The following is a 144,179-nucleotide window of genomic DNA, read 5'->3' on the forward strand; positions in this document are numbered from 1 at the left end:
AACTGGGCTTGCAATGTGGGATACCTTTCATAAGCCATATAGAGCCTGACTTTTAGAATCAGCAACAGAGCAAGCATTAAAACTAAGGATTTCCTGGCTAAACACAGACCACACCTTTCTCCTGTTTATAGTAATAACTTACTCCCTCCCAGAAAAGCCATGTAAGTGGAACAATCCACTTAGAAATTCTGGCCTCCTTCCTTCCTTTTGCAATTCATTCCTAGCCTGGCTTTCAGACTGCCTCAGTTGCTCAACCAGAAGAGTCAGTTGTTATTCCAAGACAAAGGAAAGTAAGCAACAAACGCCTCAAAACAGCCTGAGCAATACATGAGTACTTTTTAAAATCACTGACTTATTTGACTGGAATTGCTTATTTAATTGCAGCCAATATTTGTAAAACACTGTGAAGATGGCCTACAAGAACTAAATGCTATTAATATTACCATTAGAAGACTGAACCCCAAAATAACAGACTATAAAGCCAATTATAAAACAGCAAATGATAAACCAATAATAATCACACCACTTGACTGTATCACGCTAAAAATAACTCTTCCCTTATTTTAAAAGTTTGTTAAAAAAACAGTATTGTTAACTCCAGGCATTCAAAGATAGCCCCCTAAAATTATGAGACTGGCTTAAAAATTGAGATTTAAAAAAAACTGTGGGTTTTTAATTTACATAGTGGCATTTGAGCCTTTAGAGGGTCATATTTTAAAGCTTTCCCCAACAACCACAAGAGCTAGAAACTGCCATTAAAATGAAACTAAAATAAAACAAGAGCCTCATATATTCAGGATTCCGGCAGCTGGGGCCAGCAACACTAGACTGAACTTTTAATTAGAATAAAGAACTGGGGGCCAGCAATGCTGGGGTTTATAGCTGACTATAGAAAGCACCACCATACTCCAACCTACACTAGTGCACAACACAGTTAACTTAAAAAGAAGCGTTCCTGAAAATAAAGTTGGACCACCAGGCTGGATAGGCTCATGCAATCTCATATTAACAAACAGATCATGAATCTACAATAAGCTCTGTGCAAGCCAACTGCTCCCCTTGCCTAACCGGTCAATTAAGTAGATAGGCCTCCTTAGAGACTCAGAGGGTGTCCTGGTGTGTAGCTCATTGCAGAATCAGGATTTTATTCAGCCCTTTAACTGGGCTACAATTGTGGCAGCTGAAATGACTTCTTTATTAACAGGAGCTTCAGTATAGCACAGAGAATGACTATATTATTTGGAGGGTAAGTCCCTTGAATTGTGACTTCTGTGCTTGAATTTACCCTCTGAAGAAGGAAAAATTTCCTCCCTTCAGATATAATTTACCTACCTCACAGGACAGGGTGGTAGCTCATTAATTAACTAATGCTTATAAAGCACTTGGAGAGCCTCCGATGAAAGGAACCAGAGCCCACAAGCAGCATTAGATAAATTATACTTACAAAAGATGGTGCTTAATGGTTAACTGCAATTCACTTACAGCTTCCTGCTCTTAGCAAGTAAGCCACTTATATATAGCTTCTTTAGTCTGAGTTTTCACTTTTGTGGTCAGCTGATTGGAATGATGCAATTCCCATATAAAAAGTTTCAAGAACTATTCTGCCCTTTACCAGAAATAAGCCCTGTGTATAATCCATGAATGTTTTAAAAAGCAAACACTGTTCTTTCAGCTGTACATCCTAACTCCTCTTTCTGCTTTGCTGGCCTGGCAGTTGCCCTTCATAAAAGTAATGGTGGTGAGGGCCGCCTTCATCTATAAGTCACTTCCTGCTCCTCAGAGATGCATCCTGGTATCTCAGGTAAGTTTATTGAAGCCAATGTTGTTTTTCCCCTTAGTGAGCATTGCTTTTCATTTACCTAGTGCTCTTCATTTATAGGTCTCAAACAAACTTAATTATCCTCATTTTACCGTGAGAACATTTAAGCATGGATAAGTTAAGCCAATGTTCATGGAAAAATGGTCTTTGATGGTGGCTAATTTGGGGAGGGTCCACAAAGTGACTGTATAACCCTGATTTTTAGAGGCACTGAACTGAAGATAAGGCTGTAGGATTTGAGACCCTCTGAAAATCAACCCAGCAATTTCTTGAGTGGAATATTCCAAAACCAACGCAGCCAAAATCTAACATCATTTTTGAAAATTTGGGGGAGGTAGCCGAGTTAGTCTGTAACAGGAAAAACTTAAAAAAACTAATAGTCTGGTAGCACGTTAAAGACCAACAAAACATGTAGATGGTCTGATGAGCTTTCGTGGCACAACCCACTCTGGTCATCTGAAGAAGTGGGCTGTGCCCATAAAAGCTCATGAGACCATCTATATGTTTTATTAGTCTTTAAAGTGCTACCAGACTATCATTTTTTTAAAACATTGAATTAAGTGCTTTACCAAAGGTCACCTATGCTGTGTCTAGCTTGGGATGATTTTCCGGAAATGCTTTTAACGGAAAAGTTTTCTGTTAAAAGCATTTTCAGAACAGAGCGTCTAGATTGGCATGGACGCTTTTCCGCAAAAGCACTTTTTGCGGAAAAGCGTCCGTGCCAATCTAGACGTGCTTTTCTGCAAAAAAGCCCCAATCGCCATTTTCGCGATCAGGGCTTTTTTGCGGAAAACAAATCTGAGCTGTCTACACTGGCCCTTTTGCGCAAAAGCTTTGCGCAAAAGGGACTTTTGCCTGAACGGGAGCAGAATAGTATTTCCACAAGAAGCACTGATTTCTTACAGTAGGAAGTCAGTGCTTTTGCGGAAATTCAAGCAGCCAGTGTAGACAGCTGGCAAGTTTTTCCAGAAAAGTGGCTGATTTTCTGGAAAACTGGCCAGTCTAGACACAGCCCCTGTGAATAAGTGATGGGAGTAAAACCCAGATTGCATGATTGGTAGAGCTGTATTCTAGCCCTATCTCTAGCTTGAATAGAATCATGTTAACTTCCCAATCCAGTTCTCTGCTCTCATTTTAATTAGATCCCTCCTCTTGAAACTGAAATTTTTAAAAATGTGAAATTTCAGAGGAATTTTGACATTCAAAATATAAATAGTAAAAAACCCTTTTTTTGGCTCAATAGTCAAAATGTGTAATTTTTGCGCAAATATACTGGTTGAAAATTTTAAATTTCATTTTTTGGGAGAGGGGAATTTATGAAAAAATAATCACAAGTATTTTTCTAACTAGCTGCCTCCTGCCTGTGTGCTTCGCCTGTTTCAGAGGATCCGTAGTTTTGTCTGAGTTCTACTGAGATGTTTTCTTGGTTTATCTGAAATTGACACTGCAAATAAACCCCTTGCAACTGAAATTTTAAAACAAGGGCAACAAACTGGGAAGATCTCCCAGGTTCTGATCTAATATGTGGTATTGCACAGTTATTCATCTTTAACAAATCAGTTATGAAAATAGTCTTAAACTTGTTTTGTTATCTATTTCACTTAACAGTGTTATGAAATCATTTCCCAAACCAAATAGCTTCTGTGCTAGCAAAGGCAGAGCTAAAAATCCTGAACAACCCTAACTTGAAAAAATATTTCATAGGGATTTTTCAATACCAAGCCGCATTAAGGTGTCCTTCTGTACAGCTATTTAATATATTAAGCTTTATTTTTTTTAAAATGACAGTTAAGCAGCTTTCTTTGCAGGGGTTTGTTCAGTGATGAATGGCTTAGGCTACTGAGTGCCACCAAACCTTATTGCTATGCTATTTTGCTTGGGAAACAGCTCTCTAGTTTAGATGGGCCAAATTGGACTATTACAAAGTGGTCTGTAAGGTGTGTGTCATCACTGTTCACTTTTACCAAAAAGCTAAGATCTCTGGTCACTGGGAAGGCAGAGATTAACTCCCATGCATTCATCAAGTTGATTGTGCTCAAAGCTGCTAGCAATTTTAATTTAACATCTTTCCAAAGAGAGAATGTTAAATGAAAGAACATCAGTTTTAATAATCAAGCTATTATAATTGGTTCTGCTTGGAATAGGCTCTGACAATAACCCCAATCTCCAAACACTTACAAGCACATTTAACAGGTAAATAGTCCCTTTGACTTCAGTGGGAGAATTCATGAATAAAGTTAATATTTACATAAATGGTATTAAGGATCAGGGTTAATATAAGCCTGGAAATATGCTAGTTGTTACCTTCTTTTAAAACCTAGTTACAGCTGTGATTCCCTGCCTACTGAGAACAGGGATATTGGGGGCTTTATAGTGAACTAAGGAGGATAAGTGAAACTTGACTGACAGAATTGCCATTCCAGGTGTGGTCTGGCTATTCTGAGAATATTTGTGTAAGTGTACAAATCTCAAGGCAGATGTGCTGCACAGATGTTTATACTTTATACTAGTAATTTAGCCTGTGAGTACCTGCACAAAGCTCACTGTGGGGTCAGGGCTAATGGATTATTTTTGTTAAGCAGACGTTTCCAACTGGCAATAGTGCCCTAATGCTAAATCAATGAGTTGTTAACTTGTTGGAGGGTATTAAATAAATGGCTGCATAACTAGGAACAAAGATATGAAATTCAGAATGGGAGAATTTAGACTGACTATTGGGGAGACTTTGCCAACTATTGTAGTCTTTTTGTCTGTGCATAGGGATCCCGGCTACAGTGATGGAAGCCTCAGTGTTTGAGGTAATAGACTGGATGAAGCGCAGGAAAATATGCTGTAGGAAACCATTCTGCACTGATGCCAGATAGACTAGATGTGACCTAATAGGTCCTTTCTGTCATTGATGTCTGTGCTCTGCTATAATTAATGCCTTTGTTATTTCTGGAATTGATTGTTATAATTCATTATCCTTTTGTCTAACGGCCATATTATTAAGAAACTGCGGCAGACACTGAGTATGCTGCTGTTAGAGTTCTTTCTGTGTCTAGTTTGATTGAGTGTTGCCCTAGTTTGATATATTTTTTTCTAGTTACCAGTTGGATTTTACTTGATTTGCTTGAATTGATTTGTGTGCATACCTGTTTGTACCATTGCCCTCTCTGATCAGCAGAATCAGAACTGCTTTGTTGTGTGAGTCTAAGTCCCTGTATTGTAGAGGCTCCTTTAGTTAAGTGGTAAGGATATGATTTTGAAACAGGACTATATGGGTTCTAAACTTGCAGCTGCTGCGAAATTTTGCATGGCCCTGATGTGTTACATAATGACTTTAAATATAAGCTTTTTTTTAGGGCAAGGGCCTTTTTCAGTTTGTGTTTGGTCCTGATGCATGATAGGCATTTCTACCACAGTACAAATAATAAACAAAAACAGAAATAAAAGCAGTGAAGTCTTATATGTGCCCATGATAGATTTACCATTATATGTTTCTTGGTTTTCTTAAGCTTAATGTCTATTAATTGTACTAAATATAATGTTAAGTAGCAGTCACTCCTGACTTTACCCCAGTCTAATTTATACTATGTGAATATGAAACTTTTATTACTTTTTCATGTGTGCAAACATGAATAAATTTTTAAATTACAGTTGAACAAGGCATATGTTAAGAATATTTTGTGCTATGTAAATCACCCTGGGACTTCTTATAAATTTTGCATATTACTGTTAAAGGCTCAGCAGAGCTGTTGTGCTCATTTTAAATCCCATTGAAGTTAATGGGAAGTAAGCATGTGTTGTATTTTGGTGAATTGGGGCCATAAAATATAAACCTGGCTCTTTTGCACTAATCACTAAACTGGTGCAAATGTCTGGATGCTGTGGAAATGTACACAAGTAAAGATCATACACCAGAAGATGTTTTACTTGTTATCCCAACTGTGATTTAATGTTAATTATTTATTTATAACACTGTTATTACCGTCTGTAATTTATTTAAAAATGCAGTAGTTTTGGTATTATGTGGTGGTATGATACTTTGGCATCATGATATTCAGTGTTTGCTAAGAGGTGTGGAGGAGATGGACTTTAGTTTGTGTTAATGATAAAATTAATTAATGAATCTCTTACGTTATAGAGCTAAGGGTACGTCTAGACTACAAGCCTCTTTCGAAACAGATCATCTAGTCAGCCACAAGACTTTTGAAAAAGCGATCTGCTTTTTTGAAAGAGCACCCAGGCAATCTGGATGCTCTCTTTTGAAAAAGCACAGTTTGCGTTCTTACTCGTAAAAGCAGGTTTACCGCTGTTGAAAAAACTGCCGCGTTCTTTTGATTTAATTTAAAAAACGCAACGGCAGTCTAGATGCAGGTGAAGTTTTTTTTTTTTTTTTTAAAAGGCCTCTGTTTTTGAAAAAACTCTGTAGTCTAGACATAGCCTAACTGTTTTTGAAACAATGCCTTTGAAGTTTTTGAACTAATGTGTGCTATCAACTATGGGCCCAAACTATTTTTGGGGTAACTCCATAAGAATCAATGGATGAAGTGGTGCCCCCAATGCAAGAGAAACTTGTTTGCTAAGTGGTGCCCAGGTACTTTTGCTTAGAGCTGTGCAGCGCTGCTGTCAAGGAATTCTGAAACAACCAACCAAGTTCCATTGCAAATTTGAAACTGTTCAGGTTTGCCCAAAGGTTTATAGACCTAGTGAGTTGTGATGGACAAGACCTGAACAAACTGCTGGTCAGAGTTCTCAAAACTCCAGGGTGAGTTTCTGGAACCTGTTTTTGTGGCTAGCCCTTAACTCTAGAGTGAGTCAAACAAAAGCATGACTTCCTGGTTATGACCTTCCTTAAACTTTGGGCAAGTTTAGCTCTGGACTTTTGTGACTTGCTCTAAATTCTGTAAGGGACCAAACGAGATCTGGATCTCAACACTTGCAAATGTAGGTGAAGTACAGTGAGGGAGTTAACTATGTGTTTTAGGCACATCTGGAACTGGTCATGAGTGGAAAATTTTAGTTATTTGATTTATTTCTAGGGTTGTATGTAGCCCCCAGTACTGTGCCATCTGAGTCCCTCACAGATATCAATCTATCCTTCCAATAACCCCCTATTATAATCTTATGAAGGGTTGAAGATCAAGGCTACACATTTCAGAAATGGCCTATGATTTTTGGCAGCTCAGTTTCTGGATGACTAATATGAGACCATAAGAAAGGCCATACTGGGTCAGACAAAAGGTCCATCTATCTCAGTATCCTGTCTTCTGACAGTGGCCAATGCTAGGTACCCTCAGAGGGAATTAACAGAACAGGGAATCAAGTGATCCCTCTCCTGTCATCTGTCTCCAACCTCTGACAAACAGAGGGTAGGGACAGTTTTCCTACCCATCCTGGCCAATAGCCATTGATGGACCCAACTTCCATGTATTTATCTAGCTCTTGAGGCCTGATTTTTTTCCCGGAGAATGGGGGGCATAAAGGGAATTAGGAGTGGGGGATGCACACTGAGCCCTGGTATTACAGGACAGCGGATTGGGGATCACGGGAAGAAAGATTAGGGGACTCTGGTAAGGAGAGAGAAGGAGGAATGAAGAGGCTTGTGGGGGAAGGGGCAATAGGGGTGCACACAGAGCCTCTGGCAGCGCACATCCGCTTAGTTTCACCTCTGGATACAACCCTTTAGTGCTATATAGGAATAGTGGGGAGGTCTCCATTAAGAAAATCAGGCCCTTAGTCGAGTGTTTCAAGCTGGAAACACGAAATCAGTGAACATTTTAACTTAAGTAGCTTGCTCCACATCACACAGTGATTTTTGTGGGGTAGAACTGGGACTACAATAAGATGTCCTGAATCTCAGCCCAATTTCTTCTTGGGGCTGATGTCTGATTTCTCATTTCAATCCATGTAAAATCATTGAATTTTTAGATCTGTTCGCACTGGAATTTCAAAGTGAAAGTTGAGGTCTGAGAACCCCATGCTGATGGAAAGCAAAGGGAATATTTATGCTAATCTCTCTAACGCAAACCTGACGAATTCTGCAAGGTGCTAACTTTATTAGATGGAGTCATTTATCCGAGTCCTGCATGTTAATTGCGGCTGAGGCTTGACCTGGGACCTAGTGAGCTAAAAGAGAGCCTTCCTCCTTTTCAAGCCGGCAGGAGCTGTGCCAAGCTGGTCTCAGCTGGAAGTCTTTCTTTGTAGATCTTACAGACTGTCAGGATGAAAGGTGGATGTAGGCTAAAAATGGCTCAGGAGCACGGTTGGGTATATGCAAGGAATAGCAATGAGAACGGAGAAGGGTTATCTAGTAAAATATGAACTAAAAGGCTACAGATGTCGTGGAAACCATCCTGAGGTGGGGGCGAGGGGAGAGCATTCAAACGGGGGGTGTGGCTAGAACAGAGAAATACTGGGTAAGTTGAATGAGGAATGTCATCAGAGGAGTGAAGAGAGACAGAGAAGACTCAACATCTGGCTGAAATAAGGAATGGGGCTGAGAAATACTTTGACAAATAGTTTAGGACAGAAATGATTGGTGCACTGAGAAGGCGGCTTTCTCGGGCACAGATGCTGAAATCTATTCCAGGCCTTTTTTAATGCGATACATCTAACAGCACTAATAAAACACACAACCTCCCCAGGATGGGGTTTATACCCGAATTCTTTAGAGAATATGGTGCTAATTCTTTAAAGCGCCGTGTTAATTTGTAACATGAATCAAAGGGAGCCCAAATCAGAACCTTTTCTCCAGCAGCTAGTGGACCCTGGGTACAGTTGTGGGTGCAGCACAGATGGCAAGTGCTGGCCAGAGAAATGAGCACAGCTGGTGCTGACAGGCACAGGGAAGTAGCAAGCAGCGGTTGATCAGAGGTGGAGGTGCAGTGTGCCCAGCAATAAGTGGGTATGCCCTGTTGGGGAACATAGTTGATGGAGACAGGGCAGGGGGGTAGGAGAAATGAATGTTTGTGGCAGGTGCTAGGAGGAGGTGTGGTGCAGTGGTCACAGGGAGCAGAGAAGTTGATGGATATTCAGTTGATGGGAAGGGCTGAGCAGATGTGCAGGTTCTGTGTAGAGTGGTAGGAGCTGGGGAGATTTGTGAATGCAGCTTACTGAGGTGCAGCTAGCAAGAGGTGGAGATGCATGTAGATGCAGTGGGCACAGCTGGGCAGATGTGCCGGTATAGTGAATACAGTGGGTGGGAATGGCTAGGACCATAGGTGTGGCAACTAGGGGTGTAGGAGTGCTGCAGCATCCCCTAGCTAGAAGTGGTTTCCATTATACACAGGGTTTCCAATTTGGTACAACAGCTGTCAGCACCCCCACTAAAAATTGTTCCAGCACCCCTGGCTGGGATGCAGCTGGCAGGAAGTGGGGACAGGTCTGAGTGCAGTGGGCACAGCTGGGAAGATGTGTGGCTGGGATGGGCTGGGATGCAGCAGGCAGGGGTGGGGTAGTGCGGGTGCAGTGGGCACAGCTTGGGAGATGTGTGAGTGCAGTGAGGACCCAGCTGGCAGGAGGTGGGGTGCAGTGGGCACAGCTGGGAAAATGTGTGGGTGCAGTGAGGACCCAGGAGGTGGGGTGCAGTGGGCACAGCGGGCACAGTGAGGATGCAGCCAGCAAACCGTGGGGATAGCACGGGTGCAGTGGGTGCGACTGGGCAAATGTGCGGGTGCAATGCACACAAGTGCGGGTGCAGTGAGGATCCAGCCGGCAGGAGCTGGGGCACAGCTGGGCAGATGTGCGGGTGCAGTGAGGCTCCAGCCGGCAGGAGCTGGGGCACAGCTGGGCAGATGTGCGGGTGCAGTGAGGATCCAGCCGGCAGGAGCTGGGGCACAGCTGGGCAGATGTGGGGGTGCAGCGAGGCTCCAGCTGGCTGGAGCTGGGGCACAGCTGGGCAGATGTGCGGGTGCAGCGAGGCTCCAGCTGGCTGGAGCTGGGGCACAGCTGGGCAGATGTGCGGGTGCAGCGAGGCTCCAGCCGGCAGGAGCTGGGGCACAGCTGGGCAGATGTGCGGGTGCAGCGAGGCTCCAGCTGGCAGGAGCTGGGGCACAGCTGGGCAGATGTGCGGGTGCAGCGAGGCTCCAGCTGGCAGGAGCTGGGGCACAGCTGGGCAGATGTGGGGGTGCAGCGAGGCTCCAGCTGGCTGGAGCTGGGGCACAGCTGGGCAGATGTGCGGGTGCAGTGAGGATCCAGCCGGCAGGAGCTGGGGCACAGCTGGGCAGATCTGCAGGGTGCAGCGAGGATCCAGCCGGCAGGAGCTGGGGCACAGCTGGGCAGATGTGCGGGTGCAGCGAGGCTCCAGCCGGCAGGAGCTGGGGCACAGCTGGGCAGATGTGCGGGTGCAGCGAGGCTCCAGCCGGCAGGAGCTGGGGCACAGCTGGGCAGATGTGCGGGTGCAGCGAGGCTCCAGCCGGCAGGAGCTGGGGCACAGCTGGGCAGATGTGCGGGTGCAGCGAGGCTCCAGCCGGCAGGAGCTGGGGCACAGCTGGGCAGATGTGCGGGTGCAGCGAGGCTCCAGCCGGCAGGAGCTGGGGCACAGCTGGGCAGATGTGCGGGTGCAGCGAGGCTCCAGCCGGCAGGAGCTGGGGCACAGCTGGGCAGATGTGGGGGTGCAGCGAGGCTCCAGCTGGCAGGAGCTGGGGCACAGCTGGGCAGATGTGCGGGTGCAGCGAGGCTCCAGCTGGCAGGAGCTGGGGCACAGCTGGGCAGATGTGCAGGGTGCAGTGAGCACAGCGCACGGGGCTGGTGAGCAGGAGTTCGCCGAGAGGCGCCAGCGAGAGCCGCAGGCGCGGACGCAACCGAACCAACCGTCTTCCCCGGACGCCCCTCCTGTCCCCTCCCTTCTCTCTGGAGTTCTCACCCCGCCCCTACCCCTCTCCGAGTGACGTCACCCCCCCCAGCTCAGCCGGCGCCATTTTGAAACTGGAAGCTTGGAACGAGAAGGGGGGGGGGGCGGGCTGGCAAGGAAAGACCGACGCGAAGAGCGCGGGGGAAGCCGAACGGAGCCGGCTTCGCACCGCCCCCCCCGGGGGACAATCTGCCGCCATCCTCCCTCCACGCTCGCCACCCGCCCGGCGCAGCGGGCCGCCTGGAGAGCCGGGAGGCCGCTCTCTCCGACCCGGCCACTCGGGAGCCCAACATGGCAGGTAAGGGGGAGCGAGCCCCCTCCTTCCCGGGGGCCGGCCCCCGCTGCCCACAGAGCCCAGGGGGCGGGGGGAGGTCTGTGGAGGGGCAGGCGAGGCCGCTAAAATGGCCTTGAATCAGCCAGCCACGCTGAGCTGCTGCTGCCTGCTGTGCGTGGAGGTGGCATGGACTTGCTGGGCACCTCGGTCTCCTTTTCCTCTTTCTCTCTCTCTGGTGGCTATTCCTCCCTCGGAGTGTGGGCTCGGTTTCTCTTCCTCCTTTTTAAAAAATTTGCATTCCTAAAACCTTGAATCCTGAAGTGCCCTTTGCATTGCATACGCTTGTCCTATTTTTTTTTTCCCCTTCTAGAAATCTGTGCTCCTTCCCCTCTTTTGCTTCCCTGCTTGCAACACATTTGTGTTTCACAAGGAAGAAGGTGGATGGAGGTCTGGGGGAAAAAGCCTTGTATTTCTGAAGTTCAGCGTGTTAGGAGGTTTCTAAGCTGGGTGTGTCTTTTTTTGGCTTCCCCAGACTTTCTGGTTTTGCGAGGAAATTGCACGTATGTGTTGTGTTGAAGGGGGTGCAGATCTGTACAGGAGAGTGGCTGTAGGGTGCAGATGCGATTGTGTTTAGAGTGCAGTTGCACCCTACTGTCGGGTGCAGCTATGTGGGTAGCTGCAGAGAAAGGTGAAATTGGGAAGAGGATGTAGTTTCTTAGAAAATTCAAGTCTCTCTGAGCGTGTGCAATAATGCATGGTGGTTGTATGTCTAATTTTCTTAATTCTGGAGATTTATGTTCATTCTCCATTTTTCAGGTTGCATCCTAAAGAGCAATTTGGAAGATAAAAATTATCCACATGCATAGGATGTCCCTGTCTCTTTCTTGTGGTGATATGTTCATTTCCCCCTTCTGCAAATTAATTGCCTCTTCAGTGCCATGCATTTTCTAGAGCAGCATGAGAGGCAGTATTTAGGTTTGCACCTTGCTTCCCACACGCGCACACACACCAGGCTATGTCACTCCACCCTTTTGAATCTGCTGAAACAAGGCCTTTAATGTAGCAAGTTGCATAAAAAATAAAATACAGTTTGCAGCATATAATGTTTTTTCTTGCAAACAGACATTCTCAAAATTTTTCCATGGTGTTAAAAGTAAGAGTCAAATACAGATGGGGGGAGGGGGGAGAGGAGAAATTGGATGGATAGGGGTTTTGGATGGTTGGTGAAAGATGCTGAAAGTGGGATACTTTCCCTATACATGTATCAAAAACAAATATTGCGGTTCATATTGTATAGATCAGCGTTTCTCAACCTTTTTTTTAAGTACCCCTTTTAAAAAAAAAAGTACCCCCAGTACCTACAGTTATATTTTTTTAAAGGGGTACTTAAAAAAAAAAAAAAGGTTGAGAAACGCTGATCTTTACAATATGAACTGCAATATTTGTTTTTGATACATGTATAAGTACCCACAGTACCTACAGATTTCAGACACACATTTTTTTTCTACCATCACAGGACATTTATTTACACAACTTAATCGTAGCCAGGCGGGCAATGAAATTTTTGGGTGTAAAAAGTACAAAAATAATAAAGCACTGTAAAATTTAAAAAAATTCAGTTTTCTCCAAATTTCAGTTGTGTTGACGTACCCCCCCCCAGACTTCTCTTGTGTACCCTTAAGGGTACTCGTACCACTGGTTAAGAAACACTGGTGTAGATTGATATCATGATAAGATTTCCCCATCACCTTGGCTGATTCTAGTTCACGTTGTCTTTCCTAATTCTTGGACTTTGTAAGAAGCTCCAAAAAGATATTACAATCTAATCCTTTTTGGTTTATTCCTCCGCCTCCCCATGCCCTCTTTGCCCGAGCAGCCTCTTGATCCCTCATGGAGAGAGGGATCATCCTGCTGTTGCTAACTTGAACTTAAGTTAATTTGTTCCTCAACTTGGTGTGGGTGGGGTAGGGAAGGATCCTTCCTGCATGTCCCCTCTTGTTCCCCAAAAATGTTGCATCACATTAATGCCTCACAAGATACATCTGTTCTTTTTTGGTTGTGGGTTGAGAAGGAATTTCCATTTTGATATCCTCTTGCAGACAGAGCAAACTTGTTTCAATTTCTCTTCCTGTCTGGACCCCAGCCCAGTGATTTGCTAAGAATGAAATGCAAAAGAAAGGGGTGGATTTTTTTTGTGTGCTTTTGGGTGGTGAGGTTCAAATGAATCACTACCTTCTGCGGAGGTGGTAATGTTCCTGAAGTTTTCTCTTCGACCCATTTTCTACGGTAGTTATACTTGCTGTTAGCTTAAGGCAGATTGTTCAGTTTGCTGCACAGATTCCTTGCTTTTAAAAAAATCTAAGCCTGACAATTTCTTTAGCTACTATTACGACAGAGGAGGGAAGAGGTTTATAAACTTGCTTTAAAACTTGTTTCCTCTAGTCTGAAGTACTTAAGCGGTATAAAGTATTTTGCAAAAGAAAAATTGTTTCCTTTTTTTTTTATAAAGTGCCAACATTTAATTATTTGAAATATTTGGAAAATTTGTTAGGGCCATTCTCGCACCTAATATTTTACTTTGAAATTTAAGTCCCTTGTAAGTGAAGTGCTCTATGTTTTAGAGGGCACTGAAGTTTTTATATTAAAAAAGTGTTGTGAAATATACCAGCTGTTGCTCATTTTTAACATAACGTAGTTTTATTAACACTAGCCGTGCTTGTTTTGATAGTTCTGTGAGTTTTTTCATCAGTTACAAAGAGCAACTTTTGTCATTCTATCATTACTGTTGACAGATGTTGCTTTAAATATTGGGCAAATCACGGGCAAAAGCATTGTCAGGGCGGGGAGGCGGTGGGTGGTGGAGTTGCAGAGAGACAGTTTGTAATCAAGTTTTGGAACCTATGTCTTTGCATAAGAAATTTTGATTGTTGTAGGTGTGTCCAGTACTGACTAAATTGTGTCACTTGCCAGCGGTGACTACCATCTCCGTTTACTGGAATAAATTATTTGTTTTGCTTTCTCTAGGAGCTGGAGGAGGAGGGAATGACATTCAGTGGTGTTTTTCTCAGGTGAAAGGGGCTGTAGATGATGATGTAGCAGAAGGTAAGAACAAACTTCTTCACAGTGACTACATCTGATTGCTGTTGGTTAAACTTAGCAAGGGTGTTGCTGAAGTATTTCCTCCAAAACTGGGTTTTACTGAACGTCATTTTAGCCAAATCAGTAGTGCCACAAGACCACTCATTGTTTTTGAAGTTATGGACTGACATGGCTACCCCTCTGAGATAATTTTAGCGAAGTAGGAAAGCAAGTAGAAACATTGTCATTCCAGTATATTCTGGGATCCGATTTGTATATGGTAGAAGTGCAATTCAGCTGATATCCCTGGTCCTCCTGCTGTTTGTTAGAATTGGATTTGCCCCATAGATTGCAACACTAGTTAACTTGTTTTCCAAAATATCTGTCACATGACACGTAATGGCCATTGAGACTGAGGGACTAACTTGTCTGTTTTCCCCATCAGTGAAATGGGAATAATGATATTTTTCATAAATTCTCGCAACAACCCTCTAAAGAATGTTTGCACAGCACCTTGAAGATGTAATGTATCTGACACTATGCAAAACATCTCCCAGTCTTTCCATGCTGACTTATAAATCAGAATTACAAGCTTTTTTTGTACAAGCTTTTCAAGTATCAGTTATTTTTCATGATGAATTATTAGTGGAAACTGCCTCTACACTTTCGTAGTATAAGGTTCCTGTTAGGGATGTGAATGTGTACATGGTTAATCCATGAGCCTGGGCTCATGAGTTAACATGCACAGTTACACACAGTCCTTCCCCTCACCTGTCGCGGCTGCATAGGTGGGGTGGCGAGAGCTGGTGCATGCAGGGAGCTGGCTTTTAAACTGGCTCTCCGTGTGTACCAGCTCCCACAGAGCCGCCTCCCTGTGCATGTACCCGCTCCCATGGAGCCATCTGCCTCTGAAATATCTGGAAATGGTGCTCTTCAAAAGTTTTGTGTGATGCTTAGCAACTGAAAGGCTTTAGAAACAAATAGGTTGTAACAGATTTCAATAACTTCTAATATATTTTGCCTAAGATGGATATATTTTAAATTGTTCAGCAATTAGCATTCAAGATTGAATGTTAATGGCAATTTAGATAATGGTTGTATAGTTTTTTTCCTACCAGACTTCAATTTTTATGGATTTTGTTTGGTATTCTGTAGCTACCTGGCTTTTGAATTAAATGTAAACAATTGAGGAAATCTTGACTCTGCCTATTTTCCACTGATAGATGAATCCTATGAACAGGACGGAAGAATATTAGAGCTTTTCCTTTTATGTTCAGGCATCTGTTCCGTTACATATAGTAATGGGTGGTAGTTGTTAATAAGGTTTTTATGGGGGTGAATTTTTGTGTTCCGTGTGTGGGTGTGGTGGGATTTTTTTTTGTATTGTAGTAAACAGCTGTGATTAAATGGCTCTTCCAAAGATCTGGAAATCCAAGAGCCAGACTTATTTCTTAATTTCCCCTCTTGGTTCTTAAATATTATAGTTCCTACACTGAGTATGAAAGATGATTTAACTTCCTGACAGCTGCAATAGCTAGCCACAATACCTTAACTCAGGGTTTCCCAAACTTTCTCAGCCAGGGAGCCTCCATGGGTCCTGAAAATTTTGTGGAGCCTTAAAATTTAATGATTTTTAATTTAATAGGTACCCAGATAGACAGACAAAGTTTAGAAATTCTGATTTTATTTCTTGTTTATTTCTTAATTTTCTGAAGGGGGGGGGGGAATATATATCAGAAAATTAGTGACAAAATAACAGGGTCATACAATTGTTGTTAATATTTTCTCAAGCAGCTGCTGGACCCCAGGGCTCCACAGAGCACACTTTGGGAAACCCTGCCCTAACTAGCTTGCATTTCAACATGACTGTGTTGCTTTTAACAAATTTTTGTATAAATAGCTGGTTTTAATTGTAAAAGGGATCTGAGTTGCTCATTGTGCAAGCTTTTTCTAGATAGAGACAAGAGTATGACTTCATAGTCAGCTTATATCATCTTTTTGGAAAGGCTTTTTTAGTGTTCAATGGGGGAGAAGAAGACTGGGATTTTGAAGACAGGGATTTTTTGTAGTCGAGATGTACACTGGAATAGCTGCCTAAGTAAGGTCCTAGGAAAATTAAATGGGGCTAACAGACCATAGTGGATTTTGTTGAGTGGGAATTTTTACCCATATGGATGACTCTGATATAGCATTATGAAAACCCTTACAGAACAACTGAAAGATGTCTGTCCATCTAATCAAACAGTTACTTAAGCTCCCACCCAACTATTTAAAGGTACTCGTATACTGGAGATGTCTCTTATCCTTGAAATACTGTTCCAGTAGCTTAAACCCTGTGTTTAATTGCATTTCTTAAGTTTATTTCCTTGCATTTGAGGTAGTACTACCTATGTACTCAGGAAACACATGTTCTAATCATCTTCTTTATGAATTTGGGACTACCATTTGACATTTCTGGTATTGTATAGTGTCTCCTTTAAATTGCATAGAAAGAAGTACAGGCAGTCCCCGACTTACGCGGATCAGACTTATGTCGGATCCGCACTTACGAACGGGGCTTTTCTCGCCCCAGAGCTCGCGGGCGGCGGGACCGCCCAGAGCGCAGCTGTCCTGCCACCGCGTCCTCCGGGGCGAGAAAAGCTGCTCCGGGTCTCCCTGGTGTGCTGGGGGGGACTCCCCAGCACAGCAGGGAGACCCGAGCAAAGCCGCACAGGCAGCGGGACCCCGCTACCCATGCGGCTTTGCTCCTTTGCCCCGGAGCAAAGCCGCAGAGGCGGCGGGACCTCTGCGCCTCCGCGGCTTTGCTCGGGTCTCCCTGGTCTGTTGGGGGGGGGGGAGGGGGCGCAACTAGTGCGCCCCCCCCCCCCCCCAGCAGACCAGGCTTTTGTTGCGTGACGCCTGGGGTAGAGCAGCTGGGGTGCTGCCGGGTTGGTCCTGCGGGGACCTACCCGGCAGTGCCCCAGCTGTTCTGTCCCAGGAGTCCAGATTCAGCCGCTGTTGAAACTGATCAGCGGCTGATTCCAGGAAGCCGGGGGGCAGAGCAACTCTGCCTAGGGCTTCCTTTAGTCAGCCGCTGATCAGTTTCAGCAGCGACTGAATCTGGAGCCAGTTCCGACTTACATACAAATTCAACTTAAGAACAAACCTATAGTCCCTATCTTGTACGTAACCCGGGGACTGCCTGTACAGTAATTCTTCATTTACAGGGCTTGACAAGCGGCAGCGAGCCCTGCTTGCCAGCCGTGCAGTTTGGCACTCTGCGCATGCGCAGACCGTGCTACGCCTGCGCTGATCACGCTGCGGCGCCGTGCCGGCTTAAAATCTACTCATCCTGGGCGAGTAGATTGACTAATTTGTTGAGCCCTGCTCATTTAACACAGTAGATACGTTTAAGAAAATGATCATGCTAAGTGAAAACGTGTTATGCGGGGTCAATTTTCCCATTGAAAATAATGGAAAAGGTGGGGGTTGCGTTTCAAGCGCACGTGCGCTCGCAGCTCCAGCCTGCACTTGTTAGCAGCTGGGACCAAGACATAAGGTTGGGGGAGAAAGGGAACTGGGTTATAGCAGGGAGGGGAGGTGTTTGGCTCTGGGGAAGGGAAGGACAGGGGAGGGGGCTTGCAGCCAGTGGCTGGGTTTCTCCAGCTGGCCAGTTGCGGGTAGCTGCGTGGGGCTTCCTCTGCCTCCTTACAAAGCGGCAGAGGTTCGCCATTCACTGCGCTGTTCCCCGGCGACCCCCTCTGGCCGGGTGCCTTGCGTCCAGCAAGGAGGGGTTGCCGGGGAATGGCGTGGGGAGTGGCGAACCTCCGCTACTTTGTAAGGAGGCAGGGGAAGCCCCGCGCAGCTGTTGGCAACTGGCCAGCCGGTAGGGGAAATCGTGTTATTGCGGGGACGGGTCGTGTTGTTCGAAAAATGTTCCCTAAAAAATAAATCCCGCTATCGTGTAAAGCGGGCACGTGTTAAGCGAGGAATTACTGTATAAGGCTAAGCTGATAACCTTTTCTCTGTCTGCTTTTCTGCTTCTTCCTCAATAAGCAGGCAGCATATTGAAAACTTACAAGAATGTTTTATGTCTCAGTCTTAAGAGGATGGCATTCTTTTAAATTTGTGTGTACTGCTTCCTCACAAGAATGGACTCACAGTCACATGCCTGTGATTATAGAGGAAAAAGTCAGGTTATTGTATAGGTTGCAACTAATATGTGTGCTTTTGTTTTTAAAAAGTGATATTAAAAAGAAAACTGCATTGAATATACACAATGGCCGTGTCCAGACTCAGTAGCCTTTTCCCGAAAAAACTTCCCCTGCGTCCAGACTCAAGCCGCGTTCTTTCGAAATTATTTCGAAAGAACGCGGCTTTTCTTTCGATGGCGGTAAACCTCGTTTCACGAGGAAGAACGCCTTCCTTCGAAAGTTCCTCTTTCGAAGGAAGGCGTTCTTCAATGTAAAGAGGCCGTCTTCGAAAGAGAGCATCCAGACTCGCTGGGTGCTCTCTTTCGAAAAAGCGGATTTTTCTTTCGAAAGATCCGCCTGCAGTCTAGACGCGATCTTTCGAAAGATGCTTTCGAAAGAGCATCTTTCGAAAGAAGCCTGCAGTCTAGACATAGCCAATTTAAAAGCACATTTCTTGTAATACTACTAGCTTGGTTTGTTAAAACTGAAATCATTTTAAAACTCTAAACTGCACAACAAAGTGAAAAGTAAATTAATTTCTTTAAGCAGGGATTGAAAATAGAGTAGTGAAATGTTGATAAGTTTCACTTAGTGGTTCTCTTGTATTAATGCACCTTATAATGTTTACATTGTAAACACTTACCACTTGTGTATGCACAAATTGCTCCCATTAGGTTAAATCAATTTTTTTAAATGTGTTGTCTTGCATTGGTTTAGCGTGCACCTGTGCACAAGTTAAATCAATATAAATGTCCACATAAAAATTGCATCAGTAACTACATTCATATAAAATCATACGTTTAGTTATATTGATACTAAATCTGTATAAATAACCCATTTAGTTTGAGCTTTTCCAACACTGTGTGTAAAATCAACATAAGATAGGAGGAATGAGAAATGTGAATTTAAACATTTCCTATTTTAATTTTGAAAACATATAATGGAAGCTCTTTGTGTTTGTCTTGAGTTTTGTAGGAGTTGCTTGCACAAAAGTGTATAGTAAACATTGGGTCAAATTTGATTCAAATATCATTTCAGCAAAACACACACAAACTATAGGAGTTTAAGACTCCTGAAGTGCATTGACGATCTTAAATCAACTTTTAGTATTTTTGGTAGTTGAAAAAAATGAATTCTTAAGTTTTTTATCTTTTTCTTTTTTCAGTGGAGTTAGAGATATAGGGTGATACAATTTTCTTCCCCCCCCAAAAAAAAAACTTACTGAAACTTCCCATTTTTATACACTCAGGACCTGATTCACTATTCTTTCCATCCAAAATTTTTGCAGACTTTAGCAATTCTGAATGTACGAGCGATATGCAATCAGATCTTTGAGACTTAAAAGCTAAATATGAGTCGACAGCATAAGACTATTGCAAAAAAAGATGACATTGTTTTGGCATGTATTAGCTGCAGTGTCATAAGCAAGGCACGAGAAGTAATTTTTCTGCTCTACTCTGTGCTGATTAGGTCTCAACTGAAGTAATGTGTCCACTTCTGGGTACCGCAATTCAGGAAAGTTATTGGTAAATGGAGGCAGTACAAAGAAGAGCAACAAAAAATGATTAGAGGTCTAGAAAGCATAACCCGTGAGGCAAGATTGAAAAAATGGGGTTTGTTTAATCTGGAAAAGAGACGACTGAGTGGGGACATCATAGCTTTAAGAACCTAAAAGTTTGTTTACAAGGAAGAGGGAGGAAAAATTGTTCTTAAACTCTGATAAAACAAGAAGCAATGGACTTAAATTGCAGCAAGGAAAGTTTAGGTTGGACATTAGGAAAAATTTCCTGTCAGGGTGGGTACATGTCGGAATAAATTACCTAGAGAGGTTGTAAAATCACCATTATTGGAGATATTTAAGAGCAGGTTAGACAAACACCTGTCAGATGGTCATTTTAGTAGTTAAATTCCTGGACTCTTCTCATTAAAAGTGCTGTTTTATGGCTGGAAATCGGGTAAATACTGCATTTTATTAATATCAGCAGAACTGACTTAAATGGGGATTGTGTGTTGTGTAGTCTGGCCTTAATCTTTGTATTCATGCCCATCAGTGTGAAAGAAGCGATTTGCGTATATTTGCATGTATATGCAACCACACTTAAGTTGCGGACCTCAGCATGTACTGTGAGGGTCATTGTAGCCCCCAGAACTTCCAAAGTTGAGTACCCCCTGGTCAAGATAATATTTAATCCTGCTATGGGTGCAGGGACTGAACTAATTGACATTTTGAGGTCCCTTCCGGACCTGAGATGCTGTGATTTGAATAATTTTAAGAGTTTTTTTGTTTGGTTGTAACTTGATGCTGACAAGTTGTAGCCAATGGAATAAACTATAGCAGAACCATCATAAACTAATACTTGTGATCAAAATAGCAATATTGGGAGATTCCTATAGCTGCAAATCCATGTTGTCATTCTTCTTTCCATTGCATCATCTGTTTTTTAATTTGCTAGATTGTACTGGCGTGCTTTCTGAATCTGCAAGTCCGCTAGTGTGCATGTCCAAGGGATTTCCCCTTCCTTTTTTACATTTGTAATAATGCTGTTTGGTGATAAATCCTGTGAATGATCTGCACTCAACCCTGAGACCCAGTTTACAGGAGTGATGGTGGAGAAACCATAGGCTTTATTGGTTCCGCTGAATAAGAGTACTGGTGTAGACTAAGCTGCTCCATTGATTTCTGGAGTTGAATCATGGAATCAGAAGAGACCTCGAGGTCAAGCCAAGTCCTCTGTACTCCTGACAGAGCCAAGTACCATCTAGATCAGGGGTCAGCAACCTTCTCAAACCAAAGAGCCAAACTACATCATAATTCAGAACAAGTAATCAACAAAGAGCCAGTAAATAAGTATGCCCATTTGCATTACTGAATATATACAGTTGACTATTATTGATAATTGACATGATGATTAAGAATAATATAAATGAAACCTTGTACTCACAGAGTTTATTTAATGGGACTTGTGCTGGTGGTGCAGCTTGTGGATGTGGGGGTGCAGGAATCTGGGTTGGGTTATATGGGGGGACTTAGGGCAGGAGGTTGGGAGTGCGTGGGAGATGCAGGAGGCGGGGCAGGGTGCTGGGATGGGAAATAACGTGTGTGTTTGGCGGAGGGGACCTGGGGCCAGATTACCTTACCTGGCCAGGGCTGGGCTGCTGCACCTGGGCAGTGATGGCTGGATGAGGGGCCAGCCCAGGATCACTGCAGCCAGATTGTGGCCTACCCTCCCACCCATGCTGTAGCAGGAAGGGGGCTGCCACCAGCCCTTCCTGTGGCCAGATGTGGGCCAGACTGCAGGGCTTGCCCCAGGATTTGGGGACAGGATGCTGTGGCCAGATGGGGGCTGGGCCCCTATTGGGGCCCTTGTTGGCCAGGCTTCTTTTAAATGCGGGATCTTGGTGGAGAGTGTATGTGAGTGGGCTGGGGTTACAAGGTCTCAGATTGGGGGGGGGACTTTTGTGTCGCTGCCAGCGCTGCATCCCAGGCACGGCTTCTTGCTGCTTCCATTGGTTGGAATCCGGCCAATGGGAGTGATGGGAAAGGCCTCCAGGAAGCCCATCCATGCACTGCTGTCCCCCAGTCAGGGGAGAGGGAAGGGGAAGGGAAGTGGCAGTGTGTGGATCCACTTCTAGGTCTGCTTCTTCCCTGCAAATCAGATCCAGCAGGGGGTGGCTTCCCCCCCCCCCCCCCCCCCGACCCTGAAGGAAGCCGGCGCTGGTGCTTCAATATTGTGGGGGCCCGCGAGGCTGGAGTGCCAGTGCGGGCTCCCTGCTGCAGGAGGAGCGAGGGGGAGAGTGGCTGACCTCGAGCTACAAAAGAGCCATATTTGTCTCTGGAGCCATAGGTTGCCAGTCTCTGTTCTGGACCATCCCTGACAGGTATCGTCTAACCTGTTCTTAAAAATCTCAATGACAGAGGTTCCACAACCTCCCTAGGCAACTTATTCCAGTGCTTAAGCACTCTGACAGGTAAGAAGTTTTTCCTAATGTCCGGCCTAAACCCCCATTGCTGCTTGTCTGTCATCAGAGGTCAAGGAGAATAATTTTTCCCCCTCCTCTTTGTAACAGCCTTGTAGGTACTTGAAAAATGTTGTCATAACCCCTCTGTCTTCTTTTGAGACTAAAAAAACCCAGTTCTTTAAATTTTCTCTCATAAGTCATGGTTTCTAGACCTTTAATTGTTTGTGGTGCTCGTTTCTGGACCTTCTCCAGTATGTCCACATCTTTCTTGAAATGCAGCACCCATCAGTGCAGGACAGAGCGGAAGAATTACTCCTTGTGTCTGTCTTACAACACTTCTGTTAATGCATCCCAGAATTGCTTTGTTTTTTTTAAAGTATCTCACTGACTTACATCTAGCTTGTGGTCCATTATGACCCCTAGGTCTCTTTCTGTAGTATTCCTTTCTAGACATTTATTTCCCATTCTGTATGTGTACAACTGATAGTTCCTTCCTAAATGGAGTACTTTACATTTGTCCTAATTTAATTAGCTCCTGTTAACTTCGGATCCGTAATCCAAATTCATGGTTTCCATCTTCAGCACTCTAAAAATTGATCCAGCACCTCTGTATAATATAGTAATTATCTCATTTATTTCACAACATAAACTATAGAAATTACTCTATTTAAAATCCTCTCAAAAGGTTTAAACACGAGTGTTAAAAGAACCCAGAAACTGCTGGAGCCCTGTTTTTACTTGTGCTACCCCTGATTCAGCACTGGTAGCAATTATTTTTTTCTAAAAATCACTAGTGTAGACATAGTAGTACGGGTTGAACCTCTCTAGTCCAGCACCCTCGGGACCTGACTAGAGAATTTGCCACATAATGGGAGGTCAGTATTGTCTAGCAGCATTACCAACACTTCCACTGCTTGCTGGGCTCTTAGAAGACATTCAGGGGTAAATTAGCGCTAAATAATAGCACAGAACGCTGAGAGCCAGGACTAGTGACTGTAAACGAACTTTATGGGATTGCAGGAAACTTTGCAACACTCATGATAAGTGGACATCTGGCTAAATAAAATCATGCTGGACCACATATGTTGCTGGATCAGAAAGTGCCAGACTAGAGAGGTTCAACCTGTTATATCCAATTTGTTTAATAGTAATTGTATGTGTGGTATGTATCATAGTGGTGGGTAACTGCACCTGCATTCCCCTACCATGGCATGGCTCCGCGTGAGGAGCATGAGTACCAGTTCTGACAGGAGCACACACTCAGTTTGAATTACAGGCAGTCCCCGACTTACGTCGGATCCGCACTTACGAACGGGGCTTTCTCGCCCCTGAGCTCGCAGGCAGCGGTCCGCCACCTCGACCTACGGGGCAAGAAAAGCTGCTCCCGGTGCCCCTGGTCTGCTGGGGACCGTCTCCAGCAGACCAGGGGCACCGGGAGCAAAGCCGCAGCGGCGGCGGTCCCACGCCAGAGCAAAGTCTCAGAGGCACGCCACCCCGCCGCTGCGGCTTTGCTCCCCGTGTCCCTGGTCTGCTGGGGGGGGGGGGGCGCAGCTAGTGTGCCTCCCCCCCCAGCAGACCAGGCTTTTGTTGTGGACCCTGGGGCAGAGCAGCTGGGACACTGCCGGTTGGTCCCGCAGCGCCGCTCTGGGCACTACTGGAGCAACCCGGCAGCACCCCAGCTGCTCTGCCCCAGGCGTCCTGATTCAGCCGCTGCTGGTCAGTTTCAGCAGCGGCTGAATCAGGACGCCTGGGGCAGAGCAGTAGGGGTGCTGCTGGGTTGGTTCAGTAGCGCCGAGGAGCGGCGCTACTGGAGCAACCCAGCAGCACCCCAGCTGCTCTGCTCCAGGCGTCCCCAAGTCAGCCTGCTGAAACTGACCAGCGCTGACTAGAGGAAGCCCGAGGCACAGTTGCTCTGCCCCGGGCTTCCTGGAATCAGCCGCTGATCAGTTTCAGCAGCAGCTGACTTGGGGACTTGGGGTTCTTAAGTTGAATCTGTATGTAAGTCAGAACTGGTGGTCAGTTTCAGCAGCGGCTGAATCTGGACGCCAGTTCCGACTTGCATACAGATTCAACTTAAGAACAAACCTACAGTCCCTATCTTGTACGTAACCCGGGGACTGCCTGTAGTGGGTCTTCACTAGATCCACTAATTCGAGCCCTGGAAGATCGACTGCAGCAGTGTCGATCTTCTCCGTAGTGTAGACAAACGCTAAATGATTCAGCCCTCCTTCTCATTCACCTTTCCCCACTCTTTTTAGTTCTTGGAGGAGTTGTAACCTCCACTTGGAGTTGCCTAGAATTCCTGACCCACAGTGTTAATAAACTTAATAAAATGTGGGTCCTAAAGATATTGCTTGGTGTTGTAATATCTGTACCAGTGTGATTGCGGAAAAGAACCTTAAGTTGTCGTCATCTTCAACCGTTCCTTCGCCTGGCATTTTTTCCTCTCCAAATTGCAGAGCACCCACAACTCTAGCCAAAGTCAGTAGAAGCTGTGAATCCTTAGAATGTCAGAAAACAAGACACCAGGTTGACATAATAACTTCATACCTAGGAATGAGTGAAGTTACCTTTTTAATTATTGCTTTGCTAAAAGAACTACTCTGGACTATGTGAAAACTAAGGATGTTAGTGTAACAGATTACATTTAACCGATAAACTGATGCTTATTGGATAATGTCAGTTAAATTCAGCCAGTCCCCCGGGAGGCAGCTTCACTGCTGCAGTGAAGCCACCTCCCTGGGGTGGAGCTGGCAGGGGCTGGCCACCCGGCTCCCAAAGAGTTGGCTTCTCTGTAGCAGGGTCTCAGGCTGGCGTAGTCCAGCTCCTGGAGAGGCTTCATTGCAGGCTCTGCAGTATAAAGCTTACTTAAGGTTTATACTGCAGAGCCAGCAGCGTGTAACCACTGCTTACCCGACTGTTAACATCCCTAGTAAATACTCTCTCCAGTGTTGTTGAGAAATCTGAAAAAAATGATGTATAGTTGTTTGAGTCCGAATCTTTTGTATTCCCACCACATGTCAAATTAGGGGTGAAAAATGAACTTGATTTTTCTCCTGTTCTGTGGTGGTGTGTGTTGGTGTTTTTTTTTTTTTTTTTGCGCCAGCATTTTGAATCCAGGTGCATCACATCTCATGAATGCTTTCATTTTATTTTTGATAGCCTTCCTAAAATTGCAGAGATGCTATGGAGCCTGTTGTTGGCTCAGCAATATTTGAAATCTTAAAAACTGAAATAAGCTTCTGGGTTAATCATAAAGACAAGGAAAATTGGAGCTTAAAGATGGAGGCCTCATCCTGATCGTCTGTGTGTTAACTCCATGCTGCCTACTGATTGGAGCTTTCACACTGATGGTGAAATTGCATCCCTCTGTTCGGTGAGTCAGCTGGAAGTGTTTGGCTAAAAACACCCTCCTCCATACCCCATCCTAGGTGCCCTAAGTCTGCCATTGGTTCATGAGCAGGTTGAGTGAGGAGGAAGAAAAGGGAAGGTGTCATTCCACTAGTTGCTCTCTTGACAGCATCAGTGATTTTTTTGTTTGTTTGTTTTTATTTTCTTATTTCTGCACTGGTTGATGATTTGTACACCAGGAGCAGAAAGAAGTCCATAGCAGGCAGTGATAGTGAGGCACAGAATGAGAGTCTGGCCTCATGATGGTGTGGCAGGAATGAGAGCGAGCGAGCTTAATTAGGGTTTGTTTTTTAAAAGGGGGGGGGACTAGTTATTTCAGTATTTCTTGCAGCATCCATTCGTGGATAAAGACAAGGTCAGGGACTAATGATGATGTCATTAGAGGCGCAGTCTGTGATGTTTGATGTTTAAAAACAAAACCTGAAATAGAACTATCACAATACTTGTTTTCAAGACTCTCACCCTTTCAGGCATCTCTAAGCTTTCCAAGATGGTGGCTGTGTGTTCCTCTCCTTTGGAATGGTATATTTTGGGAAGCATCATAATCTAAATAAGAGTTGAATATATTTTGATATACTGAATGCCCCGAAATAACAAAGAGCATTCAGTTGATGACTAGTTTTAAGTGTACCTCTGTATTCCTAGAAGTTGAGCCATCTAATGCTCACTTATGACACGTTTTAGATTTGACATTGGCCAGGAACTTTGTGCTGTTACTTCAGCCTAAAGTGGTGATCAGTACTGTCCCAGTGTGCTCCAGCAGTCTGTCTGCATCCCCCTGTTGTCTCTTGTTTTGCACTTGGATTGTAAATTCTATGGGGCAGGAGTCTACTCCTTATTTGTTTGTATGGTATCTAGCGCAGGAAGGTCCTGCTCCATGAATGGAAAATGGTCATATATTTATATTATTAGATCAATCTGACACATTCTGTAGCATCAAACCTATCCCTTGGAAATCTTGATGAACTGTGGAGTTTGATCTGATATAGATATACTTTCTAAAAAGGCCAAGTAGGTAAGCCCTTTTAAGGCACTTTTGTAGTCCAGAAAAAATGGACTGTGTAATGTGTAATGTTAAAAAAGTGAAGTTACAGCTACACAATGATGCTACTTGAGCACGATTATCTACATACATATTTCTGTAGTGTCAATGATACAGGATACAGTAGTCAGATCGATTTTCGTACTGGTTAGAACCATTTTCCCCTGCTCTTTGCTCAGTGAAATAGTACTGCATAGGTCTTCAGAAAAGAGTGGAGAATGCCTGTAAACATAAACAAAAAGGTTTCTTGTGCTCTAGAATAACAGAGAAATTGAAATATCCTGATACGTTGTTGTATGGAGTTAAGTAACAGAGCACCCTTTGCTGAAAATACCATGTCTTGCAGTTTCTGGCTTTTTCAACTAGAAATTTGTGAGATGTTTTTCAAAACATCCTTCTGGTCTAACTTTTGAGGCTACATGATTCTGTTCGTTGAAATGAAATGTCTTAATAATTTAAAACAAAACAAAATCTGACCCGGAAAAAGTTAGATTATGCTCCTGTAAAATCAAGGTTTTGTGCAAACACTGGTTGACGATAGGGATGTTAATGGGTACTGGTTAACCCGTACCTGGGGGAATAGCCAGCCGACTTCCAGGCCACAGGGGCTGGGTGCCAGCAGCCTCTCTTAGATCCAGAAACGGCAGCCCCAGATGGGGCTGCCAGCTCTGCCAGACACATGTGGGGCCAGAAGCAGCCAGACTGGACGGGCTCCTGCCTGCATTTATTCAATTAACCAGTTAAACATAACATTTAACTGGTTAACTAATTAAACAGGATTTTACATCCCTGGTTGTCTGGCCCTGAACTATGGTGGTACTACTACTGAAGATTATTATAATACAGAAACCTCAAACGACTGTTTTCAGAAATTGATCATAATTCAGTTGCAGAGCTAGGAACTGCTGCAAGCTCTTCTTTTCAAACTCACCATTCTTTTGTTAATCACTGAAGGAGAAGTAATTACCTTGGGCAGACAGTTTTTATAAAAATGCACTTGCATTTAAAGATCCACAAATGATAGGCTGGGTTGTCTTAAAATGTTGCTATCTGGGTTGCATGTTAAAACCCCTAGGCAATTGTTCTTGCATCTAATTTTGGAACTGTAGGCACAAGTTTTAGGGTCAGTGGGAGAGGGTGGAAAACCTGCATTCTAAATAAGATTGATTCTTCAGGTATGTAAAATACGTTCTGTGTAAAAAAAATTTTTTTTATATAATTTTCAGTTGAATTTTTTGAATTACTGATTTTTTTTGGAGGGGGGGGATAAATAGTGATTCCCTGTGAAAATACTGCTTGTGCACTTAATGCTTTTGCATAGTTGAGTTCAATTACCGGCATAGTTAAACTAATAAAGACTTAATATGGTATAATTGTATTTTAAAATTTCCAGTAAATTCCTACTTGTTTGTTAAATCCTGTTAGTGGTTGTATTTTTTGTTTGTTTGTTTTTTGACTTTTTGTCCCTGATAATGCTTCCTGGAATACTTTCGACATTTCTTTGATTCTTCAGAGCAGTGATGGCAACTGTGTTTCCATCATGGCAGCAGAAAAAGATTAAGTAAACAGCAGTCACATTCAGCTGTGACCTACATACTGCCTATGCATGAATGTTTGTGTATTCTCTACAAATGGCTTATTTTTCCCAATACATTTTTCATTTAAAAAAAGCAAATTATTGTAGTAATATTAAAATCAGTTGAGCTACAGTGATTGTGAGATTAATGTACAATTTGATCCACTATAAAAACAGATCATAGTCCCTGTGAAGACCTTTTTTCTAAGAAGTCCTGACCAATATTGTCTAGCGGCATTACCAACACTTTCACTTTTTACCAGGCTCTTAGAAGACATTTAGGGGTAAATTAGAGCTAAATAACAGCACAGAACACTGAGAGCCAGGGGACTGGTGGCTGTACATAAACTTTATGGTACTGTAGGAAACTTGGCCATTCCTATGATAAGCAGACACCTGGCTAACCAAAATCATACCCGGACCAGAGAGTGCTGGTCTAGAGAGGTTCAACCTGTACATACCTAGATATATCTGTTTCAGGTCATTTGTGCTTTTTCACAGGAATACACTTACGGGTGTGTTGAATTGCCTATTTTTAATGTCTTCAATTCCACTGTCACCATTGTTTAGAAAATTACCTGCATGTCTTGTTTCCAAGAGATGTGTATGGTAAAGATGTTAACAGGTGGGTAATCCACTAGTTTTGTAGTCGATAAGAGAAGGCTTCCTCGGACCTGACTCGTGTTGGGTCCAGGAGCTACTCCTTCAGTTTAAATGTAGTAAGAGCCGGGCGCACAGGCAGCTGGGCTTCTAGATTTAAACTGCAGAAGTGCAGCAACGGTAGGTCCCAGCCCCAGCACGAGTTGGGAGCGAGCTGGGATTGCTCAGTCCCAGTTTGCGCTGGGTCCAGCAGTCTTCGTGGACAGGGGCTGTTGCTGGAGTAGTCTGGGCCTGCCATGGGCACAGGCTGTTTCACAGAAGCTTCCTCTGCCCACCCCCTGAGAGACAGCAGCGCAGGTGGGTGGACAGGCAGGCGGAACCGCGGAGACAGTGCTGGGGGGAACTGACTTTCTCCCCCTCCTTGCTGCCTTTGATACAGAGTAGTCGACTACTCGCTTGCATCTCTAGTGTGTGGTGCAAGCACTCAGGGATGAGGAGTTTATTTTCTTTCAGTAATCTCAAGCAAGTCAGTTACCTTCTCTCTCTTCAGTTTTCCTATCTACAAAATGAGCACTGCTTATGCAAAGCACTCTGCTTTTAACTAGGGATGTTAACGTGTTTTAGTAAGTAAAAGCATAACTGCTGAAATTTTCAGTGGTTACACGGGGGTGGGAGGGGGGATAAGAGGGAAGGAGACAGGCGGCTCCCCCCAGAACCTGGGTATAACTGTGAAGGTTAACTGATAAATGTCCAGGCTCATCGGTTAACTGTGCACATGATTACACTTTCATATCCCTGCTTTCAACACACCAGTGAATTAAGCCTCACGATACGTCTGAAGTGAGAGGTAAGAACTAACATCCACAATTTACAGTTAGGCCAACTGAAGAGCTGCTCATGCAGTAACAGGAGAGTTTTCAAAGGGTCTCCTGTGAGTGCTTTGCAGAGGGTTTCATTCCCCAGTTTGGCGTATGCAGGGATGGGGAATTTTCAGAGTATGAGCAGTGCTTGTTGACATCAGGTGCCCAAGCTGTGTGAAGGTTTAAACTCAGCTGGGTGCCTGGCCTCTGGATTTTCAGAACCTCATTGTGGTATGATGCTGTGCTCTCCAGGCTCTGCTGTTTTGCCTGAACTAAATGTCATTCCTTCCTCCCAACCTCAGTTCAAGGTCACTCAGGACAATACAACAATCCTAAAGTGAGGCACCTCTAGCTGTAAAACACCTTTACCGATGCTGAAATAATAGAAGAGCCTTCAGTGGGGTGGGAGCGGGGGAATGACCAATGGAGAATTGGTCACCGGTTTGTGAAAGTGATTTTAAAGCAGCAAAATGTGAAGCAGCTAAGGGGCAGTTTCCACATCATGGACAACATTTTCAAAACTTTAGGTGGTACAAACAGCAATATGAATCCCAATCTGAGGGATAAGATGCTGCTGCCCCTAGGCCTATTGGTCAGAGAAAATAGTGTGGGGGTTTGAAAGTGATGTTTGGCTGGGCACACCTTGCTTGGGATTTTTCAGAAGTGCCCCAGCACACTTCCTAGTTCCCAGCGTTGAGCAGAATGCAGACCAGTTGCCAATACACTGTTCAGATAATGTACACAGTTTGGAAAGGATACTGCGTCATTTAAATTATTTAAACATGGACTCTGAAGGGAGGTTCCAAAGAAGGAGATAAGCTGTTCTCAGTAGTGACAGATGGCAGAACAAGGAGAAATGGTCAAAAGTTACTATGGCGGAGGTCTAGATTGGATGTTAGGAAAAACTATTTCACTAGGAGGGCAATGAAGCACTGGAATGAGCTACCTAGGGAGGAGTTGGCCTCTCCATCCCTAGAGGTTTTTAAGCTCTGGCATGACAAAATCCTGTCTGGGATTTACTTGGGGTTGGTCCTGCTTTGGGTAGGGGGCTGTACTCGATGACCTCCTGAGGTCTCTTCCAGTCCTATGATTCTATGATGCTATGAACCGCTATCATTTCCTCTGCGCAAAATAGAGGAATACAGTATATGGCCATGTTGGGGAGTCTGGGGCGAGTACTGACATAATGGGTGTGCAGGAGATTATTTTGTAAATATTTTCCAGTGCAATGAAACATTTTTAGTGTTGTTGCTCCTACAGCCATCAAAACAGTTTAAACAATGTAACTATATATTTAACTTGTCTTCTACCCCTCTTTTTTAATTTTAAGAGTTAAAGGCAAGGGAGAAAAGAGATGTTTACATCTGAGACTTGAGATGGCGAGTTGAGGAGAGATGCAGGAAGGCTGTTCCAGATTGTTGGAGCTGCAAAGGAGAAGGCTTTCGTAGCATCAGAAAGAAGATTGTGTGAAGAAGACAGAGGAGGCCAGTGCTAGACAAACGTGTGAGGGTGAAGGGAGATGTAGGTACATCCAGAATCTGATTGGTAGATAACTTCTAACACCGTTTTTTTCCATTTGGCTCTTCTCCTTCTCACATGTCTTTACTAGATTTTATGCTGTCTGTTTCTCACCTTGCTCTGTTTAATCTGTCATCTGCCTAGTTCTTTTTTACTTCTCCTTTTGGTGGTGTCTCAGGATCCCTTTTTTGCTATGATTCCCTTAGAAGGTGAGGATCCCTGCTCTCTGACAGAAAGCTGCTAATGTAGGACTTGACAGAGTGAATTAAACCCACGGTTCATCCTGTCTTGAGTGTCAAGTACTCTGTGTCCCAGAGGAAGGTGCAAAAATCCCTCACTAAGCAGGTACGGTGTAGTCTGCCCCCTTAACAGACTTATGCTACCCCTTAATAGAGAGTGGCTTAAATGCCCCCTGGAAGGTCTTATACTAACCTCTAATAAAGAGTAGTTTAAAAACTGAGGAATGAGGTGGTTTTATGCCTTCAAAACTGTATGTGGTGGTGGTGGTGGTGTAGCCCTGATGGTCCCAGGATATTAGAGGGAAAAGGTGGGTGAGGTAATGTTCTTTATTAAACCAACTTCCATATGGGTCTATTAAAAGATATTACTATACCCACCATGTCTTTCTAAAACTATGTGCATCAACTCTTACAATGCTGGCTCCCTTTGAGACTCTGTACACTGTGGTTCTTCATGTGGTTGGAGTTGGCTGTTATTGAGCCAAGCAAGGCACATGCTTCCGTTCAGGGCAAGAAACCAGTGAGGCCTGATGCTGAATTCTGCTCTGTCACTGTGCTGTTAGACCAACTTTCTTGTGTCTCTCACTCATCTTCCCAAAGTGCTGCTTTTGCACCACTGTACTTAGCCACCAATGATAGGGAGGGAGTAATGGTAGCTTTGAAAAGTGCTGTGGTCACAATCACCGTTGTCATAATGCTCCTGATGGGCCATAGAGAAAATAACACCAGAGTTGCTCCAATTTTTTTTAAATCCTTCACAAAATTCAGCAAAAGTTTATGCACGGAACCCTCTCTTGTTGTAGAAATCTGTTTGTGCAGCAGTGTTTTTCCCAACACCCAAAATGGAGTTGGCTGGCACCACCAAAGTTAGACTATTACATTCTTTGAGATTTTTCTAGAGAATGAAATATTTTGTTAAATAGCTCCCCGTAGTGTGAAACTCATAGTGAATAAACAGCAACTGGGAGAAAAGTTGTAATTCTGAATCAACACTGATTTGCTGTATGAGACTGGGGGTGTCTCTCTACCTTAGCTTTCTTGATCTGCAAAGCCAGTATGTCTGCCTGTCTCAGGAATAGTACTGAGAAGTTTAAATAAGTGCTCCACTTAGGAAGGAACAATCAGTTCCATACATACAAGATGGGAAGCGACTGTCTAGGAAGGAGCATGGCGGAAAGGGATCTAGGGGTCATAGTGGACCACAAGTTGAATATGAGCCAACAGTGTGATGCTGTTGCAAAAAAAGCAAATATGATTCTAGGTTGTATCAAGAGGTGTGTTGTAAGCAAAACTCGTGAAGTCATTCTGCCACTCTACTCTGCACTAGTTAGGCCTCAGCTGGAGTACTGTGTCCAGTTCTGGGCGCCACATTTCAAGAAAGATGTGGAGAAATTGGAAAGGGTACAGAGAAGAGCGACAAGAATGATTAAAGGTTTAGAGAACATGACCTATGAAGCCAGGCTTCATGAACTGGGCTTGTTTAGTTTGGAAAAAAGAAGATTAAGGGGGGACATGATAGCGGTTTTCAAATATCTAAAAGGGTGTCACAAGGAGGAAGGAGAAAATTTGTTCCTCTTGGTTTCTGAGGACAGGACAAGGAGTAATGGGCTTAAAGTGCAGCAGGGGAGGTTTAGATTGGACATTAGGAAAAAATTCCTAACTGTCAGGGTGGTCAAATATTGGAATAAATTGCCAAGGGAGGTGGTGGAATCTCCCTCTCTGGAGATATTTAAGAACAGGTTAGATAGACATCTGTCAGGGATGGTGTAGACGGAGCTTGATCCTGCCTTGAGGGCGGGGGGCTGGACTCGATGACCTCTCGAGGTCCCTTCCAGTCCTATTATTCTATGATTCTATGATTCTATGAAATAATGGTATTGTGCTTTGAGATCCTGGATTGAATTTAATATATTAACACTTTGGGCAGGTCTGTTTTACAGGTTTGAGTCTATATAAGCTACATAGTTTGGGTTACGTTAGTAGTGTAACTCAAGTTGATGTGGCTTAGATCTACTTACCACAGGGTCCATGCTGCACTTGGTTGACAAAAGAAACTTTTCCATTGACTCCACTTACTCATCTTGTTCTGGTGGAATACCAGAGTCAACATCTGAGTGATTGGCAGTTGATTTAATGGGTCTTCAGCAGACATGCAAAATCAATCCCCAGTGAATCAATTGCAGCAGCATTCATCATGGCTATAGTGGACACATGCCCTTCATATCTTGCTTTACAGCTATTAAATGACTCTTGAGGCATTTGTGGTTGTGTCCAAAGAGAAACACAGGAAAATATTTGCCAAATAGGGGAAAGGGGGAAAAAAACAGTTGGTAAAGGAAACATTATTTACCAGCTTCCAAGTGCCACCAGAAACAATAGCCTAAACAATTTTTAAAGAGAAATAAATGATCCAAGTAGATGTGTCCTTAAATGAGTGATGTAATCAGAAGTGTGTGTTCTGGGATCATTTGGTAGGTAGATCTGTATATTCATCCCAGTTGGAGATTTAAGTTGTACTTGTGACCTTCACAAGTGCTGAGCTTTCCAGCACGCTGCCTGACACTCCATCTAGTGTGTGTGTCTTTCTCTCTCTGCCCCCCACTCCCATTATGGCAGGTAAGAAAAATTTTGCTTTCGTTCGATTCCTTCAAGGAAAGCACCTTCCCCATGCCCTGGGAGATATTCGTCTCTTTGGTCTGGAGCTTGAGGATTAAGGACATTATGAACTCCTGGCCTTACCCTTAGTATCTGGCATTGGTCAAAGAATCTGTGTGAGGAGGCTTGAAAGAAAAGGATCTCTTCAATTAGAATAATGATTTTAAAATTCACTGCAGGAAAGTCACACTGGCCTAGAGAAATATAGCAGGCGAGTTTGAAATGCATTGCCAGACTCTGCACATGCTTTTGAAAGTAGTATTTTTCTTATATATTACGTATTTGTTTTCAGTTTGTATTGCATGTCTGAATGGATTGCTAAAAAAATAAAATCTTGATAATCCAGGCTTTTACTACACATGTAATGTTTTCAGGGAGATACCTAGTTGTTGTGTAAAGGCTTCTGATATTTACATACAAAACAATAACACTACATTATTTCCAAATATATTGGCATATGCAAGCACAAACCTAACCACTGGCTCTTCTGTGCTGTGCAGCCTATTGAAATTCTGGCTGTGGTTTCAGCAGAGATTTTTCCATAAATAGCTCTGTACTACTTTGGAACATTAGCAAGCCTCCTGAAAAGAACTAAGGTATGGCCTTCCAAAGACTATTCCTCAATCTAGGTTTGTAATATGTACAGTAATACTTCATTGTATTTTACACTGGGAGGTGGGGGGAGAGGGGATATATAGGGCAAATACAATAAATACTTCTACAATCAAGGTAAAGATTAAGTGACCTGAAGGGAACTTAGAAGAAAAGAGTAAACAAAATACATTTATCAGTGAACAGCTGCAGATGTATTTCTTACACAAATATTGAATTCATTTTAACAACATATTTTAAGGAAATGTTCTTGTATAATTTATTATTTTGATCTGGAAGGTTGCCCACCCATGAAAAGGATCCCTGCAGAAGTTTCATTGATCTGATGGTCTGTGATTTATATAGTGCATACATTTATTTCAGATACCCTTCCTAGGAATATATAAGGCATTAGAGTTGTATTTTGTCTTCATTCTTGAATATGTGATTCCATGGCCAGCTTTTACATAAAATACATAAACGAGTAAGGCTTGACCTTTGGGAAAGCCATCAGAATCTCTTAACAAGGAAAACAAAAGTTCATCATGTAGGACAAATTTATTTTAAAATATGGACAGTTTTCTTGAAAAAGAGCTTGTGTCTTCTAATACCAGGCATAAGAGGCAATGGATCAAATACTTAGGGGTTGGTAAGGCTCATCTCCCAGATAGCTGTGGCATGGCTAGGCAAACCTTGGCAATGCAGATATCCTATTTAATAAAGGTGTCAGAGGGTCTGGCATCACCTTGAGCATTTGTGTAAGCTACAATTCCAGCTCCTACTGGAGTTCTGCAGGAGTACAATGGACAAATGCAACAGCTGGCACTCCGACAGGACTAACCAGTATAAATAAGGCAACTTGGCAAAAACCTAGCAGTACAGCAAAGGATCTTCACTAACCCATTCTGGGAAAAGACACTCTCAGCATTTTTACAAATATTAATGCAAAAGCCTTGCAAGGCCCATTAGAGCACAAAAGCTTTTATCCCTGTTTTATTAGAGCTGTCACTCTCCAAAGTGAAACAGTAAGGCAGTAGCAGAGCTGAAATGGAACTCAGGTCTCCTGCATTCCAGTTCTGTGGGCCAACCGCTGGGCCATGGACCACTGCTGGGCTGTGGCAGCTGCTGAGGCCCCAGTCGCCTGTTCACAGGAGCTCCACTCCGGCAGTTGTGGTGGCTGAGGCAGTGGCAGGAGGAGACGTGCTGTAGCACCAAGTTTTTTCTTGTGAAAGATGGTCTGTTGTTTTAATGTTTTTTAATAGAGCATGGGCTACTTTCTCCATGGTGTTGTATTCCCCCTGTGATGTTTCTAATGATAGATAAGCTTTAAGATCTGGTATTCAGAACCAAATGGAGAGAGATCTAATCTCTGAAGGTCTAGCGCTATCAGAGAAACCAGAAACACTTTGTGATCTTGCTGATACTTCAGGATGGAGCATTGAGTAATGGGGGAGGTTTCCATGCGATGGAAAGGAAGGAGCTGCAAAACTAAGGTGAGACATGATGTTAAATAGCTATCTTCAGGAAACTCTTTCTTCTGAATGTGGAATTAGGATTCTTGGGTTGGCAGCCTGCAACAGAGGTGGTTTGTGGTGACTGGAAAACAGAATCATACTTGCGTCACTACTAGCATTGATCAGCTGGATGGCATTACAGATGCCATGTGTCAGATCTGTCTCTGAATGCTGTTTTATTAGCGAGAAGGTGTCAGTCATCATCTCCCTCCCCTCTTGCCTCTGGTCTGGAGAGATTTAAAATGCCACGGTGTGACTTCGTGTTATTTAATGTAGCTTCTACAAATGAAGGGCATGTAGAAAAATCATTACTTGTAATTACATAGTCCTAATTGTGGCTAAATATTGTGGTTTCATAACCTGTGGTGATGGTCACCCGCCTTTCCAAGGTTATTTAAGACTGGTGCAAGAGCAGGTTTGGATTGCTGCCATTTATGTCTCTTATGTGTATGATATTAATAAACTGGTGTCAAATGTCCTGGGAACGGGTGATGTGGGTTGAAAGACCTTTGTTTCGACCAACAATAGAACTGAATTACTGAGACTAGAAAAGGCAAATAGGCATTTCCTGTCATATTTTAGGGATGTCTTTAGTAGAGCATGTATATGAAGTAAACTTCAACAACTGTATCAGAAGGTTGTTCATTATATGTATAGGCTTTATAGATTTTTTTGAGGTTTTTTTGCAGTTGACTTTAAGTTCCCAGCTTTGCAAGAATAAAATAACTTTTTTTGTTTCCCTAAAAATGTCTATATATTACCGGGCTTAAAAAGGCAATGAATGTGGGGAAAAAGCCGTTGGCTGAAATATATTAGAATTTTGTTAACCAGTGTGGCTTATCTGCAAACCCAGTTACCTGAGGGCAATAAACAGGGGTATGTGTTTTAGGAGGTCAGCAGAATCCCAGAGTTGAGAACTGGTTAAGAAGACCATGCAAGAATTGGAAGTAACAGAGATACTAGAGCTTTAGGCCACCTTCTCAGACCCTCCACTCAGACCTGATAAAAATCTCTCTTGTGTAAAAGTCCAAAATGAAGTCATTCTTCCTTCTCTTCTAAATTGAGATGATCTCATAGACCTAATATTCTTGGAAGTTGCACTGCATGCAGATAGAAATATCAGCTACTTGCAATATGTAGTAATCTAGCAGACTGTCACCAGCGCAGTCCTTTAAGAGGGATGATTGTCACTCTTCCAATTTTGAATAATCTGAGCGTGGCTCCCATTTCAAAGTAAATGATCTTTTGAGTAAAGGTGTCTTTGGTGGAGACTGACGTAAAGGAGCACTTACCAGACTTTAGAACTGGTTAGATCTAATTGTTGGGGTGATGAAATCCTTATTTAGTTCTCTTTGAGCATCTTCGTTCTAAAGGTCTAGTCACTGCAGGGTTAACTTGGGTTCTTAGGCAAGCTAGGATAACACCCAACTATGTGCCTGACGGATGAACAAGTTATCCCATTGGGAAAAAGTCATAGACCAGCTGAACATAGTGCAGCAAACAAGAACTAAATCCTAGCTACACACAGTGTCTAAGGAAACACAGACTTTCGTGGGCAAGGACCCGACATGTAGCTGACAAAATGCGTCTTTGCCTACAAAAGCTTATGCTCCAATAAATCTGTTAGTCTACAAGGTGCCACAGGACTTCTCGTTGTTTATGCATACTTGGGAATGACTGCATTGTGGCTACTCTCACTCAGGCTAGGTGAACACGAGTTGACTTTGTAGTAAAGATTATACCATAACACAGAGGTGACTAAGTCTAACAGCAGTTTCAAAGGAACCTTGCATTATCTGGTAATCTTCGGCTGCATGTCACGAGACTTTGAATGATCATACATGAATTTGATTTTTCCCTTCCATACATGCCCTATTGCTTCTAGTCTAGTTTTCCTTCACTGGGCATCACTTGTCCAACTGAGTAATGGGTCGAGCAGGGTATTGTTTTAAAGGTACAGTAGTTTGCAACTTTTTGTGGGCTGTAAAAATACTGCTGGGGTCGGTTCATTGTCTGTATTTCACTTAATTGGGCAAAGGGGAACCATTGCTGATTGGTTTCCTATGTGTTTGTTCAGAAAGGAACAGCATTAATGTCCTTTTTCAAGGTATAAACATAGAAGGTAATTAGTCAGGGTGATGAGGGTTAATGGTTTCTGTCCAGAAACCAAATAGCTTTGCATCTGGTTAGAGAGAATAACTTGGTTTACAACTATTGTAATTATGGTTTGTTTTTTATTTAAGAAGCATGCGTGTGTGTGTGCGTGTGTGCGCACGTGTATTAAGGATGTTAAAGAATGTAAAAATGTGGTTACTTTTCTAATCTACTTTTAAATCGATTACTTGATTTTATCATTGATAACCTCCCCTGCTGCTGCTCTGCATTACGAGGGACTGGGCAGCCCGTGTTTTCACGTGCTGGCTCACCTGTCCCTTGTAATGCAGAACGGCAGTGGGGGAAGTTACGCAGGCTGACCAAAGCCCCCCGGGAGCAAGGACTGAGCCAGCGTCTTTGCATGCTTCTCCCCTGTCTCTTAATATTGCAGAGCCACAGCTGGGGAGGAGGGATGCATCTAGTTGATAGTGCTAACTGACAAGCTCCTGCTTGTTGACTAGTCGCTTACATTCTTTGCGTACGCGCGCGCGCGCACACACACACACACTTACCTAGTATTGCTTTGATCTTCAATTCAATTGTTGTTCGTTAGAAAATAAAATGAAAATGTACCTGCTTCATTAAAATCATTGCTTCAGGGTGGAGCTGAGGATCAGTAAGCAAGCTGCACTGGGAAAGGAGGACTACCCCGCAATTTAGGACCAAGTAAAAAGTGTCTCTTCATGGCTACTGCAGCTCCAGCAAGCACAGCCATGGCAGGGGTGCATGTCCCCCTGCTCTTGCAGGTCTAGAGTCATCTGCTCCCCGTACTGCCCAGTCAGAGTGAGGAATGCAGCAAACTGCACTCTCCTCTTGCTCCTACAGGAAGGAGAATAACCAACAATGTTGTCATGCAAATTGGAGGGGGCAGGGGAAAGATTCAGCTCTGCTCCCGCCCTTCCTGAAAGGCACCTGGTGGGTGGGAGGCTCAGGGCTGTTGCAGTCCCAGACTGCAGGGGAGAGGGGTTCCCCCATTATTTTCTATATTGTTTTCTGAGATGTAATCCCATTCCAGACACATCCCATTTTCCTGGCACAGCCAAACCCTGTTCTTGCTTTAAGTTATGACAAGAGGAAGCTGTAGACCAAATTTGATGGGCCTAACTCTTACTATTAAGTAGAAGTTCTTGAATGAACAGATGGACAGACATTAAAAGTCGGGTAAATAGGTAACTGTTATTATTGAACATTTTAGTGGTTACACACTGTGGGCTCTGCAGTATAAAGCTCAAATAAACATCATACTGCACAGATCTCAGTGAAGACTTGCTGGGAGTGGGACCGCGAGCCGCTGTCGGCCCAGCTCCGGAAAATGCTGCTTCCTTGCCACAGGACAGCCACCTCCCTAGGAGCTGGGCCGCCAGCCCCTGCTAGCTCTGCTCTCATGGAGATGGCTTAGCTGCGGCAGTGGAGCCTCATCTCCGGGAGTCAGTTGAGTGTAACCGACACCATTAACCAATAAGCGTCAGCTTCTCAGTTAAATGGTTAGTCAGTTACACCCGAAAACCTCTAACAGACGCAGACAAACGCTCTTACAAAAACATGTTCACACAAAAGTCTTGCCTTTAAAAATAAACTCCAGCCCCAAATTTTTTGACACTTCCAAAACACCATTGGTTTTTTTCCACCAACAAACCTCAACCCTTTAATTTTCCTCTATGCAGACTGGTAGGCTTTGGGTGTGTCTAGACTACATGGCTCCATCAACGGAGCTATGTACAGCAGTTTACTCAACATAATCAATGAAGCAGAGATTTAAATAATCCCTGCTTCATTAAAATAAAAATGACCACCACGCTGTGCTGACAATCAGCTGATCTGGCACAGTGCGGCAGTCTAGAAGCGGATCGGTCGACCGCTCCGTTATGCTTCATTGACTGTGTTGAGTAAACTACTTTACATGGCTCCGTCGACGGAGCCATGTGGTCTAGACACACCCTTTGTCTTGACTGGCACTTTTGTGTCTCAGGGCTGTGAAAAATCACATCCTTGAATGACCAAAGTTTTTGTGATGGACAGTGATTTGGTGGTGGGAGATGTGCTCCCGTCAGTGACACAACTGCTGCTTGTCGGAGGAGGTAGTTTTATTTTGTTCTGGCTATAAAGAGCAGCCACGTGGTGCAGCTGCAGAGCCGTGCTCTGGAGATACAGCCTTACATTTGTAGTGTAGTAGGTAGTGTAAAAGTTTTAACAATGAAACAGATCCCTATTTTGGTGAGCAGTGTAAAGATGTAATATTAACACTGTGGACGGGATGTTAAATTTCAGTAAAATCAACTAATCGAGTAATTGATTTTGGGGGGGGGGGAGGCTTGCAATTCTCCTTTGCCTCTTCCTTTGAAGAGTACAAGAGCCTTTGTGAAAGAGGCTTAGGCTCTTGTACGTTTCAAAGGGAGAAGTGCAGCTATCGGGATGCCTCTGCCTCCCCTGCCCCCCTGTGGAGATGGTGCTGGAGGGAACCGACTTAGCTCCCTCCAGCATTGGCTCCTACTCTTCTCCCCTCCCCTCCCCTCCCCTCCGTGCTGCCTTTCTCTGATAGTAGCAGCAAGGTGGAAGCAACTAGTCGAGTGACTACTTGACTATCCGATAAACTTGTGCATATCGGTTAGTTGACTAGTCACTTACACCCCTAAATCAGTCCTGCATCTCTGGCTTTGACACCATAGCAAAATGGTGGCAGTAGCATAAATGTTTAGGAGTTATTCATAGAGGAGATCCTGTGTTTGCTACTTTTTTGAAGCAGGTGGAGATGGGAAGATAGTGGCATTGTGTTAGTGTTTCTTCTCTCTGCTCCCTCCTTTGCCCCCGCTCTACCACGAGTTGCCAAGTACCCATATCACACACAATTTATTTCTCCCTGTCCTCTCCCTCTGTGGGCCACACGCACGAAGAAGAGGGCAGTTTGTGTACTCTTGACTAGTGCTGCATTAATTGCCATGACTGGGAGGCTTAGAGCTGACCTTTTCACTTTGCTTGCTTGGTTATAAAGCTCTAAATGCAGGGTAGAGAAGGGGTTCTCAAACCGGAGAGGATGTGACCCTCAGGGAATCGCTACATTATTAGGTGAGAGAGGGCGCTGTGAGCTGCCAGCCTCCACCCCAAATCTCACTTTGCCTCCAGCATTTATAATAGTGTAATATAACATGCTTTTATTTGGGGAGACGGGACACACTCAGAGGCTTGCTTTGTGCAAGGGGTCGCTGATACAGAAGTTTGAGAACCACTGCGCTATGGGAAAAGTCTCAGGTGTATGGAAGAGAACTGGGGATTGAACTTTTATTTCTCATATGCTTAAAACTCCCATTGCTGAAGGTAAATAAGTTGATTGAGCTCTCTTGCTTAAATTGGGGTGGGGAACTTAAGGGCCGGATGTGGCCCCTGGCTGGTCTCAATCAGGCCCTTGAACCTGAGGGTTCTTCTACCTCCCTCCCCCCACCGTTTCCCCCACTGGGCTGGATCACACAAAATCTACTTTGTTGGGGCCCCCCTAGGCTCTTGTGCGTGAGCGGAATGTGGGGAGTGTCTTTCTGCCTCTCAGTTGGAGGTCACGTCAGTGAAGGTGTTTTGTTTTTTGTTTTTTAATTCTCACTTGTGACCGACCCCCAACTGATTTTTCTTTTGGTCAGCAGCTCCTGACCCAAAGAAAGTTCTCCACCCCTGCATTAGATCAACTTTTCTGTCCACAATGGAAAATTAAAAATTTACCAATTTGAAATCCTTCTTTGTAATGCAAAGAAAACAAGCTAGAGCAAATATTTGGTGAAATAATACACCTAATTATTGACAGTTGTTGTTGTTAGTAAATATCCTGGATAGCTAAGGATCTATATACATTTGCAGAGGTGATGTGTTTAGATATTTTTAAAGTCACTCTATTTACTTAATCAGTAATAAAAATAAACCACTGTTAAACAATTTACTTGCATTGTCCTTAGGTAATAAAAACACTAGCATGAAGTTTCAGTTTTTATATTCTTGTGGACAAAATGCCAAGTCTAAAAATATTTTATATATGGGGAAAATATCTAATTTTATAATTCTGTGCTCATTGGTCTCAAATTATTAAGTCTTGTGTAAATGCTTGGCATGTAATAATGAAACAAGATATTATGGTTTTGCATTAGGTGTCTCAAAAGCTTTGCATAACATGAGAACAGTTTTCGTAAACACACATTTGCAGGTATGGATGACAGAAGTCTTCTCTTTGCCTTCACCCCTTAGTGTGTGGGCAGTAGTAAACTTTAATCACGCTGTTCAGCAACACCTTGTCTCAGCACTGGGAAGACTACCTCTTAGACTACCTCTTCTTCTGGAAGCGTGTTCTTGTCTGCATGGCCTGTTCAGTCCTTTGCTTTTCATCTTATTGCTAACAGCAGAAGGAAATTGGTGGATTTTTGTTTTGGTTTGTCCATGGACACTTGGACATTTGGTCACTGAGCTGAGACCACAAAAGTTAATTCATGTTGATCATCAGGAGGCTGCCCCGTATTGATGTTTAGGGATTGTCTGCTAAACTGGATTTGAACTAGCACCATGGCAAGTAAAATGCTCTCTAGCCAACCAATGATCCTCCAAGCAGGGTGGATTGATTTAAATCAAGGTGTTTAAAATCACCAAGAGAAAGTTATTGATTTAAAACGAGTTTCCTACTGACACTACTTCTAATACTTATTGAACAATGATGTAAATCGGATCACTAACACATGTTCATTTACAACTCAGTACAACATTATACAATATCTAGGAGGGCACACTTGATGTAATTTTTAGATAACTTGATGTTTTTATTAATTTAGGAAAAAGTACATAATACTCATTACCTGTGAAGTTGCAGATGCAGCAGCAGTACATTAGGAATGGTAAGAACTAAATGACATACACAAACACAGTAGTACTTACATTTTATAGAACTAAATCCGAAATGTTACATACATGTTTCACATTTGCAATTGCAGCAGTGTCAGTTGCCAGCAGATGGCTGTCCTTAAACTCTTTTTATTATTTCTGATTTTATTGACTCTAGCAGACAAGTCAATAAATGCATAAATGCATGATATCCTTATCTTTGTATCACTTTATATCACACTTTATATCAGAGGCAACAAGGGGGGGGAGCAGAAGCCAGAGCTGGGAGGGGAACCATTTTAAAAGTCAGTTCCCCCCACACCGGCTTCGTGGTGCCACCTCCCCCCCCCCCCGTGTGTGTGTATGGGGGGGGGGGTTGCTTTCCGACAGCAGCCTTTGTCCGCGGGGGGGGGGGGGGGGTCCAGAATTCCCCGCAGACAGAGGCTGTTGAGGAGAGATGGGGCAGGGGAGGCTGCTGCCAGATGAGCCTCTGTCTGCTGCTAGCCCAGGCCGCCATGGAGAGAGGCTGCCTTGTGGCAGCTGCCCCTGCCCTCTCTCCCATAGCAGCCTTTGTCCATGGGGAGCTCAGACCCCCTGTATCAGAGGCAACAGCATGGGGTGACAGGGCTCCCTGGGAGTGGGACTAGATTGCACTGGCTGCCAGCCCCACTCCTGATTCATAGGCTGAAACAGAAATACAAGGTTTCCTGCTTTTTCAAGTCCTAGTTGATTTCTTAGCTTTGATATTATTCACGCAAATGATGAAAATGTTCTCTCTATGTCTGCAGAGGAAGCTACTGCTGTGAAAAGTTAGCAACTGAAGGAACTCTATTTCAAGGTGCCTGGCTAATTATTTCCACCAATTCAGGGGAGTGACTTGGTTCACATCATCATCAGTAAACATGTACTGATGAAGTCATTGGTGAGCAACCTGCAGCCCACAGGCTGCATGTCCCACTGGGATGCCACCCAAAGCCCACAGGAACCTGTGTCTTCTGCCCTCCCCACAAACCTCTTGCACATTGGGGCATGGGAGCTCCCCACTTCCTAGTCCTCTCCCCTCCCTCCCAGCAGGCAAATCTCTTGATTCATGCTCCATCCCTGCTCCTCACTCCCTCCCAGAGCTGGAATGCTGCAAATCAGCTGTTCGCAGCATTCCAGCTCTGGGAGGGATAGGGAGGAACAGGTAAGTGCGGGGGCTCCAGTGCATTAGAGGTGCATGGAAGAGGGGCAGGGCCATAGGGCCGCAGATGGAACTGCAGTGGGCCACGGGCCACTTGCGCAGCCCACGCACTACCCATCCTGGATTGAGTAGTTTCACTCCAGCTCTGAAATGTATTATGACTGGCATAACTGGGAAGTGATTTTGAGATGCCAGCAGCATCTTCCAGGGTGGATTTGATTTAAATCAAAATTTAAATCACTAATTAGGAAGATTCTATTTCAATTATGGCTTTCTACATAAAAGTGTATTCTTGTTGGTTGTTATAACTTTAATACATATTTTTCACATCTCAGAGATTTCATTTTTAGAAGGTACACACTATACATTTTTAAACAGTGATTTATTTTGAAAACTTTTCGGACTAGTTTTATAGCTATATCAGAAAATAAACAATTGTTTGGTTATTTCATAAATATCTGCTTAAATTACTTCGGTAAATGAAGTCATTGGGAGGTGAACTATCTCCAGTTCAACAGGTTAATCATTAATATTTGGAGGATTTTCTTGTCATGCTGTATTAGGAGGAAACCATAATCAGGCAGACATTTGAATTAAAATTAACTAAAACTACAGTATTATGTATTCTAGATTTTTTTTCTTCAACAGCAAACATAATATTTTAACAAGACAGGTATATGAATTTTTGAATTTAGTTAGTTAAACATACAAGTTTTTTTTGAAATCAGGTTTGTTTTTGTTAAAATTTTTAACAAAAATAAGTTAAATTAAAATATTTAAAAAAAAATTAAATCAACTGCCAGCCAGGTCAGCAGGAGAAACTTAAACTATTGGCTTCTGCAGCTAGCTCATTGACTTCTGCAGCAAATGTTCTTGCTTTAGGTCCTAAATGGTTTCTCAATTTGGAATGAATTAGTTAAAAGGAAGAAAACATTTTTTTCCACTGTCAGAAGAAGCAATTGCTGTTACAAGTGAGATTATCATTTCAACAGTCTTTGAATCCAAGTGCTTAAGTAACTTCCTTCCGTTTCTTTAAAACATCATCAGCAAACATATTTCTTGAATGGTTCACCCTTAACTCTGAAGCTTATTATAGTTGGTACTGTGGAGGGATGATAGTTGGATGCTCATGTCATAGTCAAGTCCTCTTCTGTCCTCTTCAGCATTTAAGGATTGACCCTGGTGCTGAGTACTGAGAACATTTGCAAGAAAATGAACTGGAAATAGTGCTTGTCCCATTCATTTTTTTTAAATGCTTGTAGTTTAACTCTGTCATTGCATATTTTTCTTTTTAAGATCTCACTCAGTTCCTTTCAAATTTCAACAACATCAGCAATAAAACAGCTAGTTCCCTGCATTTTATTCCAGACTACAGAAATAGGCTTCAGAGTACTCAGCAGGTGTTCAACCTTTCTCTGAAGTCCAGTGTTGAGAACTGTGGCTATGACAATGCCATCTGTTTTTATCACGGTTTTGGTCACAAACTGTTACCAGATTAGGCCCGTTCAACTCAATCCACTGCTGAGTTCCATTGCACGTCTAGTGGGAGTTAGCTTGGTTGCTCCCTTTTTTTTCAGAGCAGCTGCTGCAAAATGGGGATGTGAAAGGTTTCCCGGTTAACCATAAGGGCTGGAGCAGCTCCCCACCCATCCTGCTCCTTTCCATGAGTGGGGCTTTACTGGCTTTACTGTGGCTGGGAAACCTCCACCCTGGGAGCGGAGCCAGCAGGGGCTGGCAGCTTCGCTCCTGGGGAGGTTTCACTATGGACTCTGCAGTATAAAGCTGAATTAAGCTGCTTAAATAAGTTAGCTTTATACTACAGAGCCCACAAATAATCGCTAAGGGTATGTCTACACTTGCACCTTAGTTCGAACTAGGGGTGCAAATGCAGGCATTCAAAATAGTTAATGAAGCGGGCATTTAAATATCACGCGCTTCATTAGCGTGATCTCGCTGGCACGCTAGTTCAGATCACAGCTCATTATCTCAGGAGACACAATTCACAGTTTGAGAACTTCAAAGCTAAGGAATCTCTGATGGCTACTTCTAGACTAAGCACTGACTCTAAATATATACAGAAGCCTGTGGCACCCCTAAGATTGGGTCCCAAATCCATGAACTGTTGGAACTCATTTACGAAACATTTCTTGAAACATTACATGAATACATTGCCTCATACTATAGAATTAGAATTTATAATCCCAATTCCATGATCGCTTTGAACTAGAACGTATCATAATTAAAACTATCTTTAGATAGGCTTTTTGAGGGGGAAAAAATCTTTTATAAAAAAAAAAACGCCATTTTTATCTACCCTGCATTTAATCAGTTAACTGATTAAATAGGATTTGTCTTCCCTACTACTGGGATTATTGTTCAATAGCTCAGGTGAACAGTGAACTGAGAGAGGCGACTGGGAGGAATATCTGAAAGGCCTAACACAGTTATGTGTTTTGGCGCCACAGTGGCTGATGAAATCCAGTGTTGAAATTTGTGAGGTGATGCATTTGATGCTACTTTTTTGATATTTAACTAACCACTTGGGGGCAAGGTTGTGACTGGAGAGGACCAGGCAGTTGAATATAAATTTCTGCAATGGGTGTAAAAACATGCATGATGAAAACAATACTGAAAATACTATAATGCTATCATATAATTTAGTGGTATCCCTTTCCCTGGAATATTATGTTCTTTCTGATAACTCTGTCTCAGAAACAGGCAGTGAAATTGACTATAGGCATGATATGAGACAGACAGGCACCGTTTAGTGTTTAAGTTATTTCATGTCTGTGCACTACAGATATTTTTGCCTCTTCCTCTGTAGCATCTGGTACTGCCACTATAAAACAGAGTAGTGAACTAGATGGACCTTTGAAGTGAAATCCTAGCTCTAGAGAAGATGTTGGGAGTTTTGCTATTGACTTGAATGTGACAGGATTTCACCCTGTTCAGATTTCATTATGAGAATTTTGACTGTTCCTACAAATAACAGACCCATGAGCTGTTACTTGATTATTCTGTTTAGTCATTGTTTGTTGCCAGTGTCATGTGCCTAACTATAGAAAGCTCTGGCCCCAATAGTATTTTAATGACTTTGGAAACAAGGTAATATGGATGGAAAACTGAGTATGGAAAAGAAAGAAAAAGATATCTAGGATGAAGAGTCGCTTCTTCAGTAAATAAAAAAGGTCCAAAGTTGGATGTAGAAGCTCTTTATTGCCTGCTGTATAGATCTGCCTCTTTTCAGATACAATTATATACCTGGTGTAGAAATTAAATAGATACTTCCTGCCTGCTTTAAAAAGCAACCGAAAAGTCCTGACAGTCCTGGGCCACCTTAATAAGCAAGATAGATCAGGTCACTTCTGTTTCCTTTTTAGATTTGGGAGAACTCTACTTAAACTATGTGGGACGAATGAGCAGGAAGTTTAGGTGTCCTGGAAGAGTCCTCCATTTATCGTCTCCATGACAGCTGCTGAAGGGGACCAACCTGGTGATGTACGTTTATGACTGTCCTTTGCTAAAAGAGTGTTATCAGTTAGGAATCTATCACACCTGCGTTTCACTTCTCTACTCCAGGATTAGGCAGATAGTTTCTAGAAATATACCAGCAAGGATTGTTGTGCTGTTGTATTTTAGGAGTTGTCTGTTAAGCAGTCTGTATTAGATTTAATTCAGATGTATGCATTGCAATTTGCTATCCAGCTTTATTTGAATAGAGTTCTGAAAACCTACAGTAAATATTTTACATTCTTAACTACATACTTAAATTGACTATCCATTATTTTGCAGTCCCATTTACAAAGCAGTAAGCATATTAGTAATGGTGTTAGATTATTCTTCCTGTATTACATTTCATGTGAATAAGCAACTGAATATAATTTAGTGACTAAGCAATTTTTTTTCTAAACATTATGGCAGTACAAGAACTGCAAAAGCGGCGAGGAGTCCTGTGGCACCTTATAGACTAACTGAAGTGTTGGAGCATAAGCTTTTGTGGGTCTTTGCCCACAAAAGCTTATGCTCCAACACTTCAGTTAGTCTATAAGGTGCCACGGGACTCCTCACCGCTTTTGCAGATTCAGACTAACATGGCTACCCCTCTGAGGCTATGTCTAGACTGCAAACCTCTTTCAAAAGAAGCTTTTTCGAAAGATACTTTCGAAAAAGAGCGTCTAGACTGCAAGCGGAACTTTCGAAAAAGCAAGCCGCTTTTTCGAAAGAGAGCACCCAGGCAGTCTGGATGCTCTCTCTCGAAAAACCTGTTTGCATTCAAGAACGCCTTTTTTTGAAAGAGCACTTTCGAAAAAAGGCGTTCTTCCTCGTGAAATTAGGTTTACCGCCGTCAAAAGAAAAGCAGCGTTCTTTCGATTTAATTTCGAAAGAATGCGGCTGCAGTGTAGACGCAGGTGAAGTTTTTTTTTTTTTGAAAAAAGGCTACTTTTTTCGAAAAACCCCCTGAGTCTGGACACAGCCTGATAGTACAAGAACTGTAGCTTAGCCTAACTATCTTTGATAAGAGCCCCCAAATAATCCTGTTAGAGCTGTTATACTATATTAACTTCACATCTACTGAATAGGATATTAATAAGATTATCAAGATCAAGTATTTAAATTCACTTTACTCTGCAGGGTGTGTGTGGGTGTGTCTGTTTGGGAATAAAGCTACTGTAACAGATAAAAGTAAATATAAAAGAATTGGGATGAGGAAAGACTTTTTAGGAAAATAAGTTATTTTCTCTGATGTTAGATTTACCATCTCTAAGGATGAGTAAGTAGTCGTGTGGTTAATGCACTTGACTGGGATTCAGGAGAATTTTCTTCAGTTCCTGTGGGATCTTGGGCAAGTCTCTTCATTTTTCTGTGCTTCAGTTTTCCTGTCTATAAACCTGTGATTATATGTCCTTATCATAGTGTGGCAGATTGAGAGTAAACTAATCAGTACAAGTGCTCAGATACCATAATAATAAGGGCCATCTAAGAACCCGGATAATCTCTCTTGTTTTGCCTTCATCAGGATAGTATCTTCCTCTTGCCTGCTCTTGATACTGCACCACTGTAATTAAATTTTTGGTCCCTTGAAATATCAGAATACTGTGTTTTGGTGTCAAATCTGAAGACACCCAGAGTTAAAGAAAAAAAGTGGTCTCCTAAGAGCAGCTGGATTGTACCCTCATTCTGTGACTTTCTGCAGGCCTGTTAGGAGATTGACTGAGTTAACTATATTCTCGATGGTAAATCAAATATGTGCAGCTTTAGGTGGCTGATATTTCTATCACTTGTGACACTGGTGCTTCAGGGCGGAGAGGAGCGTTCTTCAGTAAAATACAGAATGCGGCATATTTCTGGAAGTCTCTTGTGATGCAGACTAACGAAGAGCATCAGTATGTTTGCCGCTGTAACCTCTCAGATATGTCCTCCTCTGTACTGTTTGCTTGTGGTAGGGATCATCTGGCAGCTTCTGGGCAGTGGCGAGAGCAGCCCTGAGAGTTTCCAAGACCCCCACCTAGAGACTATAGCGAAAATTGCATACACAAAAGGGAGGAAGCAAAAGAAAGCAGCACGTTCTGTAGATGCTCTGTTCCTATTGCAGCACTGAAGGACTAAAATAATCCTGTCTTGTAATTGTCACTGGTATTCTAGTTACCATTTGAAAGAAAAGACTGGCATTCATTTTATTTGGGAACAAGGGTGTTAACACAGATGAAAATACACAAGCGAATTAGTGCACTGCGGAAGATGAAATGCTTCCTCTGTCAATTCTCAAACACTATTAAATCCGCCCAGTCTAACACCAGTGCTTTGATGTCTGCCTCTTTCTTTGACCAAGGTATGGGAATGCAGTATTCTTAACGGTGAGTTACTTGATCTAAAATGCTTGATTAGTTGCTTTGCTTCTAGTACTTACTTTGTATAAATATGCAGCTCAGTACTACTTTCAGGTTAATAATAGGGAAGCTTTTTTTGATTACTTCTATATGTTTTGACCTTTCAGAATGAATAGTTTCAACTTGCCTTATAAGAGACAGGTTCCTTAGATTTGTTTTTCCTTAAAAAAATGAGTTTTACAGACTTAAAGGAGTCGCTAATTTCCTATTGAGGTTGCAAATAAAGATTTTTATTTTTAAATTTAAAACTAAAATATTGCAAGCAGTTTAAAATATGTCATCTTGATACTAGAAAAATAAAATACAAGTAGATCAAGCATTCAGATTTGGACTTGTCACCTTCAGAAGAGTATTTTTTGGAGGGCGTGGGGATGCTAGCACTAAAACTTCATTCACTGGTGAAGGTTTCATGCAGCTGATTCTATAACTAAACAGGAGCTGTGCTAGCTTCCTGGTCCCAAATCAGACACCACCCACACAATCCCATAAGGTACTAGGAATAGAAAGCAAAGTGAGAGATAATGTTTTGACCAGGAGACCCCTTCAGGCTACTGGATAGAATAGAGGTGATTTCTAGTATATACAGAACGTAAAACTGTTGTGGAAAAACAGGCAATTGCCTACGAAGCTTCTCTGCATGTATTTCAGACAAATTATGTTCAAGGACAATAGTTGGACCAACAAATCTCAAGAAATTCAATTACAGTCCCCTAACTTAGAATTTCCTGGTGTTTGTTGCAGTATAACATGATTGTAAGGCTTTAAATATGGGGTCTTTATCCTTTTTTAGAATGGCAGTCAAATGTGCATTAATTGACATGACTCGCAAGTTTGGTCATTCCTATAAAAATACACTTGGGCTTGCAAAAATATGTATTCTGGTTTGAATGTGTAATAGTTTCAAAGCACACCTGGCCAAGTAAGAACTGAGACTGCTTTACTCATATCGGCTCTGGTCAGGTTCTAAAGCCAATTTTTACCTTTCTAACTTGTAGGTGGCTCCTTCTGACCATGGCTAGCTCAGTTGTTCGTGCAAATACTGATCGATCATTCAAAGTATACTTCATTCTGTACCTTTGTTGGTATTCAGTGAGGGATGTGAATGGGTAACTGGCTAACCAGTTCCCTAGTAAGCATCATCCTTACTGGGTAACGGTTAAATAGCTCTGGGATTTTACATCCCTAATTCAATGTTTACTGCAGCCACAAAGTATCCATTTTGACTTGGCATGAAGCTTTGATAAATATTTTCCTTTAATACTGCTTATTAGATCAGGTAGTTTTCTCAAACTTGCAAATGCTTTAAATTGCCTCCTATCAATAATTTGCAGTAAGTATTATTTCCCTATTTTGCAGATGCAGAAATAGAGGTTCTAAATTTACTCTCCCCAAAATTAGAGGGCATCAGGATTTGAACTTGGGAATTCCTGACTCCTGCATCCACTCATCCTCCTCATATTTATTTGTATTACCGTAGTGCCTTGGAGCCCTGGTCATGTTGAGAATGCTAGGTGCTGTACAAACCATAAAAAGGCTTTTCCTGCCCCTTACCATCTAACTTGTGAAAGGTGTACATTGAGCACTATACTGCTATTTTGAAATCTTTTTTAAAAACTAATCTCAAACATCAGCATTAGTGACAGGCAAATATCAGTTTAGCCAGCAGTGAGGAGGAATGAATGGATGTTGTTACATTTATTTTTCTCCCTTTTAAAAAGTATGAAGGATAAACTTCTGTTTTGTTGATGAGGGAGTCAGAACATAGTATTGTCTCCTTAATGTTGTGACTATCGGTATATTTAGAAATAAGCGTACATCAGATCTACGTGTTTAACTTTAGGATCATGTTAGTAAGTAATTTCATCATCTCTATTTTCAATTCTCTAATATGCAGCAATGAACACTGCATGCTGGAGAGCAGCACTGAGCTCTGGATCTAACATTTTCTGTGCGTGCCAGAAGTCTGACTTTGCATCTTTTTTTCCTTGATATTTTGCTGTTCATTTTGGCCTGTATCTTTAAGCTGTCTTCACATTGTTCAATTTTGAGACAGTAGTCAGTTTGCAATTGCTGCATGTTGCAGTAAATACAAAACTGGATATTTTGGTAATGTCCACAAAGGGCACCACCCTTCTTTTTGGAATAACATCAGAAAGATCTTTTGCGTAAGATCCACCTTAGGCATTTGAAAAACATCTTCCTTCCAAAGTCAGAGAAAAACCATAAAATTTTCTATCTTCCTTTAAATAATAGCGACTTGGTACTTCTGGAGTCTGCTTTCTGTTCTTATAACCTGTATTCCTGACCTGTCTCTCTGCAGAAATCCTTGGAAGTTAAGACATACATGGAATATTTTGCTCAGTTGAATTCAGTATGTCAGGTAGCTCCTCAGAGCTCTAAAATGTAAAACAAGAAAACAGAAAAGATCAAGCAACAGCAAAAAATTGTGCAGTGCATTGTACACAAGACTAAAGAAAAAAAGATGTTTTCTGTCTGAAAATAATATATGTACTTTCTGCTGCTGGAAGTTCTTATTTTTGTTGCTCCCTGATGAAGTGAAAAAGGGTCAGCAAATTAAATATATATTTACCATAGTATTGCCAGAATAAACTGAAATATCTCTGCTAGTTGAAGAATATAAATACTGTAGTTTTATGGAAAGTGTCATGTGCTTAAAAGTGAGTTCTTTAAATATGAAGTGTTTATAACCTAGTAAACATCTATATCTGCAGTAAAGGGCACATTTTGGTGCCCTCGTGTACTTATTCTGTATTTTCTGAAGACAATAGTCTGGGCTTGTTCATCTCCAGAATTCATCAAGAAAAATACATGTTTTTGCTGTATTATTTTTTTGATTATATCTTTGCTGACACTTCCTATAGTGTATTGTATATTAAAAATTAACCAGAATGAAAATGCTTTGGAGATTGATTGATTTGGATCAGGGGAGTAAGTTTAAAGGTTAAACTTGAATATTTTAAATTCTGAATGTTTTACATTCATTTTTAATTTAATAGCATGTCATGTGTAGGATTCCGGCACGCTAAAGAAATCTACAAACGTTTAAAGTGATTTATGCTTAGTTTTAATTTCTACAGATGAAATACATAATTCAGATGAAAACAAACATATTTGCATGTGTGCTAGGAATTAATACACATTGATGGGTGTGGGCTTAATTTTCATAATAGGTTCAACATTGCCTATTTTGCAAAAACCAGTTTATTTATTTACATATTGTAGGTTATATTCCATTCTTAAAGAGATGATTGGCAGAGATGAATACTCAGTATATAGAATTACAAAACTTGTCCACTCTCAAAGTGTGTGTGTGGGGGGGGGAACTTAGTAAATAATTTTAGCAGGTAAAAACCCAATGTAAAATCTCTGACTACTTCATCAGAAAAGTAATGCCTCTATGTTCTTTTAATCATTGGAACTTGAGTGTTGTTTTTCTAGTTCTGCTTCCTTGCATTCCTCGGATGCTGAAGTTTGAGCATGTAAACCCTAGTAAAACAATCTTGCCTAAAGCGTTCAGATGTGTACATACACTCCTGAAGAGTCAAGCCTTGAGATCAGTATGGGTAAAAGGCATGTGTCCAGTTCTGCTATTAAAAATGAATGGCAGAAGTCTATGTGAAATTAGCAGACTGTGTATATACAATGTCAGTATTACCAGAGATATGAAAATAAATCCCTACTTCATAGATAGAGGTGGCCAGAGATTAAGGCTGTTTCTCAGTTTTCAATTATAGAGGACCAAAGACTCCTGAACCAGAGGCAGGAACATGGAATGCTTTTGAGATATTTAGCATCCGATATCTTTGCTATTCTATACCTTTTTTGATAAAGCAAAACCCCACTATTACTGGCTTTTTTTTGTGTGCGCAAACAATTTTGGACATCTGCCCTGCTGTGAGCACTTTATTCTGAGTAAGACTGATGTAGACTAAAAGGAGTCTTTTTCAAGCTGTCAGGAAAGATTTTTTTTTTGTTTGTACTCCATAACCATTTGTAATTTTCTTGACTTTTTGAATAATGGGTTGGAAGAAATGCTGACTCACGGCTTTTTTGTTTTTGGTTATGCAGCGGATATAATTTCTACAGTAGAATTTAACCATTCTGGAGAATTACTAGCAACAGGAGACAAAGGAGGTAGAGTTGTCATCTTTCAGCAGGAGCAGGAGGTGAGTGTTAACCATTTAAAATAAGTTGTGTATTAAAACGGCTTCTCTTTCTCCAAGTGATCTTAGGAGTGAGGTTTATAGATGTATTAAAAACTGTGCTCCTGTATAACCAATATCTAAGATACTGTGAGAACAAACAGTGACACTCAAAGCATCTACTAAAAGAACTATACAAATGATTGCATTATTAAGATCTTTAATGGTATGGGCCTGTTCTTAAATTGTAGTCTAAGCACAGTTCATAGTGCTAACAAAATCGGATTGAAAACCTTGAGGACCTCTTGAAGTGGTTACTTCAGATAGTGTGCTGCCTTTGGGGGATAATATTTAATGCACGTTTCAGTGTAACTGTTGGGAAACAAGAACTGGTTTTAAGTGAGCTTGTGACCTAAGACAGAGGTTTTCAAACTACGAGTCTCGACCCAGCACTGAGCCGTGAAAAGTCAGGCGCTGGGTCTTGTTACTGCAGGGTGGTTAGGTGACCAGTGGAGGGGCTAAGGCAGCTACCTGCCTGTTCTGGCACCGCAGACTGTGCTGTGCCCCAGAAGTGGTCGGCAATTGGCCTGACTCCTTGGTGGGGAGAAGGAAAGCACGCGGGACTTCGCACTCCCATTGGCTGGGAACCTGCTGCAGGTTGCTTCTGGGGTGTAGCACAGTCTGTGGTGCCAGGAAAAGCTGCTCAAGATAAGATGCTCCTGCTGGAGCTCTGACATCCCCAAATCTGGAGCCCCTCCTACACCTCAAAGCTCTCATCAAATTATGTTGGATCATGGACATTGTGACGGACCGGGCCGTGTCTGGGCACAGCTGAGGGCGCCCGCTCAGGGTGAATTGCTCAAATCCGGGGCTCCTTACAGCCCCCCTGACTGGTGACCTCTCCAAATAGGCCACAAACCAGTCTCACAGAGCGCTTCAGCTGCCTGCCTGAAGCCTCACGAGCAAAACCCCTCTGACACCCCAGCAATATCCGTGCCCCAGATGGCCCCGGGCCTCATACACAGGTGGGGGGGTCCTAGCACCCAATCCCACCTACCCCGAACAAGTTCTGTCCGGTTCCAAGAAACCAGCCACAGATCCCTGGTCAATTTACCCTCTGGACCATACCCACAAATCACGCTGGGCCAATCCTTTAGAATATATATCTAAAGGTTTATTATTACAATAAAGAAAAGCATGAGAGTAAGGTTATTAAAGTACAGTACGTTACATGCACCGAATCTCCCAGTTCTCGCTGCAGGCTCTAGCAGAGGTGTTGCAGCTGCTGGTTTAAAAGTTCTTATTGCACATCCTAAGATCAGGATGGGTTCACAGGTCTTCCGGGCTCTTCGATCCCTGCAATGCTGCCTCTGGGATGAAGTGCTGAGCTGAGAACAAAATGGCATCGACCGCATGGCCTCTTTATACCCCCTTCCTGGCCTCTTCTGGTATGCAGCAAGTCACCTGGTCAGAGGCCAATCTCTGTGTTCCCTGCTGGCTGCCCTCAGGTGACAAACCCCAATCTTTGGGTGTGTCCATAGCCCATTGAGAGCCAGTGTCCCACAGGGCTTCGCTACTCAGCCTGTCCATAGCCATGCTTAACCACATTCAGAGAAATATTCAGCTTCCACACAGATTACAGATTCCTACCTACACACACAGACATTATATACTCACATAAACAGTGTACACAGGATCAGAAAACAACAAGCTCCCATTCAATACCCCACATGGCTCCTTTTTATACCAATTTCTGGGGCCAACACCCCCACCTAGGGGTGCAGCAGCGATCTGGCTGCTTCCCTCCAATTCGGTAATGTGACAGACATCAACGAAAGTTTTCTTTCCTGTCTGCAATAATTTTGCTCATGTCTAAAGAGAACAGCTTATTTTAAGTAACCAAGCGTTTAATGTCGTTTTATTCAGATTAGAATCTGTTGGTAGTTTACAAAATGCATCTATAAAAAAAATGGTTCTTACTTCTTCCATATAAACATATTAATTTATTTTGCATAGTAGTCTGTTTTAAGCGCACTAAAAATGAATGGGTTTTCAAAACTATTTCTTCAAACATAGGAACAAGGAATTTTTAAACTTGATTTTGAGACATTTTTTGATCTTGAGCAAGGCACTAAACCTCAGGTTCCCACTTGTAAAATGGGACTATTACCTTCAAGGAGTGTTTTGGAGAGTGAAGTGTTTTGAGGTTGGAAGAGTGAGTAGTAGTAGTAATCAGGGCTCGCCGAGCTGCGGCAAGCCCCGCTCAACAGCCGTGCTGTCCGGCGTTCTGCGCAAGCGCCCATCACCCAAACCTGGCTCTTCCGGGATGTAATCTACTCGCCACGGGCAAGTAGATTACATAGATTGTCGAGCCCTGGTAATAATACACATTATATTGACTTCAGCTGGAGAGGAATAGAGGATGCTAATAAGATCTCTTGTCTCATGCTACTGTATCTTAAATGAATTACTGTGACTTTTTGGCAGAACTTTGTGTAGCTGTGCCTGTTTTCATTATCCTAGAGTTGGCTGACAAGGCAGTCTCCTGTTAACCAAATTTGCCTTTGATCAGATACTGCCCCAAAGTTAAACCTGCAAGTGGCTCTTGTCTCTCCTTAGCATAGCTCACAGGTCTATACGGACTTTTTGCCACTGAACATGATGTAATCTCTCTGATTTAACTCAGTTTACTGATATTTAAATATCCAATACAACCACAGACATTCACATTGATGAAGAGGCTCACTGAAAATTACTGAGCTCTATGAATTAGAGCAGTGGTCACCAACCAATAGCTCGGGATCTACTGATAGCTCTTAAAGCCTCTGACAGGTGATCCTGACTGATTTGGCCAAGAGGCTATCAAGTGCCAGCATTTCAGCTGCGCCTCCCCCCCCATTGCTGCTCATCTCCTGCCCTTTGCCTTGGAGCTGCCCCTCCTGCTGGGGAGCTTCCTGTTTGCTGGGCAGGGGAGGAAAAGGAGAGGTTCTGATGTCAGGTTGCCCCCTCCCTCTCTGTATCCTTTCTCTGCAAAGCAGACAGGGCACAACAGGACTTGGGATGGAGAGAGTTTGCTGGCTACTTTAGGGAGTGGTGGAGGGCCAGGGCAGGGGTGAGCCTGCCTTAGTCCCATTACATCACCACCCAGGAGCCACCTGAGATAAGCAGTGCCCCGCTGGAGCCCACATCCCAAACTCCTACCGCAGTCTCATGACCCCCTCCTGCACCCCAAACTCCCCTGCATCAAAACGCCATCCCAGAGGCGGCACCTGGAACCCACTCCAACATCCCAACTGCCTGCCCCAAGAGCAGCTCAGAGCCCCTCTCACACTCCAGATCCCTTAACCCAAGACCAGAGCCTGCACCCCAACCCTCTGCCCCAGCCTGATGAAAGAGAAAGAGGATGGGCAAGAGAGGGAGGATGGAGTGAGCAGGGGTGGGGCCTCGGAGAACAGGTGGGAAGGAGGCAGGTCGAGGGTGTTTTTATTTGAGGTAGATCTTAGATTGTACTCAAATTCAGAAAGTGATCTTGTGCTTAAAAAGGTTGGAGACCGCTGAATTAGAGTGTGGTGGATAAGAGAAGTGCTGGCCAGCACAAGGTGACTAAGGGGTTAAACTCAGGTAGCTATCAAGAGTGTTAGCAGGGGACCAGAAGAACCAGTGGGGATAAGGTACTGAAATTTGACTTGTATAGATACCTTGCCTGCTCTCTTTCTATGGGGAAGTTAAGCCAGGAGTTGAGAGAAACAGAATGATTTAAACCCAGACAGGATTATCATGCCTCCAAAGAATTTGGGGCATGGGAGTGGACTGAACCAGAAAGCGATTGTGAGTAAATAAAGGGAAACATCTTCAGTTGTGATTAGGGTATTTTTCTTTGTTTTTGTGATTTGTTTGAACTGCACTGTGTGAATCTATGCCTCCTCTTCCCCATTCACTATCTGAGTTGTTCCCAGAGAGCTTCTCTGTCTTCTAATTTGTTTTACTTAGTTGCTCTGTAACACCTTACAATCAAGAATGCTTTATCAAGTATATCTTTTGTCTTGCTTGGGGTACCCCGGGCAAGGAATTGAAGTGTTCCCTCCTGTTTTTTCAGGATTAAATCACTGGATGGTGGCAGCTTTTATTCCTCAGAGCCTGTGACTCTGTGGGCTTTTGTAAGCCGAGCCTAGAGGCGAAGGTATTTAAGGTCTTTGCAGGCCCCCACCTTTTGCACTCGATGAGTCTGAGAGTGGGGAGCAGCCCTGACATAGAGTAACCACAATAAGACAACCGTAGTGGAGTTCATTGCAATGCATTTGCTTGGCAATTTGTATTTTATTTTTAAGACTTTGCTATATGCTGTAATATACCCTATAAAATAATGAAGTCCTACAGTGAAATTTTGCTGCCATGGAGGCTTTGAAGTCTTTTCTGAGAAGTGAGAAGATATAGCCACTCTGTGCAAATTGTAAAGTATGCAGATTGAGATCCTGTTGTTGATGAATAATTGCAAGGGTTGAAAACAAGTTTGTGTACATCAAGTATTAACTTAGAACAAGGATGGAGTTCAGAGATTGGAATAATTCTTAAATGAAAGACAATTATAGCACTTAGACCTTCTAAAGGGCTTTTTCATCTGTGGCTTTTAGTGTGTTACAAACACTAATAAACTGATTCTGTCATTACTTCTCTGAAGTATTTAAAACTAATAGTTGTGGGGACGAGAGAACTTGTGTGGCAAAAATAGCATGCAATAGAAATTGCACAAACAATGCAGGTGACTATTTCACTTACCTCTTTAAGATATGCAAAACAGATGAAAAGAATTTAGCTGTCAGAGTTGTCTGAATTTCAGTATTGAAGTATTTATATGCAGTATTGAACGCATCGGGAGTTAAAAATCAAATAACTGTCTATATATAGTTGATAAGGAGGGAGGGAAAAACTTATGAGCATGGAGAAAAATATCTTGAAATAATGATACTTGTATGGATCAGACTTTCTTATTCTAAAATCTATATGTGTGCGTGTGTAAGAAGGGATGAAGACTTACGAATGTGCATCATTAGCTGCCCTTCAAGTTATATTTTTAATGTATAGTTGAGATAGGGATGTAAAAAGTCATTAAAAAAGGTAACTGTGTAACCGCTAAAAATCTGAGTGGTTACATTGTTATGCACTCAGTGGGGCTCAGCGGTACAAAGCTTAGTTAGCTTTATACTGCAGACCCCACAGTGAAGCCTCTTGAGGGATGGGGCTGGCACTGGCTGCCTGCTCCATGCCCCAGGCTTCGCTGTGGGATCTGCATCTGGCTCCGCAGGAGCAGGCTGGCAGCTCCTGCCGGCCCTGCTTCTGGGGAGCCACAGTGTGTGACCAGCAGCAGGGGGCTGGGCCGGCCCCATCACAGGCAGAGTGGGGCAGGGAGCTGCTCCGCCCCTGCTAGTTAACTGTAACTGGTAAGCCTCAACCATTAAGGGTGAAGCTAACCAGTTAACTGTTTACATCTCTAGTGTGTGTATACATGGCTGCTGTGCCCCATTAAAATCTATTTGCATCAGCTACAGAATGCTTTCCATTTCTTGCGGCAGTGACTAATATTAGGTAGCTGTGCCGTCTCTGTACTTTGTTTTTTTTTTTTTTTTTTTTTTTTAAGTCTTGCTGCCCTGATTTTTTTTTTTTTTTTTTTAAGGTTGAAATTCTGGCTTCATTTAAGCTCTCTGAATACTTCATAAGATCTGAACTGTGGAAATGACTGTCCAATAAAACAGGCTGGCTTCTATTCAACAAAATAATGTAGAATCTTTTGGCTTAAGAGCATTTTATTAGATCCTTAAAGGATAAAGTAGGTCATTGTCAGTGTTGGTGTCTTTGGAAGTGCCTGCTTATGGAAGCCATTGCATTCATATTAAAATAAGTAGTCTTCATTTTTGTGTGGATATAAGCAGTAGTGAGGCAAATCAATCTAGTTGACAAGCAAAACACTGTCTGCTTTTAAGTTAATAGAAATTAGTAAATATCTTAATAGTTTTATTATTATGTTCAGGTGGGTAACGTTTTGAGATTCAAATTTGAGGCTGTATTTTGAAATTTTCCAGATCAGCTTTAAAGCTAGTGGAAAGCTCAGCTAATACTCAGAACCAGAGAGGAAGCAGCTCATCATTGAAATAAGTTAGAGGCATTTTATATATAAACAGGATGTGCTTTTGGAAGGATTTTAAGATTCGATCCCTCTGCTCCCACAACATGTATGTTCTCTTCTGTGCTGATGTTTGGCTCAGAATGTCACAGCATATTAAATCAATGTCACAGCATTTTTAAAAGTGAATGAATTGGGAGCATAAATCATATTAAAAGCCCCGAGGACTTGTGCTCTTAAAACACTTGAAAATTCTACTCGATATATCTTGCCAGTTAAGATATGGAACCGAGGGCTTGTTTTTATCTTTGTAATATTAGTAATCGGTACTTGCATAGTGCTTTTATCTTCACAGCACTCCACAAACAATTCTCCCAGTATTCCAGTGTGGTACATATTCCCATTTTAAAGGTAGGGGGAGCTGAAACCGAGAGTTTGATTTAGGAGAAGCTGAAGAGAGTTGGCATGTGACTAGTTGGAGTGGGCATTAGCATCATGTGGTGCTTGGAGCCTTAATCTATTCTTGGCCCATCTCTCTTTAGAGAGAGTGGTATAAGAGATTTTATCTTGCCATGATTGTGACCACACTGTTAGCCCAAACTATCTTACCAGTATGATTTTTTTAAGCTGCTAAACATTAAACATATTTCACTGATTGGTGTCATTGTGTTTTATAGTCCACTGGAAATGGAAATATAGGTTTCAGAGTGGCTTGAGTGTCAGAGGAGGAGGAAGAGTCCCTTTTATTTCCCTGTCAATAAATGGGATGGGTTTCCTAGAGGGTACTTTCTAGTGTTCATTCAGTCTAGTTCTAAATGTCCTAAGCAATCAGAACATCGCCACTTCCTTAAGGAGCTTCTTCCACAGCTTGCAACAACTTGCTTTCTTCCACCCTGTGCAGAATTGAAATTTGTATTAAGCAAATAAACACTAGGGTCAGTTAGTGCCACCTAGTGGGGTTTACGTGACTTTAGTCAGGACAAGTAGCCTTACAGAAGCTGTGTTTAGCAGGATTATGGTTTTAATGTAATGTCAAGTGCTAGATATCCTCACTGTAATCTTCTGTTGGCTATTGTGTTGTCTGAAATCTTCTACAGACTCATGCTTTTATGACTACAGATATGCTAAACAAATAGCTTCTATACAGGTTAGTGTCCAAGAAACTTAAGTATTCCCATTTAAAAGATTGTAGCTACCCTTGACTTTCCTAAGTAAATTGTCTATTTAGTTGACTCTTGTAGTTCTGTACCATAATCTATTAATTCAGAGTATATTGTATAAAACTCTCTCATCTGATGCATTACATTTCTTGACATAACATCTTCACTTTAGACCACTGTGCATAATACTGTAAATAGAAACATAAATACAGATTTTAAATTAATACAGCTTTGTAAAACAAACACAAATATTAAAAACCCAGGATTAGTCCTGTCCTAAAATCAGTTTCACCTTTAAAATCACAACCCCTAAAATAGTTTACAGCAATAAGATTACAAAATAGTTAGAAGTTCCTTGTTTCATTTGGGTCAAAAGTAGCCTCTTTCACATGTTTTATTATTTTTGCAGCTGGCCAGGCAAACACATAGACAGCTCATATAACTGAAACCCTTTCATTGCATAGCAAATATTCTGATTTCTAAGCTGATGATTCTTGGCACATAGACATTGTTCTGTGATGCTAAGTGGCATCATAGAACAGCTAGTCCTTTAAGCAGGATGTATAAGGATATGTAGTTCTAGGAATTTGAAGTTTCTGTGGCTTGCCCAGTGAAGTTTTCTTCACTGTTTCTCTTCAGAGATTTCGTTCTGGAAGCTTCCTTCCTGAATCAGCTTTCCTTCACTGCCAGCCCTGGCTCAGTTCAGCTCATTTTTGTCCACTTGGAATCCTCAGGATCATGCCACTAGGGGTTTAATTGCTTTTGCAATTTTTTTGACTGCAAGTTGCCACCTTTGTGGTGGGACCATTTATATTGCAGTTGTATGTGTTCCAGCATTATACTTCATCAGAAGAGAATACTGTCCCAGTTGTTTTATGGATCACTGAAGTGGTGGAAATCCAGATGACTGAATTTTCAGGATATGGCATCTTTCCCTGCAAGAAAATCAGAAGGTCCTTGGAGAAGTGGGGATGAGCAGCAACTTGCCTGTAGTTTAACAATTCTGGTTACAAGTTAGGGTCTGTTTAAGGAAGTGGAAATCACTTGATTTTAATGCTCAGCTCGTCTGAAAAGCTCATCTTGATTTCAGGTTATTGGCATGTCTGTAGACCGGAATCCATTGTGACTGGCTAGGCTGTCTGAGTGAGCGGTCAGAAAGGCAGGTGCTGCTGTTGGTCATAATGCAGTGAGGCGTTGGCTTCACTAGTACCTGTGTTGATGCAGAGCTTCCTGTTTTCAGTTCAAAGTGTTATTCATTGACAGGGGTGTGTGCCTTAATTTGAACAGTGACTGGTAAATATTTGCTTATATTTTGTGTGTCTCAAGCCAGTGTCTGCAGCTTGGTACCTTGCCAGTTCCTGTTACACTAGAATATAAGGAGTAAATCTTTTGTGATGAAGATATCCGATTCTGACTCAGGAGATTTTCACGTTACAGTCACTATGGGTGCCCTGCCTTTGGATATGAGTACACCACCCATTTCTGATTGGAGATTTTAGTTAGCAGTATCAGTGCCAGCCCTATTAGGGATGTGAATGACTAGTTGCCCCCCTGTCCCCTCCTCTTATGAGAAAGAGGCAGCAAGGGGGGACAGAGGGAGGGAGAAGAGGCTTGGAGTGTCGCTTGGAGCCTGGGGCCAGACCCCGGGACTCCCCCGCTGACCCTGGGCTCCATGCAGTGCTGCCATGTTGAAATGCTGCGAGGAGTCTGATGCCAGACTCCACGCAGCACTTTCGCCTTTGACATGTAGCAACAGCCTGAGGGGCAGAGGTGCCTTATCGACAAATAGTCGATGCAAAGTGCATTGACTATTCAGTTAGTCAATTACTTGAAATTTAACATCCCTACACTTTATACACCCTCGTGCTCTGGTGCAAAGAGAAGTAGCCTCCAATTTCTTCTCAGTTGCTTTCATCTTTAGACCGAACATTGTGGTTCTGCCGTCAGCCAACAGCTACCACGTTATTCTGGGGGGTTTTTAGCATTGTATTTTGTTTCCTCCTTTAGTCGTTTTGTATATGTTTTAAGCATAGATACGTGTTTTTGAAGTCTCTGTCCAATTTTCTTTTTGTGACCAGGACCACTTTCACCCTCAGCCTCTGCCTATCCACTGACAATGGGGGATATTCCAAAGACACTGGGTTTCAAAGCCTGCCAGATCTGTCACAATTATTTGCCCCTCAGCAACGGGCATTCCAGTTGCCTCTGCTGCCTTGCAGAGTTTCAATCCCATCCAAGTGCAAGGCTTGCTCTGGATTTAAGACATCTCAGTAGCTGAGGGAAGATAGACTGAAGTTCCTCGGGATAGAGCATCCCTTGAGACCAGTGGGATCCATTTCTCTCACCTGTTGTCCTTAGACTGCACTGGTGACTTCAGCTTTGGTTAGCAGCTTAATAAGCAGCTTAAGAAACAAAGCATCCCAAAATGAAGAAACACCATTCCCCAGAAATAGACTCCTAAAGGAGAGGGAAGTCATCTCTGAGGCCAGGGAAGAAAGAAAGCTCTCATACCCACAAGAACGGCCATACTGGGTCAGTCCAAAGGTCCATCTAGCCCAGTATCCTGTCTTTCGACAGAGGCCAATGCCAGCTGCCCTAGAGGGAATGAAAGAACCAGTGGCCATCAAGTGATCCCTCCCCTGTCGTCCGTTCCCAGCTTCTGACAAACAGAAGCTAGGGACACCATTCCTGCCCCATCCTGGCTCCTAGCCAATGATGGACCTAACCTCCATGAATTGAGGGTGTGTGTGTGTGTTTGTGTGTGTGTGTTTTTTAACCGTGTTAGTCTTGGTCTTCACAACATCAAAGTGCCTCTGGTGGGATTTGAACCCACAGTCTTTGAATGACTGGCCTTGCTCACGCTGATGACCTCAGCGTAGAAATCCAACACACTTTTCATTGTGTCAGTGCCCCACACAAATCCCCAAATTGGTATTGCTCAGATGCTGTCAGCCGACGGTCAGGGCAGTGTTTGTGTGTATGTTACCGAGAAAAGGGTTTAACGTCCGTGACTTTACTGCTAGGACCGGGGTCCCGTCGCAGAGGGCAGCCAACAGGCTGACAGACGCCCAGAGTTAATAGGAAGAGCTTATTACATCTCAGATTTTAGCTGCTAGGATACAGGATCCCTTCGCAGCGGGCAGTCTAGGGAAGACTGAGAGATGCCCCAACAGATCTGTCCCCTGGGAGGGACACGATCCAAAACGCCCAAGTTCTTCCTATTCCTGTTCCTTATGACCGGCTGAAGTTCTTTTAAATTGTGCTTGGTTCTGTTACAGCAACTGAAGGAGTCAGGTTAAAAACTTAAACAGTTACAGGTTTATTTAAATGACTTATAAAAGCATACGGTTACATGGCTATTGCTCTCTTTCTTAACTGCTAGCAAATATAGATCTTAAAAATGGTTACAAAGAAAATAAAGATAGAAAATAGAAAGAATGGTACCAAGTGACAGCTTAATCTTTAAAGAGCTCTAAGTCTGTATGTGTACACTTAAGACAAAGGACCACATCCAGGTACAATTTTTACCCCTTTCTGTGCCTCTCGACTCTAGCGGGTCAAGCCAGGGCCGGTCTCTCAGTTCCTAGGAAAGACGACTATGAAGTGGGCGTCCCCGTGGAACCTCAGGAGGTCAAACACCTAACCCGACCAGCAGATAGATGGTAGTTGACACTCAAGAGTAAATGTGCTGCTGGACCCATCTTTATACCTTTAGGGGCCTGTATCCTCTTTCTTATCTAAGATGCCAAATTGTACTGGTCCGTTTTGTGGCGCCAGTTCTTACAAGCAAGTTTCAAGTTAATTTACACTCGCAAGAGAGATAACTAAATTGTGAGTACTAGACATTTTTTTACTGGGCGAGAGATTCCTCCCCCCGCGGACGGCTGTGTGTTCGTATCAGTATGGGTTTAAGTCAAGGGCACTCCTCAGCAGCCTCTTGGTCAGCAATTGGCATATCTCTGTTTACAGCCATTCACAGTCACAGCAGCCTGCCATATCCAGGCAAGCAAAAATGGATGTTACAGGGGGGGTTCCTGTCTGGCTACAGATGCCTGTAGGCTCTGGTACCCAGATTCTGGTACCCATCAAAAACATTTCTGGTACACTCTGCACTGGGCAGTCTTCTAGCAGACTGCACCAAATGACACTGTCATTGATACTGGCAGCAGAAGCCTCCAGACACAGGGACAGCTCTAAGGGGCTTTCAGCTCATGCTCGCGTGTCTTTCTCCTGAGACTACAAGCCACAAGGAATGCATGGACTCTAATGAGGCACCACTTTCACCAGCCGGCAGGGCTGACACCTCCAACTCTCCTTGGGAATATCACTTTTAGAATATGATCTGAAGAAGTGGGTGTGCCCCATGAAAGCTCATCACCTAATAAACTATCTTGTTGGGCTTTAAAGTGCTACATAATTTTTTTCCTTTTGTTTTACCAAGATCAGACTAACACGGCTACCTCTCTATTACCTTAAACAAGAGAAATCAGCAAGATTGCTTCAAATTGCCTCTCTTGGACAAAAGCACAAAAATGTTGACTTCCTAAGCCAGGAGTGGGCAATTATTTTTTTACTGGGGACCACTTCAGAAATATTTGAAGTGGCCCCGGGCCCTTCCGGAAGGGTGCTTCCCCATCCATAGACCATGATTGGTCTGGGGGTAGGGGAGTATGTGAAGTCTTTGCCCCACCCCCAGAGGTGCCCCACCCTTTGCTCTGTTCTAAGCCATAAGAGGTATTTATCAGCTGCTTTCCAGTGTAGAATTGTGAAGTCAGTCTTTGATGGCAAAATAGATTTGTACAAACTTTTAACATTTTTGATCATTTGCTGCAAGACCACTGAGCAATTTCAAGCCTTCGTTTCAGAACTGCAGGGGGCTCTGAAATACACCGCAGCAGACTCGCTGAACAGGCACTTTCATGAATACCACGAGTGATTTTCAGCTCTTTGGTCCTTTGGAGCATTTCGTCAGACTCAGGGCCTCTTGGAGATGGATCTCTTTGCAGTGCTGTCCTATGTGATCTTTCATTGCTTGTATTCAAGGGGAGGTTATGGCCACAACTCAGTGAGGGACACTCCCGATAGGCTCCTCCTCTTGTGTGCCTGCCTATGGACACCATTGATCGTCAAAGCCAATGTTCCCACTAATCCTTTCCATGTGCAAAATAAATTTTATGTGCACTGAAGCAAGTGCAAATGTGCACCACCAATAGAAACAAGACGTGGGCACTCCTCTAATCAGCTGGGCAGCATTTGAATCGTAGTGGGCGCACAAGCTCACAACTTACGCTGCTCAAGGACCTGAACAAGCTGAAACAAGGGAGGGAATAACTCTCCCGACAGCACCATCAATGCCAAGCAACATGTTGTTCCCAAATCTACTTTAGCCCTTTCTCTGCAGGTGCATTTTTGCTGTCTGCTCACGGCAGAAATCCTGACACGGATGTCAGGCACTATGACCCACTCCAACATCTCTTCACCACACCTCAAGGTTTTTCTCCTCAGTAGTTCTCAGTCATAGAACTGGACTGTTTTCCCCAAGTTAAGACTATTCCTGAGAAGTAGGATGTCTGCCTTAAGAAAAGCTTACCTGCAAAAGTGGAAGTGTTTCTAAGCATGATGTGCTCATTGATCTGTATCTCCTCAGGCATAATCAACTGTCTGATTAATTACATAACCATAAGTTGTATTACTTGGTTCCCAGCTGCCATTATAGATTTTTATTGACTTGATAAAGGTTTTTGATTTTGCTCACCCTGATTCTTTAAATGTTTGTCTAACCTGTCCCCAAGTCTTCCTTCATGTCAAGGAGCTAACTCCACTCTGAGTTATTCTCCGGTAGAATCCATGGGCAGCGGTTCATTTCTTCATTCATCTTTCAAGACTTCATAATTTAGGCCAGGAGAGTGAGAGGCATTCCTGGCTGTGACCTACTCATGGACGACTTTCTACCATGACTACGTGACCTCAGATTCCCATCCTCCCTTCCTACCTCAGGTCTCATCAGAATTCCACATCAGTCAAAGTGTTGGACTCCCAGTAATTTCCCCCAATCTTTACCCCAATAGAAAAGGCTACTCTTCACACTCAGGAAGAGAGAGAGGCTCCTACCTCTACCTTGATAGACAGTCTGGGAGAGGACATGGAGTGACTCATTCTATCTCCTTTGCTTAAATTGTGAAGGGGCAGCCAATTTCTACTCACTCATTGTCAAAATGAATAGTACAGTAAACTTGCAATAATACGGCACCGTTAGGACCCAGGGGATATCGGATTATCAGATATGCCGGACTATCGGAAGAGGGGGCTATGAGGAGTCTGGGGTGGTGTGGAGAGGATGCCACCACAGACCCCTCATAGCCCCCCCTTCCGATAGTCTGGCTCTGCCCCAGGCATCCCCGATTCAGCTGCTGCTGGTCAGTTTCAGCAGCGGCTGAATCGGGGATGTCTGCGGCAGAGCAGCTGGGGTGCTGCCGGGTTCCGGTAGCGCCACCCCTTGGCGCTGCAAGACCAACCCGGCAGCACCCCAGCTGTCCCCAATTCAGCCGCTGCTGAAATTGACCAGCGGCTGATTCCGGGAAGCCCGAGGACTGCCCCTGGCTTCCTGGAGTCAGCCGCTGGTCAATTTCAGCAGCGGCTGAATTGGGGACAGCTGGGGCAGAGCAGCTGGGGTGCTGCCGGGTTGGTCCGGTAGCGCCACCCCATGGCGCTGCGGGATCAATCGGGCAGCATCCCAGCTGCTCTGCTCCAGGCGTCCCCAGTTCAGCTGCTGCTGAAACTGACCAGCGGCTGAATCGGGGAAGCTGGGGGCAGAGCAGCTGGGATGCTGCCTGGTAGGTCCCGTAGCGCTGCCCCTCGGCACTGCAGGACCAACCCGGCAGCATCCTAGCTGCTCTGCTCCAGGCGTCCCCAAGTCAGCTGCTGCTGAAACTGATCAGCAGCTGATTCTAGGAAGCCCGAGGCAGAGCTGCTCTGCCCCAGGCTTCCCGGAGTCAGCCGCTGGTCAATTTCAGCAGTGGCTGAATGGGGACAGCTGGGGTGCATCTCCCACATCAAGTGATTGAAATCCGCTAGGGCTTAGTCAACCTCAGTATTACCCAGAAGCACAAGCCATTTTGAAGCACTCCAGCTACCCTACAGGTAAGTAAACTCTCCTTCCGTTTCCAGCTCTGCCACAGACTTGTTGGGTGGTCTTGGGCAAGTAATTTCCCCTCCGGTTTTTTTCCCTCTGTAGAATGCAGATAATATAGTACTTTTCTACTTCACTTGAGCATTCTGAAGATTCATTAATTTGTGTTCAGGAGTTACATTTCAATGATGGGGGTGATAGCAGTCTTCCTGCTCTTTACCACTGAAATATTTCTATCAAAATAGATCTTTGAGAGCATATATGTTGACTCTTTCCTGATATTTCAGGGAATAACTTCAGACAAATGAATGCCCTAATAATACACCAGAAATTATTTTGTAATTACTTGTGTGTGATCTTGGCAAAAACTCTTTTATAGATAAGGTTATTTACACGGGAACATTTTTATAGATAGACTAATATAACACCTTTTATCAGACACAGAGCATTCCAAAGTTCTTTATAACATGTAGAGAGCTTAAGTGAAATGTAATTCCTCTGTATAGTTAGTTAAATACGCATATGTGTAACTTCATTCATCACTGAAATGCTACTGTTGCTGATTTGAAATGTGGCAGCTGTACAACCGTGTAAAGCAAACAGTGTTATATAAGCTAGGACAGGAAACATTTAAGCTACATGCACATTGCTCACTCTTGCGCAAGAAGATATGCAAATGGGCCACCATTTTGTGCAAAGGGCTTTTGCGCAAGAAGGAGCAGTCTACACTGCTCCTTCTTGCGCAAAAGCCCCTTGTGCAAAAATGGTGGCTCATTTGCTTATGTTTTTGCACAAGACTGGCCAGTGTAGATGTAGCCATATTGTATTCAGTTGAAACAGCATGGTGAACTCAAGGAACCAGACTGTAATTACTCTAGTTGGAATTTGACATAGGGAACTGGGATTTACACCTCTTGATTTTTTATGACTAGTGCTAGGATATCCTAAATGACTCCAAGACCCTTTTTGTTTTTCATCCTAAAGATGGTATGACAGTTCTCCCCTCCCCCATACTTTATTAACTTAACTTATGGACACACACATGCATAACTTGATGCTTTGGACAAAGTACTATATGTAACCTATTAATTTTAGTCTCAGGTCACTGGATCATTCTTGTATGTAAAGTTAGAGCTATGGAGTGGTTTATGGTTTTAAATGTGCAAATGAAAGCCATCAGGGGTGTTTCTCTCAATGTCTGGGTGATCACCTGTAAACAACCTCCTTTGTTGAAGCAGTGGTTTGTCTGAGGAAGACGTGACACCCCTTCTTCCCCACAAACTGGTATGGTCTGACCAGGTAATTTTACATGGAAGGAGAAAATATGACACAGAATTCCTGCCTAAAAAGGGAGGCTATTTAAGATGCAAAGTTTTTCAGTCTGTGTCTTTGGCTGGCATGTCACTCTTAGGAGAATGAACCAGAGATCCCAGGGAAAAAGGAACTTACCCTAAAACAGCTCTTATTCCAGCTAAGTTTGTGATAAGTGTTAGAACTAACTATTCGTTTTCTGTTTTAAATTTGTAATCTACTTTGCTTTTCCTGTTTTCACTTGTAACCACTTAAACCAGGGCTACTCAACTTTGGAAGCCCTGGGGGCCACAATAATACTTACAGCACATGCGGAGGGTCGCAACCTAAGTGTGGTTGCGTACACATGTAAATATATACAAATAGCTTCTTTCACACTGACAAGCATGAATACAAAGCACTTTCTACAGTGCCCCAGCGCTCCCTGCATCTCCTCCTGGGAGCTAGAAATGCTGGCACCCTGCACCCATGTGTTCCAGCCAGCCCATCCGCTTGTGCCTTTCAGTGCTCACCCTGCCTGGGAGACGCCTTGCTGTTGTGGAGCATGTTTCACATTTTCTGTTCCATTACCTGGTCAGACCATACCAGTTTGGGGGGGAGAAGGGGTGTCACGTCTTCCTCAGACCAACCACTGCTTCAACAAAGGGCCCCGTGAGTGAGTGCTGAATCAATTGATATTTCAACTGGAGTTGTAATGCATGTGGGCTGCATGTGGCCCACGGGCCGGGTGTTGAGTAGCCCTGGCTTAAACCCTACTGCTTGTACTTAACAAAAATCACTTTTATTTACACTGGACTTGATAATAAATAGTTACCAGGGGGAGCAATCTGTGTGTACATCCTCCTTTCGTTGTTAAAGGGGGCCTCACCTAAATGATTTATTGGGGGTTCTGATCCCCTTTGGGGAGTGATTTCCCTGGAAGCTGGGCCCGAAACCGTATTTTCCTTGGAGCCGAAGAGTTTGTGTCTGTATTGCTCGGCGGGGGACAGTGATCTCAGCTCTGTTCCTTGGCTGGCGGGAGACCAGGAGATCTGGCCCACCATGATAAGGTGGTGGGAAGCCCCAGAGAGCAACGAGGTGAGTGTCAGTGGCTTTGTCGGCACACCAGGAAGCACCCCAGAGGGTCTTCTCTGACTGCACCCCATCACAGATGGCATCTTCTACGTTATAGTTCCCTCTAGTCCTGTTTTTTATTTATTTATTTTTAATTAATCCACAAACAAGTGTATGCCATTCTGAATCATTGAGTTTAGTACTGACTTAAGAACTAGGGGTCTCCAAATGAAATTCAATAGGTAGCAGGTTTAAAACAAAAGGAAGTACTTCTTCAATATGGTGGTAAGTTCTCATGCTCTTAAGTAGGGAACACCCCTGATTCTTGACCAGCACATCCTACAGCACAATAGCTTTACTTTGGAAATCTGCCATTCAGTGTGCTGACTTCTTGACCATGCTTAACTGGTTAGGCATGACTGAAACACAGCAACAAGTTCTTCTCATTAGGGTGGAAAGGCCAAAACCATTGGTGGGTGTGATATGGTATTCTGCTGTTACACTGTTATTTCTAAGGCAGCTTTCTTCTTGATCCTGGGATACTCTGCAACATGATAAATTCTAATAACTCCTCATCACCATCAAAATGTAGGGATGTGCTACAAGAAAAAAGGGTTTGGAAAATGCAGTGTGGGGTAGGGTGAACAACCATCATACCAGGAGATAACTTTGGGGTGAGGCAGAGAGGAACAATTATGGATGAATGGAACTTGAGTCATGGATATATAAGGAAGGAACAAGTTTCACAGCCCAGAGCTCATCACAGCAAAGGCACGATTCACCTGTCAGCCTAAGATGTGATGTTGGGATTGCTAGAACTAGATAGGATATGAATATATGCAAGATTTGAAACTTGAAGTATGCTCAGCCTACACAATGAACTGTTTCAAAAACCATTTCCTTCCTGGACACTTTTCCCATAAGAGACAAAGCAAGGTCCTCTGATGTGGGTGGTGTTAATGTGCTACATAAAACACAGATTTTTAGCAGGGGGAATCAGGGGCCTGTGTAAGATTTGAGGCATCCCGTCATTTCAAGCAGCTCTTCCATCCATTCAGGATGCCCTCAGCATAAGTTGTCAATCACAGATGTGCTTTTACAATTAAAGAGATGCTGACTGAAGGTTGTACAGTAGAATCTCAGTTATAAACCCCTCAAGAGAATGGAGATTATTTGTAACTCCAAATGAAACACTATAGTTGTTCTTCAAAAGTTTACAATTGAACATCGTCTTAATGCAACTTGGCAACTTTACAGAAGAAAAGTGCTTGTTTTTTCCTTTATTCTTTTAGTAGTTTGTTTTACACAGTGTTGTACTGTATTTGCTTTTTGGTGGTGTGTTTTTTGTTTGTGTTTTTCTGCCTGATTGCATACTTCTGGTTCCAAATGAGATGTGTGGTTGACTGTTCTGTTCATAACTCTGAGATTCCGCTGTAGACGCTTTGACTTCTCTTTTCTCCAATGCAGCTTCCCAAAAGTAAGGAAAAAGGGTTTCTAAGGAAACTGGAACCAAGACTGTTCAGGGGTCTAAGAGCTGACTTGTATAAGCAGCTCTGTGACTCTAGCTTGCACTGTGGTTTCATTTGGGATGCTCACAACTTGCATAGCAGGTCAGTCTTCTCCAGAGTAGATTAACCTGATATGCAGCAGAGAGAGTCTTCTGGAGACTTTGGGGACTTCCCTAGGAAACTACATATTCTGGGGGCTGGATGAGATTCTTAACAGATTTTTTTAGCTCTGAGGGCTGCTTATCTGCAAAGTTAAAAGATTGAAAGTTTAGCTGTTTTGAGTTATTTACAGGGGGCAGGTGACTATGTTGTAAATTTGTACACAAGTTGCTTAAACAACCAAAGGATTTTTTTCTGAAACATTAAACATTGATCACATTGAAACAAACCATGGAAAGTGACAGCCTGAAAAAGAAACCTGAGAAAGTTGAGTGAAAAGGAAAACTTGTTTAAAATGATTGGTTTGCTACTGTCCTGTCTTTGTGCCACATCAAAAGCTACAATATGCTCTTAGCATTCTGTTGGTGCTGTAACTTTACCCAAACCCTTGTGAAATGGATGTCTTGTTGCACCCATTTTGCAGAATTGGAAAAATGAAGCACAGAAGGTACACCTTGTCAGAGGCTATACAAAAAGACTGGCAATGTCTTGACTACCAGTCTCCTGTTATAACTACTCGTCTCCATGAGCACAGTCTGCACAAACAACCCCCCTACAGTCTTGGCACATATGTGCACTGCAAACATTTCTTAATCATCTAATTCTCAGAAACAAATCTCTTTTCTTTATTTTTAGAACAAAACCCAGTCTCTCAGCAGAGGGGAATACAATGTTTACAGTACCTTTCAAAGCCATGAACCAGAGTTTGACTACTTGAAAAGTTTAGAAATTGAAGAGAAGATCAACAAAATTAGGTGGTTACCCCAAAAAAATGCTGCTCAGTTTTTATTGTCTACAAATGGTAAGTTGTTTTTATTGTACATATTAAGTTTGAAAGCAAAATACAGCTGTGTACAGTGAATCTCAAATTCTCTACTTCTCTTTTTGCCCTTATATCATATGGGGCTTTAACTAGCACCAAAGTTTATGCTTTTTTTTTTTTTTTTTTTTTTTTTTGTGAACTGAGAATTTAATATTTTTCCTATGCTTTGCAACTGGTGTTTTATCTGCATCGGGAATTTAAGATTTTAAGCCCAGTCTTTTACTCCATAAAATCTGTTTTGATTCAAGCAGTGGTCAACATCTTGATGCAGAAGACGACAGTGGGGAAGGGGGGGGGGCGGAAACCCCTATATTTGTGAGTTGCTATATTGATCAGCCTATTCCATGAACCATGAGATCTTCTAATATTTAGATGCTCAATGACATCTACACAGTACAATAAATGAGTAATTTGTGCTTGCTTTAATCATATCTGGGTATCCAAAAGAGTTGAATAGTAAATAAGTTTGTGTCGCTTTAAAACAATCTGATTACAAACTTAACAAATTAAAGTAAATGTCAGTCTTAAGGGCTTGTCTATACACAAATTGCAGTGTTTTAACTACACTTGTTTACTTAAATCAGTACAGTCCGCCCTACAATGGACACAGTAATACTGACATAGCAAAATTAGTAGAGTGTCTCTATTGTTGTACAGGAAGGGCAGTAAACTGTGTTGGATAACATGTTTGTAGTGACAGAACTGTATCTACATGAGGGACTATAGTGGTTTAATTATTTTTCGTTTTAAAAAAAAAATCTCCTCTCTAAGCAAAATACCGGTACAAAACTTTTCTGTAGAGAAAGTTGTAAGTGCGGTTTAACATTACCAGTTCATTTCACCATAATTGTAAGTTGAGGCAACATTCACGTCCAACAAAATATGCTTCTCCAAACATTAGCTTTTAGAGCTTTTGTGTTGTTTATCTACGTAGCTAGATAATCCTGCCAGGCTCACTTAAGTGAATACTGAAATGTTCCAAAAATACCAGCTGTGAAAAGAAAGCAGCCTCATGCTTGAGCTTTCATTTGAACGTGGACAACTCTTTGTTGCAGATAAAACAATAAAGTTATGGAAAATCAGTGAAAGGGATAAGAGGCCGGAAGGCTATAACTTGAAGGAAGAAGATGGGCGGTATAGGGACCCTTCTACAGTTACAACACTACGGGTGAGTATCTCCTTTATTTAGTGTGATAGTCGCCATCTGAGGTTAGATAAGTATTTAGCCTCATTTAATAACTCAGAGGTAGTTCAGTGACTTTTGCAAGATCCCATAGACAGATCTGTGGCTCAGCTGGCAATACAAGTCAGAACTCCTGATTCCAAGTGCCAGTCATTCTCTACATGGCTACCCCTTCAAATAGTGAGATTCACCTTGAGTTTTCAATGGTGTCCCACATATTGTACACCAGCAGTTCTTTGCCTGCTACTCACAGGATATTGATTTCTGGAATGACTTCAGGGTCCTTGTTTATCCCCTTGGTGATGGTGCATTGGATGGGTGACTGTCAATACACATTTATCTGTATTACATGCACAGCTAGCATTTTGCATTTTCTTGTATTTTGTAGGTGCCGGTTTTCAGACCCATGGATCTTATGGTTGAAGCTAGTCCACGAAGAATATTTGCCAATGCTCACACGTACCACATCAACTCTATCTCCATCAATAGTGATTATGAAACGTACCTATCTGCAGATGACTTGCGGATTAATCTGTGGCACCTAGAAATTACAGACAGAAGTTTTAGTATCTTTTTTTTTTCCATTTGTCTTTTTATCTGGGAAAGACTTTTTGCTATAACCAGAGTTGTTAGATTTCTCCCCTGAAATGTTGTACATCTAGGACATCTTCCATTTCTTTCTTACTTTTTTAGTTGCAATTGCAGAGAATATTGCTACTGTAATACCAATACCAGAGTTCCTATTTAGGAAACATAAGGCAAAGCGACATGATTAATGTTCAAAAGCGACGAGGAGTCCTGTGGCATCTTATAGACTAACAGATTTATTTTAGCATAAGCTTTCGTGGGCAAAGACCCACTTCATCAGATGCATGTAGTGGAAATTCGAGGCAGGTATAAATATACAGGCTTAAGAAAAGAGTACCAATCAAGAGTAAGGCTAGAGATAATAAGTTCAATTCAGTCATGGAGGATGGAGGCCCACTTCTAGCAGCTGTGGAGATGTGAACACCAAGAGAGGAGAAACTGCTTTTGTAGTTGGCTAGCCATTCACAGTCTTTGTTTAATCCTAAACTGATGGTGTCAAATTTGCAGATGAACTGTAGCTCAGAAGTTTCTCTTTGAAGTCTGTTCTTGAAGTTTTTTTTGTTGTAGGCTGGCGACATTTAAATCTGCTATTGTATGTCCAGGGAGATTGAAGTGTTTTCCTACAAGCTTTTTGTATATTACCATTCCTGATATCTGATTTGTGCCCGTTTATTCTTTTACATAGGGACTGTCCAGTTTGGCCAATGTATATAGCAGGGGGGCATTGCTGGCACATGATGGCGTATATTACATTGGTAGATGTGCAGGTGAATGAACCCATGATGGTGTGGCTGATCTGGTTAGGTCCTGTGATGGTGTCGCTGGTGTAGATATGTGGGCAGAGTTGGCACTGAGGTTTGTTGCAGGGATTGGTTCCTGAGTTAGACTTACTGTGGTGTGGTGTATAGTTAATTGATGGTGAGAATTTGCTTCATGTTGGTGGGTTGTCTGTGGGCGAGGACTGGCTTGCCTTCCATGGCCTGTGAAAGTGAGAGATCATTGTCCAGAATGGGTTGTAGATCACTGATGATGCGTTGGAGAGGTTGTAACTGAGGACTGTAGGTGATGGCCAGTGGTGTTCTGTTGGTTTCTTTCTTGGGCTTGTCTTGTAATAGGAGGCTTCTGGTTACACGTTTGGCTCTGTTAATCGGTTTCCTCACTTCCTCGGGTGGGTATTGTAGTTTCAAGAATGCTTGGTGAAGATCTTGTAGGTGTTTGTCTTTGTCTGAGGGGTTGGAGCAAATGCAGTTGTACCTTAGTGCTTGGCTGTAGACAATGGATTGTGTGGTGTGTCCGGGATGGAAGCTGGAGGCATGAAGGTAAGAGTAGCGGTCAGTAGGTTTTTGGTATAGAGTGGTGTTTATGTGACCATCACTTATTTGCACCGTAGTGTCCAGGAAGTGGATCTTTTGTGTAGACTGGTCCAGGCTGAGGTTGATGGTGCGGTGGAATTCTTCCAGAGCCTCCTTCCCATGGGTCCAGATGATGAAGATGTCATCAATGTAGCATAAGTAGAGAAGGGGCCCTAGTGGACGAGAGCTGAGGAAGCATTGTTCCAGGTTAGCCATAAAAATGTTGGCATATTGTGGGGCCATGCCGGTGCCCACAGTGGTGCCACTTGTTTGGAGGTATATATTGTCACCAAATCTGAAATAGTTGTGTGTGAGGATAAAGTCACAGAGCTCAGCCACCAGTTGTACTGTGGCATCCTCAGGGATACTGTTCCTGACAGCTTGTATTTCATCTGTGTGTGGGATGTTGGTGTAGAGAGCCTCTACATGCATGGTGGCTAGGACAGTGTTTTCTGGAAGATCACCGATGCATTGTAGTTTTCTCAGGAAATCAGTGATGTCTCGGAGATAGCATGGAGTACTGGTGGTATAGGGTCTGAGTAGAGAGTCCACATATCCAGACGGTCCTGCAGTGAGAGTGCCAATGCCTGAGATTCAGACTAACACAGCTACCCCTCTGATACGTGATTAATGTTGGTTGCTTGCCATAATTTTTTGCCAGGAAAAGTCATGGCATTTATCAAAAGTGGGGAAAAGGTAAAGCTCCAGGAATAGACGAGGAGCAGAGCGGGAAAGAGAACAATTTGGAAGTTTTTGTCTTTGGAAACAAATCTGGAGCCATGTTTGCAAGAGAAGGACCACCCTCAATCCCTCAAGTTACTGGTCTGCAGCAGAACTTCAAGTCCCCTTTTCTCTCTTTCTCTGTTCCCCCACTGCCCACCACTCCACTCCTGCACCTATGCTCAAAGGTTGTAGGCCCCATGAACCACAGGAGCATATTCAGCCCTGCTCCGTGGGGAGCAAAAGTTGGAGCAGTGGGCAAATGAATCTCAAACTTCCTGGAAGAAACCCCCAGGAAATCACAAAATCCTGTGACAATCAGCCTTGGTAATGTTGCAGCAGTTGGTGACATTAGACACAAGCCAGCATGATGCAAAACTGAACAACTGATGTCGTGCCCAATCATTTATTTAGAATGTTGATTTCAGTTATTTTAAGCCCTATAAAATATATTTGTTGCTGTTGCTTACCAGATTATAGAAGAATTTTAAAACAATGGCTTGTTTATATTTCAGGGTATGTTGTGTGGTTTTATAGACCATTAAAAGAAGGCTACATTTCCATATTTAAAGTGGATAAACAGAGGCACAGAGAGGCTCTGATTTGCCCCACATCACAGAAGGAGTCTCACAAAGTCCTGTCTTGTCTTGCTCTTGCCACACTGATTCCTTCCTCTTTTGATTGTGTTACATTTGTCTGATTTAGAGATCCATTCATTGATGATTGGAGAGGCTTTGTGGAATAAATATATTTGGGAAAGTGAGTTCTGAAAATTTGAAAAGTAAAATCCTTAATAAAGTACTCTCTAGATATTGTAGATATTAAGCCTGCCAACATGGAAGAGCTGACCGAGGTGATAACAGCTGCAGAGTTCCATCCGAACAGCTGTAACACATTTGTGTACAGCAGTAGTAAAGGAACTATTCGTCTGTGTGACATGAGAGCATCGGCACTCTGTGACAGACATTCAAAATGTGAGTCCTGCTTCCTTATAGATTCCTCTCCCTCCTCCTCCTTTTCATAAAGGATTCAGCATTTCACTACTAGAAGAAACTAAGAGCTTATTTGCAGCTGCAGCACTGCTGTGTAGACCCTACTTACACTGATGGGAGGAGTTCTTCCATCAGCATAGGTAATCCACCCCCCTGAGAGGTGGTAGCTAGGTCAACAGAAGGATTCTTCCTTCCACCTAGCTCTGTCTATGTTGTGGGGGAGGCTAGGTTGGTTTAACTACATCGGTTAGGGTGTGGATTTTTCACACCCATAAACAAAGTAGTTAAGCAAGATTACTTTTAATGTTGAGTTTATCTATTTGAGTGACAACAGTAGCTTACTCGAACTTAAAAAATTAATGCCAGAAGGCTGGCTCTTGAGAGGATCAGAAACCACTTAATGCAGCTTTTAACTTTTTAAATCACTAGTTCAATTCTAACTCAGATTTGTAGCCTCGTCCACTGATGGAATGGGAAAAAGGGGGCAGTTGCTCAGGAGCTTGGAAATTTCAAAAGGGCCCAGGGCTTCCCGCTGCTGCTGCGTCAGAGCTCCGGGCAATGCTGAAAGTCTGGCAGGGATAGGCTAGCCTCAGCCCTGCCTCTTCCTTTTGGGAGGGAGCATGGAGCCACTCCCCTTGCCCAGGGGCCTGGTATTTCTGTCAGCCTCTCTGTCCATAGCTAATGCTTAAGCTTTGCAAACGAGTATACCCTCAAAAGTTAGATCCCTCAGTCTGTCTTGGATTGTTTTAGTGTGACCAGCCTAGGAGAAGCAATATGTAGTGACTTGCTTTTACTTCTGTCTTACATAGACTTGATTCACCATCTCTTTAGAAGTTAATTTCAGGTTAAATGTTTGAATAAAGCTGACCTACTTCACTGCACAGAGGTCACATTACAACTCTTTATCTTTCTGAAATATTGCACACAATGGCAGCAAGGTTATTTATTGCAGCACAGCTGGGGCAGAAGATAGAAATGCTAGGACCTTGGGAGAGGAGGAAGGGCCTTGGGAGAAGGAGGACTTAAGCAGTCTTTTATTTACAGTGTTTGAAGAACCAGAAGACCCTAGCAACAGATCGTTTTTCTCTGAAATCATCTCTTCCATATCCGATGTAAAATTCAGCCATAGTGGTCGATACATGATGACTAGAGATTACCTGTCAGTGAAGATCTGGGATTTAAATATGGAAAATAGACCTGTGGAAACATACCAGGTATGCAGTGAAATTTCATATACTGGTGTTATAAATCTTGGAAACATGGCATGTACTGAGTGTGACCGTGAGAGGTGAGTCTTATGAAGGGCGCAATAAGTGTGATTTGCATTCTGGGCTACAAGTTAGCAAAGTGGTGGTGTTTTGCAGCATGAGAGAGGAGATCAAAAGGCAGTGTTGTGCTGGAAACTTGCTCCATTTAGGATCAGTCCATTGCCATAGGGCCAGTGGTGACATTACCTGTCAACTTACAGGGTTTCCTCAGGAATCAGGTTGGTCAACTTGTATTTGCTTGGATACTTGCACAGAAAATTTACGTCTCTTAAAATATTCATTAAAGTGTTGTTTTTTTCCTCGCCCCTCAGGTGCATGAATACCTCAGAAGTAAACTTTGTTCTCTGTATGAGAATGACTGCATTTTTGACAAATTTGAGTGCTGTTGGAATGGATCAGACAGGCAAGTCTAACCAGTTTTCTTCACATATTTAAGCCTCAGTTTTGGGAATGGGAAGCGGCACTACAGGTTCCTTCTGAAGTGAGAAATTCAAAATGTAGCCTCAGATGTGTGAATCCTTTATTTCTTGGGTTTGGTTGATTTTTTTTTTTTTTTTTTTTTTTTTTTTTGGTAATACAGGTTGATTTTTTTTTACAGAGTTATGAGCTAATGTAGTTAGTTTTTACTGTGGGATGCAGCCTCTTCATTCTAGCACTGCAACTTTGTCATTTAGAATCATAGAACTAGAAGGAACCTTGAGAGGTCATCAAGTCCCTTCCTCTGCCCTCATGGCAGGACTAAGCACCATCTAGATCAGTGGTCCCCAATCTTTGGGGCTGCTGGTCTGGGCGGGGGTGGTGGCTGTGCATGTGCCGCGTGCTCGGGGGCCGCGTATGCGCTGGCCGCCTGGGGCACAAGAATGGCTCATTCTGGCCCTGGTCACTAGGCGGGCGCACATAAATGCCCTGGTGGGTGCCATGGCACTGCGTTGGGGACCACTGATCTAGATCATCCCTTCTCCACTTTTCCGGAACATCCCCTTGCCACAGCGGGCCTGGATGCCCCACAGGGAGGGGCTGTTCCATCTGGGCGGGTGTAACTGGTGGGGGGGGGGCACTCAAGCCCAGCCTTGGATGGCAGGGTCACTCCTGCCCAGCAGGACTGGAGCAGCACCCCTGCCTGCCCCTTTTTAAGTGGTTAACCAGTTAAACATAATGCTTAACCAGTTAACTAGTTACAGTAAAACTGCAGTGGTCCGGCATCCAATGGTCCGGCACTCCTGATGGTCCGGCACCATCTGGAACCCGGAAGTGCTCCGGGCAGCCAGACAATTGGAGCTGCTCTGCCCCCACCTTCCCCGATTCAGCCGCTGGTCAGTTTCAGCAGCAGCTGACTTGGGGAAGTCTGGGGCAGAATAGCTGGGGTGCTGCCGGGTTGGTCCCACGGCGCCGAGGGGCGCATCCTCCCCAACTCCACCCAGACCCCTCCCCCCCCCCCCCCCCCCCCCCCCCCCCCCCCCGCGCGATAGTCCGGCATATCTGATAATCCGGCACCCCCTGGGTCCTAAAGGTGCCGGATTATCGGAAGTTTACTGTAAATGGGATTTTACATCTCTACTAGCGAACATAAGTTTTAGTATATATACATAACTCCTCACATATTATTTGTACATACATCTCTGTGATAGTGATGACCATTGTGACACAGGCTTTCAGTAGAAATCTGTCTCCACTTTTGGTGAACATGTGATCTCTATATCCCTGTTGGAATCAAAAAGACTTTGGGTCACACAGGTATAATCTATAGGGCTTAATGTAGTGAACTATCAAGTTTCTACTAAAGCATGCTGAGCAAACTAAGTGCCCAAAGTCAGTTGGAGTTGAGGATGCTCAACGTCTTATAGGATTAGCCCATATTAAAAACAAAAAAACAAAAAACCCAGCGTTTAGTTCCAAAAGAATGAAATTTGGTCCTCTGAGTCAAACCATACTGCTGTTTTGAAATGGGGTATGATAGTATTGTTACTTCTTGAAGATAATAACTTAGATGTTTTTCTGAAGTATTGCTTTGCGTAGGGACTATGGTGGGGTTCATTTTGGCACAATGTGGGTTTACGGGACAAAGAATTGACGTAGCGAGAACTCTGTAACAAAGTCTTTGCAAATATAGCTGATTGAGTGGTTGTGGAGAAAAATCAGAGTTGTACACCGAATAGCTTTTACAATAGCTGTGTGGGCTGAAAAAGTTCTGTTGGCAGCTAGCGGTTCTAGTTCTGAAAGATTCCGAGAGCCCTCCTCTCCCTTTGACTTCAAGAGTGCAGGGGACACAGCACCTTACAGTAGTGGGTCCAAATAGGTGACCTTGTTTCCCTACCACTGTGCAACTCAAAAGATATTTTGTGAAGGGGTAAAGGGTAATGGAAAGGCAGGATTTCTGGGTTCTTTTGGAAGGATGATTTTGTGTTAAGACATTGGACTGGGACTTAAGAGATGGGTGGTTTGTATGGGACTCCTGTGTGCTCCAGTTCCCTGTCTGTAAAATGTTAACACATACAATTCAAATAGAGAATGTAAAGGGGAGTGAAAATAAATGTAAGCTCAAGTAGGCCAGGGACTGTTTCTGTGTATACATGTAGCCCCCACAACTACGGAGCCCTGTTCTCAGTCAAGGCCTTCAGGCACTACTATAATGCAGGTAGCTCCCTCTTTTTAAAATGTTGCGTTCTAGGCTTAATCTTCAGTTTTCTTCTTTCCAGTGTTGTCATGACAGGATCTTACAACAATTTCTTCAGAATGTTTGACAGAAACACAAAGCGAGACATCACCTTAGAAGCATCTCGGGAAAACAACAAACCCCGCACTGTTTTGAAGCCCCGCAAAGTCTGTGCAAGTGGCAAGCGAAAGAAGGATGAAATTAGTGTTGACAGCCTAGACTTCAACAAGAAGATACTACATACAGCCTGGCATCCCAAGGAAAATATCATTGCTGTAGCTACTACAAACAACTTGTATATATTTCAAGACAAAGTGAATTAGGGTTGGCATTCCTAACAGAAGAGTCCACTTCCTGCATAGTTGAGATAGTTGAATCTAGCATTTGTACCTGTAAATGAAAGAGAATAAGAGAGAGAGGTCCATTGTGGCACCCCTTTCCAGTGTTTAAAAATGTGCCATATGACACACATTTTTTTTAGCTACATGGAGAAAGCTCTGTTGATCATCACTGTGGTGTTCTCCATGTCTGCTAGCCATTTAGGTGAGGGTAGGGCACTTTTTAATTTAATGACTACTTGCACCATCTTGCCTAATGGACTAGATTGGACTGTATCAACATTGGTTTACTCCACTTTTTATGCCTTCCATTGTGATGACGTCAAACACAGGGAAAGCCTTCAGTCATGCTATGGGATTTAATTGTGTAACCTCATTACTGTATCATTTGTGGCCCTTTTTTATTAAATGCAGCTCATTCTTGCTGTGGCTTGTAGCATTCCTCCCCCTGGACTCCCTCTCCCTCTCCCCTTCATTCCCTCCGCCCATACCTGGTGGTGGTGTATAGAAAAAAATGAAATAAAGCACATGAAATGGGTCAGTTTGGGGTCAGTGGTAAGGGGGTCTGTGTTGCGAACAAATGTTTTAATAAACAGTTGACTGTAATCACTCCTTGCCATGTTTGGCACCAAAAAAGAGAAAATAAGGAAGAAAAAAAACTACTGAATAAAAGTGACAAAGAATGAAGAATCTGTTTTTTCTTTTTTTAATCTACCTCTTTATTTTCATGCATCTAAGGTAAGACAGAATGTTTGTATAAAAGTGATGGCTTTTTGCAATGATTTTAACCAGTATTAATTGTTTTTCAGCAGGTGGGGGAGAGAGGGAAGGTTTTAGCAACTGACTGGCTACTACTCATGTATGAAAATGATCATTCTAACTCTGGTATTTATTGACCATTTTTATTTCAAAAACCTTGAAATGCTACCAGACTTTGCTGTAGTCATGAACAGTAATTGCCCTGTTCTGTCATCTTAAAGCCCCATTATCTGTTAATTAAATTATCCCTTATGTCTGAGTGTCTGAGTTTGTAGACTTTAAATCCATTTATTGGGACTAACTTTTTAATACATTTAATCTCATCCTAATTTTATGTAATGACTTGTTTAGAATACAAAGCCTGTGGGTTTTTTTAATTGTTAAAATTCTTGTTTAACAGTATGCTATAGTACAAAACTAATATCAAGTGATTACATAGATGAAAATTTACACTGCTTTCTGAGTACACATATATTTTCTGTATTTTATTGCTCTCAGTGTCTGAATGGAAATGTAGCTTACCATACAAGTACTTCTTCTGGCTTTTCAAAGCAATTAAAGATCAACTTTAAAAGGTACAGTGATCAGAAAATACTTGAATTACAGAAACTGCATGAAATAAATATTAATACTTGTCTGTAAGTTGATTTAAACTCTTTTTAAGCAAATACAGCTTGTCAAAAGATGAGGAATTGGATAATGTTTTAAAAAGCTTGTGGGTTTTTAACTTAAATGTGTTAATTGTGCTCTTCTGGTGCACTATAAGGTCTAATAAGTTGTACTTATAATTCAACAAAATGGTCAATGGCGTTTTAGTCCATAGTAAATGCTACATTTGATTTGGAAGGAACTATACTTCTAAATCAATTACATTTAAGTTATTTTTGTGGTTTAGTGGTAAGCAGAATTTCTATAATGCTTCAATTACGCTATCAACTTAAATATTGTTTCTGCTGTAAAATGTTGACAGGAGTGTAGATAGTTAATAGGTTCACAGATGCAACACTATGCCTTAGTTTCATTCAGACGTTCGCTTCAAACTTGTATAGTGTTTTAAAAATGTAAAAGCTCAAAATATTCATTCTGGTTTGCTTTTTGTCAATACAATATATAACGCTTTTGTAACGTTGATTCAACTCTCCTGAGAATCAAAACTGATGAGCAAGTAAAATATTAGGCCTCAATCTCGCATACTATTGTGAACTTGTTTAATTCCACTCTCACAAGTAGTTCCAAATACTTCAAGAAGATTATCAAGTGCATACACAAAAGTGTTCCCAGGATCAAGGCTGAGGTTTGTGTATTATCTGGGGTCGGGGGGCAGGGAGGAGGAGGATGGATAGGCAATTAGAATTTTTTTGTGAGTGCGCCAAGGCTGATAAAGCAACGATGGATTGTGTGTCTAATCACAACTGTTGTTTTGGGGCCATCTGAGGCTTCTGTAGGGGTTGTGGCATCTCTAAAGAGTGCTGTTTCACTTGCATGTTGTAATGTGTGTTATATTCTGAATGGCATATTGAGTAGCTGAACCCTTTGCTTATCAGAGATATGAAATGGAATCTGGGATGGAATGAAGATGCGGACCATGAACAGGTAGATTTTGCAAGGAGTCTGAAGCACAACTTCCTATCAATACTGAATTCAAGTAAACTGCCTCTGGGACCTCTGTTGTGCTTGTCAGGAATGCCCTGGGTTTTAAAAGGATAAAGTGGTTTTAACAGCGTCTGAATTTTGCTTCACCTGTAGTTGTGGTGCTCTGGCATGCCATGCCATATCACTGTCCAATCCAGCTCCACCAAAACCAGCCACTGGTTAAAGTTGCCAGATATTTTCCAACCATATATTATAATGATTTAATCACATTGTCCATTGACATACACTGTAAATCCTGCTGATCAGTTTATATGCTAATGCTAAATATATTTTCTATTAATAAAAAGTATGCATAAGAATAAACATACTTCTGTCAGGTTGCTCTTTATCCACTACCCTCCTTATTTCATGTTTTTAAGGTTATTAATAGTTTTTCACCCCGCTTAAATGAAACTAACCACCCTGCTTCATTTGCACCAGTCACGTCTCGACCTTTTCCTAGCTAGCTGAGAGAGAAGGGTAGTTTTGAAAGAAGATTCTGGTCTCTCACAAGAACAGAATCCTAGGAAGCAGCTGTTTCTCAAAGTGTTTGATCCAGCTCCCAATTAGACAATGCAAGCATTTCAATCAGCTTCAGAGGATGTTGACCCATATGTTGTCAAACCTGTCTTGCCCCCTGGCTGAAGTCTTTGTTTAATCTTGCTCTTGTTTGACTAAAGGTGCGATTGTAACTTTTTTTTTTCCCCCTGCAGGATGCTTGTACCACAAAAAAAAAACCCCAACAAACAGTATTTAAGCTAGTACAAGCCAAAGTTGAACCAAATATTATGGTTTCCTGTGATTTCGACTAAATCTGTTACAAACAGTGCAACTTGTAGACACAGCCTGTGGCAAAGTTCCCATTAACTTAAAGTGGTACAGTAACAGGCTCTAAGTATGTTTTCTGCTGAGAAGTGGCTATTCACTTCATTTTATAGCCATGTCAAATTCACAGAAGAGTTCATCTTCTTTGAGAGATGTCCCTATGGGTGCTCCACATTTGGTCGGTGCGCTGCCGCCAAGCCACTGATTGGCGTTTTTAGGGCAGTGTCCTCGGGGTCACGCATATGCACGTCTGCAGCTGCCTGCTCCTAGGTGGCAGGATTCACACATGCATGAACCACCCCCTTCCCCAGTTCCTTTTCTATCGCCTCTGGCTGGAGATGAATCTCAGCAGAGCTCCCTATCTTGTTTTGCATTTTAGATGCATTTGTTAGAGCCAAGGTTTTTTTTTTTCTCCTCCATGTCAGTTAGTTGTTGGTATTTTAGTCTAGTTAAAAATAACAATGTAAAGTAGATTAAAGGTTTTCTCCCAGCTTATTCCCATCCTGTAGTTACTCAGTGCCATGCCCAGCTCATCGGGTTTTAAGCACTGCTCTACCTGCAAAGATCCTACCCCAATTTCTGACAGGCATGCACAATGCGTCCGCTGCCTCGGAGAGGCACATGGTTCTCAAAAATGTCCACATTGTGCAAAATTGAAATCAAGGGCAGGACAGGACAGAGATCTGCACCTTGAGCTAATGCTATTTGAAAACTCACTGAGATCTGCATCAGACCTGGGTCAACAGCCTGGTGACCAGAAACAACATGGAGGTAAAAAGCCCGCCAAAAAGCGAGCCTCATCTTTACCTCAGGAGATGGCAGCACCGAAGTGGCTGTCTCCCTCACGGCTGGTGCCAAGAGCTGTGGCTGCACTGCGTTTAAGCACCTATGATGCTCAGGACGTCTCTGGAGCTGCCAGCACAGCTAGCAAAGGGATGCAGAAAACCCTGCTCCGAGGTGTTGGCTGCCTTGCCAGCTGCGATAACATCTGGCACTGAAACCACCTTGCCGACACAGCCTGCCATAACTTCTGTGCTGACGCGTCCGCCTCAGAGGCACCTAGTGCATTGCCACTCCTATCAGCACTGAGTCATCATCCAACACCTCAAATAGCATCAGTGCCACCTACTACGGCACCGTCAGCACCAGCTCAGCAATACATGCAACATAGAGACTTATTAGTCTTCTCCATGCTAAGGTCACCATTACTCGGTACCAATCATTCTCCTGCTAAGTCAACATCACAAATGACATTTTCTCACGAAAGATTTTCATCCAAATCTGAAGATAACCTTCATGTGGGGTTTTCTCCAGAAAGACCGATCTGTGTGGGAAGTTATTTACTCTTCCAGATCATACTCTAAATATTGGAACATGCCTCCATGGTTTGGCAATCCCTGGGTATCTCCACCTATGCCATACCTTCACTGGTAATACTGGAACAACAGGCAACCTTGCCAGAAACGACATTCAGTGCAATATTTCCCTTGAGTACACTCTCCACCTACAAAGCAAGCACAGGAAGGGGATCCACTCAACCAAGTTGCAAATGTATCCCTTGAGCCAAATGAATCTGCCCCAGCAGAGAAAGCTGCTGTGCCTCCAATTCCAACTACCTCAGATGACTTTGCACATTTTCCAGACCCTTTAAAACATGTGGCTGTTGAATTAAACATTCCCCTCCAGGAGGTCGTTGAAAACCAACATGAATTAACGGACATATTGCACTCAACATCTAAAATAGCACTGCTGATTAATCCAGTAGTACATTCCACCCAAGGGCTCTGAGTTTCTTTTCCCTCACCAGGTACCTAACTCTTTGGTGGTGGAAGCTGCACACCAGAAAAGCAAGCAGCAACAGTTCCGTTCCACCCCATTGGACTGTGATGGCAAGAGACTTGATTTATTCAGACGTAAAGTTTACACGTCTCCACCTTACTTCCGTATTTCCAATTATGTTGCTCTATTAAGTAAGTATGACTACAGAAACTACACCTAACTTAATGATTTTATTGCAGACATTCCTGAGGCTAAAAGACAACAGTTCAAAGCCCTGATAAGAGGACACAATTGCCAGAACAGCCTTGCAGGCTGCATTAGATGCTGCACGATCTATAGCAACAGCAGTAGTGATGAGAAGGGCTTTGTGGTTTAACTCCGCTCCCTTTCCTAGAGAAATCTAAAATCTCCCATTTGATGGCCAGAAACTGTCTGCATCCAATACCAATGAAATTCTTCACTTGATGAAGGATTCCAGAGCAATGCTCCACACTCTAGGGATCCACAATCTGGCACCTAGAAGGAGACAATACAGGTATCAGCCCTACCTTAGGCCTCAATACCCTCTGTATACTCAACATTACAACACACAAGACCAACATCAACAGAACAGGGTAGAGGCAGAAACCAGCAATGACACCCTCCCTCTACCAATTTGCAACAGTTACAGCAATCCAATAAGCAAATTTGAACACCAGGTTGAAGGTTGTGAGAGCCTCTCACCTATTCCAACTCTACCTTCATAAGCTAAATTCTTTCATCACCCATCTGCTGCCATTCTTTAACAACTGGTAATGTATAACCTTTGACAGGTGGGTTCTCCAGATAATTGACACAGATTATCTTCTTCCTTTCGTGTCTCCACCCTCTTTCCATCTTCCATCCCAGTCCCTCTTCAGGGACCACTACCGAGAATCTGCTTCAAGAGGTACGACAGCTGTGTACATAGGAGCGATTGAATCAGTCCCTGCACAATTTAGGGGGAAAGCATTTTACTCACATTACTTCTTGATGGAAAAACGGTCGGGAGGTTGGAGCACCCCTATGGAAAAAATTTACAGCGTGGTGCATATACCACCAGGTTTCACCCTCAACATCCTCCTTCTGTCATCCTAGATTATCTTCTGCACCTTAAACAAGTGGCCTTGCAATAAGTTCCATTAAAGTTCACCTTGCTGCTATTACTACCTTCTATCTTAAGACAGACAACTTGTCGATATTTGCACATCCATTCACTAAGCTTTTTAAAGGGTTTTCAAGCAATTTATCCTGCTATCACTCCACCAACAAAACTGTGGGACCTGCATCTCTTACTGAACGCTTTAACCCAGCCACCCTCTGAACCAATGACCACTACCTCTCTTACACTTATCCATAAAGACCATCTTTTTTTATAGCCATTACCTTGGCAAGATGGGTGGGAGAGATAACATCCCTAATGTTGGATCCCCATATACCACCCTTTTTAAAGACAAAGTCACTTTACATACCCCCTCCAAATTCCCCCCCCAAGATACGCTCATTCTTCCACCTCAGACAATACACCCTCCTACTCCCTCCCCCCCCCAAACCAAATGCCAACTCCTTCGAGATGACAACGCACACCCTTGACCTGTGCAGAGCACTCTCTTTCTACCTGCAACCAACTAGACATTTTGAGCCTCTCCGAGACTGTTCATGTCAATAGCGAACCACAAGGGCCAGGCCCTCTCATGACAAAGACTATCCCACGGGATTTCGGACTGTATTAAGCTCTGTTACTCCCAATCAGAAGTGGTCCCTCCAGACCACATAAGGGCACATTCCACCAGAGCCATGTCTAACTCAATAGCATTCCGCCGCAAAGTACCCATAAGAGACTTTTGTGCTGCTTTACATGATCGTCAGACCATACGTTTGCAAAGCACTATGCACTTACGCAGGGACCTTTCTCCAATCAGAAATTTACTAAGGCGGTCCTTTCCATTGCATTTCTGCCAGATCTGAAGTCCCTTCCTCCTTAATCCAGAATAGCTTTGTAGTCACCTCATGTGGAACACCCACAGGGACATCTCTCTCGAAGAGGAGGAGGTTACTCACCTCAACAGTAATTGATGTTTTTCGAGGAGTGTCCATGTGGATGTTTCACTACCCCCTCCTTTCCTCCTCTCTCTTACGGAATTCTGGCCTCCTTACTGGCATCATTCCGGGGTAGAGAAGGAACTGAGGGCAGGGGCGAAGGGGGGTGGGGGAGGAGCCTCTTGTATGCACAGTGCCTGCCACCTAGGGACGTGCAGATGCGCAGCCCTAGGGACACTGTTCTAAAATCTCCAATGAATGGCTCAGCGGCACTGTGCCGACCTAATGTGGAGCACCCACAGGGACACTCGTCTTAAAGAATGTCAGTTATTGTTGAGGTGAGTAACCTCCTCTTCCCCCCCCCCTTCTGTTTAATGTCCAGTTAAATCTGGACTCCGACTTCCAATTTAGCCCTTGTGTTGTATGTTAAAAAGGCACTCTTCTCTGTCCCACCCACACTGGGAGAGAGCAGAGGCAGTGGTTGAAGTAGAGGGCTGAGGTTACTGGTTTTTTTTTTTTTTTTTTTTTAAGGAATCAAAAATCCGGTAACCTGAAAAGGGGGAAGTTTCCAAATTTGACACACAATTGTTTTGGATATTTGGGGGTATGTGACCTATTCTGGAATATTTTATTAGGGGGTTCCGAATTTTGCAAAGTCACATGTCCTAGTTTTAATGTGTCTATTCTTAGAAATTGGATTTGCCCATCATAAGGTGTGATTACTGAGGACTAATCACATCCGTGGTACGTGACGATGCACAGAAGGCACGTACGTTCTCTGCTCCAAACACACCCATCTGTCTAATTGAGCAATAGAAGACATGTCCACGGGCTGATTCATGTGAGTTGCCTTTAGTTTATTGAAGGTATTTCTATTGGTGTCCACTAGTGCCTTGAACTTGTCATGCATATTCACTCACAGAAAGTTCCCTTTTACCTGGGCATAGGAAAATTCATGTTTTTATGTATGAACACAAAGGGGTAACAGATAAAAGCTTTTTGAAGCAGTGGCTGGAACAAGAGAAGTGGGAAAAAAAACTCTAATGGCAAACAATATAAATCAGAGATCAACTCAAACTGCTGCTTCCCAGTTCATTGGCTCTTTCTTCCACAGCATAAATCCATGTACAGCCTTTTCATCCACAGTCTGCTCTCCCACTTGAGTTTGAAAAGTCCTTCATGCTTTCAAAAACAATTCACGGCTCCTTTAAAATGGGGAGGAAAGTGCTTGCAGAGAATTTTTCTGATGCAATGCTTGCTTGTTTTATTTGGTATCCTCTGCTAGGAGGCTAATTAATGTTTCCTAGGAGCGAGAGCAAGCAAGAGTGCAGAGGGATTCAATAATTAGGTTTCCCATCCTAGTGGATCGGTACTTCGCAACAGAGCCCTGCAACTGAACTCAGGACCCATTGCTGTTATAGCAGGAGCAGGTAAAAGTTTTTGTGGGCAGGATTGGGTGGGCCAATCAACAGACAGACAATTGGCTGGAAAAGGCTAAATCCCATCAGTTTGCCATAAACAGCATTTCAGCAATGTAAAGCAAGATTTTCTTTTTTTAAAAATAAAGGTTTTAATACTTACATCTTTATCAAGAAATAGATTTGATTCTTAAGAACGTAATGGCCATCCTTGGTCAGACAAAAGGTCCATTCTGCCCTGTATCCTGTCTGCTGACAGTGGCCAATACCAGATGCCCCCGAGGGAGGGAACACAACAGGTAATCCTCATGTGATCTCACCCCTGTCATCCACCTCCAGAGAAACAGAGGCTAGGGACACCATTCCTACCCATCCTAGCTAATAGCCATTGGTGGACCTAACCTCCATAAATCTAGCTCTTTTTTTGAACCCTGTTCAAGTTCTAGCCTTCACTGCATCCTCTGGCAAGAAGTTCCACAGGTTGACTATGTGCTAAGTGAAGAAAAACTTCCTTTTATTTGTTTTAAACCTGCTGCCTATTAATTTCATTGGGTGACCCCCCTCCCCAGTTCTTATATTGTGGGAAGAAGTAAATAACTTTTCATTATTCACTTTTTCCACACCAGTCATGATTGTATAGACCTCTATCATATCCCCCCTTATGTCTTACAGTGAGTTAAAAATATTTTACAGGATTTAAGTATGATTTGTTTCAGTGGTAAAAACTTAGAATTCTGTTTATCCATTTACATAAACTACACGCACATGGGCACATAGGTGCGTACACATACATTCACTGGCTTTTTTAGTGGCATGGACAAATCTCTCTTGTTGGAGCTATGGCTTTTTGCAGCTGGGAGTGAAATAAAAGGAAAGGCAAGAACCAATCATGGGAGTGGGAAGAACAGGATTTAAAAAATAGCCCTGCACAGAGGTCTAGTTTGCAAGCTCAACAGAGGCTGTGGAATTTTAGTGCGCTGCACCCCTGGCTGCTTTAGGGTGACCAGGACTGGGATAGCAGGTAGTAGGCAGCTATATAAGAAACCCCCCTGAAAGTCAGGACAGTTGATAGAAAATCAAGACATCTGGTCCCCTAAGCTGCTTTTTTTTAGCTGTCGGCTGCCCATTGTCATTAAAATCCATTTGACCTGTTACATCGAGCTGCATGCAAATTTCAAGGAATATCTTCAGTATATTTTAGCACTACCTGACCCACAAGGGAAAGTGAGACCAACCACTGTGGGGGAGAAACCATCTCTTTGTTATGCGTTTAGAATAATGGTAGGTAGCCAGTGTGCCCTGGACAGGTCCCTCTTTGCCAATTACAAATACTACAAAGAGGGAGCCATTTCCTGTGGCCCTACAGTTTGTTACAAGCCCGTTAGTGGAAAAGAGGGGAAGGCAAGTCATTAGATCTGGCATGCTCACATCATGATGGCAACTGGAACTCTGGCTGAATTCCTTATACCAAGTTTGGCCTCCTACATGCCTGTTGGGGCAGCTCGCCAGACTGCAAGCAATGCACCCTGCTGGTGAATCCTTCAGTGTGTTTTAAGGGTCTGAATGGGATACAGGCACTTCCTCAGTCATAGGTTCTCTATGCTCGCTGAAAGTGCAGCCCCTTCCTAAGAGCTTAAACCACAGAGTCAGTGCCCACATTCTGGAATCTGTGCTGACTTGGGGAGCTCCCTCAATGTCTAAAACACACCCATCCCACTAACAGCATGAGACTTCTTGCTCACTTCTTTGAGGGGTCATATGATAGGTGTAGCATATAACACACAGGCTACTAACAGACTACTGCTTTTCAGTAGCTGGAAAAATACAAAGAGCTATAACAATAAACTACATGGAAATGTGCTGGGCTTTTCCCATAACAAAATTCTGGCCCAAACTGGAAAGAATATGCTTGTAATAAAATGGAATAGTCCAGCATTGACTTGCATGAAAGAATGGACGAGGAAAGGCTGGACATTGGTGACATGCGTATCTCTGCCTCAGTTTCCTTACTACTGCAGAGTATATTTTGAGTGTGGTCAGGGTCACCTAGGTTCATCTAGTATTTATAAGTTACATGCCATCTGTGTTAAAACACAAAGCTTTTGTCTCTGGCCATTCCATTCCCTTTTACTTTCCTGCCCATCATCTTGGGTGTCTGGTCTCAGAGTCCTCCTGCCTCTGTGTTTGGGAATTTTGCATTATCACAATATCTGCCCCCTGTAGAGAGCTAGTAGAGGGAACTGGTTTCTCTAGGAAATGGTTATGCTTTGGTTTTCTTCTGATAAGAGCTACTCAAGTGTTTCAGGATTGGCTATTGTCTCTGATAATACAGAGGTGCACTTTCAATTTACAAACCATGGTGATTACACAGACTAGGGGCATTGCATGATCTTAGGTGTGGAAAAAGTGAATAAAGAAGAGTTATGTACGTCTTCCCATTACACAAGAATTAGAGGTCATCAAATGAAATTAATAGATAGCAAATTTAAAACAAAAGGAAGTACTACACACAGCCCACAGTTGACCTAGGGCACTCAACAGAGGATGTTGTGAAGGCCAAGACTAGCAGGGTTAAAAAAAGAACTACAGTAAACTTCCGATAATCTATGGGACCTAGGTGGTGCCGGATTATCAGATATGCCAGACTATCAGGAGGTACTATAAGATGGTTTTATATATATATACACACACACACACACACTGTATACATTATATACTGTAAATAAAGTGTTCTTAACGCTTTTTATTGTACATACTGTATACAGTATACTGTAACGTTTTAGTTTTTTAAGCCTTTTTTACCCTTTTTGCTCAATTCAGCTGCTGCCGCTGTTACCTTGTGACTCATTTTTTGCCGAAGCTCACTCACTAGGCTCTTGCCATTTTGATGCCGGACTATCAGGAGTGCCGGACTATTGGATGCCGGACTATTGGAATTTTACTGTAGATAAATTGATGGAGGATAGGTTCATCTATGGCTGTTAACCAGGATGGGCAGGGATGATGGGGACCTTCATTGGCTACTGTTAGAAGACAGGATACTGGGCTCTATGGACTTTTGGTCTGACCCAGTATGGCCGTTCTTATGATCTGATTCATGATTTTTGAGCATTTGGGGTTGGCAATACTGTCTCCAACTGCTTAAGATTCCTTGGTAGCATGTATTCATAATTGGGTCAACTCAGCTCTTTTGGGGGTAAACCAAGTGAGTGCCAAGCCTCCAGTCTGCATTAGTCCTTCCTGTAAGGACTTAAAGTAACTAGGATTGGGGCAAATGGAAGACCATCAACTTTGTAAATGACATCAAGAAATCAATTTAAAATACGCTATTGGCACAGAAGCTACTCGGAAGATAAAAGATCCCTCTGCTGTCTGCCAAAGGTGTATGCCATAGCATTGTGATTTCCCAGGTAGGAATCACAACATGTTTGGAGTTTTATCCCTTCTGATCATTTAGCATTACTGTCTATTTTTAACACAATGAAAGGTTCCTGTGGAACATTAGAATTATTGTCTCTCTTTTAATTTCAGTTAAGTCTGTGGCAAAGGCTGGAAGGAGAATTTCCCTGGTTATATTTGCTCTTTTAAGTCCTGGTTAATAAAGGGTTTGAGTGTGTTTACGGAGACACAAAGGCAGAGTGGATTATGGTGATATGCGCCTGTTTTGTTATCACTTTTACTTTCCATTTCTCATGATGTTCATGTTCGTTTTATGTCTGTGTGTTTTGAATCATCTAAACAAACAGTCCTTTTAAAAGCATCAGAGGGGTAGCCGTGTTAAAAAACCAACGGTTACAGACTAAGTCCTTTTAAAAGTAGCAGTCCTTTAAACCCTGATTTCCAATAAACATGCTCAACAACTGGGCCTAAACTGTTCTATGCTTGTAAGGGCAGCAGGTTACTCATGGGAAGGGAAAGTGAGCATCCCTGGAGAGCTGCACCATGACAGATTATGCAGGTCTGCTTTAACCCTTTGCACTTGGTTTAAGGAACTGTTGCAGCCCTAGTTCTGAAAGTGGCTGGAGTTAGATCTGAGGCAGTGTGCCCTCTAATCTGTGCATGTCCTTCCACTCAGGAGAAATGTAATGCTACCCAGCTCATTAGCAGAGTAGCCAGACCTTTTTGAACAGCTCTGAAAGCTTTTCATTAACTTGCTATTTGTATTATTTTCTCTAGAGTCTGGGCACTGAACATAAGAACGGCCAGACTCGGTCAGACCCAAGGTCCATCTAGCCCAGTACAGTAAAACTCCAATTGTCCAACATCTGGCGGTCCAGCACTTCTGATAGTCTGGCACTAACTGGAACCCGGAAGTGCTCCGCCAGCCGGACAATTGGAGCTGCTCTGCCCCTGGCTTCCCCAAATCAGCCACTGGTCAGTTTCAGCAGCGGCTAACTTGGGGAAGCTAGGGGCAAAGCAGCTGGGGTGCTGCTGGGTTGGTCCCATAGCGCTGCCCTCTCCTATGCCTCGCAGTTCCCCGTTGACCCCATCCCTCATAGCCCCCCTGTTGGCACTCTAGCATATTTGATAATCCAGCACCCCCTGGCTCCTAAAGGTGCTGGATTATCGGAAGTTTACTGTATTCTGTCTGCCAAAGTGGCCAATACAAGATGCCCTAGAGGGAGGGATCACAACAGGTAATCCTCACGTGGTCCCTCCTCTGTCACCTCCAGAAAAACAGAGCCTAGGGGTACCATCCTACCGATCCTGGTTGATAGCCATTGATGGACCTAACCTCCATTAACCTATCTAGTTCTTTTTTGAACCCTATTATAATCCTAGCCTTCACTGCATCCTTTGGCAAGAGCGGTGAGGAGTCCTGGGGCACCTTATAGACTAACTGAAGTGTTGGAGTATAAGTTTACCCTTACTCATCAGATGTACATATATCCGACGAAGTGGGTCTTTGCCCACGAAAACTTATACTCCAACACTTCAGTTAGTCTATAAAGTGCCCCAGGGCTCCTCACCGCTTTTGCAGATTCAGACGAACAGGGCTATCCCTCTGCTACCTTTGGCAAGGAGTCCTAGAGGTTGCCTGCGTGCAGAAAAATGTCCTTTTGTTGATTTTAAACCTGCTGCTTATTATTTTCATTTAGTGACCACCCACCCCCCCAGTTCTTATATTGTGGGAATAAGTAAATAACTTTTCCCACGCCTGTCATGATTGTATAGACCTCTATCAACTCCCCCCTTAGTCTCCTCTTTTCTAAACTGAAAAATCCCTCTTTCATTTCTCTTCATGGGGGACCCGTTCCAACCCCCTCATCATTTTTGTTGCCCTTTTCTGAACCCTGTATCTTGGGAAATTGGGATGGGGACAAAAAAATTACAGACCAGCCCAGAGTAGGGGGTCTGTTCAGAGCCCGGGAGGAGGGCTAGTGTGGTGGCTACAGGCAGGAGAGACTTGGAGGCAGGAGGCCCCTGGGCTGTGTGGTTGGGGGGGGGGGGGGGAGGAGGGGATGAGGTTCCCTCCCAGCTCTATGGGAATCTTGACTCCATCTGGGCTGCTACAAGCCAACCTAGCGCATGCGCACGAGCGTCAACAGTGGGTCCCCAGAAGGCGCATGCGTATTGAGAAATGAGCGGGGCGGGGAAAATGTTGACAGTGGGACATGCGTAAGAAAGAGGCCGTTGGCGGGGGGCGCATGCGCAGCGATGGCCAAGCGGCGCTGCGAGGAAGGGCATGCGCACTTACTGCAGATGGCGTGCTGCCGGCGGGGCGGCGTCTGCGCAGTCCGGCGACGCGAGCCGCCGCCCGCCTCTGAAGTCGGAGGGGGGCGGTGCCTCCGGGCTGCGCGTGCGCAGCCGGCGGGAGGCGGGGGGGGAGGAGGTGGGCTCCGGCTGGTTGTTGTCGTCCCAGCCCCGCAGGTTCCTCAGTTGCCACCGCGTCGCGCCGCCATGTCCTGCCCCCCGGAGCCGCCGCAGCACCACAACAACAACAACCCCCCGGCCGACGGGGCGCCCGCCGAGCCGGGCCTCAACAGTGAGTGCGCGCCTATTAGCATAGGCAAATGGCATGGAAATGAGGAGGGCCCCCGGGCCGCGCGACCCCCCCTCGCCCCTCTTCGCGGCTGGGATTGGCGGAGAGCGGCGTCGCGCGAGCGCCTCCGGGCCAGTGGGGTTGCTGGGGAGAGTTGGTTCGGCTGCGTCCGGATGGGGGGGGGAGGGAAACAGCATAGATGAGGGGGGCTCTGTGGGGTTGGGGTTCCTATGGCTACGCTGGCAGCCTGAGGGCCTTTGGGGTGCCCTGGGGCGTAGAGGGGCAATGGGGTGTGGGGGGTATTGGGGTGTGGAGGAGGAATAGGAGAGGGGCTCGAGTGCGGGGTACACTGGGGTGAGGAGGAGATTCAGGGTATCTGGGGGGCTCGAGTGTGGGGTACACTGGGGTGAGGAGGAGATTCAGGGTATCTGGGGGGCTTGAAGGTGTGGGGTACACTGGGGTGAGGAGGAGATTCAGGGTATCTGGGGGGTTCGAAGGCGCGGGGTACACTGGGGTGAGGAGGAGATTCAGGGTATCTGGGGGGCTTGAAGGTGTGGGGTACACTGGGGTGAGGAGGAGATTCAGGGTATCTGGGGGGCTTGAAGGCGCGGGGTACACTGGGGTGTGGAGGAGATTCAGGGTATCGGGGGGGCTCGAAGGCATGGGGTACACTGGGGTGTGGAGGAGATTCAGGGTATCTGGGGGCTTGAAGGCGCGGGGTACACTGGGGTGTGGAGGAGATTCAGGGTATCTGGGGGGCTCGAAGGCACGGGGTACACTGGGGTGTGGAGGAGATTCAGGGTATCTGGGGGGGCTCTAGGCTGTGGGGGAAGAACACCTGGGTGTGAAGGATGAATGTGGAGGGTCTCTGGGGGGGGGGGGGGTGTGCGCTGGGGTGTGGAGGAGGGATAGTGTCTATGGGGTGGTCTATAGAGTTGGGTGTACATTAGGGTGTGGAGGAGTAATAGAAAATATGTAAGGGCTCAGCGGTTGGAGGGTACACTGGGCTGTGGAGGAGGAATAAGGTGTGAAGGGTGGAAAGGTCTTATGGTGTTGGGGGATCTTTAAATGCTGTGTGTGTGTGTCTGGGTTTTCATATTGGACAGAGGAGGGGAAGTGTATTGTGTACTCTGGGGTGAAGATAAGGGCTGGGGGGTCTTCGGGAAGATGACTGAAGGAAAGAGTGTTCAGGAGTTAAAGGGAGATGGAATTGGCTGCAGTCATAATGGGAGGCAGCTAAAGGGACCATAGGCAGGAGTGATAGAAATGTAGCCGTGTTAGTCTGGTGTAGCTCAGGAGGTTATCTTGTTGTGAGGCTAGGCTAATTGCATGGCTGAGTTGAGGTGATATCTGGGAAATCACATTTAACTCAGTATGTTGTTGTGGGTAGGATGCAAGTATAGTAGGTGAGTCAAGTGCAGGAGGGGCACTGGAATTTTAGTATCAGGGTTAATAACAACTATGAGATGAGGAGGTGTGGGGAAAGGTGGATGTAGGAGGTGGTAAAGGAATCTCTGATCTTAGTGAGTTTATTCAGTGATTTGGTATGTAATGGGGAGATAGAGCAGGTTGTTTTGTGATGGGAATGAATTTATTTAGTGGCTGGTTCTAAGAGCAAGGAAGTGGGGAGGAGCTTTACTGTGGGAATGATTTTATTCCATCCACATCACTGACATGAGCTATTTTCTTCTGTATACCACATGTATGTCAGCTGCTTTGCGGCATCCTTTTGTTCCTAGGATAATACTTGTGTGGAAGATTCGTGGTTTTATCTAGGATCTCATATTGGTTTAATTGTGTTCTGCATCTCAAAGGCACAGCCATTTAATGTATATTTTGGTTTGCTTTTAAATGTCAAGGATGCTATGGTAAAACAAAATGTTTTAATTAACCATTCTCTCCGTGTTAGTTTGTTAAATTATCCATAAAATATATCAATAGGATCAGCTAATTGATCTGTGGTAACTCAGTGGGAAATGTATTAGATCAGGGTAGATTATGCTGGTATAATGACATTGCCATTGCATTTTGTGTCTGGTGACATTGAATCTCATGTTAATTACAGCAGTATGTTTCTCTGACTTGTTGGCCTTGAATTACTGTTCACAAAAATAAATAAAGCAAAGACATTGGTCAGATTTTAGTGCAGTCAACATGTCACAATATAGAAATGTATATTGATGGAATTTCATTTCACTTTTTTGAAAACTTCATCTTAAATTTAGCATGTACAAGTAAATCTAATGTCTATTTCTCCAACTTCAAACTAGTTAATCTGTGACTTGCAAATATTTTTCCATACTTTATTTTTTCCTTGTTCTGATTGGTGGTAAGACAGTGTGGGAGATTTCAGTCTCTAAGATAGGAGCAACAAGAGAGGGTTCAATGTAAAACATCTAGGTCCTAATTTCCAAGTAAACTCCACAGGGGTACATTCCCATTGAAGATGGTGAGGCATCCTGTAGGGTTCCTGCAAGAGCAGCCTACGGAGTTCTCACTCTATGTATTAATTGCTTGACTAAGTTACTATTTTTAAAGGTGCATGACATTGCTTTTTGAAATAAAAGTGCTGAAGTTTCTTTGAGAGAAATGTCAAATACACAATTTTTAACAAAATGCATACTTTTTGGTCATTGGTTAAAATTTCAGGAGAAATAAAGTGCCCGTCCTTGGTGTGGTGCTTCAAGCTACAAATGTGACTAAATGAAATATTCTCCCATGGGGGAGTAATGTTACCATATGGGGAGGTTAGTTTGGGGCTGAGAAGCAAAATTTTTGACTTGGTTAATCTAGTATCAAATATTTTTCTAATATAATGTTGCTGCTGGTGCTCCTAGGTCCAGTAGAACAGCCAGCCAGCATATTTGGATCTTTAAACAGAGGAAAAGGGAGTAGTCTTGATTTCCAGCAATTACTTTTGTCTATCACTTTGAAGTTGTATTAATGGATTTCAGAAGATTCTGTATCCAGCCCATGTGAGCCAGAGGAAGAGTTTATAACACAGGGTCTTTGAGAGGATCGTGAGGCACCTTTTCAAACAGCAATTTGTGGCTATTCTTGAGTCTTGTATGGGAAGTGTGTGAGAGACAACATTTAAGCTTAATATCACAATTCCTTGACACTCATTAAACATGTCTTGACTCATCAGAGATGAGTGGTCAGATGGAGAATTAGCAACGTGCAACTTGTCATGTAAACTCTCTTAGACCTTTCTTTTGATGGGAGGAGTATTTAATCATGTTTTATCTTGTTTGTTCTAATATGCCTTTAACACAACTTTAATCTAAAATACCAAATTCCTCAATTTAGTACAGACTGTCTCAAGTTACGAACCGGTTACGGACCAAGCAATTGGTCGTAACTCGGTTTGTTCGTAAGTTGGACCCCATTGAGTTACACGTGACCGCACTGTTCGGAAGCACGGATCACGTTCGTAACTCGGGGTCCGCCATTTACGATATTTTTGGTCGTAACTGTGAACAGTCGTAAGTCGACCGTTCGCAACTCGGGGACTGCCTGTATAAGTTGTATTAAATTTGTGTTTTGTAGTCTAGGCTTAAGGGACAGCTGAGTCCCAATTTACTGCAAACAAAGTCTGTTGCAGTCAGTTCTGGTTAATCCTCTACTGCAATCTAGGGATGTTAAACATTGGTTAATTGAATAGTCAGATAACCTCACGAATTTTAGTCGACTGTAGTCCCCAGAGGCGAAGCTAGCAGCCACTGTATCAGAGAGTATGTCTACCTGATACATAGATTTTGAAATAACTAGCGTTATTCCAAAATAACTGCCTGCTGTGTAGATGAGGGCTAAATTATTTCAGAATAGTGTCAAAATACTGTCAAGCTGGAGGACAACTTACTTCGACTCCTGTAACCCTCATTGTACAAGGAATAAGGATAGTTGGAGGAACAGTGTTCTATTTCAAAATAAGTGCTGTGTAGACACTCCCTATTTCGAAATAAGCTACGCAATTGACATAGCTCATTTTGCATAGCTTATTTCGAGTTAAACCCTGCAGTGTAGATGCACCCAGAGGCAGCAGTGCAGGGTTCCAGGTAGGAGCTGGTTCACGAGGGGAGCCAGTTTAAAAAACAGCTCCCCTCGTGGTCTGTCTGCCTATCGCCCTGTGATGCTCCCTCTGATAAAGAGGCAGAAGCTTGGGGTGGCAGTAGCCCCTGTCTAAGGCGGGGGAGGAGGGTGTGTGAGCTCCTGGGTCCAGCATGAGCTGGAACTTTACCAGGCTGCCTGTCCACCTGGCTCCTAATACACTTTAAATGCAGAGTCACAGCAGGGTTAGGTTCTGAACCTGGTGCGAGCCAGAACTGAGCCGGGCATTGCAAATGCTGTCCCAGCATTGCAAAGCAGCAGAGCTGCATGGTGCCCAAGGTCAGCTAGAGATTCCCTAGCTGACCCCGGGCTCCCTGAGGCATTTCCACGGAACCCAGAGTCAGCTGGGGAGTCCCAGCTGATCCTAGGCTCTGTGTGGCGCTGCCGCTTTGAAATGCCATGCGGAGCCCGGGGTCTTCTGGGGAGTCACTAAGTCTCCAGCTGATCTCGGGTTCTGCAGAAATGCCATAAGGAGCCCGGGATCAGTTGGGGAGTCCCCAGCTGACCGTGGCTCCGCGTGGCATTTCAAAGCGGCAGTGCCACATTGATCCCGGGATTAGCAGGGGACTTGGAGTCCCCGCTGACGCCAGGCTCCATGCAGGCGCTTCCACTTTGAAATGCGCAAGAGCCCTAGCGGGGGCTCTCATACATTTCAAAGGAGGAATGCGGAAGTGTCTATCAACTAGTTGAGTAGTCGATAGAAATTCCATTGACTACTTGACTAGTAAATTAATAGTTATTTAACATCCTTACTCAGGTGAAGTGGCTGGGTACACGGGGTATGAGAGTGAGATGGTGTAAGGAGGTGCATAGGACAAGGGGGTGAGATTTGCAGGAGTCAGGGCAGGGAGTTGGAAGAAGAGGGAGCTCAGGAGTAGGGTTGGCCACAGGCTTCTTCCCAGGGCAGCAGGGTCCATGCACTCTACTCACCGGCTTGTTCTTGTGGGCTGGCGGGGGCTTTTTTCTCGAGCCTGGGGTGCGGTCAATAGTTTCTACAACAAAGTACTTTGTAGTAGCCCAATGGCATAGTTCTTCAGACTAAATAGGCTGTACTCTGAATTTGAATATAGTCTGAGATGAGCCTTAAAAAGGCATAAAATGAATTGCTTGAGCCATCTAAAGCAAAAGCAACACCAAATGTAAAATTATTGCACCAAAGAATAGGATTTTATGCATAAAAAACCCTTAATTTGTGTCAGTTTATGCCAACTTTCTTAAATAATTTACTCAGGTAAAAAGAAAATGGTCTGTGTTCTCAAGTGATGCAGATGAGTTTGAATAAAACTCACAGTTGCATTTGAATGGGCAATGATAAAATAGGTTTCCAAAATATCCTAACTGAAATCTCTTACCACTTAATGTTCTGGTGACATGTTTTATGTTAAGTTGCATTTTAATTTTAGTACTGTTTGCAGATGGAATTATGTTCTATTTTAATAGTTTAAAGCATAGATTTACAGTACTAATATGATGCATATAGCTCTTCAATCCAGCTGAGATGGAATTTCCATCAACTACTTGACTAGTCAATAAGCCCTTACGAGTTCCACCTTTGAAATGTACATGAGCTCCAGCAAGGGCTCTTGTACATTTCAAACTTGGAAGTCCACATTGAGCCCAGGGCCAGCAGGAAGTCCCGCTGACTCTGGGCTCCACGCAGGTGCCTCTGCTTTGAAATGCACAAGAGCCCCTGCTGGCAGTCCTCATGGTGCTCGGGGTGGGCATGGGAGTCCCCCAGCTGATCAAGGCTCCACCCTGCATTTCAAAGCAACAGAGCCACACTGAGCCTGGGATCAGATGGAGAGTTCCCAGCTGACCCCGGGCTCCACCCAGCATTTCAAAGCGGCAGTGCCACTTGAAGCCTGGGATCAGCTGGGGACACCCCAGCTGGCCCTGGGTTCTGTGCAGGGCTGCTGCTTTTAAGTACCCCCTTCTTCTCCCCCTCCCTTGCTGCCTCTATTTGATAGAGGCAGCAAGGGGAGGTAGCAACTAGTCAACTGGTCCTTTACATCCCTAGTTAAAACTAGCTGAAGAACAGAGACAGGGTGAATTAGAATATATGTAGACTTAAGTGTAGTGCTTAGTCTATAAATCTTCCCTGCAAAAATAGGTTTAACTATGAGTTGCATGAAAACAGTCAGCTATGTTAGTAATAATTATTTGGAGAGCCCTGCATGGATATAAAATTGGTATCCAAATCTGCGAAAATGATCTGCAGATATCTGAAAATTTTGTGGTTCTAGATACAAATTTTGTATCTGCATTCATATCTGCAAAAATGAGCAACGGATATTTCCATATCTGTGGATGCAGATACAGCTTTTGCTGCTTATATCCAGAGATTTGCAGGGCTCTAATTATTTGCACTACTCAAATTAGAAAATGGTAAACTAAAAATGTAGTGATTTAGACTGTAAAACAGCTATTTTCCTTCCACCTCAAAATATTACAAAGTGAGAATCCCAGTTTTCCCACATATGTAGAATAAACTGCTGAATGTACATGTGAGCGTACAAACGTCAACTCCAGCAAAATATAGCGAACTTAGTTGCAAAGCATACAGATAGTTTATACTTTTATAGCATGGTTCTTTAAATTTGTGGGAAAACAAGGGGCCTGTCTCAAGGAGCTGATAATTCATAGATCTGTGAATGTATAATCTAAATTGGTTTAGGGATGTTGACCCAACATTTTAACAGGTTAAGTGATTAAACAGGAGCGGGACAGGGGATTGCTCCAGCCCAGCTGCAGAAGCACTCCTTCTGTGGGGCTCCTGCTCCCAGCCCTATGCTGGGGCTGCTCCCAGCTCTCAGATCCTGTCTGGGACAGGACAGGCTTCCTGCAGACAGAGCAGCCCCCACCTGTGGGGCACCCGGGCCCGCTATGGAATGGCTGTTTCAGACCAGAGCAACACATGGGGAGTTACTCCAGCCCTTACCAGTTAGCTGGAACCTGTAAGCCTCACTTGTTAACCGGTTGCCATCACCCTTAACATTTCACATCCCTAGATTGGATATATCCCAGTTATTGAAACTTTGATGTAAGGGGTAACAAACAGTAATGGAGAGGAGATTGGTATTGGACAGCCAGCTGAAAGAAGTGAGATTTGTTTGGGAAGAGGAAAAGGAAATTGCTTGCCATCTGGCTAAAGGGAGGTTATTCCAAGCTGAAGGGGCATTGGGGGGAGGGGAGGGAAGGGAAGGGAAGGGAAGGCATGAATTGTAAGTGGGGGGAAAAACAAAGGGCGTATTAAAGAATGGAATTTGTTTGGTTTGGTGGGGTGGGGAGGTAGAGTGAAGTTGTGAAGCTATGTAGTGTGGATTTGGAGCTTAAACATGATACATATGAAGGGATGCCTGTTAGGGGATTTTAAAAAATAGTGTGAAGGAGGAGAATGACTTTTATTATTTCTAGTTACTCAAATCAAGACTATTAAGTTGAAGATATTTAAGTCTACAGTTAACTTAAGGGAATGAGGGGAAAAGAAACCTGACATTCTTGTCTTCTCTGTTTGTTTATGCACATTTTTTTTCTGCCATCAGTGGGTGTTATCTGAATTCACCATGTTCGTCTTCTTTCTGCATGTAAGTGATAAAACATTGTGAGGTTTTCATTTCACTGCTTTTAAAGACCCATTTGGCTGGCTCAACAGGTTCCTGGGTGGAGTTACAGATGAACAGCAATGGCAATAGCAACGATAATGCCAGTGGGAAAAATGGAGGCCTGGAACATGTCCCATCATCATCCTCTATTCACAATGGAGACATGGAAAAAATTCTTCTGGATGCCCAGCATGAATCAGGACAGAGTAGTTCAAGGAGTAGTTCCCACTGTGACAGGTAAGGAAACACAGCCATATCACATCTCTTGAAGTACTCGCTTTCCCATGTGTTATGTGATGCAGTTTCCATTCTTGATGCTTTAATCAAGGACAGATTTTATTAGCTTTATATTTCTGCATCTATGAGTCAGCCAAAGTGCCATATGGAATACTTGCTGAATCTCACTAGCTTTAAACTGTACAGAAGTTGGTTTGTTTGAAAAACAAATAGTTGTTAAAATTAAACAAAAAACAGGAATAAAACAAATTGCATCAACATCAGTGTGAAATCTCTTATTAGCGTTGTTCAGTGACACAATAACTGGTTCATGATCATTTAAAAGAAGGTAATAGGTAAGAAAAAGGATCCTATGACTGAAAATTGTATTCACTATGGTGAAAATATAATAAATTGCCTTTGAAAAACTGATAAAGTAACTTACTCAGTATTATCTCTATGCTAAAAACAGGACTTTAAAGACTAACAAGATGGTTTATCTGATCTGAGGAAGTGGGTCTGGCCCACGAAAGCTCATCACCTAATAAACCATCTTGTTAATCTTTAAAGTGCTACATAATCCTGTTTTTTGTTTCAGCTAGACCAGACTAACACGGCTACATTTATATTACTTATCTGTATACTGTGTGTCCAGGCAAGAATAAATGCACAACTGTGATAGCATAGACTACAAGCTCCCTCCTCCTCCCACAGACAAGGTACTGGGGAGGAAAAAAAAGTATTTTTATATGAAAAAGCCCTTTTACTTTTTGCCCTTAAAGACAATATGTATTTATTAATGTCAGATAAAATAATCTTGCCTGTCATGTCAAAAAAAAAGAGAACTCTTAATGTTTCACTGTAGTTCTCCTTCAGAATTTGTTGAAGTGTTAAGATGCCTTGGGCATCCCTTTCCTTTTTTCTTGTATTGCTGGACAAATGCTCACTTCTTGCTGTATCAAGTACATAACATTTATATCAAGCTAGATCAGATGTACAGTGAGTCTTGATGGAACGTGAAATTAACTTGGTAATTTTATTATTAAATTATCAAGTGTAATGAACAAGAAGAGTTAAAAAAAAAAAGATTTCTTTAAAAAAAAAACACCCTACTCTCTAACTAAAAATCAAACCGTTTGCTATACCTTTATCGCTGGGAAATCATAAGCTGCCACTAACTTGCATAGTTTGTCACTTTCCAGTTCAACTAGAAACATTTGCTTGGTAGTGGCTGTAACTTTTTTGTTTTCATGCTTAGCAAGGTAAGGACTTGTTCTCCACCTGCACCTTTTATTCCTCCAGAATTTTTAATTTAAATACTGTCAGATTAAAAAAATCTCAGATGAAGACAAATTCCGTTCTTTTTTTCTCAGCCTGTAGCATAAAATATTTGTAGAAAGGAGTGATATTGGCTGTAAGCCACCTATTGAGTAGTTTAAAGGAAAAGTCTTGATACCGGTGTAATTTGCTATTTTTATTCATTATCCGTCTTTTTAATGAGCTAAAATCAGTTTAAACAAGAGTGTCTAGAATTTTGATGCAATCAAATCTTCTCTCTGAATCACACTGTATCATCCTGATTTTAAGTTTTCTAGCATTTTTCCCCATCTGGATTTGAATGTTGCTAATGGGTTTCTCTTTAATAAAGTGTACTCAGGTTTTAATATTGAAAATAAAAATATTTATTCCTTTGGCTTAATTTACTAACTATTAAAAGAGATTTTGGTGTGTCACATAAATTCCTTAGTGTACTGTGCAACCTCATTCAGAATTTCCTCCTGCAGATACAGTCCTTTAAGCAGCCACTTTTAAAATACCCAAAAAGTTTTATTCAAACTCTTATTAGGGATCCACCTTTTCGGTAACCAGATTTTGCTAGAGTGTTGGCTGACTGTTTAAGGAGGTTAATTTTACTATAGATCAGTAAATGTCCCAGTGATCAGTAAGTGTAACAGTAACAATGTATTGCCTCACAGAGGATGAGAGTACGGGACTCCATTTTGGTCTTTTGTGCCAGGGCTGGAGTTACAGCGGAGTCAATGTGCTGATGCTTCACATCACTTTCTGATTAACTGAGAAGTAGTTTGTGTGGGGAGTGCAGGAAATGGGAATAAAATAGGAACAAACTGGAAATATGGGAAATCTTTGGAGCTCGGAGGATTTTTCCTTGACAGACATAATGATATTAAGGATAGAAGAATCCTTGTTTTTCATTTCCAATTTTCTACATACAAGTTACAGATATAATTGAACTAATAAACTCATACTTAAGAAATCCCAAAGTGATAGTAACATCATCATTCTTTCCTTTAGCCCTTCCCCTCAAGAAGATGGACAGATAATGTTTGATGTGGAAATGCACACGAGTAAGGACAATAGTTCCCAGGTATTTTCTCCAGTAAATTCTAAAGTACATGACACATTGTCTAGGAGAGCAATGTTTAAGGCTTAGTATTGTCTGTCGTAAATAGACAGTTTCATATCAAGATGAGGCAAAAAAAAATAGTGAAGCATGCTAGAGAGCTGCAGTCAAATATTTAAAATTGCAAACTTTGTTCCATGCTTTCATGGATGAAGAACAGAAATCAAATTCATTATGTACTTTAAAGGAATAAGAAATATACAGCTTTAAACTGTTAATGTCCAGCAATGCATTATTAATGTAGTATGGAAACAGCTGAGTATCCAATAATATTCTTGGCCTTCAATTCAGTACAGGTATACTCTACTTATCGAAAACCCGTTTATTCAAAATCTGGAAATGTCCTTTAGTCTTTTGGAATAATGATACTTACTTGTATTGTGCCATATTCTTTGTACAGTATCATTTAAAATTAAGGAAACATTTTGACTAGAACTGTGTAAACAAAATTATCCCTTTTTGCTTATTGTAAATATTTGAGAAGTCATTAAAGCTTTTGTATAATTAAAGTTACCTATGTTTTAATAAACAGAAGGAGAAAGTTATTTGTGTTTAAATTCAAGTAGTGGGGAAGAGGGGAAAAGTCTAGTTACAGTATTTGTTGTATTTATAAAACTTGGGCTTCATAAAAATTGAAATTTCAAATTTTGAGTGGAAGAGACCAATCCTGAATTTGAAATAATGTTATTGAATGTATGTATGGTAGTAAGTTATCAGTTGTCAGGACTACTGCCTAAGAATTCAAGTTAGCCATTCCATAGTTAGTCAGCTCACAATTCTTAGTAATGTGAACACCACCAAATGGAGGGAATTTACTGCTGAATTCTTGGTTTGGTCATTTTATGAATATGCTGCCTTTAGCTATACGAGTTGAGACCAATAATGAAAGAATGAACTATGCATTAAATTTTTCTCAGAGGATGGCCAAACAATAGGATTGTCACCCTACTGTAGCCCTATAGAGACCTGTACCACCCTGAGTGAGTTCCTTTGCCTTTTGTTTTGTTGATCAGGGTTGCCATCTCCCTATTACAGTTCAGCACAGATCCCCTTTTTCCACTTGTTTTGGTGCCTCTTTCAACTAAGCTGTACTCCCAAGTGGCATAATGTAACTTTGCTAAAGGCTGAATTTGGTCTGAGGCTCTCATTGAATTCAGCAGGGAGAAGACAGCATGGTAATGTAACACAAACAGCTATTGGCTTGGCAGTTCATGGCACTGGCTCCTCTGGGCTTCTGCATCAGTTATAAAGTAAAGAAAATTGTTTGAGCCCTGGCACCTCTTTCATTACAAATCAAGCACTGCAGACAACTATACTTTCATGAGAGGGAGGCATTAATCTCTGCGGCAGGGACTACAGTGCTTGTACAGTGCCTTCAGTAGTTAGGCCCAGAACTAGCTATGGTCTACTTCAATATACATGTTAAATAACAGTAGTAAAATACCAAACGAGAGATTTGTTTGACATTGACCGTGGTAAAATGCCTGAAAGACTCTTTAAAATATTTTTGTACAATTTAGACAGAAATACTGCACTTTTAATTTGATTACATTTGATTTAAGATTTGCTAAAGTTTTAGTGAACATTTAAAATATTTTATGCAACACTAGCTTAGGCAGGTTGTTAAAATCATCCTTTCGATTGTTCTTCTTTCTAGCTTGTAATATATATTTAAATATCATTACAGTGAAATTGCTTAAGTATTTGATAAAATACATTTATCAGAGACACAGAAACATCAGTGGACCCAAATAAACTTTTGATGTAAGAATGCCTTTTCAGTCTTCATTGCCTTTCTCTTCCCAACCCCAACATATGCAGAAACAGACCAATAGAATGAATATTACCAACATCTGCTACTTATTTTCACACTGTAGTTGATGCTCTTAAAATTACTACCATGAAGAATAGCTGAAAAGTGGTGTTACAGGGCATGTCCATGTATATTTTCAGTCTGAAGAAGAAGCAGTAGAAGAAGAGAAAGAGGTGGAAGTTTTGAAGAAAAGTGCTGACTGGGTTTCAGATTGGTCGAGTAGGCCTGAAAACATTCCTCCCAAGTGAGTTGAACCCTTTACTAATAACCAGTCCTTCTGTAAGAAAGAAAGAAGAATCATGCTGCACATATATGGAATTATTCTGACTCGAAATAGGATCATCACAGAAAAATATTTTGAAGACTTGGGTCTTCCTTGGTGGATAGCATAAAGCCAATAAACACTGCAAAAAATGTAATAGCATAACAGATCTTTTTACTGAAAGCAACCCAACAATAAGCTTAATATGAAGTTACTTTTTCCAATATCAATAACAATTCTTTACTTGCTAGAGCTTGGTATCTGGAGCTAGCATTATTTAGTAACGGCTTACTGACTGGTGTGGTGTTGGGCAAGTCATCTAAACTCTCTGCATCCTGGTTTCTGCATCTGTAAAATAAGTATAATGCTCACTGACGCCATATGGACACAAGACACGCTTATCAGGCTTTGATACTCCTGAATGGAAAGCGCCATTTGAGTGCAAAGTGTTTAGTAAACTGCAGGATGCTTTCTGTATCTGGGAGAGTTTTACGTCCCTGTTTGAAACAAAAATGTGGCTATTACTAAGAAAGACATGCATTGAAATGCCCTCTCCCAATCTGTTCAGCTTTTACTCCTTTTGTCTTTGTTCTTGAGTGAGTGGTCTCTCCTCACTATCTTATACAGTATCTCTCTTAGGTCCCTTTTCAATCTGACTTTTTCCCTGCTTATTTCACCTTGAAAAAATCTGGCAGAGTTCTATGCAGTTCTGAAATATTCCTGTTTGTTTTTCCCCTTTCAGAGAATTTCACTTCAGACATCCTAAACGTGCAGTATCTTTAAGTATGAGAAGAAGTGGTGCTATGAAGAAAGGTGGCATTTTCTCTGCAGAGTTCCTTAAGATTTTCATTCCATCTCTGTTTATATCTCATGTATTGGCTTTGGGACTGGGGTAAGTACAAAGACTAATTTTAAACTTTGCATCTTTATTGTTTGCATACTTACTGAAGTTACTAATCCAAAATTACTAATCCAAGAAAGAGCACAATAAGAATGACCAGATTATTTTGACATGGTGCTGATACATCAAATATATTTGAGAACTAGGGAGAACCCCCTTTGTAGTGACACATTTATTTATTTGATTGTAGGATAAGTTTGAGATTGAATGTTCATGCATTCAGAATGCACAGATTGTCATGAAATCCATGACCTCAGTTGACTCTTAAAACCTATTGCAAATAACATTTGCAGTGTCCTGTTACATGACCTACTTGTTCATTTGCTCATTCCATTCAAATTCCTTAGACTATAGTGTAAAAAAAGGAAAATAAGTACAAACTAAACATAAATATGATAGTCACTTTTCTTTTTTGCTGCAAGGAAAATCTGTGTGTTATCAGTGTTCCAGACCCATGTGAATAGTACATTTTACTGCAAGCTCTCACTGATTCTGAGTGGCTAGCAGTACTTCAGTTGTATGACTGTACTGAAAGTAAGGGTTTGAAAGTAGAAACGGAAATATACACATAGCATTGTGTACCTGTCTTGCAACATTCACTACTGAATTTTTAAATAGCCCAGCAATGCTATTAGTATTTCTGTAATTAGAAGTGAAAGAGTGTTCTTATGATCTTACGTTTGCAGATATCTATCTCAGTCCTCTTCTGTCAGTACCAGAGAAATGTACGCTTAAAATACCACATTTTAGTTTTTATTTAACTTGTAATTCAATTATTTCTTGCAGAATTTTCACTCTGACCTTAACATATTCTTGAAAATGATTTTTTCCTTACCGTGGTTATTGGCTAAACTAGCCGGATAGATAATGTGAAAAGAAAATATTTATCTTGTAGCAAAAATGTATATATCTGTAATAAATTAAAGGTGTTACCTAGGTTTACTTGTTAGAGATCTGCCTTTTTGTAAGCTCATAACACTCAAAAGTTGTAAAGCGTGTGTTAATTTTTTTCTTTCTGTGTGGTTTAAATATTTTTTGTATGTATTTTGACTAGGATTTTCAAAGGCACCTCAGGGAATTGGCCTCCTCCTATTGAATTTCAGTGGGATTAGGGTGCCTGTATCCCTTGGGCTCTATTGGAAATCTCAACCTTTGTAGTTAGGTGTTTAGATGCAGACATTTGTATATAAGAGAAGGGGAGGTGTTATGGAAGAACATCACAAAATGGAAACTATCGACAAGGGCATACTAGAACAGTGACGTGAACAAGGACTGTTGTGATGGGAACTGTTTCCATGAAATACAATGTTTTATGTTTGTTTCAGCATCTACATTGGAAAACGACTGACCACACCTTCAGCCAGCACTTATTGAAAGAAGCAGAATACAAAACTTGGAAATCCATGTGACCTGTGAAGATGTTATAGTCACATTAGTACTTTTGAACTTGATCATTTTAAGCATGACCCCAGTCCCACCCTTTCTTTACATATCCAGGTTCCAGTAACTCTTGGAATTCAGTATTGTATTAGAACTCTGAGATGTTTGACTACCCACCTTCTCTCCCACCATTTGGCCTGCAAAACACATCAGTTGCCTAACGGACTTTACAATTGTCTATTCATTGCAAGGGCTTCTTTCAGTATAAAATTCCACCAGCAGATTATAATTTTATTAGTAATGCTGTTGCCTCCTCTAGTACAACCTGACTTAAATCTGCAACTGCTCATGGGATAAAAGTTGACTGTTTAACAATAGCTAATCTCTTCAAACGAAACTAAAATTTGGTTAGGGTAAAAGTGAGTCTTTGTTTTTAGAAACCTGTTGGCTGTAAATCAAAGTAAAAAATCATTGGCAATAAAGAATAAATACATATTAAACCCAGCTTTATAGGGAATTTACTTATCCCCCTATTTTGCTCATAAATTTTACTTTGCAGGAGGCAAAGACTGCAAAAACATAAAGCAGGTTAATAACTTAAAGTCATCAGCGTAATTTAATACTAGATAATTGTCATAATCTTGTCTTTTCTATGAAGTAGGCTCCTTGTTTCTGCTAAGAAGATCTAATACCTACAAAACTTTAGAGGAATTGCTTTGCTTGCATGTGAAGAAGCAAACTTTTTCCTTACAGGAAAATTTTAAATGTAAAAGTTTTCCTTTATAAAAGCAGATTGAATGCAAATATTTTTGGTGTATTTAGACTCCATGTAAAAAGGGGAATCTCCTGAAACCACCTACAGTAATAAAGTTGTGGTAGTTTCAGTAGCTACTCAAAGCATTTGACCTGCCTGTTGGGAACAATCTTGCAGTTGTGTAAAGAAGCATAAGTTGCAAATCTCTTAAATGTCTCCTTTAGAGAAGTTTTCAATATTCCCATTTCTCATTGTTTACTGTACAGTCTCCCTTTGGGAATAACATAGATTCTAAGGTCACTAGTGATGTCTCATGTAGCTAGATAGAGTTCTCACTGGTGTTTAACTTTTATCTTTGGGAACACTTGTCTTGTCCTCCTTCAGTGACACCTTTTTTCAAAATGTGAAGCTTTAGTACCAAATTGTTGTAAAGTATTAGGACCTAGCTCTGTCCTTAAATAGATTTTATTGGATTTCAAAACATGTAGCATGACTCTGAAGGATAGAATACTGTTTTTATACATGTATAAGGATAAATAAATATTATATAGACTTTAATACTAAATATTTAGGGAACCAATATTAATTTTAAAACTAGCAAAATCTCATGTAAATGGAATAGGCTGACAGAAGTTAAGAAAATCTGGTCAGTGAGTTTGAAAGAAACAGCTGTCTTACATTTTCTGCTTGCATCAGATAGTTTCTGATTTGGTATGGCAAAGATAGTTCAAGCTTGGAGGCTAATTCCTAGTTGAAGTTTTGCTTTAAAAAAGGCACCTGAGGAAGCAAAGAGCAAAGTATGACATCCATTTCTAAAATGTGTTCATCTTATTCTCCACTTCTCATAGCCTTTAGGAGAAAGTTAGTAGGTTTTAAGACAAGTCCAGGGTGAAAGTGTAGTCAAGCCATTCTGTTTAGATTTTGTTTTTTCTTTTAATCTTGAATATTAATAGCACTTGAATTATCTACAACCACGTATTTATTTCAAGCATGGGTACTGGGTTTCATCCAGACGTGGAATTAAAAAGTGGTAAGGCTGTTATTAGTATGAATCGCCTTATTTTAGAGACCGAAATAAAATGGAAAGGTGAAAGAGGCTAGTATACTTTATTAGTACTAATTATAGCACCTTTTGTATGAAAATTGGAATAGTGGAAAAATATATTTATATTAAGTAAGGAATACCTTGATTTAAAAAAATCCACACCATTCATATTAGAGTGATTCATCTGCAGAACACTTGATGCATTAATGTGTTACAAGCTTGTGACTAGAGGATAAATACAGCTATGTCCTAATATTCCAAAAAGCTGTGAGATTAAAAATTGTTCCTGGAAAATATTACTGAAAACTGAATACCTGATCACTGTAGCACTTATCATACAATGATACAATGCAGTATTTATTGACGCCCTAATATAAGCTTCGGATGGAAGTCTACAACTTTTAATTTTACAATGAACCGAAAAGATTGTTGTATAATTTGAAAAGGGGTTTCAGCTATTGATAGTTGAAGTTTTGTTAAGATAAATGTTGTTTAAAAGCTTTATACCTGTTTACAGTTTTGAAAAAAAATGCAGGCTTCATTTTTCTTATGTTTAGTGAAAACTGGCTTAAAATATTTGTAAATAGGATCAAGCAAAAATACACAAAAATGTGGCAAGCTAACTTAACTGTAGCAAGCACATACTCTGTTTTGAAAAGTAAAAACTTAAGACTCTGTTAGAAATTCACATTTTTAAAATGATCCAATTGTTGAAATTATTGAAGTTAACTGAGCCAAAGTGATTATGCATCCTTCATATATTTAGTTAGCACTTTGTAATATTATATACAGTTTACAGTACATGTATAAGTTGTAGCTATAAACATTTTGTGCCATTAAAGCTCTGAGAAACCTGTGTGTAAGATCACTTTGTACCACATCCTTTTTTCTTCAGGGAAGATGAATAATTTTATGCCACTGCTTGTTTATGAAGTACAGTAGACTTCCGATAATCCGGCACCCTTGGGTCCCAGGGGGTGCCGGATTATCGGATATTCTGGAGTATCGGGAGGTACTCCAGCGGGGTGCTATGACAGGTCTGCCGGGACCCGCACTGCATGGGGCGGTCGGCGGGGAATGGCGCGGGGAAGGGCGAATCCTCCGCCATGTTGCGGGGAGGAGGTGGGAGCCCCATACAGCCGGCTTGCAGGCGGTGGTGGAGAGGGGGGGAGAGGCAGGCATCTGTTTAAGGCAGGTGGATTGGCGGGGAATGCTGCCTGGCTCTCGCCCCCTCTCCACCACTGCCGCTTACAAGCCAGCGGCTGAGTTTCCCCGGTTGCAAGCCGTCTGCGCGGGGCTTCCACCGCCTCCTCGCAACACGGCAGAGGGTTCGCCCCTCGCCGCGCTGTTCCCCGCCGACACCCCCACCCGCCCACCTTAAACAGCTGCCTGCCTCTTCCTCCTCTCCACCGCTGCCTCTGGGCAGCTCCAATTGTGTGGCTGGCCGGAGTACTTCTGGATTCCAGTTGGTGCCGGACTATCAGGAGTGCCGGACCACTGGATGCCAGACACTTGGAGTTTTACTGTAATAGCTGTATCATGAGTTCAATGAACCAGGAAGTTTACTTCATTAGAGAGGGATCATTTTTACAGAGTTATAAACAGAATCAAGTTTTTATGCTGAAAAATAATTAAAATATGGCCTTTGTCAACAGTGTTCCCTCTAATCTTTTCCATCCATCTGCAAATGTGCACCACCAGTAGAAACAAAACACCTCACTTTGGGTTCTTTGTTAATCAGCTGGGTGGTATTTGAATCTTTTCTGAGCAGCTGTACAAGCACACAGCTTACAGGGAACATTGCTTGTCAGCTATATTCACTACTTCCATCCTCTCCCAGCACCTAGATCTCCTATCCCAGGAAGACTGTGGTGCTGAAAGTAAGAACAGTGTATTGTGCTTTTAAGCTCCATTGTCTCCCGAACTGTATTTCTAAGATCCTCCTAATTCAATCATAAATGCAATTTTAAGAGTTGTGGCTATTCCTTGTTCTAAGTCTGTAGAACTATGACGTTTTACATCAGCTAAGTGTCTGCCTTTACATAATCTTATTACTTACCTTTAGGGTGTCAAAGTATTGGAGAAGTTGAAAAGTGTGTGTGTTTACCTACATACGTTTTAATAGCAATTTTTGTGTCCCTTTTATTTCCTACCTGATTTTTTTCTTGTTTAATGCAAAATTTCTTTTAAAAGTTTAAGAAATAAAACATCAACTTTTCAAAAGCACCTAATTCACTGAAATGCCCCCCAAAATTTATTTTCAAAAGTACTTACGATTTGACGTCTAGTAATACTTAGGCTCTGAAGTGCTTAAGCCCCCTTTGAAAATGGGACTTGAGCATCTGAGATTTTAGGTGCTTTTGAAAATTATAGGCAACATCTTGAAACTCTTTCTTTGAGTGCCTTATTAGAGCAGAGAGATTATAAGTAGCCCGTTAAGGTAAAGTTACATAATTACTGTGCCATGATTGAGAAAAATACACAGTATTTATCTGTCTCAGATCCTTTTCACCAGTCATAGTACAGGATCTGTCGAAGTAAGAAAATGTAATAAAATTTGATAGACCAGGATTGCTTTTGCTCTGACAATGTGCTTTAAGTAGCAATCAGAGGGCTATTAGTCCCCCAGTTCAGCTGGGCTACTAAGACTCTGAATAATTCAGAGTTGTTCTTTCTAAGAGCTGTCCGGTTCATGTAAAAAGGACTTGTGTGTGTTAATGAGGCTGACCCTGGAAAAGTTTTAATCAAACATTTCATTAGAACAGCTTGATGGCTCTGTTTGTAGTTATGTGCCTTCAGTGCACATACTTTGTGTCATGTCAGAATTGGAAAACACAAAAATAAGCTGAATCTTCAGTAAATTTTCCTTCTGTGGAAGTTCCAAGTGGATTTGAAATTCCAAATAAAATTCTTTATTTACAGAGCTGTCCCATAACTGTATTCCTGTGCAGTCTAACAAAGTTGGCTTATTTTAATGATGGGGGAGTGTATACCCAAGATGCAATTTTCAAGTGCAATTTAAGGCTGAAGATATTGAAGTATCCAAATACTAGCTAGTCATTTGTTTTACTTTGTAGGTTATGAACTGTGGATTTTGTTGCTGGTGTAGATTTGTTTTAAAGGCTTTCAATCAGAACAAGCATCTGGATTGTGCAATTGGGGTGTGTGAACCAGTGGTTCACAGCCTTTTTTTTTGGCAAACCCATTCACAAACTTTTGGTGGACTGGAAACATTTTATTTGCATATTTGCTGGAAGAAGATGCCGTCCCTGCCCAGCGCTTGTTGGCTGAAAGGGAGGGCAGGACACGCCTTTCCCAAGAGCCGCGGCGGGAGGGGAGGTGCTAAGCACTCTTTTCCAGCCCCAGTCCGCAGTGGTTTGCTGCCTGGCACCGGTCCACAAACGTGCAGTTGGGAATCACTGGCCTACACCATCATGTCTAGTATTTTGGCTTATTTTTAATTATTTGGATAAGCTTAAAAACAAACACAGTTTCCACCATTGCATTTAGAATGTGAGAGCTTGAGAGGTAAAATCCCCCTAGTTGAAGTTCAGACGCTTCATATCTAAGCCCTGGTTGGAACTAGGGAATTATTTCAGAATAACTCCTTCTTTCGAAATAACAAGCGGAGCGTCCACACTACGACACCTGTTATTTTGAAATAATTCCTGCTTTCCATGAGGAATAACCCTTAGCAGTACTGTGGATGCACCACTGCTATTTCAAAATAACTACTCCCTAGAATCATTCAAAGTAATTACTCTCCAGTGCTTCCTGGGGCTCTAAGTTGAGATAGCTGCGAAGGCTAGAACTATAACAGAGTTTAAAGAGAAGCTAGATAAATTCATGGAGGGTCGGTCCATAAAAAGCTATTAGCCAGGGGGTAGGAATGGTGTCCCTGGCCTCTGTTTGTCAGAGGCTGAAGATGGATGGCACGAGACAAATCGCTTGATCATTGTCTTTGGTCTACCCCCTCTGGGCCGCTGTCGGCAGACAGGCTACTGGCTAGATGGACCTTTGGTCTGACCCAGTACGGCCGTTCTTATGATCTTATAGCGCATCCACATTAAGGGAACCTGCCTTGGACTAATTTTGAGGCTTCCCTGTAGTGTGGACATGCTATTTTGAAACAGTTATTTTGGGAGTTATTTCAAAATAAATTATTTTGAAATAATTTCCTAGTGTAGACATACCCTAGATGATATCATCTTTGTCAGCAGGAGTTTTGCCTTCAATGGGGCAAGTATTTCTCCCCAAGTATTTTAAGCAATGGAGGATTTCAGGGGGACTGCTCATGTATTTAGTAAATTGTTTGCTTAAGTTCTTTGCTGAATTGGGGCATTGAAGAGGATATAAAATGACAAGTTTCATTTACTTGCTCTGGTATTATGCTGCATGCTTCATGATTCCCTGATTCTTTCCACTTGCCTATATAGATGTGAGATTTAATAATGAACCTACAGCCTTAATGAGGCACTTCAAAATCCCATCTTGGGTATGTACAGCAGCTGTCCATTAGAAAAAGATACAGCTAAATTTACTTCTGATAGATCTCTATCCTGCATTGCACACTGACTCAAGAGCAGCCAGCTTCTCCTTGCAGCTCTAAAGTGTGATTACTCTTGATGTTCAGTGGAGGGGGAGGTTGTCCATTAAGCAAGGTAAACATAACTCTTTAACTTCGAAGAGCAACCAGAGGCATGACCAGCATGGAAACTTGCCTTTTCCATTTTAAACTATACCACTTCTTTGTAACCAGCTAATAGCATGAGCAAAAAAGTCTTTCTGGGATTTCTGGTGAAAAATCTCAAGTTGCAATGCATACCGATATTGCATGCATCTACTATAGGACAAGTAGATTCGTAGATTAAGGCCATAAAGGGCCATTATGGTTATTCTGACCTCTTGCATAATACACCATAGAATATCAACCAGCAATTTCTTTGAATCCATAACTTCTGGTTAAGGTAGAACATATCTTTTAGGGAGACACCCAGTCTTGCCATGATGACTTCAGCTGATGGCAAACCTACCATGTCCATGCATAAGTTGTTCCAATAGTTACCCCCACTGCTAAACATTTGTACTTTATTTGAAATGTAGCTTTTGTCAGACTTATGCTTCCAGCTATTGAAACTTGTTATGGTTTTGTCTACTAGCTTGAAGAGGCCTCTGTTCTGACTTTTCTTCCCATGTGGTATTCGTAGGCTTTGGCCCAATTACTAGGGTCCACTTTGGGAGATTGGTCACAGGATTTAAAAACTAAATGTCATGAATTCTGCTGTTTACATCCATTATTTCACGGATTGATAATTGTAGGGGGCCCTGACTCAAGGGAAGGCCGAGTTGCGGTACTGCTGCCCTCCTACACTGGTGGCAGCGCTGCCTTCAGAACTGGGCAGCTGGAGAGTGGCAGCTGCAAGCTGGGAGCCTAATTCTGAAGGCAGAGCTGCCACCAGCAGCAGTACAGATGTAAGAATGGCTTGGGATTGTGTTGCCACCCTTCTGTGCTGCTGGAGCTTTCAGAGTTGGGCACCTGGCCATCAGCCACTGCTGTGTGGCTGTGAAACTTTGAAGTCAGTGCAGAAGTAAGTGTGGCAGTATCCTAACCCCTCCCAAATAACTCTGATTTCCCCCTTGCCCCCCCTTCAATTCCCTTTTGAATCAGGATGCTGGTCTCCCCTGTGAAATCTGCATAGTCTAAGGTAAAAATGTGCAAAAGACCAGATTTCACGGTAGAAGGCTGGATTTAACGATGTATGTTTCATGGCTATGAATTTGGTAGGACTCTACCAATAAACTCTATACAACTCCTTTAGTATAAAACCAGTTTTATCTGAGGTATTTAAAATGCTACTGCTTTGGGGGGAGGTCCGACCCCCAGCTACATGCAGGACTTCACTCATTTTATTGACTCATAATACAACAACCTATTAGCATCCAGGACGATCTCTTGTTCTACTGAAATGAAATCTGAGGTGCAACAATGGTAAGATGTTAAAGCAGCAAGGATATTTAATTGCTCTGAATAAGGCAGCCTTTTGGCTACAAACGTTTAATGCCAGCAGAGCAGCCATTGATTCCTGAAGCTAATGCCTTGATCCACACTGCTCCCAAATCTGAAACACCGGAGTGGGATTTTCAAAGCAACCCAAGGGATTTAGATACACAGCCTCCATTGAATTTCCATGGGAGTTTGGCACTTAACACAGAAATTCTGAACCTCTCTGAATATTTCTTTCCTTTTTTGTGAGAATTTGCAGTAAAAATCAGTTATGATTTCTAGTAGTTCTTAGTCTTAAATGTTTGTGATACCTTCCCCTTCTGATGCTTGGAAAACAAAACATTGTTTCCTACCATTTTTTTTAAGTCACGAAAAAGTTATACCAGAGCTGGGCAGAATAAGATATAAAAGGGGGAAATTTGGCAGGTCAAGCACTTAATGCCACAGTCAACCATCCTAATTTTTCAGAAATCTGATGAGGTTCAACAAGGACAAGTGCAGAGTCCTGCACGTGGGACAGAAGAATCCCAAGCATTGTTAGAGGCTGGGAACCAACTAGTAGTTCAGCAGAAAAGGACCTGGGGATTGCAGCTGGATCTGAGTTAACAGTGTGCTCTTGTAGCAAAGAAGGCTAATGGTATATTAGGGGGCTTTAGGAGGAGCATTGCCAGCAGATCTAGATAAGTGATTATTCCCCTTTATTCAGCATCGGAGAAGCCACATCTGGAGTACTGTGTCCAATTCTGGGCCTGCCACTATAGAAAGGAGGTGGACGTATTGGAGAAGGTCCAGCGGAGGGCAACCAAAATGATTAGGGGGCTGGAACACATGACCTATGAAGAGAGATTGAAGGTTCTGAGTTTGTGTAGTCTGCAGAAGAGAAGAGGGAGGGGGGATTTGATAGCAGCCTTCAACTTCCTGAAGGGAGGTTCCAAAGAGGATGGAGAGAGACTGTTTTCAGTGGTGACAGATGGCAGAACAAGGAGTAATCGTCTCAAGTTGCAGCGGGGGAGGTCTAGGTTGGATATTAGGAAAAACTATTTCACTAGGAGGGTGGGGAAGCACTTGAATGGGTTCCCTAGGGATATGGTGGAAACCTAGGATTCTATGATTCAGCTTGCTCCCATGAACATCCATGAGCTGAATCAACACCTGCTACACATCCATTGAAATGAATAACATTATGCGGAATGCCATCAGCTGAGCATTTGCCTCAATGGAACCAGGATCTCACCAGTTTCTTGATCTCATTTATTGAGTCCTGGCAGAGGCTCGCTCTCCCTCCCTTATCCAGTTCAAAACCCTCATCCTCTCCTGGAATGCTCCACTAAGCACTTCTGTCCCTGCCTATGTAACTGCCTTCATCTCTCTTCCTCCACTGCCCACGTGCTCTCTCCTGACTGCTCTCTTTGTTTTCTCCCCCTCTCCTGCAGCCTCTCATGCTTGGAACACTCTCTTAATTAGTGTTTGGCAAGTACCCTCCTCCTGGAGACCCACCAGTTCCATGGACCAAGGCCACACATCCCTGCAATCTGCATTGTGTTGCATTTTACAATACACATCTATTCCGTGAGGACAGCAGTTCTTGGAGAGACATGATGCTGCTGTTGCTGGGGCATCTGTGAAGTTTTGTGCAGAGCCTTGCCCTCTTCTGGTATCATCTGTATAATTTGTATTGGATCCACTTCAGTGGATTAAACAGAGCCAAAACCAGGTGTATCGAAGAGTTGTCCTCAGAGGCTATGTCTAGACCAGAGGTATCCTGGAAAAACACTGCCATGTCCAGGGAATGCATCCGCTTTTTTGGAACAGTTTCTAAAAAAGCAGGCGCATTCTTTTGGCATCCTTTATTCCTCATTTTGTGAAGAATAAGGGATGTTCTGAAAGAGGAGGTTTTTCCGACATTTGGCCCCGTGTAGACGGGCCAAATGTCAGAAAAGCCTCTTCCGAAAAAACAAGCGGAAAAAGATATGCAAATTGCACTTTGCAATTTGCGTATCTTTTTCTGAAAAAAAAAATGGCTGTATAGACTTAGCCAGAGTTCCAGATCACAGGAAGCAGCCAAGCAGAAGGGCGCGGGTCTGCAGGCAGGACAATGGTTCAGGCTTCATAAATCAGTTAAACCGAGATTAGATGGTTAGTTGAATTGTCATCCTGCTGATTCCATGGCAGCTTTTCTTCCTGGAGCCTGTAGAAGAGACTTACCTTTCCTGTGAGGGTGAGTTGGAAGAAGATCACCCGTAGCCCAAACTAGAAGGCTACGTCTACACTGGCACCCTTTTCCAGAAATGCTTAAAACGGAACAGTTTTCCGTTATAAGTATTTCCGGAAGAAGCGCGTCTACATTGGCAGGATGCTTTTCTGGAAAAGCCCTTTTTCCGGAAAAGTGTCCGTGACCAATCTAGACGCACTTTTCCGCAAAAAAGCCCCGATCGTCATTTTCGCGATCAGGGCTTTTTTGCGGAAAACACTACTGTGCTGTCTACACTGGCCCTTTTCCGGAACAGTTTTCTGGAAAAAGGACTCTTGCCCGAACGGGAGCAGCATAGTATTTCCAGAAAAGCGGCTGATTTCTTACAGTAGATTGTCAGTTCTTTTCCGGAAATTCAAGGGGCCAGTGTAGACAGCTGGCAAGTTATTCCAGAAAAGCGGCTGATTTTCCGGAATAAGTGGCCAGTGGAGACACAGCCGAAATGTACCTGACATTGCTTGGGTCCTTAACGCAAATATTTGTTGGGTTTTTTTTGGGATAATACAATGAAAATGTCCAGGCTTTGTTTATATCATTGCTCTGGGGTGGGGCTGGGGAGGAGAGGTTCAGTATGAGGCTGCCCCGGGGAGAAGACAACCCCAGCCCGCGCTCACCGTAGCAACTTGGGGGCAAGTGAGAAGTGCCTCTCTGTGGCTGCTGCAGCTCGTGGCCTAGCTGGGGGAGGGGCTTATATCCTCTGGCTTGGACAGATCAGGGTTTGTCTGCCCCCTGAGCTCCCCAGCGAGAGTGAGAAATGCAGCCAACTGTGCACTTTCCCCGTGGTCCCTGACAAAGGGAAACATCAAGCAATGTTCCTGTATAAATTAGGTGGGGCTGCAAGCCCCCTCCCCCTTTTTAAAGGGTAGCTTGGGGCTGAGACCCAATTTACCCTCAGCCAGCCCCTCTCACCTGCTTGGTGTTTGTCTCCTTTCTGTATGGGTTTGTGCGTCCCTGTATGAATCTCTGCAGCCCGCCTAGGGGTCTCTTCAACCCTGCCTAAAGGGTACCTGGGTGGTAGGAGGCTTGGGGCAGGGGCAGTTCCAGACAAGGGGTGCCCCCATCCTCTTTCACCTGCCTGGTGAGTCTTTCTGTATGGTTTATTAGAAACAATCCCATTCTGGGCACATGCCATTTTCCTGGCACAACCAAATCCTGACTTTGCCTTATGATAAAAAGAAGCTGCATACCAAATTTGGGGGGTCCTAGCTCTTTCCTTTTAGGAGGAGTTCTTGAGCAGACAGACACACAAACTCTCTAAAATATATAGAGTATTAAAAACAGAGCTGACAAAAACATGGTGCATCAGTTTTCTCCCTTTAGCTGGTTTCTGCAATAGGAAGAAGAAATGTAGGTGGGGCAAGGGATGGTTTGCAAGACTGGGGACAAAGATAAAGCATCCTTTTACTTGCAAGTCTCTGGTTCCCTAAGCACAGACAAGGTCATAATTGTCTGGTGGTGGTTTGGCGGATTTCAGTCTCATTTATAGTGTGCAAAGGTCCACAGTATTAAATCCCCTGCTACAATTTGCATCAGTAGCCAAATGTCTTGGCAAAAAGGCAGAAGAGTGAATGGAGCGTGGAGAACTTTCATTCCGGTTAGATCATCCCTCCAGCAGCGTGGAGGGCATGTGGAAGAAGCTGGCATAGCTATTTCCTATGCTCTCTCTTCTGGGGGAGAACAGAGAACACCATTCTCTGGGGTTGTCAAGCCAGCGTCATTCATGAGGATTAATTTGGAATCAGTGAAAACTATTTAGGGCCAAATCTGGAGTGAATGGGAATTTTGCCATTGATTTCAACAGGAGTAACGTGGTCTTTACTGGCCTTTACTTTTGGGGCCTGTGGTTTTTGTCTAAAGCTGTCTCTACACTGGCAGAGTCTTGTGCAAGAACATCTTGCGCAAGGGTTCTTGTGCAAGAAGTCTTGTGCGAGAAAATGTCCACACTGCCATGTGCGAGCTGTGCTATTGCACAAGGGTGCCCGTGGCAGTGTGGATGCTCTCTTGCGCCAGAAAGCTCTGATGGCCATTTTAGCCGTGGGGCTTTCTTGCGCAAGAAAACCCTGCCGAGCGTCCACACTGCCCTCTTGCGCAAGAGCTCCTGTGCAAGAGAGCTTACACCTGTTAAAAAAAGAGCGTAGCTCTTGCACAAGAAGCCCTCTCTTACCACGCCGTACTGTAAATTTCCTTGCGCAAGAACGGGCGGGCAATGTGGACGCTCTGTGGATTCTTGTGCAAGAACTGCCGTACTTGAGTAAGAAGCCGCGAGTGTAGACATAGCCTAAGTGCCTGATTTTCAAGTGGAACTGTATTACCATTATTGTGATGGGTGTGATGTAAAAATTGGCAAGCACTGCCCATTGGATGCTTACATGTCTAAATGGCCTGAATCATACCCACACTGATGGGCGCACAGATTGTAGGCATATAACAAGAGAGCCGTCGGACTGGTAACACGATGGCTGTGTCTACACTGGCATGAATTTCCAGAAATGCTTAAAACAGAATAGTTTTTGTTATGAGTATTTCCGGAAAAAGAGCATCTACATTGGCAGGCTGCTTTTCCGGAAAAGCCCTTTTTCTGGAAAAGCGTCTGTGGCCAATGTAGATGCGCTTTTTCGGAAAAGAGCCCCGATCGTCATTTTCGCGATCAGGGCTTTTTTCCGGAAAAGACTACTGGGCTGTCTACACTGGCCCTTTTCTGGAACAGTGTTCTGGAATAAGGACTTATGCCCGACCGGGAGCAGCATAGCTTTTCCGGAATAGCGGCTGATTTTGTACAGTAGAGCGTCGTTACTTTTCCGGAAATTCAAGGGCCAGTGTAGACAGCTCGCAGCTTATTCCGGAAAAGCGGCTGATTTTCCGGAATAAGTGGCCCAGTGTAGACACAGCCGATATATAACCTGCTTTTGAATTCCCTGATAGCTACACTGGATTTTCCCACTCAGATGAGCAAGCAAAAGCTGCTTTCAACCTTCTTGGCTCCATCTGCTGGTTTTCCTTCGAGATGGAATTTACTGACAGTCACAGATTTGTCTTTGGGGGTGGGGGGCATTGTCTGATTGTTAGAGAAAAGGTTCAGGCTTCTGTTTCTGAATCTGTCTTTTAACATTTGAGTTTGTAACAAGTCACGGAGGGTTGGGTATTTCAGACAGAAGTGGCCAGGTGCTCCCTGGGAGGGGGTGGAAGTGGAGAGGGTAAGCCACAGTAAGCTGCAGTTTGCACTAGTGCATCTTATCCCTGCTTGATCCTGGGGCAAGGAGCTGCAATGCGAGTTGCAGCTTGCCAGAGTGCACAAGCATCTGTACCAGCCCAGTTACAGCGATGGATCTAACTAGTATAGAGTGCTCTTCCCAGCCAGGTATGATGCTCACTTGTTTACTTCTAAGGCAGGGCTACTCAACTTTGGAAGCTCCGCGGGCCACGATACCCACAGCACATGCTGAGGGCCGCAACTTAAGTGTGGTTGCAGATAGATGTGGTTGCAAATATATATGCAAATAAATATATACAACTATCTTCTTTCACACTGACGGGCATGAATACAAAGATCAAGGCAAGACTACACAACACACAGGCCCCACTTAAGCCAGTTCTGCCGATATTAATACAATGGAATATTTACCTGATTTCCACCCATGTGACAGCACTTTTAATGAGCAATAACAGTCCAGGAACTTCACTACTAAAACTTATCAAGAAGATGATTATATTGACTACTTTTTTCTTTTGGCTCCCACCCAGGGGCCATGTGTCGAGTAGCCCCAGTCTACAAAGTTTAACTGCCTTGAAAGTACAGGCAGTCCCCGGGTTACATGGATCCGACTTACATCGGATCCCTACTTACAAACGGGATGAGGCAGCCCCGCACTAGCTGCTTTCCCTCAGCAGACCACGGAGACGCGAAGCTAGCGCACCCCCCAGCAGACTAGGGAGACGCGGAGCGGCTTTTCTCAGCAGACACCTCAGCTTGAGAATAAAGGACTGAGGTAAGTGAGGTGTGGGAAAATAAAACTGAACTCTGGAGAAATGTTTGGCTAGAGTTTCCCCTACAATACGTACCAGTTCCGACTTACATACAAATTCAACTTAAGAACAAACCTACAGTCCCTATCTTGTACGTAACCCGGGGACTGCCTGTACTCGGGATGCTATGGCAGTGCAAAGATCTCAAACAAGCATGGCCTGAGCAGCAGCATTTTAATGCACCATAAAAGGTTCACAGCAACGAGTGGTTCAGACTTGCAGAACTGAGAGGCAGGCTTTATCTGATGCATTGTTCTTTTGCTTCTGCCGCATTGTGTGTGTGTTTTGGAGGGGTGGGTTAACAGCAACAACCAGGGAGTTGGCCCTTTCTCTTCACTGTGCTGCTTTACTGTAGGTTTCCTTCTAAGGGGGGGAATGAGAGAAAACCTAGCCAATGAGAGAAAACATCCCCAATTGGCTGGGATCACAGTGGCATGACAAGTGATGTCATTCCAGGCAAGCTTATTCTCCAGACTGTGTTCTGGCACTTTTCAGGGCTGGGCTTTCATCACTCAGCAGAACACAGAGACATTGGTGCTGAGAGGTAATGGGTCCCATTTCCTACTGAAAGGCGAGAGTCCGTTATAAGTCAAGGCTGCTCTAGTTAAGAGTGGAGGCAAGTCAAAGCTATTGTCAAATGAGAGCGAGTGGCTGGGAGGCTATTCCATTTCTGGGTTTTGCACGGTGCGAGTGACTGGCTGCTGCCGAATGCAGGCAGGCTGCACTCAGAAAGCTTCACTTTGTTAAATGCACAGGGCCAAACTCCCTAGTGTACAGGCGTGTCCCTTGTGGGCTTAGGTGGGTAGAACTATAACGTGCACCAGTGTAGGTGTGCAAAATAAGTGTAAGTGAATGGGTGTACAAGAGGAGAACATTGAAAAACTTGCAGACAAATACAGCAAAGTAGAAATTCCCCTCCCCCTCGCTCACCTAGCTGCTGTACTCATAGGAAGATGGAGTCCCTGTCCCAAAGAGGAGTTACTGTTCTTGCCGCACACACCCACTGAAAGCCAAATCAGTGCAAGCTGTGCTACTCTACTACTTACTCATGTGACCAATTGCCTCTTTGTCAATCCTGAGGTTAGCCCACTAACTTTTATGTATGATTTTACCTTGAGTGTATTCTCTACCGAGTCCTTGTAAGGATTTTTCTCTTGGGGCAGGAATGTGACATTTGGTGGCAAGCCCACAGGAAAGGACATCTGGGGAACAGGATTCTTACTCTGACACTGACTCTCTGCATCACCTTGGGAAAGTCACTTAATTTCCCCAATGTGATTCAATTTTTCTATCTATAAAATAGGGGTCAAGGCTACTTCAGAGGGATGTTAATGAATGGGTTTTTTAAAAGTATTTCTATGGCCTTTTTTGTCTGAGGATCCCCAATAATTTATTTCATGCTTACAATTTCTGTGCTAGATTCTCAGCTGGAGTGCATCCTTGTAGTCACAGCATTTGTGCTAATGTATACTAGCTAAAAATCTCGCTCATCTGTTCTTTTTAGAATAATCCCAAGAGACTCAAACCTGCACTGAATGGGGTGGAGTTGCTGCTGCTCCTGTTTGAGGTTTGGAGGCTGGTCTCTGGTCACCTGATTGAGTCCACTCCCATCTGAGGTCCATGTTATGTGCTTTTTGGGATGCCTCCGTACGACTGCTATTTTTAGCAGACTAGCTCAATTAGAGCTAGTATGTGTATAATCACTTGAGTTGGGTGTTACACTTCCCAGCTGCTGTATAGAAATACCCTTTAAAATCTGAAAGTCTGGCAGTTAGTAGCCCATGTGAAGCAAACTGGTGTTATCAGTTTAGTGCCCAGTGGTCAGGTGTCTACACTGCAGTAACATTAGTAAGGTGCTTCTTTTCGGTATGCTAGCTATGGTCATGAGGGTGGTACAAGGACCCAACTCAATGCTTAGCCTATTAATGCTGTTTTATTGGCTAAGCTCAGTGCTGTACTAAACAGAGAAGAACACACGGTTCATGATCGAAGGAGCTGATAGGTCGGGGTGGACAAAGGGGCTTCTGTGGGCTGGATCCAGCCTGCCAAGTGGGTGGATTTGGCCCACGGACACCCTGCCACTCTCCCACCCACAAGCCAATCAAGGCCTGGGGGTGGGAGCAGCACGCACAGTCTCTCGCTCCCTGCCCCTGCCCTGCAAATGCCATGCGCCCCTTGCAGGACGGGGGCAGGGAGCAAGAGACTTTGTGCCCTGAGCCCACCCTCAGGCCCTGATTGGCTTGGGGGCAGGGGAGTATGCGAAATCTCCTCCTGCCCTGCAAGGGGTGTGCGGTGCTTAGAGTGAAAACACCACGTGCTCCTTGCAGGACGGGGGCAGGGAGCAAGGGAATTTGTGCGCTCCTCACGCCCCCAGGCCCTGATTGGCCTGGGGTTGAAGGCAGCTTGCGAAGTCTCCTGCTGCCCTCCAAGGGGGCGGGTGCCTAGAGGGAACCGCCAGCTGTTCAGAACAGCTGGCAGTTCTCTCTAGGTGGGAGGAGGGCGGGGCAAAGACTTCAGTGCTCCCCCAATGCCAGGCCAGTCAGGGTCTGTGGGAGGGGGAGCTCGGAAGTGTCCTGGCTCCACCCCTTCCACCAGAGGCCCCCTGTCAAAAATTAGTGAAGTGGCCCCCTGTCAAAAATTATTGCACATCTGTGATAGTTTAAGGCCCCATTCCTGCAATTTGTTTTGCATGGGTGCCCTTGTACCTGCATGGAGCCTCAACTGAAAGCAGTAGGTATCTGCTTAGGTGCAGGTACGTCTTGTCTGTCTGGAACAAGATGTAGAACTGAGCCCTAATTGATATAAACAGCACAGCCCCAAAACAGTATCACACATATATTAAACATGCACAAAACATAGAATCATAGAACACTAGAACTAGAAGGAACCTTGAGAGGTCATCAAGTCCAGTCCCCTACACTAATGGCAGGACCAAACACCATTTAGATCATCTCTGACAGGTGTTTGCCTAACCTGCTCTTAAAAATCTCCAGTGATGGAGATTTCACAGCCTCCCTAGACAATTGAATGTATAGTTTTTCCTACTGTCCAACTTAAACCTCCCTTGCTGCAGTGTAAGCGCATGACTTCTTGTCCTAACCTCAGAGGTTAAGGAGAATACATTTTCTCCCTTTTCCTTGTAACAACCTGTTAGGTACTATCACGTCCTCTCTCAGTCTTCTCTTTTCCAAACTAAACAAAGCCAGTTCTTTCAATCTTCCCTCATAGGTCATATTTTCTAGACCTTTAATCATTTGTGTTGCCCTTCTCTGGACCTTCTCTTGTATTTCCACATCTTTCCTGAAATCTGGCATCCAGAACTGGATACTCCAGTTGAGGTCTGATCAGCACAGAGTAGAGCAGAAGAATGACTTCTCGTGTCTTGTTCGCAAGACTTCTAGTAATACATCCCAGAATGGTGTTTGCTTTTTTTGCAACAGTGTCACTCTGTTGACTCATATTTAGCTTTTGGTCCCCTATGATCCCTTTATCCTTGTCCACAGTACTTGTTCCTAAACAGTCATTTCCCATTTTGTGTGTGTGAAACTTGTTGTTCCTTCCTAAGTAGAGTACATCTGTCCTTATTGACCATGGATATAGCAACCCCAAAAGACCAACTCTTCCAGTTTCAGAAAGATTCTGTATAATCAGTGAAACAAAAATCCTCTCCCACTAATCTGTTCCCCCATTTCTTTACGCAACAAGAAAGCCAGCATTGTTCTGGATGACTGGTGATTATCTGACAGCTTCTCTGGACCACCTATGGAGAACGATGAAAACAGTGTTGGTAGGTCGCAAACACTTCTATCTAATTCAGTGGGGGCAGTGAGCTAGAAATTTAATGATGGTCCCTGGAGGTTAGGCAGTGAGATTAGAAAGCGAGGCAGATAGAAAAAATTAAACCTCCCAAGAGGTCTAATCCTGAGCGGCATCAAATGCCCACTATTTCTTCTGCTTCAGTAGGGATAGAGCTGGATTAAATCATGAGCACTACAGGCCTGTGGCTCCTATCTTGGAATGTTGTGAATACAGGTAGGACCTCTCTGGTTCAGGATTTGGTGGTGCAGCATAACATCTGTGTTCTGGGTGGACCAGAGAGCCCTGGCATGTGGGGACAGCTAGCGGCAGAGTAGCCGGCAGCCAGGAGCAGAACCAGTAGCCAGGGCTGGGAGCAGAGCTGGCAGCACAGTAGATGGCCAGGCTGGGAGCTCAGCTGAGGCCTGGAGCACGGCTGAGAGTGCAGCTAGTGCCAGGAATGCTGTGGGGGCCAGCTGCCAAGGCTGGTGGCCGGAACCAGGGGCAGGAGCGTGGTCCCTATTGTTGGCACCTCTTGTGGTTCTGAGTTGAGGGGAGTCTCTGCTGCCACTGCTAATGAGGCCCTATACTTCCACCCCTATTTCTATGCTATTCCAAGGAGACTGGGGTGTCAGGGTGGAGCCACAGGGATGCCATGTTGAGCTGTGCCTAGGCTCTGGAATTCTTAGTCAGATTGTTGGGGATGCTCCCTAAATTCAGGCCTGCACTATGGAATATGGAGGCATATGGTTCGTGAGCTACATGTGATTCTTGCACAGTTAAAAGTGCGGTTCACAGAAGCCCCATCCCCAATCGCCTCCTAGAAGATTAGGCGGGGGGGAGCTCAGGGCTTCTGGCCTGTAGTGGGCTGGTGGGACTACAGGCTTTTGCCCTGCAGGGAGAGGGGTCTGAGGGTTGTAGCCCAGTGGCAGTGGAGGCATCGAGGCAGAAGCCCTGCACCCCTACAGGCAGGGCTGTCTCTAGGGTTGCCAGATGGTTTCAACAAAAATACTGGACACGCTTGACATTACATCACAATCTACATTACGTCTTATTTAGAAAATACTGCACATTTCTGTTTTCTCAATTTGTTTCCCGAACAGAAAGCTCAAATACTGGATTGTCCGGTGCAAAACCGGACACCTGGCAACCCTAGCTGTCTCTAGGGAGGTGCAAGGTCAAGGGCAATTCCCTTAGTAGGGTATGTCTACACTGCTACCCTAGTTCGAACTAGGGTGGCTAATGTAGGCATTTGAACTTGCAAATGAAGCCCAAGATTTAAATATCCCAGGCTTCATTTGCAAGTTCCCAGACGGGCGCCGTTTTTAAATATCCATAGTTCGAACTACCTGCCCGTGGCTACACGTGGCACGGCCTAGGTAGTTCGAATTAAAGCTCCTAATTCAAACTACCGTTAAACCTCCTTGCAGGAGGAATAACGGTAGTTTGAATTAGGAGCTTTATTTCAAACTACCTAGTCTGTGTCACATGCAGCCGCAGGCAGATAGTTCGAACTACGGGGCATTTAAAAATGGCGGTGCTCGGGGAACATGCAAATGAAGCCCGGGATATTTAAATCCCGGGCTTCATTTGCAAGTTCGAATGCCTACATTAGCCACCCTAGTTCGAACTAGGGTAGCAGTGTAGACATACCCCTACAGGCCCCACTCCGCTTCTGATCCATCCCCGCCCTGCCCCCACTCCACCCTTCTGCCAAGCCCTCACCCCTTCCTGCCCCAGCTCTGCCAACTTGCCCAAAACCCCCTCACCCAAGCAATCCTAGTTTGGGAATTACCAGGGGACCTGGTGCAGGGTGGCAGCAGTAGTCACCCCCCACACAACCCGGCAGCCTGCTCTGCTCCATCCTGCCGCCCTCCCCAACCCCATTGCCTTCTGCTTCACTGCTGCCGCTCTGGCTCTTGTCACCGTGGTGAGTGTGGGAGGAGGCAGCCCCTGCTCCTGCCCCACTCCAGGCCCTGAGGTAATCCCTTGGGCCACCCTGACCATCGGATGCTTGAGGCAGCCGTCACAAGGCCCCCCAAGCATGGAGCCTGGGACGGCTGTCCAGCACCATCCTATGGCTCTGTCTGCAGGCGCTGTCCCATGGGGCTGCTGACATGTGTCTCGTGGCTCTCACACTTCTGAGGATTAGTGTGTGTCGTGGCTCAGAGGGTCCGTACACGTGGCCACTCCTGGACTGTGGGCTGAAGAGTCAAGGCAGCCTGCTGTGATGGAACAGCTGTAGGGATTCGAAATTCACTGTGCACAAGGCCCTTTTTAGTGCAAGGGGAATGGTGCATCGGCCTTGTGACCCACTCTCTGCAGCGGGGTGAACTGCACCCATGGCTCTTAGCAGCAGGTTTCCAAGCCCTTCACAAAGTGAAGCAGCAGGTCTCTCCCACTTCAAAGATGGAGTAACTGAGGTGTAGAGAGAGAGAGAGAGAGAGAGAGAGAGAGAGACTGAAGGTTGCCATGGTAACGCAGCACCTGCAGAGGGCCTGATCCAATATTTGTTAAAACCAGAGTCCTTCCATTAATATCAGCAGGCTTTAGATTAGGCCAGGGTGAGGAGCAGAACATAGGGGTCCTGATTCCCTGTCCTGTGTGCTATTCCCCTAATTCTGACAACCCCGGCTGCGTTTATTAAAGGGATGCCTGCGCGTGGAGATTTAATAGCCTAGCCCTCTCAGAAGCCAGCCTGCCTCTCTCTCTCTCTCTCTCTCTCTCTCTCTCGCAGCTTTAAAACTGCCATTTCCCCCGTGCAGCGCTGTCTGCAGATGCTTCCAGCTCTTCAGATATGTTGAGAAGTAATGACTCTCGTAGGCGTCCAGCGCTGCAGTTTATTAACAATCCACTGTCGTGCTCTATCTGTGCATGGTGCTTGGCAAAAGAGCAGAATACATTTCCTGCCCCTGAAAAGCTCACAGTTGCCTTCTTTCCTAGGGTATGTGTACACAACAGTGTTATTGTGTACACAACTGACGTTATTCCGAAATAACATAGTCGGCGTCTACGCTACAAGCAGTTATGTTGACATAATGTTAAAATAATGTTGAGATGGAGGACTTGTTACTCTGACTCCTGTAACCCTCATTTCACGAAGAGCAAGGGACATTGGAGAAAGAGCGCTCTTCCTCGGACTTCTTGCTGAGTAGACAGCACCAAAAGCCGAAATAAGCTATTTTGACTTAAGCTGATGTAGCTGAAGTTGCGCAGCTTATTTCAGCTTTAGCCCTGGTGTGTAGACGTGCCCCTAGGCAACTTTTAGCCACATCACACCTCACATGCATGCTATCTTGAAATAGTTTGCTGAATTAGCAAAGAATTTGTTGAATGTCTGCTCCCCTATAATTTCCTCCAAAAAATAATGGTGCTATTCTAGATGGTGTTTGGTCCCGCCATGAGTGCAGGGGACTGGGACAGTTCTAGTATTCTAAGTTCAAAACCCCCATCTGGTCTCTATTTTTAAACTGAATTAAGGTTCCCAGATTTCTCACTGCAAGTTCTGCAACTTTTGCCTTCAGAGAATCTTTGTCCTGCGCAAAACTCCGCAAAGCCTTACCACCCCTGGCACAGACTTTGGAGAGGAGCTGACTGGAATTCTGAAATTTCACAAAAGAATGAAAGGGAATATTTAGACAAAGGTTCAAAAGAAGTGTGTGTGGAGGGGCGGGGGGAGAAGACCTCGGAATTTTTAAAAACAGGATATGGAGTCTTTCACCTCCAGGCTGTTACTGGTCTATGTGAAGTGAACTGAACTGGTGGCTATGTGAGTTGACGGTGACTTTTTTTAATGTTAGTGACAGAGGAGTAAAGCAGAGCAGAAAATATTCCTGCAAAGTCCATTTACAGTGTCAGAGGAGTAAAGCAGGGTAGGAAATATTCCTTTCCAGCCACATGCTTGTTCTGACAGGCCAAAGAAATACAAACCCAAACAGGAAAGTGGGGGGAAGGGAAAAATAATCTTTGATGTCATGAGTGCACCAGTTTTGAACTGTGAGAGCGGAGACAGATGGTGGCTGTAGCAATACGATTCTAAATATTACACTGAGTTGTAACTACCCCCTCCTAATTGACTATATGGCCTTTGGACTCCTGGTGAATAAGAAAGCCAGGGTTTGGCTTATGCACTGGTTTCAGTGTGGTTATTCCTATGAATAAGGGGCGTGAATTTCAGTCAGTGCACAGGTTTGATGGGCCTACCTGTGTAGGGAGATCAAGATTTGACATATGCACAGGTTTAAATGGGGCTGAGCCAGACGTACTGACAGCAATAAGGGGCCCCAGAACAGAGAAATCAGTGTGCTCCCTACTCCTTCAGCTAGAGCCACAAGCCCCCCTGCCTCAAGAAACCCTGAGAGCCCCCTTGACCAGAGGACCCCTGGCTGGTTGCAGCCTCTCCCTCCACCTGCCTGGAGTTGCCCCTAACCTACTTCAGCTGCGCCTTCCCCAGCCCCAACCCCGCAGTTTTTGCTGTTCAGCTGCCCCATAACTTGCATGGGGCTGATCCAAAGCATCTTCGGAGAGACGCTTTTCCCCAGAGCAGGCTGGGCGGAGGGCGCTCAGGGCTTCTCTGGGCAGGAGGGGCTTGCAGCTCTGGCCACAGGGGGAGATTGTGGGTGGAAGGAGGGGACTCATGGGTTAGCCTTCCTTAAGGGGGCTCCACCCACCCATGCCTGCGGCCCTTCTAGGTGATTTTAAAAGGCCTGGCAGAGTTCCCAGTGGTAGTGGCCGAGCCCCCCAGTCCTTTTTAAATCACCCAGGCTTCTGGGTAACTGCCCCTTCCTCCCCCTCCCCCTTGACGGGTCTGGACTGATCATATGAACAAAGGCAGAAGGTTTATCTTACATATGTATTTGAAAGGGACACTCTAACTCCATGGCTGTGTCTACACTGGCATGAATTTCCGGAAATGCTTAAAATGGAATACTATTCCGTTTTCAGTTTTTCCGGAAAAGGAGCATCTACATTGGCAGGCTGCTTTTCCGGAAAAGCCCTTTTTCCGGAAAAGCATCTGTGGCCAATGTAGATGCGCTTTTCCAGAAAAGAGCCCTGAGCGTCATTTTTGCGATCGGGGCTTTTTTCCGGAAAAGACTGCTGGGCTGTCTACACTGGCCCTTTTCCGGAACAGTGTTCTGGAATAAGGACTTATGCCCGAGCGGGAGCAGAATAGTTTTTCCGGAATAGCGGCTGATTTTGTACAGTAGAGCATCGTTGCTTTTCCGGAAATTCAAGGGCCAGTGTAGACAGCTCGCAGCTTATTCTGGAAAAGCGGCTGATTTTCCGGAATAAGTGGCCCAGTGTAGACACAGCCCATGTGTGCTCTGGGGCTAGAGCACCCATGGGGAAAAAACCTGCAAGGGTTCTCATTTATACCTGGACCCTCGCACTCCGATTGGGGTAAGGCACATAGCAGCTATCTCTATAGCCAGCCTGTAACCCAGGCAGAATTCTGATAAATCAATTATCCTGTACCGTTATAATATGAAAGTTAATGGCCAGCCTGTATGAAGACATCAGTGAAAGCTGACTTGCCTTAGAAACTGTCTAGACTATCAGATGGAAACAGTTCCAAGCAGACTCAGAAAGCCGTCTGCAGTGGGTGGGGCAGCTGCTAGCAGACAGCTGGCTCCTTAGTAGAGGGAATGGCTGGCATGACAGCATTGTATTTGCAGTCAGGTTTCCTCCCTATTCATACACGCAGGTCAGGATCCTTTTCTCACAGCCTGATCTTTAGATAGATATTACTGTATCTAAAAGCTCCTACCAACACCTTTCTCCTTTGTCAGGCCTAACAAACAAGTGGCAGGCTTCTAGGTAGCAAAGAAAAATCAGTTCTGCCACCCATGAGTTGTAATTCTGTAGCTTCCAGCCCCCCCTAAAATCCTGTTGTAAACATCCACATTGTTAGTGCCCCCCTGCATGAGACAGAAGGGAGTGTCCTGGATTTAAAATGACGTTTGCTGCATTTAAAACGCTCTAGTCTGAACCGGATCGGTCTTAACCATCCTTATGGACAAGTCCTATGCAATTTAATCAAAACTGAGCTTTCTACCGATTATTTTTAAAACCATTCTGTAGGATTGAATGGAAAATTCTCCCTGCTCTAGAAAGATTCCCATTTTAATTACCTTATTGATTCTGATTTGTTTCTATGGAGCCCTAGTGACTTCCTCATTACTGCATGCAAGGTTTTCAGAAGTGAGCTGTGATTTTGAGGACCCTCTGTGGGGTGCCCTAAATGAGCCTGGTTGTCAGAAGATGGGGACTCTGCGCTATGTGAAAATCAGGCCCTGTGAGCTGATCCACCAGCTGGGGAAGGTGAAACACACTCCAGGCAGCTGCTCTGCTCAGTGCTTTCCATATCAACAGAGACTCCAGATAAGACAGGAAAGTGCCGGATCCATCTCACCACCCTACAGGGTCCTGTCTAGCCCTTGTCTCCAGGGTTTCACAGGCAGCTGCCTGACGGATGCAGAAAGCCCCTTCAGTGACTGAGGGTCCCTGCCTTATAGACCGTACCCTGTAGGGCGCATGACTTGAAGCAAGCGTGTGACTTTTCACCTACAACACCCAATCTTAGGAGCCCAAAGACTGCAACAGGTATATTGAGGACAGAGGCCCAAAGCCCAGGCCCCTTTAAAGTGTCCCATGTTGGGTCCCTGTTCTCACAAGTCACTTTAGGACAGTGACATAGACATGGGCCCCTATCTGCTGCAGTTCTTACCTCACACTCTCACCTTCTAGGGTTGCCAACCCTCCAGGATTGGCCTGGAGTCTCCTGGATTCAGCATCAATCTCCTGATAGAATCATAGATTCATAGGGCTGCAAGACACCTCAGGAGGTCATCGAGTCCAGCCCCCTGCCCAAGGCAGGACCAATCCCAACTCAATCAACCCAGCCAGGGCTTTGTCAAGCCGGGACTTAAAAACCTCTAAGGATGGAGAGTCCACCATCTCCCTAGGTAACCCATTCCAGTGCTGCACCACCCTCCTAGTGAAATAGTTTTTCCTAATATCCAACCTAGACCTCCCCCACTGTAACTTGAGACCATTGCTCCTTGTTCTGCCATCTGTCACTTCTGAGAACAGCCTCTCTCCATCCTCTTTGGAACCTCCCTTCAGGAAGTTGAAGGCTGCTCTCAAATCCCCCCTCACTCCTCTCTTCTGCAGACTAAACAAACCCAAATCCCTCAGCCTCTCCTTGTAAGTCATGCGCTCCAGCCCCCTCATCATTTTGGTTGCCCTCCACTGGACTTTCTCCAATGCGTCCACATCCTCTCTGTAATGAGGGCCCCAGAATTGGACACAATACTCCAGATGTGGCCTTACCAGTGCCGAATAAAGGGGAATAATCACTTCTCTGGATCTGCTGGCAATGCTCCTCCTAATGAACCCTAGTATGCCATTAGCCTTCTTGGCTACAAGGGCACGCTGTTGGGAAAAAAAATCTTCTGGGGTAGCTTCAGTCAGAGTTAGCAGCCCTATCACCTGCCCACCAGAGCCTGTAGGAGAATTGTTTATTGCAGCATGGGTTAGCTCTGAGTTGCTTCCAGTTTGTTATTTCTAGGATTAGCCACCTGGCCTTAGCTGTTTAGGGATGGCGGCGGCAGCAGCAGTTAAGTGTAACAGGAAGTTTCTGCCCTCCGGCAATGCAACCATCCTGCCAGGCCCAATATTTTGCCAGCGTCAGAGTAGATCCACCCGTCTAGCAGCAGATGCCTGCTCTCACTAGCCTATGCTTTTTTCTGTCACGCACTCCCTTGTGTAAAGCAAGGCTGGGAACTTCAAGAGAGCTTACAGGAGTTGTGAGGTGCCTGTCTCCCACTGAATATATTTCCAGTTGTGCTTTAGTCAAGCATAAGTTACTGGGCATGTCATTTCATCTCCCTCTCATCTTTTCCACCTTCCCTGTGTAGACTGGGCTCTCGGGGTGCTCCACTTGGGAAGGAACAATCAGTTCCATACATGCAGGATGGGAGGCGACTGTCTAAGAGGGAGCATGGCGGAGGGGGATCTAGGGGTCATAGTGGACCACAAGTTGAATGTGGGTCGGTGAGAATGATGCTGTTGCAAAAAAAGCAGATATGGTTCTGGGTTGTATCGACAGGTGTGTTGTAAGCAAAACTCGTGAAGTCATTCTGCCGCTCTACTCTGCACTGGTTGGGCCTCAGCTGGAGTACTGTGACCAGTTCTGGGCGCCACATTTCAGGAAAGATGTGGAGAAATTGGAAAGGGTACAGAGAAGAGTGACAGGAATGATTGAAGGCCTAGAGAACATGACCTATGAAGCCAGGCTTCATGAACTGGGCTTGTTTAGTTTGGAAAAAAGAAGATTAAGGGGGGACATGATAGCGGTTTTCAAATATCTAAAAGGGTGTCACAAGGAGGAAGGAGAAAATTTGTTCCTCTTGGTTTCTGAGGACAGGACAAGGAGTAATGGGCTTAAAGTGCAGCAGGGGAGGTTTAGATTGGACATTAGGAAAAAATTCCTAACTGTCAGGGTGGTCAAATATTGGAATAAATTGCCAAGGGAGGTGGTGGAATCTCCCTCTCTGGAGATATTTAAGAACAGGTTAGATAGACATCTGTCAGGGATGGTGTAGACGGAGCTTGGTCCTGCCTTGAGGGCGGGGGGCTGGACTCGATGACCTCTCGAGGTTCCTTCCAGTCCTATGATTCTATGATTCTATGCTGTGTATGGTACAAGGGCTAAAACAACGGGACCTTGATCTCTCTGCGGCGTCTACATGCTATCAAAATACAAATAATAGTTTGCAATTGAAACATTAGTACCAAGCCAGCTGCAACATGAAATTAAGATGTATATATACTGCACCATTTCAGGGATTCAGAAGCTCTGTTGATAACACAAAATTAGCCTTTACCGAAGAGCAAAACCATAGAGCATGCCGGCCTCCCAAAGAAAGGCCTGAGCAGGCGTCTGTTAACAGCAGTGACCATTTAACATGCATATGGGATGGGCATGTGGGGAGTATTTTCCAACTGGAAACTTAGTCTCAGGCAGGAAGCCAACCACTTATTAGCACAAAAGGGACAAGGCTTGGCCCATGGCCATGTTACACTATCCGAGCTGCAAAGGCTGTGGAGCAGGAAAGTCTCTTGTTTTGCCCACGGTGTGATCATGCAGAAAGGGCTGCTTGGTGAGGCTGCTAAGTGCGTGAGAATGATAGCGAGCCAGCCCTTTCCGATAATTGATTAATTGTTCTCATTTTATTAACCAGTGTGTAAAGTAGGGGTCAGTGCACTAAAAACTCATTAACCAGGGCAAACAGGGACAAGCAGAGAAGCGGACAGGAATTGCATCAGAAGGGTAGCAAACAACGCCCTTGAATGGCCCAAGTCACGCTGATCCAAACTCTCAACGTGCAGCAAATGTTGCTCCCTTCTAGATTATCTAACCAATAGCTATTTATATTACAGAAATACCTGGATCAGGCCCCAGTGGAGGGAGCGGAGGGCACCCGGCGAGTGAAAGAGTGCCTCTCTTGAAGAGGCTGCATTTTAAATGGACAAGACAAACAAAAGGGTGGGTACAAGAAAGCTCTTATTCTTGTTTTACAGCTGGGCTGTGTCTACACTGGGCCACTTATTCCGGAAAATCAGCCGCTTTTCCGGAATAAGCTGTGAGCTGTCTACACTGGCCCTTGAATTTCCGGAAAAGCAACGGTGCTCTACTGTACAAAATCAGCCGCTATTCCGGAAAAACTATTCTGCTCCTGCTCGGGCATAAGTCCTTATTCCGGAACACTGTTCCGGAAAAGGGCCAGTGTAGACAGCCCTGTAGTCTTTTCCGGAAAAAAGCCCCGATTGCGAAAATGGCGATCGGGGCTCTTTTCCGGAAAAGCGCGTCTACATTGGCCACAGACGCTTTTCCGGAAAAAGGGCTTTTCCGGAAAAGCAGCCTGCCAATGTAGATGCTCCTTTTCCGGAAAAACTGAAAACGGAATAGTATTCCGTTGTAAGCATTTCCGGAAATTCATGCCAGTGTAGACACAGAATGGAGCTAGAGTGAATAGTGATTTAGTCAGTGGAATTTAGTCTTCTAAATCACTTAGGCCTTGTTTTCACTATAGAAAAGAAGTATGTGATGTTGCACCCCAATATTTTTATGGAAATGTGTTTGAGAATATGAATATGTCTAACTAAAATATGTTTTATGCAAAATGTAGCATATAGCCTATCACTGGAGAGTTTGTAATCCCCATAATGTGTATGCTCTATATGTGTGCATGTATCATTCCTGTATTTGAAGTTGGAAATATGAAGTATATTTGATCTAGGTATGCTACTGAATGCCATTAGTGGTACTTAAGGAACTTAATGCCCCAGTGATCAAGACAATGATCTGTGAATAGCCTTGTTCTTCCTGTAAGCCTGGAATACCGCTGATCCTGTCAAGACATGTGGCCAGATCACCTGATGCTGGAACCCCCTATTTTTGGATATGGTACTTTTCCTAAGTGGGAAAAGATTAACCCTATGCTCAAGGATGAGTTCTAAAGAAATAGATATTAATGAACAACACATAATTAGTTTGTAGAGCTTGGAGAATTGCTAGGAACAAGTTCTTTATTCAGTGAAGTTGGCTTTTGCTTTTTGCACATTCTGATTTTCTCAAACATATTTGGTAATCAAAATCATTGGCTGAAAAATCCCTGTCAGTAAATCTTGCTCTGTCGGATTGTTGGTGGCGATTCATCATTCCAAATTCAAGCTGTTTTGACTGAATACATTGGTCAGATATAATCTTGGAAGCAACTGATATTTTTGGTAAATGTCAATTTCACTGTACCCACAAACTAACAAACACAAATTTCTATCAGTAATCAAAATATACAGATGGGCAGAAAAAATGCTGACACACAACTTCTTAGAGTTTGATTTAAGGATATTCACGTTGTGTATTTTGAGACGCTAGTGTGTGCAGGGGGGCTGACAGCCACTGCGGGCCCCGGGGCCAGGTGTGAGGCCATGCCTTTGGAAGGGGCGGGGCCGTGGGCAGAAGGGGTGGAGTCAAGGGCAGTCATCCATTAGTGCCGCCCAGACGATGGCACCTCCCCCCCAGCCCTCAGAGCCAGGCTGAGCAGTGCTCTGGTGCTCCAGTGGCACTTCAAAGGAGCCTGGGCTCTGTATTAGCTGCAGCAGAGGCCAGGAGCTCCAGGTCTCTGATTCTCCGGGCCCTGGGGCAATTGTTCCCTGAGCCCCGCTGTGCTGGCTGGCCTGATTGGGAGTGAGGTAGCCATGGGGATGACAGTATCCTGGAGTAAAACCTGGGAAGACAAAATAGAGAGATTTGGGAAGAAGCCCAGGGAAACAGCAACAGGGATGGGGACTGAGGACCTGGACTGTGGTTACAGAGTCTCTGGGCTGGAGCCTAGAGTAGTGATGGGCCTACGTTCACCTGCCAGCTAGCGTTGACAGGTGTTCGGTATTGACCCGGTATTTTCACCTCCTGTCCGGTAAAAAAAATTCAGAAAATACCAGACACCTAATATGTCCGGTATTTTCTGATTTTTCCCCCCCTACCAGAAGGCGAAAATACCGGACACCTGGCAACTCGACACACTCAGCAATTGGCCACAGGCAAAAAAGCCTTTTCTTATAGAGGCCATGCTGATTTTCTTTTTATTGCTGTCGGAGTCTTTTTTTTGCTCAACAACTTTGGTCTATCCCTTTTTTTTTTCCTCAACAAAAATTTTTCCCGGTGTTTTATTTTTGGTCAAACCATCTGGCAACCCTACTGCCAGCCATGGGTGACGGGACAGAACCCTGAGTGGGGAGCTGAATGTGGCCTGGCAGGTCCACCAATGGGGAGGGGGGGCAAAGGGGGCAACTGTGCTGGGCCTGGAGATTCACAGGGGCCCATAGCTATAGCTGCTGCCGGCACTGCAACAGTGGTGGTGGCTAGAGCTTCTGGCCCGTTATATTGCCACTGGACCCCCGTGTGGCACACTCTGGACAGCGCTGAGAGAGGTGGGGGGAACCTAGGTGCGCTCTAGGTTGCTGGTGGCCCCTGCCCTTCCTCTTCTGCCCAAGAGTCTGTCAGCTTGCCTGCTGCCTGGAGTTGTCCTGCTGGCCTTTGTAATCCTGGAAGAGGTGGCCCGAATGATGGCCTGGCCTGAGGGCCGAGTTACAAGAAGAAAGACCATTGCAGAGTGAACAATGAGAAGCAAGGGGACAACATTCCCAGCCCCAGATGCAGGTGCACCAGCTGTGAGTGGCAATCGCGTTCAACCCTCTTGAATGGGACCTAAGGATGCCTGGATCTAGTGCTGTCTCCTCTCCCCACTGACATGTGAAATTAAACTGCAGAAACTATAAAGCAGAAAGGGCGGAGGCGGGTAGTCACGGAGATTACCTGACTATAGAAAGGGAGATCCAGAAAAGGAGCAGGGTAGGCAAGATGGAACAGGTGGCCTTGTGGTTAAGGCACTGGACTGGCACATAGGAGATCCAGCTTCAATTGCTGTCTCTGCCACCGTTAGACTCTTGGTCTGATTTTTGGACCAAGTGTTTAAAAGAACTCGGGGTCAGGTTTTCAAGTGCTCAGCACCCACAATTAGGGCCAGGTATGCAAAAGATCTCTCTGCTCCTGTTTAGAGAAGGCCAAATTTGCTGAAGCAGTCAGTACCCAAAGTTCACTAAATATGTTGAGCTCTTTGGAAAAATCTGGCCTTTAATTTCTTGGGACCTCAGTTCCTTTTTTTTTTTAAACCAGTCTTGTTTCAGGGTCTGAAGTCTATAGAGCAGGAGCTGTCTTCCACTATGTGTTTGTACAATAGCGACCTCAATAAAACCCTGACCTCAGTGGTGGCTTTCTGATGCTACTGTAATGCACATAATAAAAGCTGAGAGAAAGCCAGGCCCTCAGGACGCAGTTGGGACTTTTTTTCGTAATAAATACTTGTTCACGGACAAGCTAAAAACGCCACATCTGTTGTTTTTCTTATTTCTCCTCGACCTTATGATTTACACAGACCCGGCTCCAAAGACATTTACTCATTCTGAGCCAAACTTTCTATCTGGCCAGCTGCTTGAGAGCAAAAATCTTTCAGTCATCTAAAGACCAGGCCAGAACTGAGAGGACAGCAGATCTCCACAGAGGCTGCAAAGGCCTGAGCTTGATGATTGGTAACCACGGCAACAGGGCATCCTTTGAAATAATTGCTTGCTCCCGATCCCCGTTTTGTGCGGCAAACTGGTCAGCATTAAAAATTGGAGAAGACAAGGTAAGATCTATTAGGCAAGCGAAAGCATCAGCCAGGCCTATCAGAACTGACTGCCATCCAGCTGAGTAAATTAAAGTAGGCACTTCCCGGGCGGGGGAACGGGACTAATGGTGGTTTGACAACACTCAGCAAAAGGCTAAGCAGGCTGCTGCAGCTCCTCAGCTTTTTGAATGCTGAAAATGAAGAGTTAGCAAGCAAAAGTGAGAGTAAAAGGGACCACGTGCTGCTCTCGTGTGAATCTACTGAAATTACTCCAGATGGATGTTATTGTAATGATGAGCAGAATCCAGCCATGGCCTTTGCCATATGGAAAACTCGGAAAGGCTGTTTCTGGGTTACTCTGCTTAGCATGGGAACAATGGGAAGGAAGTTTTATAAACCACCTTGTGCTTCCCATATTGTGGAGAAATGTGGGGTCCTGGCATGCCCATAGTGTAAATTGACACTCTGCTCCCCATGCACCCTTGGCACAGTGCTCTGACTACATTGCCCCTTCCTCCCTCATACGTCCCCTCCTTCTGGTTGTCTCAAGCCATCCCTGACACAGCCTTTATATTGAGAGGGGAAGAGGCCTTGTGCTAGCTTTATCCTGGGCAATGAAGCCAACTGCACTAGGGCAGTGTTTCTTAAACTTTTTAAGACCAAGGAACACCAAACAATTTTTTTTAAATGAGGAACACCAAGGATTTTTTGTTGAGGAAAAAAAAAGGAGGGCTGGGGGGGGGGGGTAGGGGGGAGGAGAAAAAAGTTATTGACCAAAAAAAAAAAAAGAGGCGGGTTGGGGGAAAGTTATTGAGAAGAAAATAAAAGTCACCTGCCCCTTTCTGGGCAGCCATTTTGAACTCTGTTGTTTTCCACAGCACACCTCCAACTGCCTAGGGGCACACCAGTGTGCCACGGAACACAGTTTAAGAAACACTGTACTAGGGTAATCACCGGCGTGCGTCTCCAGTAGCTTTCAAACCCTTAGGTGCTGCTGGAGAGGAGCACTGAGGTCAGTCATCACCGAGAATTGGACCCGTAGACTTTAACGTCAACATGTTTTTCAAACAGCTGCATGAATTTTACCACAGGGATGTGATTATCTATTAAACACCGTGGGATATTTACAGAATTCAGTACAAAGGAGTTCTCTAGTTTTTAGTCATTTCCGTGAGACCC

General features: G+C 43.6%; 2 protein-coding genes across 4 annotated transcripts; both read left to right on the forward strand.

The window, feature by feature from the left end:
• Positions 1 to 1,756: 1,756 nt before the first annotated feature.
• On the forward strand, positions 1,757 to 83,423 carry PPP2R2A (protein phosphatase 2 regulatory subunit Balpha). 3 transcript variants are annotated; one of them, XM_075910813.2, is made up of 10 exons: positions 1,757 to 1,801; positions 13,954 to 14,031; positions 54,305 to 54,402; positions 73,453 to 73,618; positions 74,695 to 74,807; positions 75,211 to 75,388; positions 78,292 to 78,456; positions 79,519 to 79,688; positions 80,054 to 80,145; positions 82,439 to 83,423. In XM_075910813.2, exons 1-10 carry the CDS (start codon positions 1,783 to 1,785, stop codon positions 82,716 to 82,718), a joined length of 1,359 nt encoding a protein of 452 aa, XP_075766928.1. In that variant the 5' UTR covers positions 1,757 to 1,782; the 3' UTR covers positions 82,719 to 83,423. The 3 variants fall into 3 exon arrangements, with proteins under 3 accessions (XP_075766928.1, XP_075766929.1, XP_075766927.1); XM_075910814.2 differs by lacking the exon at positions 1,757 to 1,801 and adding an exon at positions 10,719 to 10,953; XM_075910812.2 differs by lacking the exon at positions 1,757 to 1,801 and adding an exon at positions 13,097 to 13,215.
• Positions 83,424 to 96,990: 13,567 nt separating this feature from the next.
• On the forward strand, positions 96,991 to 114,555 carry BNIP3L (BCL2 interacting protein 3 like). Its single transcript, XM_075910815.2, has 6 exons — positions 96,991 to 97,190; positions 104,950 to 105,136; positions 107,429 to 107,501; positions 109,491 to 109,594; positions 110,355 to 110,504; positions 111,839 to 114,555. The coding sequence occupies exons 1-6, from the start codon at positions 97,106 to 97,108 to the stop codon at positions 111,885 to 111,887; spliced, it is 648 nt and encodes a 215-aa protein (XP_075766930.1). The 5' UTR covers positions 96,991 to 97,105; the 3' UTR covers positions 111,888 to 114,555.
• The last annotated feature ends 29,624 nt before the right edge of the window (positions 114,556 to 144,179 follow it).

This window comes from Pelodiscus sinensis, chromosome 28 (assembly GCF_052426305.1).
Source record: "Pelodiscus sinensis isolate ZL-2025 chromosome 28, ASM5242630v1, whole genome shotgun sequence".
NCBI classification, from domain to species: Eukaryota; Metazoa; Chordata; order Testudines; family Trionychidae; genus Pelodiscus; species Pelodiscus sinensis.

Coding starts and splice junctions, on each gene's coding strand:
- PPP2R2A (XM_075910812.2), top strand. CDS start 13,179: ATGTTCCTGAAGTTTTCTCTTCGACCCATTTTCTACG. Junction 14,032..54,304: donor AGATGATGATGTAGCAGAAG/GTAAGAACAAAC, acceptor TTGGTTATGCAG/CGGATATAATTTCTACAGTA. Junction 74,808..75,210: donor CTACAGTTACAACACTACGG/GTGAGTATCTCC, acceptor TGTATTTTGTAG/GTGCCGGTTTTCAGACCCAT.
- BNIP3L (XM_075910815.2), top strand. CDS start 97,106: ATGTCCTGCCCCCCGGAGCCGCCGCAGCACCACAACAACAACAACCCC. Junction 97,191..104,949: donor CGCCGAGCCGGGCCTCAACA/GTGAGTGCGCGC, acceptor CTGGCTCAACAG/GTTCCTGGGTGGAGTTACAG. Junction 105,137..107,428: donor AGTAGTTCCCACTGTGACAG/GTAAGGAAACAC, acceptor TCTTTCCTTTAG/CCCTTCCCCTCAAGAAGATG.